The sequence below is a fragment of the Mytilus galloprovincialis genome, chromosome 9 (assembly GCF_965363235.1).
Source record: "Mytilus galloprovincialis chromosome 9, xbMytGall1.hap1.1, whole genome shotgun sequence".
NCBI classification, from domain to species: domain Eukaryota; kingdom Metazoa; phylum Mollusca; class Bivalvia; order Mytilida; family Mytilidae; genus Mytilus; species Mytilus galloprovincialis.
In genome coordinates this window covers 84,163,502-84,273,394 of record NC_134846.1, presented here as the reverse complement: position 1 = coordinate 84,273,394, position 109,893 = coordinate 84,163,502, and the positions used below count along the sequence as shown (strand labels likewise).

Genomic DNA, 109,893 nt, shown 5'->3' with positions numbered 1-109,893 from the left:
AAAGAAAATTTTTTTCAAATATCAAAGGATTAATATTCAACAGCATAATGAATTGCTAAAAAGCAACAAAAAAAAAAAAACATTTTAAGTTCATTAGACCACATTCATTCTGTGTCAGAAACCTATGCTGTGTCAACTATTTAATCACAATCCAAATTCAGAGCTGTATCCAGTTTGAATGTTGTGTCCATACTAGCCCCAACCGTTCAGTGTTCGAACTCTGCGGTCGTATAAAGCTGCGCCCTGCGGAGCATCTGGTTTACTATGTTGATTTTTGTGTTTTTTGTTTATCCTTTTGTCTTTTTGTGTTTTAGCCATGGCGTTGTAAATTTATTTTCGATTTATGAGTTTGAGTATCTCTGGTATCTTTCGCCTATCTTTGATAAGAGAACTACACCTACTGTCTCAATATTTAGATCACTTAAAAAAAAAATAATATAATTTTTTCCATGACATTAGCATGATTAGGTTCAGAAAGTTGGAATGAAATCCAGTCATTCGTGTAAGAGGAGTAACTGTTGTGTTAGTGCGCAAACATCAGTTAAAGAACGATGACGATACAAAACAACGACCACTCGACTAGCTTTAATACAAACTGCTCCAGTAAGTGTCGTAGATGACGATAGTAGAAATATCTTCACAAGACAAAACAAAAACAAGTAACTTAACATGACTCTCTTTTCAACGACGACGGTGCACACACAACATACAGAAAAATTACGAGACACATTTAGTATGCATCTAGTATAAATAATGTTTTCTAGTGAGTACTCTAAATATTGAAACTGTGTGACCGATGGGAATTATCTAAAGTCCATAAGGTAACAAGCAACTGAATAACGTTTAGAAAAAGACATCCATCTATTGCTTCCCTCAACCAATTTGTTTGTAAAATTCAAACATGCATATTTTTACACTACCATTTTGAAACACGAACTTCAATTAGGTGATATACTAAGAAAATAGTAGAATTCTTTTTCAAATGGTTTAATAAAAATAAATAACAATTTGTACATATCTGTAATTACAATAAATAAATAACAATGTGTACATAAATGTTTGTTTATCACAGAAGACAATGAAAGACACAATTGTGACAAGGAAACTTGTAACTGAATTCATGTTCATCGAATAGGTCTATTTCGAGGAGTACACAAACTATACATTATGTATCTATTGATGACATCAAAACAGTGAAACACTTCCCCTTTGTATGTGCCTATCGTTTATTGTTGATTGATATCAATAGTTGAAGCGTTATAAAAAACTTTTTTCCAAACGAAACGAGCTCATACTAACGTTGGTTTCCAAATACATGACATATTGTTTCATTCTGTTCAAGTATTAGTCATTAGTTTGTTAGCTGATCTGAGCAAGTTTTCTATTTGGTATTTCTTTCCTTACCGTCAAATGGTGAGAATAGTAGTTGTAAAGCTTTTTTTTAACATAAACACATCGTCCGTGTTTCTGGACAATCTAGTGTTCCTATTTATTTGTCTTTGATTTAAAGTTTTCTAGTGGTGTAGGAAAATTTTTGTTTTGCACTTTGTATGATTTTTCATAATTTTCTGATATCTTTTTATACCATATTGTAATCGTACCAATTTAGCAGCAATTATTGCACTTGTCAATATATTAAGATACAGAGAACACCTTTACCCTGAAAATTTATGAGAGATGACTTATACAAAACAGTTGTTAATCAAATTTAACTTTGTACCGGTAAAACAAATGTCAGTTTATTGACCATAACGGCCGATTTCGCTTGACTTAGATCTTGACATCGTCTTTTTTGGCAGAGCGTTCTGTTAACAAAATATAATACATTATCTAATAAATGCCGTACTAAATTAATCCATTTAGTGTTCATATAACATTTTCATCAAAACGATAAAAGCGGAAAACTTGTTTAGGATTTAACCATAAATAGTTTGATATTTATAGCCAAATGGCTATGGATATAAGAAGATGTGGTATGAGTGCGAATGAGACAGCTATCCATTTAAGTCACAATTTGAGGTTTGTAGTAATTTGATTCCCGAGTTATATAGACGATATTGATGATATATCATTTTACAAGTGTTTGATATAGTACGTACAAAGTATAAAAACGAAAACATCCACATAAACCTTGTCCTTGCAAATGATTGTCATGGCAATGTTGAATTGTGGGTAAAAACATATCATGTCATTTATTTAAATACATTTATAATACATCTTCTACATCTGGTCCAACATATCCTGCATTGTTTAACTGCCACTTAACATTCATCAGTGGCATTGTTTCTAGAACAGGTGTAGTTGGTGGTGGACGGAGTGTAAACGTTGGTGGCTTACATGAATTGTCACATGGTGAACATGGCACCGAGTTAACTAAATTACCATTTTGTTCCTTAGTGTCAATAAAATGTTTCAGATCGTGAGCATTTGTAGGGTCAATGTGTTTAACGAATCCATTACAATGTTTATGGTTCGTTCCATTCACAAGATAATTGTCAAAATAATTTGGAAATGTAGCATGATCTATCTCTAGGTTTGATCGTCTATCATGATATGAGTACACAGACATCATTGTTATTCGTTTTCTCCTGATTATTGCGTCTTCAGATTCCAGAAAATATGTAAATTTTTCACCTTTGCCCTTCAATTAAAATCGAAATTATTTTCATGAACAATATTCTATCAAATGTATCTTGATTGATTTTTACTTTTGTTAAATTTGTAAATGCTTTCAAATACATGCAGTTTGATATAATTATGTGTTCGTAGTTTGTTTTAAATTGAATATGATTTCCTAAACATACAGCGCTCGGGACACATGTTTAACTGTATATTTTCTGTAAATGATACACATAGTTATGGCTTATACGATAGTTCAGTTCTTTCGTTTTGTAGCATGATTTCTTTGATCAATTTTTGCATCCAAGTAGCCAAGAAGATAATTAACGAAAGGCTACAACTGACATCCCTTCTTGATTAGGCTAACCGGTGAGTCTCATTTCATTATGGATGTTCCAGTTATCTTTGGAATGGTATCGACCGCTTTTATACTGATTATGATACCCTCAATGTGATTTCACACCAAATGTATACTTTATGTACGCGACATGACGAGGGACATCAAAGAACCATTTTGGAGAACCAAAAATCACCCGTGGATTTTAGCGAGGTTCATTTTATTCAATCTTTAGTTTTCTATGTAGTATTAATTCGCCATTTCTCTACTATATAATTGAATTTTACGTCATATCCGGTGGTTATATCAGAGGTAAAATACATTATGACGCACTGTAATTATGTATAATTTAAAGTTTGTTATGTTGCACTTTTATTTGTGATTACTTATGTTCTTTTTTTAGTAGAAATGTTTTCCTCCCACTCATCATTCATGACATATCAATGCGACTTAAACATGTATTTTCTTCAGATGATGAATGTCTATATAAGCATGAACTAATAGTAGTTACCTTCATATTAACATATCCTCTTTCTGACAAATGATATCCATCAAGAATGTCCAAAATGTCTTTACATTCTTTACTGCAGTGAATTTTTAGAGCTAGAATAAACATCATTTTATCATTTGAAAGAAAATATATTAGTTTTAGTACGGAATACGTTCGGTAGTTACGAAATATATACATGTGTTGATTAAACGCTTTGATGTGTGATGTGTTATGGACTATTGTTAGTATGTTCGTCTTCTATTCCTCTGGTCATGGTGTTGTATCGCTTTATGTAACTAATGGACTTTGATTACAATGTGTAATTTCAACATTTTTAGCATACGTTTAGACAAACTCTTTTAAAGCATTGTAATTTAAAATTCAATTGGAAATGAACCATTTTTTTGCATAAAAGAACAAAGCGTAAGGAAAGTAGACAACTGGAGTTGTACTTATTCTTTGATGAAAAAAAAAAATTGTCAAGCACGTAATTATGTTGTTGTTTTATTTAGTTAAGGACAGCAGCAGTTTGTCCTACTTATATTTGTCCTTGTGAAAAAGTTTTTTTAACATCTTAACTGTTTACAGAATTACATGCTTGACCTTTCATGATTAAAAATATAAGGCAACTGATATCCCTATATATGTTGCTAATTCGATCCCAAAAGTGATCCTTATTTCGTCTTGTTTTATATTTGTTTTTACTAATCAGATAATAACGGATTTAAAAAAAAAAATTTCATCTAAAGAAGGATAACTCTAATGCTTAACTGTGCAATGTACCACGCTATTGGATAAAGATATATTTATATAGTATCACATAATGATCAAGGATGATCACTGCTATAAGATCGGTTGACGGATAAACTTCATCCTTACAATGTATTAAGCTATAGTCTTTTGAGTAAGAAGGATTGTATCACATTATAGTTATTCCTAATCACTGTGAAGAAAAGTTGATTTAGGGTAATTGACAAAGCGACAGCAACTCAAATGACACCACAAAGGCATCTCAGGGTCAGAATACGGTCTTCGATATTATAAGATGCCCTAAATATATGTTTATTTCTACGTCCTCTGAAACAAGAAAATTAGTTACAGAATTTAACACAAATTGTCACAAACACTTTTCTTATGAAATCAATGTTGAATTTTCTATTAAACACAGACAGTTTAGTTTAGACTTACGAATTCCAGTGGTTTCCATTCTTGACGCTGTATTTATAGTATCACCAAACAAAGTATATCGCGGCATTTTCAAGCCAACAACGCCAGCTACACATGGTCCTACGAATATATTATATAATATAAAAGTTACAGGGATGCGTTCAAACTGCCGATGCTCTATATATATATTCAGTAAAGTCATACGGACAAAGATGTGAAGTACGGGCTCCTGCAAATTGTAAACCCCTTACAACAAGCATAAATTTAAGTCACGGGATAAAAAAGAGTTGAAAATGTAAAAGAAAACAACCCGACCCGACTAATACTACAACAATTAAATTAAAACAAGTATGATAAAAGTCAGTAGTTAACGAAAACCAATAGCTTTTTTATATCTGGACTGACAGAATGACTATGAATACATGTATAATATGGGTATTCTTAGTAAATTCTAAATTCTTCTTGCCAATAAACACATCATAGAACTCTTAGGAAAGATGGTGTGCAAATACTGATTAATTAACAAAGGTAAAGGAACTACAATGAGTAATGTCCGACAAAAAAACCCAAAAGTAAATCCGATTGTTGGATCATGAAACTTCATCAAATAGATTCATCGCTACAACGTGTTCAATTAAATATCTAATTATTCCTTCACATGTAAGGAAAGGTGCACATTTGGATTAGTGTCAAAGATTTTTATAAAATCTAAATCTGATACTGTCGTTAGTGTCAAAAAGGATCATTTGATCTATGACGTCGGTGAGATATGAACGTATGTGAAGATGGATCTTATTTTTCTTTTCAAAAGTTCGCTCTCTAGTAAATGTTTACCAGAGACCTACTTTAATTTTCGCTTTATTGATATCAAATCATGATAAAATATGAGATTAAATACGGATAGGTATATGAGAATAGTTACATTTTCCTTTTACCTGAGTGTATTCCTATGCGAAGTTTCAGTGTGTCGTCTGGTCTATGCTTAATCCTAAAAGATTTGATGGCTGATAGAAGATGGAGCGACATGGAAGCTATTTCACCCGCATGGTTGTTGCCGTTACGAATTGGAAGTCCACTGACTACCATATATGCATCACCTATTGTCTCTACCTTGTATACGTCATAATGACCAATGATGGAGTCAAAACACGTGTATAAATCATTCAACATATCTATCACCTGTAATATTCGATACGCATGATAGCAATGTGCAATACTGAAGAACATTATATTAAAGACTTTAAGATATGAATAGATAAAACAGTCGACTCTTTAAAATGGTTAAGGTTTCAATTCTATATTTAACAGTTTCAGTATCAAAAACTTTTTTTAAATTATTTTTGTCTTTAGCTTCAATTTATTCGAAGCCTTTATAGGGGTAACACAACGGGTGTCTCATTTGAAGCAGGATCTGTTAACCCGTCCGCAGGACCTGCTTGTGCCGCCTGTGTGTGATAGGGCTCGTTTTGGTAAGTCCTTAGTTTCGTTTGTTGTGTTTTGTGGACTGTTTTATATATATGCGTCGTTTTTTTGGCATTTTGCCTAGGCATTGTTAATTTTTTTTTTTACTTTATCTATGAATAAACCTTCAGGATCTCGCTTCTTCCTTCTTCGGAGTTCGGTATTGTGTTATTTTACTTTCTATTATTTCGAATTCGTTGTGCCTTAAACACTTTGACACATTTGTTTGTTTTTTCACAGCATATGATGGAAGTAGTTCTACAAACTTGAAAAGAGGAAACCAGCACTTTGAATTGACGAATATACTTGAGGTAAATAAAACAACTTATAAAAATTCAATATAAGGGTACTTATGTTTGAAGCTTATTTCTTCATGTGTGAATATTGATAATAAAAAGATACAATATCAGCACTTCATCAATTACCTGCATAGGGGTACTCTCAGCAGATAATGATGTAAACCCTACAATATCACTAAAGTATACTGAAGCACATTCGTAATGTTCAGGTTCTACCATTTCACCGTTCCTTAACTGGTTAGCGACAGATCTGTAACATAAATAACACTTACAAATACAATTACATCAGATTTAAATCAATGCTTCCTGATTAACTAGTTAAAATCGATTGGGTATATTAAACAGGGCTTTGAGTTCAAATTTCAAAAGCATGGCCTTTTCGCGTACTTAACATATCTGAAATTTTCAATAATATGGAAGTTCAAAGATTCTCACACTATTTGTAAAAGTTTACATTTCGTTGTTAAGAATCATGTCGAATTACATGAGGACCTCTGTGTGTTTGGTGAAGTTATTTTAAAAATACTAAGCAGACATACTCACTATAGCTAATAAGGATTGTTTTAAAAAAAACATAAGAAATTTATATGCTTTAAGTTATTCATTATCATTTATTATTTTGATACTGATATTAAGCTTCCTGTCGTAATCCACATTTTATTCATTAAACGAACATTATAATCCAATGTATATAACAGTAGTTTAAATAATGCAAGATACAGTTTAAAAATGTTAATATGTATCTGTCTAAACAATTTGTGTATCTGTCTAAACAATTTGTGTATCTCTCTACTGTATCACAAAAACTAACCGTGGTAACATTCGAAACAACAAATTCTCTGTCATTTTCTTTTCTTCTGACAACTGTTGTGTGCGTTGAGCTACGACTTCTTCAAGGTTATTTGCATATTTTTCCATGATTGCCAACATATTGTCAAATATATTTGCTTTTCTATAGGAAAAAATAAAACATGGTGGTAATTGAAGAGTTTTGTTCCCATTAAAGTTAACATTAACTAAATCGAATTGTTCTAGAAATAAAGATATAAATTCGTTATGGGTTTTTGTTGGCCTTGAGTCTTAGAAATTACCAGTGTAGGATAGTCTTGAAAATAGCATTAGAGTGGTGATCGAATCTCCGACAATATAGTCAAATTACATACATATCATTGATTAATCTTCCATTGTGATTCATTGAAAATGGAGCGGACGTCAGTACCTAATGTACAATTACTCTATTTAGTGTGTATAAAACTGTTTTGCACAAAAACAATCATTTTATATTCAAAAACTTAATGTGGTAAGAAAAATCAGAATTTAATTGTACCAAGAGGACAATCACCACTTTATGTTGAAGAATGAAATACAGTTTTATAATAATTTAAAAATACAACAGTGTAGTATATAATCTTAAATCACTATAACAAAAATTATCTCCAAAGATTATTGGAAAGCTAACATGATTTAAAATGATATACGAATTCGAGTTGCACCAGTTGCACCAGTGGCATCTGTTCTAGAGTTCTTAAGAAGTTATTTCCTATATCAAATATCGAAAAGAACGGTGTACTACTAGAGAAATAAGTGATTTAAAATATATTTTGTTCAGGTTTTTTGTGGCATATGTTTCAACAAAATTCGGAACATTTACTTTTTCATATTTGACCAAATACACACGTTATGCATTTCGTGAAAATTATGAAAATACAGGTTTTTCGTTTGGTATTAAAAACCATGACGGTAGAGGATGATGCTAAATTGGTTGATTCATTGATATGATTTGAAAAATTAACATTCTAGATATGCTCGGGAAAAATTAGTTACAATATTTTCGTAGTTTTTGCGAGAATGTCTTCTTCGCTGGACAACCTTCAGTGAATAAAGTTATGCAAAACAATCTTCTAGGGTAATACCTACTACACATATTGACATAGAGGCAGTTAGAGGAAAATTGAAACATTATCTTCAGAAAAATCCCAATTCGTAGAAAGCAGTATCTATTGTTAAGATTACCTTGCAATTAAAAATGAACATTGAAGAAGTACTTACAATCCTTGGTGCATTGGCTTAAGTCTGTATTTAATAAATTTAAAATCAGGCCTTTGTTCAGGATCTTCATTCCAACAGTCATGTATACAAGTAGAAATGTATTCCTCACACATAAGTAAATTAGTATTCGGTCTGTATGGTGGATCTTCACCCATTTTTACTCGGTGTATAATTTCTAAAACAAACAAAAAAAGATTTTGATTTTTTAATGATTGAATTCAAAAGAAAATTATATTCTTTTAAGATAGTTTGTGTTCATGCAATATACGAGATAATTTTCATAAACACATATTTGTCAAAAAAACAAATCTGTGAGCTGGTGAAATAATGTATTTATCAAATAACATGTTTACAAATACTAGTACGTTAGGTGAAGAATTTGATTTAAAATAAACTGATTTTTAATACTTTTTTTTACCTTAAAAGTTTTAAGTTTTTGTTATCTATCATATTTTCATTAAATCTTTCTTTAAAAGCGCTTATGAAATACATTGATATATTTTTTGTTATTTGTAAATATTATGTTTTGTAAATCTTAGGATAAATTCTAATATAGGAAGGGATTATATATTGTAAAATAATGTTCCATAATTCAGCATAAAAACTTAAATACCTTTTGGAGCAAAGTCTGTTCGACCCCACGGTCCAAGTCGTCCATGAATTTCATACATAATGATGGCAAATGAGTAAATATCTCCTTTTGGGGTTCCATAATTACTATTATACTTGTTCCGTAATAATTCTGGTGCCGTCCAAAGTAGACCTATGAAGAGAAAAGGAATAACATTTACATTTGCTTCTATCTGATAATTATTAGTCTGTTTCAGTGTGTATCATTTTTAATTGCACACTGTTCTTTTTTTATCTATGTTTCTGTCCATCTGGTGAGGTAAAATCTCTAATTAGGCATTAAAATTAGAAAGATCATGTCATAGGGAACATGTGCACTAAGTGCCAAGATGATTGAACTTCAACTTCGTCAAAAACTACCTCGACCAAAAACTTTCACCTAAGGCGGGACAGACGGACGGACGAACGGACGAACGGACGCACAGACCAGAAAACATAATGTCCATAAATGGGGCATAATTAACAAAGGATATTGATATAAACAGTGAAAGTTAAGTAACACTATAAAATAAATTGATAGTGTTTAGCATTTGTTTGATTATGTACGTTTAATCATGCTGATAATTTTTGCTTACCTACAATATTTTTTTTTATTTTTTTATGTTTAATCAACGATTCACTTTCAAAAAATCTTAAACCAGATTAAATGAGGTATACTAATATGTTCACCTTTTCTTTTTATCGACTGTAAACTCATGCAAAAGAAATTGGTCAAACACCACATGCATGGTTCATTGTAAATTTGCTACTGGGCGTTTACGAAGATAAACCAATAAGTCGATCAAAATTAATTGTAATTGTCATTGCTTCTTTTGTAAAGTGTTGCGAAACTGTTTACCTTCACAATTACAGAAACTATCACTCTTGTGCTGCGTGGTATTGCCAATCAGTTGTTGTAAACCAAAGTCAGATACTTGAAGAACCCATCTACTATCTACTAAACAGTTGGAAGACTTCAAGTTTCCATGATACTGCAACTCACTTTCATGTATAAATATCATACCCTGTAACATTAAAAAAGATGAATTATTCATTTTAAATGTATATGTACTGTGTGGTTTATTTGTTTATTTACTCAATCTCCGCTAATTAATATACAAAATTACTGACACAAAGCAATTGATTAGAAGTGAGCTTTTAGTTCACATCAAAATAGCTGAGCGTTATTAAAAAGGTACAGCAGTATTTCAAAACTCTGATTCTCAAATGAGCCAGAGCTTTCAAATACATGTTCATATTCACTGGTATTTCTAGTATTGTATATTTAAAAAGTACGATTTTCTATTTGATTAAAAGATGTCCTCTTAATTTATATTGTTCTTTTGTAAGGAAACTGAGATTGAGTTTTGCCACAATAAGTTACATTTGTGTAGTTGTATTAAAAACACAAATTACAACAATGATGAAACTAAACGAAATGTCAAAGAATTATGTTAACAGTAATGAACCAATATTAAATCATCCTAAATAATGTCAGTTGATAAGGTTGTCTTCATTTGTTAAAGGAAGTGATCAAACTTCATATCGATCGAATTGAAATACTTATTAGTACGGGAAAAAGCATATCAACATCTAAAAAATCATTTCAGTTGAATTAAGATTTAGATTAATACTTTTAAATAATACTAGAACACACCCGCGAAATCGCGGGCATAAGCTTGTGAACTGTTGTAGGATTATTTTTTGTAAAAGGTATTATGTATGGAGAATTTCATAAAAGGTATCAAAAGCCCTCTCCCTTTTCCCAGAGTCCGATATTTGTTTCGTTTCTGTTAAATTCAATTATTTTCGTGTGTCTGGCCTCAGACCACAGTTATTCTTCTCCTTTGCTACAATGCTTCTTTTTGGTAAAAGTCAAATCAAATTAAAAATGCTTCTACATGTAGGTCAATCCATCAGTGCTTTTATTCTTTTTAGAGCCTTATTAACATGCCAATGGAAGGGTATGAATCATGTATAAATGGCTAAGACAGACTAAGGCTAATTTGAGGGATGGTCGGAGGGGTCCTCATCCCGGAATCCCGGGCTTATAACCATGAGATGCCGAGATGCAGAATTTAAAGAAATTCATATCCCGAAATTCCGAAATCGAAAAATATATTCCCGGATCCCGTAAGGATCAATCCCCAAATCCCGAGCTTAAAAACACTCGAACCCGACGCCCCGAAAAAGGTCATGCCTCCCTCTCATCTCTACCTTACTTTCATTTTTGCCAAATCACTATTTTCCCTTTCAACAATAAATGTTAATGCCCCATTTATGGGCATTATGTTTTCTAGTCTGTCCCGCTTCAGGTTAAAGTTTTTGGTCGAGGTAGTTTTAGATGAAGTTGAGCATGTTTTACCGTTATTTTAATATGTATGCAAGGATTATGACCCCTTAAATAGTAAACATTTCAAAGAAAACAGTACACAGAATCAGGGACTTTCTATACTAACATAGAAAGTCCCTGACAGAATACAGAGAGTCTCTATATAATAAAATCGTATAATCGCAGTTTACATGTAGATAAACGCGAAAAATAATTGTCCTCTCTAAAGATGTATAATAGTGGTGATTCTTGCGATCTAAACACCATGATACGAAGAACGCTCTGAATGGCTTATTTATGTAGTTTTAGATGAAGTTTAGCATGTTTTACTTATCTTAATATATATATATGCAAGTGGTATGACCTCTTAAATGGTAAACATTTCAAAGAAAACAGTAGACAGAATCCGAGACTTTCTGTACTAACATAGAAAGTCCCTGACAGAATACAGAGAGTCTATATATTAAAGTAGTATAATCGTAGTTTACATGTAGAATACGAAAACTAATTGTTCTCTGATCTCCTCTCTAAGGATGTATAATAGTTGTAAATCTAAACACCATGATATGGAGAACACTCTAAATTAAAATTTAGATCGCAGAGCAGAAACCACAACTATTATAGCTCCTTATAGACGACAACTATTTCTCGCATTTATCTACATGTAAACTACGATTATACTACTTTAATATATAGAGACTCTCTGTATTCTGTCTACTGTTTTCTTTAAAATGTTTACTATTTAAGATTAAATATACCAGTTGCATATATATTAAAATAAGTAAAACATGTGACACAAGTACAGCCAATCGAATGATAATGATGGATAACAAAAATGAGAAATAAATAAGCCGTTTAGAGTGTTCTCCATATCCCAGTTAACACAAAAATATTTTGTTTATGTTTTTAAAACATTTTGAAAAATGTTGTGAAAATATCGTAGAAAATATTAAAATAACGTGCCATTGTATGGTTTCACAAATATTTTCAAAACATTTTCTATAACATTTCCAGAATATTTTTAAGACATCATTAAAACGTTTCTAAATTTTGTTGACAATGTTTGTAAAATGTTTTATAAATGTTTGTTTTATATTAAAATATCCTTGAAACATTTTTAAAACATAAAACAAAAATGTTTTCCAGGAAATAATGTTGTGAAAATGTTCAAAAAACATTTTACAAAATGTTTTAATAATGTTCATATTCTCAAAACATCATTTAAATGTTATATGAATATCATTAGAAAAATGTTTTTTAACATCATTATTCAAACGTTTTATAAAATATTATAAAACAGTTGATCGTGTTTGAATATGGGGAGATCCTGGGTTCCCGCATGGAGCTATAATTATGGTTTATCTAATTCCAAATATTTCACTTCAACTTTGTCTAGTTTAGTGCATGTGGCCACTTTTCTCATAATCCTAGATCTCCATCTGAAAAACAACTGCTGTCATACTGATCTTTACCCAACATTTCATTTTACAATTGTTTGTTGATTACAGTTGAATCAGCATATATTTTATTTACTTTTGTCATATTTAGATTGATATCTCATTGACATAACCCTATTTTTTGTATTTATTAAACACGTAATATTATATAGTTTGTCATGGTTTTACTTACAGAAAGGTATTCTTTTTTTCTGATTTTAAATATCTTTGCGCATTTTTTTAAAAGTATTTTTTGATCTCATGTTTGATCACAGGTACCGTCAGACATTTTTCTGCTGCTGCATAGTTTTTTTTAACTGTTTTCTCTGCTACCTTATAAATAATTAGTCAACACTATACAAGATAGAACTACAATTATAAATGCAAAACATTTATTCAATATTTTCATATCACTGTTCTTTTTCAAAGTTTCCTTTGTTCCATTCTTTTTATTTCCTTTGACATCTGCTGGCTTCTGTAAAATAAAGTGTAAGCAAATTAGTCCTTCAGTTTAGTGATTAAACAAGTGGCTGAAATTTCAGTTAATTTAATCAAAATTACACTATAAACTATTTCTCTTCATTAAATCCAGCGGTTTTACAAAAATATATTGAAAAGTGTCAACTTATCAGTGTTAATTGATTGTGAAGCAACAATTGTAGCTATTTTATACATCTAGAGGTTTTTTTTTATTATTAAACAAGTGTAACGGTAAATTTCACCAGTTTTTAAAATAAGACACTATAGTTTTCTCAACTATAAAGAGTAGCCAGCCATGAAGAACACATTTTCTTGGTCTTACATAGAAAAAAAAAGTTTTGTAATGGTTATTGTATATTTTTGTGCAAATACATGTAATGTAGATTGAGGATTTAAAATAATAAATACCTTCATAAAATTTGCTCTTCCAGGATATTTGTAGTCATTTCTAAGCTTATATTCTTCTTTAAAATCCCCATTTCCATTCTCCATTTTAATCTGCATTTCAGAAAATTTATCATAAATTTTGGAACGTCTAATTGATCCTACAAAAGTTAAAATAAACAAATGAATAAAATATAAGTTAGAAAAAGTCACAGTGTAATGGTCAGCTACAAAGGCCACAACATTTAAAAGTGAACAGTCCACCCAAAGTGTTATTCAAATTGGTTAAAGCTTTTTTGAGTTAGTGTCGGACATGTTGACGCAACAGATAGAGGAACCAACAGGCCGACCGACAGACGGACACAGTATACATTACCATAATACGTCCTGTAAAGGCGTATAATTTAAACAATTCTAACAATGAAAGGAATGGCATAATTTATAAAGTTTAACGAAAAAACAAATTTGTCAGAAATGAACCGGCAACTACTGAATCAAACTCCTGTCTTGGGATCGGCACATAAATAATTATCTGGCTGGGCGATAGGTTGTAGGGCTCAACACAAAAGTACAAGTTACAAAAACGTAAAACAAAATATTAAAGAGGCAACAACACTCGCTTTGTCAAATAGCAAAAGCTTTGATAATCATTGCGTATTTGAGATTCCCTTGATAAGTAGATGTGTAGCCAGCGATGGAGCAAATAAAGTATTGCTTATATAGCCCTGTCTGTTAAAGCAAATAATGGGCTGACTTGTAATGCTTATATCAGAACTTTTCAGACATGCTCAGTGGTTACAAGTGATTGCATTTATAGACTTTAAAATAATATAAAAAACCCTTAAGTTTAACCCTGTTTGTATAATTCTAATGTTCACTGGACATACACATCACAACATCAAGGCAGACTAAATTATCATCATCCCCCTTTTTGTAATATACTTGCTTACACTCGTATTTATTCTTTGAATATATTAAACAAATTAACCAAGATATTTTCAGAAGCATAACAATGATTTATAAATGTGAACTAGTGTCATATCTTACCAGTTTTAACGCATGATAAGGTTATTCTTTATTTTGTACGTTTCCTTTGTCTTTGTTTACAGCATGGCAATAATTAAAACTTCCGGTTACTGGTTTCAAAATTCCTTTGGATCATGTCCGTTGATCATCGGGAACAGTTAGATTTAAATGTGTAAACGTTTGATGTCGGTAGTGGATATAAAATCCGGAAAATTGCAGTGCGTGCACTATATAATGCTATATATATTTGGGATCGAGGTACAGCTCCAATCTCTGTCATTTATTAAATAAAATAAAGTATTTTACAAAACCTAAATCAATGTTTGAAAAATATTGTTAAAACATTTTCTATTAAATATTTTTTTGTAAATGTATTCATAATATTATTTTAGAATGTTGTTAAAATATAAGCAACAAAATGTTTTATAAAGTCATTTTCTCAATATTAATTGCGAAACATTTTTAAAATGTTTTGGGGTAAATGTGTTCATAATATTATTTTAAAATGTTGTCAAAATATTAGCAACAAAATGTTTTATAAATTCATTTTCTCAATATAATGCGTTCTCAACTAAAATTTCAAATTCTCATGTACAGTTTTTTTCATACATTCCGTGAAATAACTAGGAAATAGCATATGTCAATGAAAAGATGCTAATTTTGAATAATTTGTCAACGTATTTCTCAATTTTTTAATTGCTTTCATATTTTGTATAAGGTAGCATCTTTTTATAGTACATATGCTGTCTGTTTGATTTTATATGCTTCCAGCATTAAAATTTGATGCAGATGCTGTTGTTAAAATAATAATGTACTGGAGCATCTTACTTTTACTAGGATGCTACAACATGTAGTTTTGCATATATATTTTTTTAAATATTTTTTTATTTTTTGGGGATGCTGGATTTCCTATATATTGAAATGCTGGCATCCCGTTATTTTGGGATGCTGGCATCCCGTTTTATTGGGATGCTGGCATCCAGTCATATTGGGATGCTGGCATCCAGTCATATTGGGATGCTAGCATCCTGTTTTATTGAGATGCTAGCATCCAGTCATATTGGGATGCTGGCATCCCGTTTTACTGAGATGCTGGCATCCCGTTATTTTGGGATGCTGGCATCCCGTTTTATTGGGATGCTGGCATCCAGTCATATTGGGATGCTGGCATCCCGTTTTATTGAGATGCTGGCATCCCGTTTTATTGGGATGCTGGCATCCCGTTATATTGAGATGCTGGCATCCCGTTATATTGGGATGCTGGCATCCCGAAAAAGCTGGATGCTGGCATCCAAAACTGTAGGAGTGCAGACATCGCAAAATATCCGAATGCAGTAATCCTACAAGTTCTGTTTGATATACTGTTGGCCGAATTTCTATAGATGTACTCCATTGCATAATTTTGTGTAATGCAAAAAATAAAACAACAACAAAAATCCGTTTGTTGTTTTCCTCCCAACACTTTATCTAATGACGTCAGGGATATTATGACGTAAGAGGTGTTTTACCATCATGCGTAGAGATTCATGTAGAGACAGTAAACATGATAAGAAATCAAATCTCAAGAATCACTTATACCGATATAAATATTTTTTGAAAAGTAATAAAAACAGGTAACCCTTTTAATATTCTCTTATTTGTTAGTTTTTCTTATGTTTAATACTGAAAGCGCTTGCACTATTTTTCTACGCTTATTGCGGCAAATCCCACCCGCATGACGTCATATAAAAAAGAATGTTTTAAAAAATCGGCGAAGTGGACATGGTTGCAAGGGGAAGGACGAAAAACACTTTTTTGGCCAGTATGCCGCAATTTATTATCATTTTGATATAACAGAAACATATACGCAATAGAACGCTACTCATACAGGTAAGACAAAGTAGATTTGCTTATATTTTACATGCACTTCGTAGTCCGAGATTTCTCAGATTTAGCCATTCATCATAAGGAATTTCTACTCAACTCGACAACTGTATGTCTGTAATGGTTTCATATATATATTATCAGATGTCGAATTTTTCTATAGGAGACGATTTGGCTTGTGCCCGTCCGACATTACTCTGACGTCCTACGCTCATGGGCCTAGCTTGTCTTGCAAAACAGCTGTTTGAAGTCCGAGCAATCTCGGACGCATTTCAGTGACTTGATACGCCAGCCGGATAATATAATTCTGATTACTTCCAGAGGGAAAATTACAGGCTTAAATGGTTAGGCAACAATGATTAATGTCAGTCGCCAGATTCTCCCATGTTGTCGGGGAGGCCGATGCACTTCGATCCGTTTGTGGTAGCCAATGGTGATTCCAGAACTTTCTATAAATTGGATTTTTTTTGGGGGGGGGGGGGGGGGGCACTGACTGCCATAACAAAGGGACCCGCTAAAGTCATCTTTTAGTGTTTACCTCAGTCTGTATAATAAACAAATTTTTTTTCACACGAAAAAGGAGGGGGGCTGGATCCGCCGATGGTAGCGATGAGCCTCCAAGACAGACATACTTTAATATGACTTTGAGAGTTTTTACCATTTTTTTTACATCGAGTCTATGAGAGAGAAATTATGACTGTAACAGTGCTTAGTGCCAAATTACCAAAAAACTTGAAGGAAGACTATTTCTGTATTAGGGTAGGTATGGAAATAGGAAATACACATATATTTTTTTTATTTTGCATTATGGAAATATGTACTTTTTCATGAAGTTATGAATAGTTTTGACAAAAATATTATCGACATAAACCCCACCGAGACGATTAACCACCATCAATATGGCCATGGCCAGTAAAAATATTGGGTCCGCAAAATTAATTTGTTTACCCCTAGACAACCTATAAGAAAACCATTAAAATGCATCACTGGTAAGAGTCCTTTGAGTTCAAGAAAAATAAAGTATGAAAAACTTAATTTCAGATTGATTTTCGGTCTAGAAAATTGAAAGTGTTTGCCTTTTTTTTTGCAAGGGTCTAAAACCATGCAGTTAACTTGTGCCCGTCCGAGATTACTCTGAGTCTTGACTTCCTACGCTCATGGGCCTAGCTTGTCTTGCAAAACAGCCGTTTGGAGTCCGAGTAATATTTGAGTAATGGTAAGATTGCTAATGAGACAACTCTCCACCGGACTGAGACCAAATAATATAGCACTAATATGACTAAGCAGTTTACAATTAAATGTCGGCATATGGCCTCCAACAATGAACAAAACTCATACTGCATAGTCATATATGAATCAGATTGAATGTAAAATTTGAAATACTATGTTTTAAAAGAAAGAAATGCTTATCATGCATAACAGATTTACCGATTTCAAAATAAATTTACTCTAATATATATACATTTTGTACTTAGCTTACTGGCAGGAATTAATAATAATAGGTTACATGTATAGTTTTATGGGTCAAGCTAGTCTTACAAATATGGCCCGGAGTCATCTTTTCATAAATGATTTTAAGCTGATATTTACGTGATTTATTTCTTTTTTTTTTAAACGAAGCTCGGTGGAAGCTTGATAATAAAAGCAATGCATATATATAGCAAATTTGCAAAATAAATGAAAAGAAAATACGAAAATTAAGGAAAATGTAAATATCGCTACAAGAGTTTTGTGTTCCAGGACTAGGCTAAAATAAAAAAAACAACACACAAATTCAAAAAAGGTGTTAACCGAATACACCCTTAGATGGGAATTAAATTTCACGAAAGTCGCTAAATACATGTAGGATGTATTTCTAAAAAAAACACTTTTCTCCCTTTCATAATGTACAGTATAGACCTGGATGTTGTTCCATAAAAAAATTTGTAAGGGTTCCGCGGAACCCAGTGTCTCGCCTACTTTTGCTGTTAATCACACACTCATCAAAAATGATGAAAAAAATCAATAAAATTATTCCTCTCGATACTATCTTTTGATTGTCAGAAGCTTCTGTCCAAGTTTGGTAAAAATCCAGGCTAGTTTAAGAATCTTAAAAATGTTTTAAATACTTTAACTGCAGACTGTATGTAATGTTAACTGGAAGAAAAACTAAGTCCATTTATAAGTAAAATACGGGAAAAATGGAATTTTATTTTTACAAAATTTACTTCTGGATACTATTTTCTGATCATAAACAAGCTACTGGCCAAGTTTCTTACAATTCCAGGATAGTTTAAGAAAGTTATTAAAATTTTAAAAACTTTAACCACAGAGTGAATGTAATGTTTCCTGGCAGAAAAAACTAAGTCCATTTATAAGTAAAATACGGAAAAAATGGAATTTTATTTTTACAAAATTTACTTCTGAATACTATCTCCTGATCATAAACAAGCTTCTGGCCAAGTTTTGTACATTTCCAGGATAGTTGAAGAAAGTTATTAAAATTTTAAAAACTTTAACCACAGAGTGAATGTAATGTTTCCTGGCAGAAAAAACTAAGTCCATTTATAAGTAAAATACGGAAAAAATGGAATTTTATTTTTACAAAATTTACTTCTGGATACTATCTTATGAACATAAACAAGCTTCTGTCCAAGTTTCGTACAATTCAAGGATAGTTTAAGAAAGTTATTAAAATTTCAAAAACTTTAACCACAGAGTGAATATTTGTGGACGCCGCCGACGACGACGACGCCGACGCCGACGGAATGTAGGATCGCTATGTCTCGCTTTTCGACTAAAGTCGAAGGCTCGACAAAAATCAATTGAACTAGTGGTTCATATGTCAAATGTATGTGTTTTGAATAGTAACAACAGGCATATATTGGTGTGGAAAACTTAATTTAAAAGAAGTTTAAATGAAGGTTTTCTTCGAATAATAATGCGTTTTTTCGTTCCCTAGTGGTGTGATGTTACAACGAAAATTTATTGTTGATAATATTTCATATAATTATTTATTTCTCTTTTCAGCATTTGTAAAGAAGTGGCTTCACCTTTCTGGTTACTATTCATGTGTTGTGTATTAATGTATCGCAACACTTTATAGTTATTGGACAGGTTAAACTCAGACGACGAATCATCCAAACAGCACCAGATCTTTTGTGATTCCAGCTGATTTCAGATCACTAGCAATACATGATAATAGAAAGTTTGAAAGTTCCAGTTCGTGTAACTGATTTGATTAAATGATTAACAAATATTGAAATTTTAAAATACAGAAAAAAGATACAAGTTTAATAATGATTGTAATAAAGAAAATGTAAGTTTTGTTAATAAAATGAAAGGCTCAAGTACTAGAAGATCCTGACATGATGTACTGACTCATTGGAAGATGTATACAGCAAGTCCAGAGATACTGACAATATCCAGTACGTACAGATCATAGACATTGTGCACTAGTATCAATAATAGATTATTTTTAAATATTGCATTGTGGTACACGTTTTATTGTATACAGGCAATTGCGGGAAACAAATCTCCTTAATTTATACATTGGATGCCAATGGGGTTTCTCATAGACACAAAACAAAATTATTATGCAGGTTTAAATATAACGCACCTCATATTTAGCAATTTAATAAAGGTACAGTCACCAATCCGTTTTGAAGAGTGTTTGTCTTGGATGACTTAGTTCATCAGAAATTCCCAAGGTTAATGGTCATTGGGCAAATTCATTTGATTGATAAAATGCCATACAAGATGAGCAGCATTTTTTTTTAAATTTTGTCCAGTTGATTTCTGAAAGCCTTGGAAACTACTGAACTTGATATGATTTCAGCTGGCAATTGCATTAAGCTTATTTAAAAAAAAAATTCTATGAACATTCGAAACATGAGCATATCAGATTTGAAAATTATAGTCCTGATGTCATCATATATAAATGTATTGTCTCGAGACCACAATAGTCAATAACATGTATACCTCATGTCTTACATAATGGTAATCAAATTCAGAAAAATAACATTAAAATTGGCTAATTATTGGAAACTTACCGGTAGTACATTGACATGGTTTTATAAATATCAAATTGTTGACATCAGCATTCACATGGTCAACTAGCACTTTACAATTCAGACTCAGTTTGTTGGTCAAGTATACATTTCACACTCTGACCTATGATGTCACATTCTCAATATGCATTAAACTGGCCACTGGACATGAACAAAGAATCTTCCCGGCATTCATCAGTAGCTTTTTTTTTTATGTTTACTTGATTGTTTTCATATCCATTCAACACACATCAAAACCCTAGGAAATGTACTGGGTGATATATTGGTGGATTAATACTAAAATCCAATTGATTAGAAAGCAGCATTTAAATTCGTGTCATAATGAAAAATGGTACATGTCTGCAAGGTTGTGATGCCAGAATCCCTATATTTTGGGAAGCCAGCATCCGGATATTTTGGTATGTCAGCATCCAGATATATTGAGATGCCAGCATCCCGATATTTTGGGATGCCAGCATCCAGAAATATTGGGATGTCAGCATCCAGATATTTTGGGATGCCAGCATCCAAATATTTTGGGATGCCAGCATCCAAATATATTGAGATGCCAGCATCCCGATATTTTGGGATGCCAGCATCCAGATATATTGGGATGTCAGCATCCGGATATTTTGGGATGCCAGCATCCGGATATATTGGGATGCCAGCATCCGGATATTTTGGGATGCCAGCATCCAGATATGTTGGGATGTCAGTTTCCGGATATGTTGGGATGCCAGAATCTATAAATAATTGGAAACCAGCATCCAAACGTTGAGGTATTCAATATGAAATTAAAAGAATTACATCAGCATCTATCAAAGGTGAAGATGCAATTTTAATCGTTTTCTTCATTATCCGCAGACACTTTTTTGAAATATGCTATGTACAGAAATAAGAAGTGCTTTTTATACAAACAATTTCACAACTACAAAAGTTGTTAATATAATCGAGAGAGCATCCATAATCTTTAAGACCCAATAAAATTCATTATGTAGCATCTACTATTCATAGAAATAAATGAATCAGTATGATTTTTGGTAAAATGAGCATATGTTGATACTTAAACAAATGCAATATAGTAGAAATATTCTGAATATGGAACATGGCCGTAACATTTTCTCTGGACATTGAAAAATTTATTAGAATACAACATAATTTTACCTTAAAAATTCAAAAATTGTCAAAAAATTCTCTTTAAGCATATGAGAATTACAAATTTTAGTTGAGAACACATTATATTAAAAGCGTAACGTTTTCAAAATGTTTTCATCAAATATTATGAAGAAATGTTGTTAAAATATCTGAAAGGCATGTTATTTAAACATTTCATGAAACATTTTTAGAAAATATTTTTAAAACATCGGAGTGATATTGTTAAGAATGTTCTACTTATATACTTTTAAAATGTTTTTCAGAGGTAGAACCTACATATCTTCTGAACATTTATAAAACATTCATACAAAATATCTTAAAAAATATTATCGAAAACATTTTTATGAATATTCTTACATCATTGTAAAAATATTTTCAAAAAATGTTTTAAATAAATGTTTTAAAAATCAAAGAAAAAATATTCACATAACATCACGAAAATATTTGTTTGACAACGTTTTGATAAGACATTTATACAACCTTATAAAAATGTTTTGAAAATGTTTTGTGCTACCTGGGATCATGGTGTTTAGATCGCAAGAATTACAACCATTATACAATAGGTGTGGTTTCTGCGATCTAAACACCATGATATGGAGAACGCTCTCATTGGCTTATTTATTTTTCATTTTTGTTATCTATTATACGATTGGTTATATTTCTGCATGTTTCAAACCGGAAGTCTTATCTATGACTAAAAGTCAGTCCGATGACGGAATCATATCCGGACTCCTTTTTGTCGTTTTCTCCCAAATTAACTTAATTCTGAATAATCACAAGAAAGGATGACAAATGCGACTATGCATGTTAACTATAGGACACAGAGGCATGATGATTGATTTATTGTGGAAGGAAGAGAAGCGACACAAGATCACACCCGCGAAATCGCGGGCATACACAGTTGTAAACTGTTGTAGGATGAATTTTTGTAAAAGATATTATGTCTGGAGAATTTCATAAAAGGTATCAAAGGCCCCCTCACTTTTGTTCCTAAGTCCGTTATCTGCTTCCTTTCTGTTAAATTCAATTATGTTCATGTCTCTGGCCTCAAACCACAATTATTCTACCCCTCACAATGCATTTTCTTTGTAAAAGTCAAATCAAATTATCAAATTAAAAATTTGCACTGCTTCAAACATAAAATAAATGTAACTGCTTATAGACCATTATTATTCTAACAAAAATAAATATGCTTCTAGGACAATCCATCAGTGTTTTTTTTTTCTTTTAAGAGCCCTATTAACATGTCAATGGTAGGATTTGAATCTTGTATAATTGACGAAGGCTAATTTGAGGGGTCACGGGTCGGAGGGATCCTCATCCTGAAAGCCTGGGCTTAAACACATGAAATCCCGAGGTGCCGAATTTAAAGACATTCATATCCCGACATACCGAAATTCGAAAAAAAAAATATTCCCAGATCACGAAAGGATCAATCTCGAAATTCCGAGCTTAAAAACACCCGATCCTGACGTCCCGAAAAAGTCCTGCCACCTTCAAGTCTCCACCCTACTTTCATTTTGGCCAAATCACTACTTTCACTTTCAACAATAAATTTTTATGCTCCATTTAAGAGCATTATGTTTCCTAGTCTGTGCGACCATTCGTTCGTTCGTTCGTCCGTCCGTCCGTCTGTCCGGCTTCAGGTTTAATTTTTTGGTCGAGATAGTTTTTGATGAAGTTAAAGTTCAATCAACTCGAAACTAAGTAAATAATTATGTTCCCTATGATATAATCTTTCTAATTTTGAATGCCAAATTAGAGATGTTACTCAATTTCACGGTCCACTGAAAATAGAAAAAGAAAGTGCCGATATGGCATCCGTGTGCTATGGACACATTCTTTTTTCCACATGTTTTACTTATTTCAATATATATGCAACTGGTATGACCCCTTAAATAGTCATTTCAAAGAAAACAGTAGACAGGCTATATACAGAAAGTCTCTATACATCATAGTATGATAATCGTAGCTGACATGTAAATAAACGCGAAAAATAATTGTCCTCTCTAAGGAGGTATAATAGTTGTGGTTCTTGCGATCCAAAAACCATAATATGGAGAACGCTCTGATTGGCTTATTTAGTTTTTATTTGTGTTATCCATCATACGATTAATTGTAGTTGTGCTTGTTTAAAACCGGAAAACCTATCTATGACTAAAAGTCAGTCTGGTGACGGAATCAATATCCGGACACCCTTTTGTCGTTTTTCTCCCAAAATATCTCAATCTGAATAATCATAAGAATGGATGACAAATGCGACTATGCATGTTACCTATAGGACACAGAGGCATGATGATTAATTTATTGTGGAAGGAAGAGAAGCGACACACAAAATGAGGTCTTCTCGTTTAATAGTATAGAAGTTATTAACAATATTTAAAGATTTAATAAGTTTATAAAAATAACAACATTTTATTATAAGTTATATCGTTCGCTACTGACCCCATACGGATCCATAGAGGGTTAGTAAAATCATTAGGGGGTGAGGAAGGAGGCCGAGTCCCCTATGAATTTTATTCACCCTCTATGGATCCGTAGGGGGTCATTAGTTAACCATATAACGAATTTATCGGACGCTGGACTTTTTCTGCGGCGTTTTGGTTAAAAATAAACAATGAAACACAACAACATTAATAGATGACGTCGCCATTAACGCGTCATGAACCCCATATGAAACTTACTAACCCCATACGGTCTCATAGGGGGTCACCACGTGACGGCGTTTAACCAATCACAACGTGATAATTCATCTGTGGTCCGATAATTGACATTATGAATATTCATGTTTGATTCAGAAAAATATATAATATATTTTCTGTGCACTTAAATTGTCCATTTAATTCTATTTCCTACCTTGATTAGATCTGCAACAAGCGATGCAATAAACATGTCATCCAGATTTAAGTCAGCATTTTGTAAAATATCCTAAAATATAAATCATCAATGCTAAAATTGTTTTGGTGGTTTAAACTACAATGTATCAATTAGATTATCGTAATATGCAAACTATTGTTTTATTAGACGAGAGTGTTTTATCATGGTCATGTTTGTTTGTTTTTATTTTTATTGAAGCGACTGTGTATAATCTTTTATTAATTACAGTCATTGTTATAATAGAAAAAAGAAGACGTGGTATGATTGCCAATGAGACAACTATCCACAAAAGACCAAAATGACACAGACATTAACAACTATAGGTCACCGTACGGCCTTCAACAATGAGCAAAGCCCATACCGCATAGTCAGCCTGTTTTGTGATTTCATATCGGTATGTTAAGTACTATGAGTTTCTGAATCTGACAGGTGTTTAATTATGGTTTATAATTGTTTTTCCTGGATTTGTTTTTATTACATTCCTGCATTTGCCTTTTCAATCCAACAGAAGAAGATAAAACCGTGTAATTAGTTTTCAAAAAATCTTTTTTTAATTTTTCATCATGTTAATGTGCCTGTATAAATTGAGGAACGTCATTAGTGAATGCCTTATGTATTATCTCAAAATTTTGTCATTATAGAGATTTGTTGTTAATGTCATATCTACGGTCAAATATTGTTATGATGTGTTTCGGTTATAAATGAAATAAAGGAGATGCTAAAACTTATTATATCAAATTGATGACTGTCTTGATCCGATGCTCGTATATCATTATTTCTTTATATGGAAAAATGCTTATTAATCAGCTATGCGAGTAACTTTCATAACGACTTGCTAAATAACTTGATATAATAACAATAAAGATGTACGGAGTTGTTTCAAAGTATAAAATTCATTAGATTACGAGACTTACAAAGAGACTACCTCTAGCACAATATTGTGTAATGACGAATAGGTGTGGAGTTTCCACACAAGCACCGATAAACCGATTGACATTGTCATTGTTTAATTCCTTTCTAAGTTGTAACTGTTTCTTAAGTGTCCTATTGATATCAACATTCTTCTTAAAGATCTGTTTGATAGACACCACTGTCCCCTTGTAAGATCCAATTAGAACTTTCTTCTCGTACGATACACTATTCTTTTTAGTAGGTTTAGTTACGCCAAGCAATGTTGTTCTCTCAGGTTCCTCAGGGCCGATCAAATACTTGAGGGATGATAAAGATCTCCTCTAAAATATTGGAAAGTTATATATTACTTTATGTGTCAACATGTGTAGTCTTATAGTATATTAGTAAAGTGAATTATGAAAGATCTACGTAAAAGGTTACAAGTATTCTATTTTTCATCACTTAAGAAGATAGAGTTTATTGAATAAAAGTCATTTTTACAGTAAAAATAAAACCAAAATTAGTCGGAAGCCAGCTAGATAAAGGTTTCAAAAATATATTTGATTATAAAGAGGTGTATGAATATCCTTGAAAAATTAACCTAAACATAATATAAAAAAGGAAATCAACCTCAAAAGTATAAAGCCGTTCTTATCTCGCCTCGCAAACCAATAAAGAGTAAAGAGTTTTCCGTTGATCTTTTGTCGACAGTTATATTTGAAAACCTTTATTAACATATGCCAACATAAAATTAAAGACAAAACATTAACATAGAACTCATTTGAAATGGTTATCTCACTCCTTGCAAATTAAAAAGAAACAAAAGAAATTAAGGAAATCAGAGAGAAACTTAACCATAAAGATTGATTTGGTAAACGCATTTATAATGGTTCTGAACAAGTTTTAGTCCAATTATTTTGTTAATTCAAAAGACAACTAAATAGGTAAATTCATTTAAGAAAATCAAAATTCAAAATGTATTCAATTTCGGATGAAACTTAATAATTTTGAATCAAAACATTTGCAACAACTAATGTATAAAGCATTGAATACTTTTATCCACTCAGAAAAAAGGTAGAAGGAATATACACAACAACATGTCAAAACGAGAAGAATCATTCTAGGGAAAAAAAGCCGACAAATAAAACTTTAAATTAAATGGAGTAAACAGAATCCTTGGGTTAATCCTTGTGTTCTGGAAAGGTTAGCTGTTCATGTTGCTCATCAAAAGCTGCAGTGACATGAAAATACGGATAACAGAAAATAGAAAGATAATAATGCGACTACTACTTTGATCATTATCGTGACCATATGTTGCGCATATATTTTACAACGTCAACTAAATCATGATTGAAACATTTCAAATTCATGCTACTACAAGTAGTTTTTTTTTACTACAAGTAATGATACGAGTTTTTCATATTTGAAGATCTAATGTAATCAATGATTAACAATTAAAACGCGCAAACAAGATTTATAACCTCAAATTTGTAAGATTGATCTTTTCTCTTGGAGGAAGCTACCTGTTTATTTATGTGTTTTTATAACCTTTACATCCTTGTTTACATTATCACCTGTTACAAATTAGTTTGTTTAATCTAACAAAAGTAAAAGTATGTTTCAGTATTTTGTATTCGCTTAGAAAATCCAGTATTTGCATATCTGAAACATAAGCATAGTGATGATAATGTTTCTAGAATAGATTTGTGTTTATTTATACAAACATCTGCCTTCATGTAACTTTCATCAGACATATTACCACTTCTTCCATCAATTTAGATAAAAACAATATTTTTTTTTCAATTATTATCACAACACAAACAATTTTTACGTGGGTTTTACCTTAACTAAATACAATTGATAGTTATAAATGGTATTCAATCAACCTATTTGTATCATATAGTGGAACAACAGCGACAAGATGAGATATTAATGATGGATGTTTATATCGATGAAGACATACATTGTATTTGTCGGAAACTTTTTTATCATAAGAAAATGAAATATAGCACGTTACTAAGCACTTATTACCAAACTGAAGCGCAATTTGTTATAACACAATTAGGTTTTGTTTGACAAAGTATTAAATATAAAACCGGACGCAATTAGATGATAACTCGCACGGGATGTTAGTGGTAGTGCACAATAAGACTGGTTAGAATTCATTTTTTTTATAATATCATCAGTCTTTTCTAGAGAAGAAATATAAATATCGGATTCAGATCAGTTGTTGTATTGATTTGACTGCCCCTACAACATCGTAACAATATTTGATCAGTACTAACTTACTCATTGATAGTCAAACTAAGTGAATAATAATAATAAATTGTGTTGGATATGCATAACATCGACAGTATACTAATTTGTGCATCTGAAGGAGGTGACCTTAAAAAGTAAACAAATTGCATTATACTCGCTGAATGAGCAATTCGATTTTGTCGGCTCAAAAATTCGAATTATCATATGTATGTATCAATAATTGTAGAGTAAAAAGTGATCAAAAGAACGTATAAACAAAGAAACGTGGTAGATATGTCATTCAAGCAGTAGCCAATCAACACTGACTGCTGTTAGAAACTTAGAGATCAACGTGCTCTATTCAGTAATGGGCAGATATCTAAATGATGTATCAAGATCAAATCGACCTATTAAAAAAATAAGAAGCTAAACAGAAGATATGATAAGGCCTTTACTAAGGTTGATACGTGTAATTTATATGTCCTGATTTATACATTATAAGATCCGAAATCAAAACCAGATTTAAAAAAAAGACAAGGAAACATAGACTGATAAAAAAAAAACAAGATAGTGTCCCCAGTACACGGATGCCCGATCCGACACTATCATTTTCTATGTTAATTGGACCGTGAAAATGGTGGAAAATCTCTAATTAGGCATTAAAGTTCGAATGATCATATAATAGGAAACATGTGTACTAAGTTTCAGGTTCATTGGACTTCAACTTCATCAAAAACTACCTCGACCACAAACTTTAATCTAAAGCTGGACAGACGAACGGTCGGATGAACGAACGCACAGACGAAAGGACGCACAGACTAGAAAACCTAATACCTGAGATGACAATACTTCATGTTGCATCATTTATGAAAGGACAATTTACATGACATTTCGAATCGAGATACAGATCCCAATCACATCTTAAAGATGTATTTCTTATAAAGGGCAGAAGTGAACAACTGTAAACGAAATGTTATGCATCAAGACACAAAGACAACATTTCACTTGCAATAGTTTCGATTTAGTTATCGAAAAATGAGCCGCAGAATTTATCATGGGATGGAAATATCGACGAACTAATAAAAAATGTTTAAAAAACTGTAACATAATACTTATTAATATTTATTGGTTTACTTTATAGGTAGGCACTTCTTAGGAAGAAAGATAAGAAGTTAGCAATATCCTTTAACTCTACTTTCCGCTATATAGATGATGTCCTTTCACTAAATCATTCAAAATTTTGTGACTATGTGGAACGCATCTATCCCATCGAACTAGAGATAAAGGATGCTACAGATACAGTTAAGTATGCCTCATATCTTGACTTACATCTAGAAATTGACAATGAGGGTCGGTTGAAAACAAAACTTTACGACAAAAGAGATGATTTCAGCTTTCAAATTGCGAACTTCCATTTCTAAGTAGGAACATTCCAGCAGCATACGGGGTATATATCTCCCAATTGATAATATATTCCCGCGCTTGCATTTCCTATCATGATTTTCTTGTTAAAGGGTTGCTGCTCACAAGGAAGCTATTAAACCAAGAGTTTCAAATGGTGAAGTTGAAATCATCCCTTGGTAAATTTTACGGACGCCATCACGAGTTGGTTGACCCTGATGGAATACCCATTTGACAAATGATATCGGATATGTTCCTTACGTCGTAACTACAACTCCTTCCCTTTCATGAATGTGACCTACCGAATTAGACTATTTACCGGATTTTTTATCACATACGCAACACGATGGGTGCCAGGATCTGCTTACCCTTCCGGAGCACCTGCGATCACCCCTAGTTTTTGGTGAGGTTCGTGTTGTTTATTCTTTGGTTTTCTATGTTGTGTCATGTGTACTATTGTTTGTCTGTTTGTCTTTTTCATTTTTAGCCATGGCGTTGTCAGTTTATTTTAGATTTATGAATTTGTCTGTCCCTTTGGTATTTACGTCCCTCTTTTACTTTTCACAAAAACAGAATGACGTTTTGCAGGCAGGTAAAAAGCACTTGGTTTTGTCGTAGACCGTATGTTTTTGGTTTTTTTTTTGGGGGGGGGGGGGTACCGTCTAATTGCTGTATTAATAACGCATATCCCTCATCTACTTTATTCATACTTCTTATTACCAAATTATACGTATTCAAAGAATTGAAGAAACACAATCATTATACGAATCATGAAATGCATGACGAAATGAATAACATTCAACTTCATCAAAATTATCAACACCATTGAAAAACAAATAAATGATTTTGAAATAAGATCTGATTAACTAGATATATGTCTATGGAGCAAGCATTTATTCAAAATAGGTTATTTTCTGGTTAGTATAAAATGTTTGCATGTAGCTCGGTTGATGGGAACACAAACTCTTCTTGCGAAGCAGAAATAAAAGGTTTAGGAAAGAAGCATGCAGTTCACAACAAGCTATTCCTAAACTATTCTCCGTTTACATTTTTTTGGAAATAGGAAACAGATAGATATGCATGCTCAGAATTATCACCTTGCAGTTTCTGTGTTTTTGAACGCCATTGAAAGGCTCAAAATGTTTCGTATTCAAAGCTGGAAAGAACGACCTTGAAGTTCTATGATTTTCCTAAAACAGGATTAAATAGTATTAAAACGATTGTTAAAGGAAAATTATAAAAAGTTAGAATGATATAAACGTACATATAATAGAAATGTGCAGAATATAAGAAAAATAGAATAAAAGCAGTTTCTTGCTACAAATAAATAGATAAAATTAAAATAAAATGAATTTACAAACATTCAGATATTATTAATGTTCAAGTGATGTATTTGCAAATGTACTACAGTGTTTCACACGTACAACTAAAATATACTACTCGCTTTAAAAAATGTTTTGTTTGAGTTAACTTTTTGAAGAAAACATGCACTATTTCACAAGCACCCTGTATGAGAATACTATTATCAGGCGTGTAAACGGCCCGATGATTATTTGTCTTACTTTTAGTGGTCTTGTATGGGGTAGTACTTCTTCTACTGAGTCGACCAGCATCAGATCTTTGTATTCTATTTTCCATAGAAGTTTTGCAAGCTTTTGTTCATACAAATAATGTCTAGAATAAAATAAAAACATTTTTTTAAAATTTTTCTTAACTCAGCAAAAAGGAGTGTCTGTTAATCTAAGCAAAACACACAGCTTTAGCTAGGTAATGTTAATCTCTATATCATTATAAACCAGGAACACCACGTGTTTTAACAGTTTGCAAAACTTACGTTGACATTTTAAGGTAGTATGGGAGACTAAAATAAAAATGATAGAATTTGTTCATACTTTACCAAAACGTAGTATCTATTGATATATATGTCCAAAAATATTATAAAAATGATAGGTCACCGCGCATTTTCTCAAGCTACAGGTTTTGACAAAATGACACAATTTGTATGGGTTATACAGTGGGAAAAAAAAAACAATTTATGATTAGAAACTAAACAAGATGATAGAATTGTAAAATAAATTTGGAAAAGATAGCTTACAGACAATGCTTTGAGAATATGAAGCAAAAAAAAAAATAGGGTCTCCGTACCTTTTTTCCGGCTAAAATACAAAATAGGAAAATTCCATGTAAATTCCTTCAGAAAATGCACTGTTTTAGAGTTCCCTCCCCTTAAAATGCCTATTTGAAAACATTTGAAAACAACAAAAAACAATCTACACTTGTAAAAATATTAATATTTATAAGTTATATTCTTCTAAATTGGTTCTTTTAAATGAAAATTCACATTACATATCTACATTCCTGCATCAAATTTTGCTTACTTGATAGAAAATCTTGACCTTAGATTCTCTGTTTTTTACAATCCAAGATGGCGAAACACACCCATACCACCTTAACTTTCTAAAATCTCCAACATTGAGTAAAATGTCAATATACATGTTTATGTTTTTCATTTCATTTTTTTTTTTTTTTTTTGTTTAAATTAAAATATTGGGTTTGGTTTGAATGTGTCACATTATTATATAGGTTTTCCTACGAGAAGTACGATGTAGTGGTACGGTATTGGATTTTATCTCAAATTAATATCTGTTGGATAGTTGTATCATTAGCCATTATACCACATCCCCATGGTGTATATACAAACTTGCTGGTTGTAGAAGACAGTTGTGGTAATGTTCTATTTACTATATTTGTCTATGTGATTAAACAATAGTTTAATTTAACTTACTTTATGTACTTCTTAAAGATCTTATGATAGAAACTTCTTGAGAAAAAAAAACAAAAACGCAAAAAAAACCCAAAATAAGCATTAAACAAAATTAACGTAATGTATCTCCGTCATTAATGATTCCGTAGATCGTGATGTCGAACAATAATTCAGTTTTCCATTTAGATTTAGAATGGGTTATTATTTCTTTTTAATACGTATACAGTATTACATCACTAGGTCTAACGGGAATTTATGATGTCAAGCCTAAAACCTCAATCGTTAACATAAAATGTTGCGTATAAGATGACGTAAAACACTTAATCTTAAATGAAGCCACAACATTTGAAATGATAAAAATATAAATGCTACACTCTTTAGTGAATACGGAAAGTTCCTTATAATTCATCGAGAATGATACAAAAATTCTCTTCTTGATGTGAATTTAGAATATTCAGATTGAATTGTCTAATGATTTATTTGCATTTGATTTGATCTGTTGGCCATAAAGTCTTGTTTATTACCAATTCTAAAGATTGATCATACTTGTACCAAGTCTTCTAAAACGTATGTTGATTTTAGTTTAGAGAATTTATAAAAGCTATTTATTCATTTGCATATTTGATATTTGATAATTAATGATATATAATATAATTCAATCATAAATTGATAACTGATTTAAGACAACGAAATTTTAAAAATTACATTAAAAAAATTTTTAAAAAATACCCAATGGTTCTTGTTAAATTCTTCAAAAGAATCTTCTATTAAAAGAAGCAGCCGGATGATACCAAGGGGATAATCAAATATCAGAAAATCATACAAGACCATGCATCAAAAGTGTATATATAGTAAAATAACTATCGAATAAAAAGCTATTTACATATATAAATCATTTCATAAATGAAGTGATTGCCTTGTTATATAATATGATAATTTAATCTATTTTCTTTTTTATTGTGCTGTTTTGCATTACCGTTTCCTGAAACTAACTGGAATTTTATGTGACATGTTTTTGTTATTTTCTAATAATTCTAAACGAAGAATATTCAAACATTTCCCAAACAAGTACATATTAGTGTTACTCGGGAATATAAACAGATCGCATACTGATATGGTAGTCAACCGCGAATATAGGGAACACAATTGTGGAGCTGATCAAAATTATGGTTTTGATAGTTCTTTCTATCGTTACACCTTTATCTAAATAAATTTACCTCAACACAAAACCGCCAGCAACCAGCATGGCTGCTACAACTACACTGCAGATGGTAGCAATTCTCCAATCTACAATTAATATATAAGATTAAAACACTTGACCTTATGTGAACACGGCTTAACTTTTACAAATAACAGACTGATTTTTTTGTACATTGTATCACAGACAACACATATATGCTACCAATGAATCAGTTTAACTATAATTTGTAAAATTTAAGTCAATTGAAGTCAAATATGTTTTTTCGTGAATGGTACACAGTTGATATAAGTGCTGATTTAAAGGTCATTGTACTTCTTATCAATTTCAAAGAGTTTTCATCAACACAGGTGTATATACAATAGTTATCAAAGGTACCAGGATTGTAATTTTGAACGCAAGACGCGCGTTTCGTCTACAAAAGACTCATCACGGACGTTCAGATCAAAGAAGTAATAAAGCCAAACAAGTGCAAGACGAGCATTGTGTACACAATATACGACTACTGAATGGTAAAAGTATCAGCAATGCTTGAAAACTATTTAATCCCTAAAAATATAATGTTTACCTATTTGATAAAGACACTTTTCACCGTCAAATCCACAGTCAGGTTGATCCTTTGGTGTGTAACCTAACAGCCACTCTACTTTGCGTTCTTCAATAAATGACTGTAATAAAATATGAGTACAAATTATCAATTGCTTATTATGGTTTAAAAATTGATTTTTTGAAAAGTTTTTATCGAATATTATCACGACTGATATAAGGATAATGACAGATGGAGTATGTTTTAATTATAGTGAAATTTTGTAAATGTAATTAATTTGTTTTTATTTTTACTGAAATAATTGTAATACAAACGTGTTTTAATATGGCGATGTTAAAAGTTGGAATGTTTGAAGATTTTTCCCACCGTTTGATATGATCAACCAACCACTTTCATTTGTCAAACTACCTGAAACCCATTTGCTAATTTTAAATGTAAAGGACACACAGTTTCAATTATCTATTTTGCAATTGCCACACCTATGATATATGAATAAATATTAACTATACCTACTGGTATTTTGTGACCGGTGGCGTTCATTTGATATACTCCCACAGGTCTTAAAGATAATTTACCATCAGTCTCTGTTAGTCTTAGAAGGGAATAATTGCCCTCAGAATCTCCATAGGAATCAATGTAAAAGTCATATCCTTGTATACCTGTAAAATGTGATCATATTACTGCAACTGCATTACAAGTATTTTGTTTTTAAATCTGAGAAATCGAGATGGATAAAAGCTGCACTGTGATATAACAAATAATGCATTTGTTCTTATCTTGTGCTGTTACATAGATAAATATACGAGTGTTATTGGTGCCAATGAGACAACTCTTTATCCAACTCACATTTTTTTAAAGAGTAAACCATTATAGGTCAAAAAGGTATTCATGTCCAATTTCAAGGGATATTTGAGCGCTATTGTTTTGCCAATACATTATACAGTTATTTTTGCAGTTTATCAAAAACATTTTGAATCAAATATCGTGTAGCAAAACGATACCAACATGACCTGCGAAGGGAACAGATCAAACGTGAAGCAGTCAACAGGTGTTCTATTTTTGCCGTTAATTTTTTGAAATATCATTTCAAAAATAGCATAATCTTTTCGTTTGATTCAATCACCCCTAATAAATCTTATATAGACAAAATGTGCATCTTATATAGGTTATAAGTTTTGCATCTTCAATAGGTTTATCAACATTGCTTAAAACAAGGTACATTGTAGAAGCCAACCGTTTGTGTGGAAGTGACCCATATAAAAGACTGAAAACAATTAGGATTCAAAATGCTGTGTAAAAAATTGGTCAATGGGAAAAGCTATCATTTTATTCAATAATTCATAAGAAACAGGACAAAGAAACGATGATATGACTCTTGATGTTCTTACATGTTTACTCGAAGAAAAAAATATTTCGAAATTAAGATCTTTTCACTTCCTCCGTTTTCATCTTTTTCGTGGGTTGATATTTTTTATTAATAGAATTGATGTTTGACATGACAAATAACCTGATATACATATAACATCTTATTACAGAAGAATTTGTTGTTTATGCATATCGCCACAGCAGATAGTTTCACCTCTTCCTATAATAAAACGTTTAATGCACATTATTTATTGTTTTTGATAACAGAAAACAATATTTAACAATTATCTTTCTTAAAAGGATTGGGTCTTATTTCTTATTCTTATATGGATTTTTAAATGATTTGTGTTATATATCCTTGTCTCATTCCGCATTTTATCTCTTCCATTGACTTAATGTATTTTTTGTCACCTTGCAAGTCTAGATTCATGTAAAATAATAAAACCAAACCTGTGATATCACACAGAAATATTTAAAATAACAAATTCTATCAAGAAACCAATATCATGATTTTAAGCCAAACACTACTTGTCTTATCAGTAACATTCGAACTCAAATTAAAAGTATATTCAAATGTTAACTACTGCATGTTTATCAATGTTTACGAGAAATAGAAAATGTTTAGTTAGCACAGTTCTTCACAATTTACTGTCGTAGGTCTGCAAAAAAAAAGTTGTAGAGACGTTGTAAACTTATTGATGTACTGTTATGTAGAAAAATATATAGAATGGTGATTTTTCAAACTGTAACATATTACCCTTATTGCATTGAGTGCAATAGAATATTTTTGTATTCCTAAGAAAGTTATATTTGTTCACATGTAAGGATTATATTTTCTCTTACTTCTGTAGGTTCGGTCTCTCATCACCCCGACTACTGCACTACCGTTTGAAATCGATCCATTAAGTCTGAGGACCTCTTCTATAGCATCTATATATATCCTAACTGCGTCATAAAGATAGGCAGCAAATATTGGTACCTGTTGCTGTGAAATTAAAGAATCAGTAATCAATAATTAGTTTAAAACGGGTATATTTCTATTAGGACATATACATATATATATACCAGGTATAATTTCAATGTAAACAAATTAAATATAATTTAATGAATAGTTTAACTTTATTAAACAATCCTTAATTTTCTGTTTCACCTGTATAAATATATTACAAAAACCGATACAAATCATTGCTTAATTGATAAAATACCATACACGGTTCGTGACCTAAAGCGATGCTTAACTACATTACAAAAGACATTCAGTCCACGCTATAACTTTTAAAATTCAAGTCTCAATGTTCCTGTCCCGATTAAGAATCTTCACCAGTGATGCAATGGCGTCGTATATTAATACTTTTGTTATTGGGAAGGGGAATGATTTAAAGCTAGATGTATTTCAAAGACTCCGATCAAAAAAGTAAAATAACAAAAAAAAAAACGAACTCGAAGGAAAATTCAAAACAAAAAGTCCCTTACCAAATGTTAAAATCAAAAGCTCAAAAACATCAAAGGTATGGATAACAACTGTCATATTTCTGACTTTGTACAGGCATTTCCTTATGCAGAAAAATGTGAATAAAACCTGGTTTTATAGCTACCTCAGTAAACAATCTCACTTGTATGACAGTCGCATAAAATTCCATCATATTTAAAATAATGCATTAACAAACACACAGACATTTCAGATATAATAAACAAACATGTCAAATATAGGGACACAGCAGTGCCAAAATCTTAATCACTTTAAAAGCAAACAAATACGGTAATAAAGAAAAACAAAGAGGCATATTGACAAAGTATATATTACGCAAAAATGAAAGAAAAGAATACAAAAATTTTCCATAGCGCAATAACACAACTACGGGATGTAGAAGTACCGAGCCACCCCAAAGCGATATTACCGAAAATGAAGTAAACAGTATAGTATGTTAACATTAACAGGTAGATTTCAATGAGCTCATTTTGTTGTTTGATTGCTGTCTCATTATCTTACACTCCATCTATTCGTATTTACTTTCCATAGTCAGAGCCTTGAAATGTAACCACATGAAACGATAAAACTGTGTACCAATTGTGATTATCTAAAATTGGCTGAACCTTTTCCTTATTGTGCAGCACTTAAACAAAATACTCTTTAGTTACACAGATATAATAAGCCTAAAGCGCATCACGTTCAATAAAATAATTACACTTTATAAACTTGTTGCGTCTGATGTTCTATGTTCACGTTTGGCAGTGATTTCTAAATGAAATTTGACCAGTCCTAAGCTTGAATATATATAGAAAGTTGTAATATATAAGGCATTGCGGATTATCTCACAATACAATGTAATGCGTTACCTCGGTATTAAGATTTCCTGGAAATACAGGTAGATTAATTGGACTCTTCGTGTTTCGCTTTCTAACATCATCAAGGAACTCTCCCCACTCAGGACTAGTGGCAGCTCTTGGTGCAAGTAACATCAAAGGGTGAAATGCCTTTATGTGTCGTTCTTTAAGTTCCGTTTCATACGGTTCTGTAAGCGATTCAAAGTTAAACATATAAAAAAAGTAAAATCGCAAGGAAGCTCTGAGGAAAATTCAAAAACGAAAGCCTCTAATCAAATGGTAAAATCAAAATCACAAACATCAAATGAATGGATAAAAAATGTCATATTCCTAACTTGGTACATGCATTTTCTAATGCAGAAAATGGTGGATTGAACCTGGTTTTATAGCTAGCTGCAGGGCCGTAACTACATTGAGGCAAATGAGGCAAATGCCTCATGTTAGAAATTTCAAAAAAAAAAAAAAAAAAAAAAAATGAAACAAAAGATTGTCTTTATATCAAATTGTTTTCACGGAAGGTGTCTAAGTAGCAAGAAGCAAGTTCTTTTCACTCTCTGGTGTCGCCTCTGCATGTTTTTCGTGATCCATATTTCTATTTTACTTTTAGTTTTCAGAGTTGATGGTCTATAATTATTTGTACTTCTGGGTCCCGGGTTGGTCTTTTGTTTATTTATTGTCCTACTTAATGACTATAGTCTGAGTGTTAATTTTCATTTGTAAATGTGTGGTTTTGCTGCCAGGTGGATACTCCTGGTCGTATTGAAACTTTTGGTCCTCAGTGCTTTTCAGCTTTGAACTTGCTTTAGCTTTCAAACTTTTTTCATCTGCGCGTCGATGGTTAGTCTTGTGTGGAGGTGGGGCACGTCTGACGTATTAAATTTTGACCGAAGTACCTTTTGTTGGCTATTAATCGTTTGTTTATCTGTCCTATATTTTCTCCCATTTATTTGTATTGTAGTCCTGTCATGTAATGTTGTGAATTTAATGTTATAATTAGCATTGCCATTAAAGCGGGAGGTTTGGTATGCCACAAAACTATGTTCAACCCACCATTTCTATCTTAAAATGCCCTGTACCAATTAAGTCAGGGAAATGGCCATTGTTATAGTTCGTTTCTGTATGTGTTTCATTTTAATGTTGTGCTTCTGGTGTGTCATAGTTCTCTTATATTTGATGCATTTCCCTCCGTCGGATTTGTTTTTTCTCTATCGATTTATGAATTTCGAACAGCGGTATACTTTATTTTGCAATGTTGCATGCCCACTGATGTCAATATATTGTGCTAGAAAATATTTTAAGAATATACGATGCTACAAGACACAGAAAAAATGGTCGTTTCTGAATGGACAATTGAACTTGATATAAAAGAATACAAAACTGGCTTTTTTGGTAGATAAAACTAGATTGCTGACATGGTTTAAATAAAAATAAGGTCACCAATTCCCAGGTATCAAATAATTTGAGAAAAAAAAAAACAATAATGAATTGCCATAAGAACTTTTACATAGAAGGGTTAAACTTGCATTAAGTCATGTACATCCCCTTTAACAGAAAATAAAGGAATATGGAGTAAATGTACACGAATCCTAATCGCACATAAAGTCAATGCATTAAAAAAAACTAACGATTAATGGTCAAAGTTGCTGGAGGGTCTTCAACAATAAAAGAATCATTAATACCGTAAAACAGAGCCACCAAGATGGTCCCTAGTGTCGACTTAAGCAGTACCAGTACTTAAAGTATAATACTACACTGTTAGTATATTTAAATCTAGTCATAAAAAATCACCAAAGACTAAGCACAATACAAGACAAGAACAGACAGACAGACAGATCCGGTATTCAAGTAATGGTTATGAGAATTGTGATTTTTGCTTTATCCTACATATCGGTCTTTTAATGTTGTCCATAAACCTAAAAGTCTTAAATTACAAGGAATCTATGTTTTTGATTTGAGACCAGAATATTGTCGGAAAAAATAGCTAAAAATTAATTGCGTTTCAATGTCAGAAAGAGTGCGAGAAACGCTCAGAATGCACGATTTTGTGTTATTTTTCTCAGAGTTTCCCTGACCCCTCGCCAATTTTTTTTCTTTTTCGCCTCGCTCCGCTCGGCGAATACATTTTGCCTCACTATTAAAAGAGGCTAGTTACGGCCCTGATAAAACTATCACCAAAGTCTAAGACAATACAAGACTAAAACAGACAGACATATCCGGTATGAATGATTATGAGAATTACGAATTTTGCTTTGTCCTACATATCGGTCTTTTAATGTTGTCCATAAAAACTTAAAGTCTTAAATTACAATGAGTCTATGTTTTTGCTTTCAGACTAGAATATTGTCGAAAAAAAGCTAAAAATTAATTGCGTTTCAATGTCAGAAAGAGTCCGGGAAACGCTCAGAATGCACGATTTTACGTTATTTTTCTCAGAGCTTCTGGGGGCCTTGATCGGCCCCCAGTCCCTTGCCAAAAATTTTTCACTATATTTTGCCTCACTATTTGAAGAGGCTAGTTACGGCACTGTAGCTAAACCTCTCACTTGTATGACAGCCGTATCAAATTAAATACGCATCGTGTAACATATTTTTTTAAATTTTATTTTAATTACTATTTCAATAAGATTCTTGATTGATTATAAATATTAGAGACCCTTTGTTGATGCTTTTGATGTAATAATTGTTTAATTAAAAAGACGTTGAAATGTTCGTATTTTGTGCAATTGAAAATCTAAGGACATGATTTATATTCATATAAGAAATCAGACGATACCAAGAGAATAATTTGACCACTAGTGCAAAACTTACCAGTCGGAAGAACAAAGACGGAAACCAAACAAAAAATAAACATATTATGCCCCAAAAATTACTCAGTAACTTAAAAATTGTCTCACTCTAACATTTATCTTAAAATAAGTAAAAATTATGTCATTCAACTCCCAGTTTTCAACTTCTTCTACATGTGCAGAAAATAAACAGTCAGGTGTCTTCTATTCCGTTCGCAATTTATGGGAAAACTAAAAGTAAATTAAGAACCATTTTGAAATTGAAAGTACACATGTAAGATAAAATATAACATGTCATTTCTTTTTTCACAAATTCCAATTTCGAAGAGATATATAGCGAAATCTGTTTTCTTTTATTGTGCCTGTGTGCATCATTCAAAATTAAAGAATGTAATTTTGAAGTATCAAGTCTCAATTCAAGATTATGAATGAATAGAATATAGTATTACGGAAGGGGGGAGCGGAGGGTGTAGGACCTTTATCGGAACTCCGGGATCGGGTGTTTTTAAGCTCGGGATTTCGGGATTGACCCTTTCGGGATCCGGGAATTCTATTTCCGAATTTCGGGTAGTCAGGATTTAAATTTTTTTTTAATTCGGGACCTCGCCGGATTTCGTGTTAGGCCTGGGATTTCGGGATCTGGATCCCTCCTTCCCTCCCCCCTCTATTATGGTTAAAGAAAAGAGGTCAGGGAAGTTTTGTGATACTTGTAACTGCAATTTAATATTTCGTGGAATGAGAGGTGAAATGTGTTCAGACTATTACATTTCGATTTTTTTTAAATTCAACCAAAGTTTACTGCAAGGGGTGTTTAACGACCTCGATGATTATCCATGAGGATCTCGCACTCGGACAGCTCTAAGTTTTCACCTAGTTCATGTTCATACAAGAATTGAGAAGCCTGTGGTTTACTAGTCTTATAATATGAGACTTTGCAGTTCATATAATTTACATTCAACGTTTTTTATCGAATATTTCAAGGCTTTTTAACTATCAATGTTGACCCCCTCTTCCAATTGATTGGATAAAATGAATGGATTGCCGCCCCTATTTCAAACTGAAGTCCTATAAACTGACTGGTATTCGAATTTGTTAAAAGAAAAAAAAATGGTATCTCTATTGATTCAATACCGTAATGCCGAAAAACAATCATTTGTTTCCGCGAATTCCGAACAGCTAGAAATATATTCCCGAGTTTCAATTCGAGTAACTCGAATAATTCAAGCCATTTCCATGTCCGATTTTCTCCCACACGAGAAATGTAGCATCCGTACATCAGCTGAATAATACGACTGAATTATTCGGGTTACAATTTGTGTAAATCCCGAATGCACATAAAAGTAAAGGTCCAGCCCGACTTTCGGAAATGGACTGTTGTAGATTTCAGATTGATTTCCAGAAATAAAAATCATACAAAAATGTTTCACGCAAATATTCGTCTTCAGACGTGTAAAGTTATACAACGGTTACTAGCCGGTCTGGATTGTGATAAAAAGAAGCGCATGCAATGCATAAAATATATAATGTCGTGGCTCAGGGATGTGTTGAATTATAGAGATGCTTATGCGGCATAAAGATAAGATGAATTTACCCAAATGTACTAAGAATTACCACACAACTTAAATTTACTTAAATATTGATTTGTTATCCTGTGCCAGACAGATGGCTGATATTTTGAGAATGCAAGTTTTACAAAGATTTTGAAAACACTTCGCAGTGTTTAGATTTTAACAAAAAATAAGGCATCAAGGTCAAAAATAGTTCTAGTTCATGATGAAGAAAATGTCAACCGTTTTCTAGCTTGGCGATCTCCGCATGCACCCGAATATAATAGACAAATACAATACAATAGTACACAAAACGTAACATAAAGAACTAAAGACCGAGCAACACGAACTCCAACAAAACGGTATATACTTCATACAAGTATAGGACTATATGAAGCGTCGTAACTGTTGCGGCGACGTCAATAACGTTGTCGTTTTTTGTTTTTTTTAAACTCAAGATTCAACTTTAACAGGGTATAGCTTGAAAAGTAGCACGGTTGCTAAGGACTTTCTTTGCACCAATCGATTCCTCAGACATTTTAAAATCGTCTCATGAATTTAAAAAAAAATCGATTGTCTAATATAATAGAAAATCTTGGAAATGTAACAATACCTGCCGAATTTCACGATTTTCCCTATATATATCCTTTGTAATTTTGGTGTATGATGCTGTTAACTTCAACAGCTCGTATCTCAAAAACGCAAACGGTTACCCCCTTTTTTATTTTATTTTCCGATTTATTTTTACAAGCAGAATCTACATGTAAAATTTTAAAAAAAATCCATTGTGTAGTTTAATTACGTACACTTCGCCTTAATCGGTTATTGTTAAACGTCATGCTTCTTAACTTGTTTTATTTCTTTTAGGTATAGAATTACATTCTAAAATGTTGCTTGTCGTTTAGTCTTCCTGTCCTTTTGTGACTTATGAAAGGGTTAAACATGTATGTGTATGACCGCTCAACACTGTACTTAACTGTTTCAGTAGTATTACAATTAAATATGATAACAATCTATAAAAATCAGGTAGAAAATGCTCGACTCATCAAATCAGCAACAAACATCTCTTAACAAAAAGACAACTCAAGGTAACTCATTGAAAATATTCAAAGCTTCATAAGCTGGTTCAAATGAACTCATCAGACATACCAGGACTAAATTTTGTATATACGCCAGACGCGCGTTTCGTCTACAAAAGACTCATCAAAGAAAACTCCAATTGATAGATAAAGTATGTTTCCCTAGACAAACACTGATATTATTAAAAGAGCCACTATCAACATAGCATAAATATTCCTTAACTTGTGATATACTAATCGGTTAACTAATTTATTTGGGGATACTTATTTTATTTTGGATCTTTATTCGAAACGGACCCAATCTGATGGCTTTGTACTACAGCGTACAATTTTATATTTAATGACAAAGTTAGATCAGAAACATTGGATTATATGTATTGTAAATCTGCTTTGGTTATTTTAGTCTTAATGCAGGCAGATTCCGTATGAAAATGAAATGTATCGCTGGTGCATAAAATATGTCATGAAAACTGCACATATATGTCTTTGAAAATGTAATATATGTCACTGATATATTAAACATAACTTTTGTTACTGCCATTTTAAGTTATCACTGATATATCAAAATTGCAATACATACGCCTGAGGAAATATTTATTGTCGCTGCCTGGGAAGTAAGGCTTCTGGTCGGCTGAAATTACCACATATTCTCCAGTATTCGTTTCCGGTTTGGCATGCATGGCCCTCACAAAATCAATCAAGGCATGATAATCTCCCAGAAAAACGTAGACTGAAATGGAATCAATAGATTAAGTCTACTAAAGGGTTTTTGTTATTTCCTTTTCTATTGTCTAAGTAATTAATTATTATTCTCTGACATGCAAAATATCGTTCAGTCCAAGGATTTATATCTCATCTTAGGAACATTGCATTGAAACAATAGCTTCTAAATGATTTATATAGGTAATTTCAAACTAAATAAGTAGGGCAGCAATACATAATTAATAAATTTATATTGAATTGACAAAATTTACCTGCAATAAAAAAAAACTTTTAAGTAAGTAGATATTGTAACTAAAGAAATTTGAATATTTTTTTTTCCAATAATATAATTTTGAATAACTTTGTTAATTTTGTGTCTTATATATTATCAGTCTATGTCTGAGTCACCTGTTAATAAATCCGGTTACTACAGTACCAATCTTGAAATCAATCATATACATGGCGTTTTAAAACCCACAATTGAAAGCGCACCTCAGCACATTTTTTCGCGAGATTAGAGAAGAACAGTAAGATGTTTTCACAAAAAAGTGGATGTTTTGGGGTAAAGCTGCTAATTTCTTTCAGCAGGTATACTTATTTTCAATCAACGCCAGGGACGATTTTAGAGACAGAGCTATAGGGGAATATCTATTTTCAGTTTTCATTCACAATAATTTCCAACTATTGTTTTTTTATGATATTCATTTACATACAGGATAATACTTGGGAAAGGTCGTTTCAGTTTATCACGTTACAGTGCAGAATGGTCGTCCCTTAGGTATAGTCCTTAAACGAGCTCAAAGTTACATATTTTGATGGAATAATCACTTTGAGTTTATTAGAAAATCTTCAGCCTAACTGCACAATTAAGTTTCCAATATTACAATTAAGATATGTTGGTATTTTACAAGACCATGACCTTTTGAGGAAATGTTTTAAACATAAAATAAATGAATTGCATGTAATATATATTGGGTTTTAATCTCCGTTGAAGCTTAAGAGAACCACATTGATCTAGTCAACGACCAACTCTCACCAAAAAAATATCTAGCAAAAGGCGGAACAGAACGACAATTGGCAAGGCAATCTTAATATTTCATTATGGTTTTACTTTCTTGAACTCTGTAGTTTGAATAATCATAATAATCATGTATACATGTACGATATTTGTTTCCCATTCTTTATTTCTCTGTCGGCCTTTAGTTCATCAGTTACTCTTATTTATTAAGGGTATTGTTTTGACATTTAGATACACGTACCAGTTAAAATAATGTACTCCTAATCAACGTTAGAAAATCTTCTATTCCCCGACACTGTTTTGTATATGCCATTGAAAAAGATTGACAATTGCATGTCTTGAATCTAGCACATTATTAAATCAAAACATTATCTCGTGCGATTCTTGTTCAAGTACATGTAAATAAAAAAAACTATATCTACTGGGCGAATTTCAGGCAATATTTCACTAATTGTGGCTGATAATAAGTTTATGTTTCGAATTTTCGAGCTTTGTTTATTATAAAGTGCTTAAAGACAAAGGAAATATCGCCTTTATTGTAACGTTTGTGTATAATAGTTCATTCTCCTTCAAAAACAAAGTAATAAAATCTATACTAATTTAATGCAAATATTTCCTTCGATAAGTGATATCCATAATCACAAAACAAATGCATTATGCTAAAAAAAAATTTATTGTGTTTCAAATTATATGACTTTTTATCCTGTGTTAAATTCTATACGTTGAAGCTTTTATCATCGTGAAGAGACATTAGGACCTTGTTATGATGTGTAATTGTATAATGGACAAGTTTGTCATGATCAATTAAGCACTTACTTCTGGTATGTTGGAAGGTTTTGTCAAGCAGTCTTCTCATTTTAGAATTATTTTCATTAGTTTGTTTTCCATGAACCATTACACTGTAAGGTTCCTTGAAAGATTCAATCTGCGTTATTGCGATTCCTCTTTCTCTGGCCAAGATCGAAAGACTATCAGCAGTCTTATTCCACACCGGAGATGACCCAACTATCATTGTTATAATTTTCCATTTATAATGCTGAATAAGTGATATGATAGACTTGGATACTTTAGATGTAGACGGTTGAATCCGAACAAATGTTCGTCTTTCTCTATCATGATAAATATCCGGTTCTGTTGTTGAAGAGTCGTGACACCTCTGTAATAAATCATTCAAATAAACAATATAATTGTCCAACAGATGGGGATTTACTGCAAATTATAGTCCAAATATAAAAGATATTGGCTACAATATATAATCAAAGATTAAATATTATCTTAGACTAGTTTTTATTGATAAGCTCTATATTGAACGAATAACCTAAAGAACAAAGAAGTACATTTTTAAGTCATATTTTTTTTTTTTTTTTTACATTTTTACGTCTCAGTTTAACAGAAATAAGAATTGAAAATTCTCGAATAAAAATGAGAAAAAAAGGGGAAAGAAATAAAATTTGAAAAATAGACGCCTTACATTCCTACCGAACATTCCACCAAATGTATCGACAAGCATATTTTAAAACTGTTTTTCGTATACCAAATGACAATAAAATTTTACTAAATGTCTACTTGTTTGTTGCTCTCACTTGATTGTGCAATTGTGAAATAGTGATAATTCTTTAAATAAATTTGATTTGAATGATGAGATATCACTTATATTTTTTTTTTAATCAAAACCTATAAATTAACTTGAAATAGATCGTTTGCAAAGTAGATAACGATATAAATCATGTATAAAAGTAACAAATTATCTAAATACTGATAACTTTGACAATTAGATATAGCAAATAACTTATTATTACCCGGATAATCTATTATCCCTATCAAAGATTTTATTTTTAGGTAGCTGTCTACAATAAGATAGATTTGCACCTGTCTGAAATCAGGTCATGGTGATTACCTACATTGTATATCAGATTCACGCATTTATTCAATGACTTGCTATCAGTCAAGAAATGTTTGTCAAGAGTTTATACTAATCGAAATGTATGAACTTGATAAAGTTTTCAGAGACGGATCCAGACATTTTCATGAGTGCTGGGGTGGATGGTGGGAGTGGAGGTGCAATGACTGATAAGAGGCCGGCCCTTTCATTCCTCAGTGATTTTCTATATAATAAACCATATTGTTGTCTACAGACTGGGACCGGGAACCCTGGCCCACCCCCTTTAACCGCCTCCAGTTTTGATAGTTTTGCTTAGTAAAAATTGCGTTAATTTTCGAAATTAGTAACACGAAATATATATATATATATATATATATATATATACTAGAACACACCCGCGAAATCGCGGACATATACAGCTCATGAACTGTTGTAGGATGATTTTTTGTAAAAGATATTATGTATGGAGAATTTCATAAAAGGTATCAAAAGTCCTCTCCCTTTTTCCAAAGTTCGATATTTGTTTCCTTTCTGTTAAATTCAATTATTTTTGGTAAAAGTCAAATCAATTTTAAAAAATTGCACCGTTTCAAACATGAAATAAATGTAACTGCTTATATATAGACCATTATTAGTCTAATAAAATATGCTTCTAGGACAATCCATCAGTGCCTTTTATTTTGAGAGCCTTATTAACATACCAATGGTAGGATATAAATCATGTATAAATGACTAAGACCGGCTAATTTGAGGAGTGGTCGGAGGGGTCTTGATCCTGAAATCCCGGGCCTAAAATCATAAAATCCCGAGATGCAGAATTTAAAGAAATTCATATCCCGAAATCCCGAAATCGAAAAATATATTCCCGGATTCCGTAAGGATCAAACCCCTAATCCCGAGCTTTAAAATACCCGATACCGACGCCCCGAAAAAGGTCCTGCCTCCCTTTAATCTCTACCTTACTTTCATTTTTGCCAAATCACTATTTTCCCTTTCAACCATAAATTTTTATGCCCCTTTTATGGGCATTATATTTTTTAGTCTGTGCATACGTGCGTTCGTTCGTTCGGTCGGTCGTCCGTCCGTCTGTCCCGCTTCAGGTTAAAGTTTTTGGTCGAGGTAGTTTTAGATGAAGTTGAGCATGTTTTACTTATTAATATATATGCAAGTGGTATGACCCCTTAAATAGTAAACATTACAAAGAAAACAGTAGACAGAATCAGGGACTTTCTATACTAACATAGAAAGTCCCTGACAGAATACGGAGTCTCTATATATAAAAGTAGTATAATCGTAGTTTACAATATAATTCTCCTCTCTAAGGAGGTATAATAATTGTGGTTCTTGCGATCTAAACACCATGATATGAAACGCGAAAAATAATTGTCCTCTCTAAGGAGGTATAATAGTTGTGATTCTTGCGATCTAAACACCATGATATGGAGAACGCTCTGAATGGCTTATTTATTTTTCAGTTGTGTTATCTATCATACGATTGGTTGTACTTGTGTCACATGTTTTATTCATTTTAATATATTTGCAACTGGTATGACCCCTTAGAGTTAGATAGTAAACATTAACATTTCAAATAAAACAGTTAGACAGAATACAGAGAGTCTCTATAAGTAGTATAATCGTAGTTTACATGTAGATAAACGCGAAAAATAATTGTCCTATATAAGGAGGTATAATAGTTGTGGTTCTTGCGATCTAAACACCATGATATTGAGAACGCTCTGATTGGCTTATTTATTTTTTAATTTTTGTTATCTATCATACGATTGGTTGTATTTGTGCATGTTTCAAACCGGAAGTCTTATCTATGACTAAAATTCAGTCTGATGACGGAATCATATCCGGACTTCTTTTTTGCCGTTTTTCTCCCAAAATAACTCAATCTGAATAATCATAAGAATGGATGACAAATGCGACTATGCATGTTACCTAGAGGACACAGAGGCATGATGATTGATTTATTGTGGAAGGAAGAGAAGCGACACACAAAATGAGGTCTTCTCGTTTAATAGTATAGATTATAATCAAATGTGAAAATACATCAATTTATAACACAGAGAAACCCAACATTATCGATGAGTTATTCTTCTAAACGAAAACACTAAAAGTACATGTGTATACTGTGAGCAAACTCATCAACTGAAACCCAAGTAATGATTTTAACCCTAACAAATACAGTTCTGATAGAATATCTGTTTCAAGAGAGAATGTACGAATTCTAAACTTCCTCGATTCTTCAGAGCAAAGCTATTAACGCTAACAAATATAACTCTAATAGTATTTTGTTTCAATAAAGTTAGCAAGAATCCGAAACTTCCTCGATGCTTCCGAGCATCACTTTCAATGCTAACAAATAGAACTCCTATTGGATAAATGTTTCAAGAAAGCAAGAATAGTAAGACTTCCTTGGTGCATTAAAATTGTATAACATTTTAATTACATCAGCTTAGGAAGTATATTATCAATAATCAATTTAAAGCCTGTAATTCCCGAACATTAAATTTTGTATCAAATTAGTCTTACTTTCGTATTAAATTTCTCAAAGGGTAAGCAATCAATACATTGCTCAAGCTTTAATTGCTTTTTAAGAGATTCATACGCTTTTCATCATAAAATGCAAATAGATGAACGATTGCTGATCTTTTCAAGATTTTAATTGATATAGACATGTTGGTACATCGTAGGTTTTGTAAGTGTAAGTGAATTTGCTAATAAATTTGGTTTTCAATTCCCATTACCAATTAAGGATAACTGATGAATTTAAATACGTGGTTTTTCTTAGAGAGAGAAAATGCATTGTCTAAAATATATAACATTACTCAAATGCATTTTCTGATTATTTAATTATTTGCAATATTGTTTAATTGAACTTATATTTTGATTGATTTATCTAGTTTCAAGTCCATGTTCAAGTAGATTTCAAAATATTTTGGAGGGATAGCTAAAACAATTTAACATGCTATTATCCTTATTCTTCATATCTTCTTATTTTTATAACATATAACTGCTTTTTGTGAGTGTATATTCGAGTGTTTCTTTTAATTTTTCATTAGGGTGGTTCTTTTTATTTTATTTTGTAGAATCACTAAGAAGGAGTCCTGTCTTTAGATACTTCAAACTAACGTATTTACACATAAGAGCACCCCTGTTATTTTTTTTATTTTGGCAGGACTCGTATAGGTCAGTCATATTAAAAAAAAATATGGTGGGTTTTGTATGCCGTTGTTTTTCCTTTTTCTGTATGGCGTTGTCAGTTTGTTTTCGACTTATTGGTTTGGATGTCTTAGGTATCTTTCACCGCTCGTTTACATACAAACGTTTTATCAAATGATTGGGAGATGCAAGGAACAATTTAGCAAGAATATAACATTTAGAGGTTATTAATGTAATCTCAGTTGAACTTTCGATAAAAATAATCATAATAGAAGCTTGAATTTGAAAGTTTTAGCATATATACATTGAAGGTTTTATCCCTTCAAGGCATAATTTTCAAATTTCTGTTCTTAGATCAAATGCTATTACACTGTTGTTTACCAGGCTGCAATAAACGTTATGTCTGTTTTTATAGGAATAATGGAAATTGATTAAAATAAATTTTCTATTCAATCATACAGCTATCTTCGTAGTTTTAAATCCGCAAAAACCTATTACAAACCAGTATTCATTTTAAAGGATCGGAATTAGCATTTATAAACGTCTTGTGCGATAAAGAAAATCTAAATATTACAATATCAACACAATTTAATTTAATGTTCTACAAACAGCCACATCTCCACATGTCATTGTATCAATGCAGCAAAGGTTCAATAGTGGTAATAATATGATATCATGACGTGTTATCAGATCTCGTATTAATTCTAACATTGACAGCTTGTCGAACTATTCACAATGAATTGTTAATAAAAATCAGACTATGCTTCCATGAAGATGCCGATGATAAAATATTATGATAAAGTACTGGCTGGATCAGTTTTCTTATAAAAAATGAAGGGCAACATTTAAAGTACAATGCACATATTTAAAGATAGTGTTCTCAGTCTGGTCCGCAACCTGTGTATAAATTATACTGCTAATATACCAATGTCAAGAACAACTTTTGAATTATGAATTGACGAAAGCCAAAACATGTAATATCACTTCAAATTAGAAACGACAGCATATACAAAATCCCTTATGAGTTGACTGTTGAAAACACTTCAGATCGCCTTCTGGAGATCTAGTTACTCCTTTGTCAATCGTTCTATTTTTATTCCGTTCAAATTGATATCATCAATTCAGAGTCTTAAGGACGTATAGCCCACATTTCCCTTTATTCATTTATTAAAACAGGATTCTACTACAGAGAGCATACCCAACTAAACATTAACTTCTCACATGCTATGTAAATGTATAAAATACTTTTATAGTATTTACAGTGTATGCGTATAGCTATCATATCTGGTCTGCAACTTATTTTACAAATTATACTGCTAGTATACCTATGTAAAGTATTTCTTTGAACTGATGGATTTCAAATTCAATGTTTGCACGGATATGATGAAATAACAAAATCGTCAACACAACATCGTTTCACAAAAATATCAGATACTTAATAATAATCTAAGTATTGCAAGCATTCTTCAAATATTGACTAAACACAGCTGTTATAGTAAGAAGATATCGATACTGAAATGATTACAGAACGCTTTTCTCACATTTATCCGTATTGAATAGCATTAAAGGGTTTAATATTCAACAAAATCATATTCCGCTTATTATAAACCCGTTTCAATTTTTAATTAGATCCGACCACCCAAACAAGCTACTCAAGAAAATTTATAAAAAAAAAACACCTCTGCATGGTCAGAATCATATGTTCTGTAAACTGAAAAATTAGCTGCAGAATTTGAAAGTTTTTACCGATAATAACTGAAAGGTAAAAAGATTCCAGGTCATTATCCAGGATTTAGAAAGGTGAAAGCATAGCATCGTTTGGAGTTGAAATTATATACAGGAACCATATATATATAGCTGTAAGTGGGGCAAACCTTAGTATTTCTGTTATAGAAGTTACTTCGGATTCTAGACACCACATACTTCTGTTACACCTTTAAGACAAACTTAACTTCCGTTCCAAATTTACATTTCTCATTTCCAAGTTGGAACTGAGCAATATCAATTGGGAAATTAGAAATGTCAACCAAAAATAAATTAAGAAATGTCAATTTGAAACTAAAACATGTCAAGTTGCAAACATAAATGTCAACATTAAAGAGAGAATTGTCAGGTTGAAACTAAAAAATTTCAAAATAGAAATGGGAGATTATTACAATCGAACATCCTTATCAGTTTTTCAACTAAATATATGGAGTAGACAGCGCTATTATAACGAAGGTGAAAACAACTTACTTAATTGGTCTTTCTAGTATGCTTTTTCTTATTTTCTATATAGTCGCACAATTTATTGTTCATCATATGGCTGACTTTTATTAGATGTAGTCTTGCATTACATCCTACTTATATAACGATACATTAACTTCTTACACAACATAACTATCATGCTTTAAAGATTAATTGTCAATCATGGCAACACCATGGTATAGGTCTGTCACTGCATGAGATGAGATCAAAATATGCTGTCTATAATTCTGTAACATCAATTACATTGGGTCCATTTCTTTTGCAGTTTGTATTGTTTTCAGTCTTATATTTGGTTGTTCAAAGTTGATGGTTATATCCGTTACTTTGTTTTATTAGCCAGACAGTCTCCGACTCCGTCAGTAATTACAAAGAACACATTGTTGAAAAGATGGGTAAATCATTCAAACGGTATAATTCCAGGGAAAATTTCTTAAACAAAACAGGATATATAAAACACATTAATTTGAGCATGTATTGAAACGTGGTTACGGTGACCTATAGTTGTTAACCTCTATGTCATTCAGTCTTTGGTCTTAGGAGAGTTGTCTTATTGGCAATCATACTATTTAGATATTATACAGATATAACTTAACACTTCCAATGGTCTGCAGAGATTACTTTAGACGACTTTATCTTACACGAAACGTATACAATTATAATTCATTTTGCTGATATATAATACATTAAATTGAGCTCTTTCATTGAAAAAAGTATTATATAATACTTATCAACTCATTACACAATAGTACTGCGTTCAATCAATGACAAGTTTCAATAATCTGAATTAAACATATAAGAGAGGTTCATTTGACATATAAGTATGTAACCTGTTTTTGAATATATTGTGGCAACATAAGTCAGTACATATATAGATACCCATCTCAAAAACAATTAGATAAGGTACGAATTCTGTATAAAAATATAGATAAATCAGGAAGTTTATTGAACCTAGTCGAGTCTGAAAATGTATTTCCCGACCTTCGATAGTATAGGAGCATTATGTTTTTCCATCGGTATATGCGCGTCCGTTCGTCCGTTTGTCCCGGTTCAGGTTAAAGTTTTTGGTCACGGTATTTTTGGATGAATTGAAGTCCAATCAACTTGAAACTTAGTTAACATGTTCCCTATGATACGATATGGGCATCCGTGTGCTATGGAGTCGAGACATTATTTTTAAAGAATAAATCAATAGTAACAAAACCAAAATATTATTAACCTTACACTCTAATTATATTTCCATTAACAGCCAACTAAGTGTAGTAGTACTCCGCTATTCTGCGATGTTATAACAGACCGTACATTGACCTTTAATTGTCAACATCTTTGTCCTTTGCTCTGAACAGATAGTTGTCTCATTGGCAATCATATCACATGTCCTTATCTTAAGGATTACCAATATGTTGGCAGAACCAGCCTACTTAGTATTTCAACAAATGGTTTAATATTTATGTTTTTTTCTGTTATACAACTTGAACGCTTTTCTGCGGTATTTTTTGTTTGTTTATTTGTCATGTGATGAAAACATTCAATATGTTTCTACAAACATTTATAATAATAATACTGTTTAGTGTGTTTATTCGGTCAATGAATCTGATGCATTTATCAAAATAAAGGTTCTATTAGTTTTGTCATACCAAATCTATTGGGATTTAACCCTCACAAATCGAATGTTTATTCATTAAAAAGTTCTTCTCGAAAGCCAGAAAAATGTGATATTGCTTAAAATTAGAAACCGCTGCATTGAAAAGAAACCATAATGATTACAAATGGCTGTTTACTCATGTCGTTACTTTACAGTTTACGGACCGACAAAACTTAATTGGAACACTACCGCATGTAATCAGATTCAACAAGGTAATAAGTCAAATCTCGGTGTTTATAACTCCCAGAGCCCCAGGGATGCGTTGCAAGTGATCTTGAATATCATAAAGGTCAAATCGGAAGAGGCAAAAGTCATTGTGATCTTTCTGCCTTATATGATCTTATATTTTATGGTCGGTTGAACTTGTGGCAAATAAGAAATTTGTAGCTTAAATGTCGAGACGGCGAGCGACAACTATGTTTAGTTCTTACATTAAGACTATAAGGTGGAGAGTGCTAGTCTCATTGACAATCATACCACATCTTCTTATTTCTTTGCATGTATGAGTACTGAGTTCGAGAATGAATATATTGAACATACGTCACACTTCACGTTTGTAGATCTTGTTACCATAATTAAAAGATAGCGTTCTGTTTTTATTCCTTGGAAGTTGATATCATCACTTCCGAAGTCTCATTAACGTATACCACAAATTTCCTCTTATTCATTTCTGAAACAAGCTGAAAGGCAAACTATGTTTTAACTGACATTAGCAAATGCCTTTCAATAAGTATTTATTACTATTTCTAAATCATGTTATATTACTAATCAGCACATTTCCTTCATACGTCAGTGAAAATAAATGAACAGTCACTTACAGAACTATGATTAAAGTGTCATATTATTGGACTACACATAAAATATATCTTTTTGGTCAAACACATAGCGATCTTCAAAGTTATTTGATTTAGAGGAACATATGCTTACACAAATTTACACCACAAAACAAAAACAAATTACAAAAAAAAAAGCAATAAATAGTGCATGTGTCATTTGTACAGATAACTTAAAAGCTAAATAGTACATGTGTCATGTGTACAGACAACTTAAAGCTAAATAGTGTACGTGTCACATGTTTAAGAGTTATGTGTCATTTGTACAGACAACTTAAAGCTACATGTAAATAGTGTATGTGTCATTTGTATAGACTACTTAAAGCTAAATAGTGTATGTGTCATATAAATTGGCGATGGAAACTAAGAAGTGATTTGTCACTTGCACAAAAAATAATCCGGCTCTTGTACATACGGTTGACATCTTGAAAGATATATGTCAACTTGATGTACAGACAGCGGAAAACTAGCAAACATGTGTCACTGCACTCTTATAGAGGGCCAACAAATAAGGAGTTATCAGTTACGGAGATAAACGGGTATTAAAAATGAACTATAAACTTAAAGACAATTGGTACTATTTAGAGAACGACAGTTTTGCCCATGTTATCAACGGATTGCACCAGACCAAATAAATGACGGACGTTAAATGATAAGAATAGCTTGCATCAGAAAGCCTTCAACATTTAACCCTAGAAACCTACTTTAGGTGAAATCAACGGTGTATATATACATGTACGTTTGCTTAATTCTTTAAAACCACTATTATGAACATACAATTGGACGTTCAAGTGTTTTTACTAATTACATGAATATCAAGGTGTCAAACTATATATAATTGTACATATAAAGTGTTAAAGATACATTTGTATAATAGCCATTTAAAATATGAAATATAAATATTTGAAAACCATTAGGGAAGGTTTTATGTATGTTTGAGAGTAAATGAACAATTAGTTAGAACTATTGTTCTCATGATTCTAGTTCTATTTACTCTTCATATAGCTACTTACAACTGTAAACTCAACAAGCAGTCAAACATGGATAAAAGCATAGAATTTGTCTATAAATAGCATCTTCAATTAAAATTATTTAATGCGGTCATTTACAATTTATTTGGTCAAAAAGAATATTTTTAGAAAAATTGTCAAGGTGGTTCAGTTACTTTTGTCTTTTTTTAATTACAATTTTATATAAGTTATAAAATAATCACTAACCGGTGTCAAGTGGATGAAGGCGTTGATAGATTTCCTTTAATTGCGAACCTAAAGGTTCAAATACATTTTCATTATAAACCCATTATTACAACATAAAAGTATCCTTACCGTGCATGCATGACATACACTGATAATTATTGTTTTCAAGGATCATTAAATTCTGTAATAATTTACTGCATCTGTGGTACACGTCTTTTTTTAACTATGCAAATATCTATCGTAATATCTACACGACAAGTTTCGTGTTTATTTTTATAATGTGTGATACTGCATTGTATCCTGGATGACGTTGTCATACTACCCCTGAAGAATTTTGCCACTTTTTATTTGCTATAGCATGTTCTTCCTCTTGTTTATTTTTTTCCTTTTTTAAGAAAAAGACCGATTTCAAACATGGGATTTACACAAAAATGTTTTTTTAAACTAGCAGTATCTTTGGACTTCATTCACTTCTTAGGGGAAATCCTTCCACTAAACTATCTTTACAATCGTACATTTACTATCGGAAAAAAGGTCATTTGTGTTGTTTACCAAACAGAACAGTGCAAATACTTTTAAAATTTCATATTTATATTGTATGTATGAGTTATTTTTTAATCATTACAATTGTTTAACAGTTTAAACAAATAGATACATGCCAAAGTAAATCTTGAAAATTGTACTTAACAACCCGAGTACAAGAAAACTTGCACTGAAAACCAAACAAATTTTATTTTTAATTCCTTGAAGAATTATTTAGTTTCAAACTCTGGACTTTGGTAGTGTGTAATCACTAAACTTTATTGATTTTCTTCAATGAAACACATCTGTTATAGTGTATATAGCCACTTACCCTCACACCGGATAATTGTCAAAATTAATAAAACAAGTGGTCATATATTGAGTTAAGCAAATAGTTTATTAGCTGTTATTCTTAACACTCTTATATATATTAGTTGTCCAAGTAAACAATTATATGTGTAACCGGCTAACCTTAAAAATATTTGCATAATAACTGTTCTCTTTAAACCCTTAAGTGAGGATAAACAAACACACGTGTCAAAATCTCAATATCCTCTATCTTATTTGACTTCTGTCCGGTTCATTCGAGTTGATAATGATTAGTACATGTAGAAACGAATATCTATCTATTCGAATGTAAATAAGAATTGTAAGTTATATACAACAACATCAATAATAAAGAAAGTAAAATTTTATCATTTTGTATACGCGAAAAAAATGAGTTTCCATAATTCATAACAAAGAGGGTGTATCTATATTTGATCGCGCTGCAAGGTAGATCCCGAAGTAAGTCTTGGGGTAATAAAATAATAGCTATGTCATTGGTCCTCTTGGCTTAATCACATACCCATGTCGTCTTGGTGCTGTATCGCTTACTTCACAAAAGTGAACTCACATCCACGTTATATAATAATATGTTATATCTGTGTTTCTTTTTTTGCCCGTCATTCTCTGGAAATTTGATGTTACTGGGTTTGGTTTTTTAAAGAATATGGTATTATTGTTGTTTATAAATATAGAATATTATTACGTTATTTTCAGACAATTTACAAAATAGATGAAATATATCATTATTCTGCTTAGTGCACCGATTTAGCTAGCTTATAATGTTGTACTTCCGACTTCCGATGTCGGAAAATCTGGGGTCATAAATCAATAACCCTAGCGTACTCAAACCTGCCCTAGAGATAAATATACTCAATTGATATTTGTGAAACATAAATACTTCCTCCAAGTAACGGTGTCTACTATCGTTTCAATGCTAACTTTAAAGTAATCCACAATAGAATCAATTAATATATTGAAGATCCGGCTTCTGGGTGCTTTTATAAAGCAGAAGAGGTAGTTATATCCTTAAAAGGAACGAGAACCCAACTAAATGGACATTTTAAAAATCTGAGACACCAAGAAACAATTTTTTTTACCATTTTGTCAATTTGAAATAGGTTTGATACCAAAAAAAATAGGCGTTTTTCCTATCGGTCAATAATTTTTCCATTACATTTCTGTAGATTTAATTTTTACTTTTGATTTTATGATTTGTAGTACAAACTGTATGAAAACGACCAGTGTAGCAATGAGTTGTTTAATTGGTTATATGATAATGTAGATAAGAACATGTGTTACGAAGTATCTCAGCATTCTATCATATGTGTTTATTGACAATTTACTTATACTCAATGCTATTCATCAAAAGTTTAACTGTTAATTATAATTGAAAAATATGTTAAAATATTATGAAATGATTATTTTCATATTATCCTAAATCAATGTGTGTTATAAGGTCAAAAATGAAAAGAGATTTTGGCTTTGAAATGTTTTGTTGTATTGTTTGAATGTTGTTATGTTAAGCCCAATAATATGATTTGGTAACCCCAGTTTGACACACCTTTCATTGATAGATATAGTGTGCTCTTGTGTATAAATCAGCGTATGTGTTGAAAGGCTGTTGAAATGACTACACATAATATGTAAAAAGCACACTTTAAATCAGCATCAGAATAAATATTTCAGCGCGATTCCAAAAAATTCTTATTAGTTTCATTGGTTTCCATTTGTATTTTTCATGAAATGTACCAATCAACATTTTGTTTTGCTGTTCACTATAAAAATTAAATGATGGTTTAGGAGAAATTTCCACACCAGTCCATTGATTTATACGTTATCAAGTCACAGAAATTTATTAGAAAAACACACAGAAGCATAAACACCAATCTAACTTAAACAATGTTAAACGACGTTATTAAGAACTTGAAGACAACAAAATCAGTTTATATGAAATCTTTCAATTAGGACTGTCGGCGGATGTTTGTGTCTCATTGTCCATTAATAGCTTATTTTTGTAATTATAAGAAGTTAGTAATAGTTTTGTGAACGTTATAAGGAGTCATGCTAGGCCAGTTAGCTTTAGAAAAAATATCTATTAGCGAAATGTCACGTCCTAAGAGACTTTAAATGGATAAAGAATAAGATATGACATGTATATTGTAGTCTGTCAAGTTATACTATATTGGAAACCTAAAACAGATGATTATATGAGACAAACGACATATTGTAGTTAAAGTCACATCAAAGTTAAATGGCTTCAATAAAATGATATAAATTCCATACGTTAACATGTCAAATATTGCAATTATTCCATTCTTTATGCATTTATAAATTAACTTTTTTCTTGTAGAATAGAATGATTATTTACTACATGTCCATCACATATTGAAGAACGGTAAGAGGTAAACGTAGGCGATACGTTAAATAAAGGCAACAGTAGTATACCGCTGTCCAATAGTCATTAACAGATTAGGTGAAACCTAATCAAGGCTACTAACTAAAACCGGAAACCTTATCCAGGTCACAAACTAAAACCGAGGGAAACACATCAACTCCATTAGGAAAACAACAGAACAACAGAATCACTGAACTGTACCAAAATAAAAAAAAACAAACACCAACATACATAGTCTTTTTGATAGCAACTGTTATATTGGCGACTTTCTACATGACATTTTGTAAACAAATGATGGGTTGAACCTGGTTTTATGGCTAATCAATTCTCCTGATTATAAGGCAATGTAAGAAATACCGATAACGAATTCATATATAAGCAATTATTATGATATGCTTTTAAATTAAACCTATCCAGATTAAAATTTAACAAATAATGTGTAAACAACAGTAATGGCTTTATTTAATGTATAATTATATAAAATAAAATTTAAAAAAAAATACGATCGACAATAACATAAAGGAATTGTTGACATCAATTAATCAATATATTGAGAACAATTCATTTATTAAAAAAATGACAAAGAAATAATAATGAGAGAAAAAAAATGTCCAATGTATATTTTATTTAAAGCATTGCAAAACATATTGGTTTTATAAATTAGTTGTTAATTTAGTTTTCAGGACACTTTTATATGTTGTTGATCTAAATTCTAATCTCTGTCAAAACATATCGAGGATACCAGGCTTGTAATTTGCTAAGCTAGACGCCCATTTCGTTTACCAAAATAAGTCTTATTAATGGCACTGGAATCCAAACCGTTCCAAATTAAATACGACTGTTGAAAATTGTTCAATCAGATAATTTTCATTTTTGACACTATCCATGTCAAACTTGGAAACTGCTGTTTGCATATTATTGCTGTTTTCTCAATAAACTGAAATACAAAAACTACTTGAACAAAAGAGGGACGAAAGATACCAAAGGGACAGTCAAACTCATAAATCTAAAACAAACTGACAACGCCATGGCTAAAAATGAAAAAGAGGAAAAAAAACCAGCACACATGACAGAACATAGAAAACTAAAGAATAAACAACACGAACCCCCCAAAATACTAGGGGTGATCTCAGGTGCTCCGGAAGGGTAAGCAGATCCTGCTCCACATGTGGCACCCGTCGTGTTGCTTATGTGATAACAAATCCGGTAAATAGTCTAATTCGGTAGGTCACATTCATGAAAGGGAAGGGGATTGTAGTTACGAAGTAAGGAACATATCCGATATTATTTGTGAAACAGTTATTCCATAACGGTCAACCAACTCGTGATGGCGTCCGTAAAATTTACGAAGGGATGATTTCAACTTCACCATTTGGAACCCTTGGTTTAATAGCTTCCTTGAAAGCAGCAACCTTCTATCAAGAAAATCATGATAGGAAATGAAAGCACGGGAATATCGTATCAATTGGGAGATATATACCCCGTATGCAGGTGCTGCTGGAATGTTGCTACTTAGAAATGGAAAAGTTCACAATTGGAAAGCTGAAATCATCTCTTTTGTCGTAAAGTTTTGTTTTCAACCGACCTTCATTGTCAATTTCAAGATGTAAGTCAAGATATGAGGCCGACTTAACTGTATCATTGGTATCCTTTATCTCTAGCTCGATGGGATAGATGCGTTCCACATAGTCAAGTTAGCCAATAAAGCACATTATTCATGTTTCGGAAACAACTTGTGTGGCAGTACTAATTTCTAATTAAGTCTTTAGCAAATCCACATACATTTTAAATGAGCTGTAATACGTGATATACTGGAACGAATTGTTGATTGAAATGAATATCAGCCGTTAATATAAAATGTTTGCTTTGGTTTTAAATAATTACATTAGATGTATGTTTCACTATAATGCGCTATTCTGATTGGCTAACTGCACATCACGTGTTATTCCTTAAGCAATTACATTACCCAATAAAACTTTTCATTTATGATAACACGAGGTCCCACAATAAAATGCACAGGTGAATTAAAAAAAAAAACAATGATAAAATTCGTTTTTTCATGATCCTAGCTAAAAAATGTATTTATAAGTATTGAATGCTTCTTTTTGTAACTTCATAGGGTTGTAAAAGCTTTGACCGTGCGCAAATGTTTAGAATGAAGCGCTTTCGATCAACGCTTTTACACTCCAATGAAGTTACAAAAAGAAGCATTCAATTCTTAAAAAATAATTGACACATATTAAAACATAGGGAATGGTTTCATAACCTTCCAATTAACAATGACTGATAACCATATTTGCTCAAAATCGAAAGAAAAAATTATATTAATAGTATCTCATTAGCAATAAAAGAAAAGTCGCGAAAAGCAATACTACTTACGAGATTTTTTGGTCAAACTTATGCATGTTGTACATTACTTAAATGATTAGAATATTGTATCAAAACCAAACCAACACAAAATTGGAAATTATTTGAACGTTTTGTCAAAGGTATACCGTAAGTAATAATGGCAAAATAATAAAAAAATTTTCCAAACTATTTACATATGAAGATTTATATATCTCAAACAGACTATACATAAGGATCAGATAACTTAACCAGCAAGACAGCGTACAAATAAGAAATTAAGTGCCATTATTTCTTCTTTTTGAGCACTGATCAAAGTCATAAAGTAATTATACAAAAGTGATTGTAAATAAAAAGTACTTTCAGGCTACTCCTATATAATGGAACATCGCAAACACTTCTAAGAATGAAAACCAAGGACGTACAGAGCCAATGTCAATTATGTGATGTATTATGATCAAATAAACAGTTATTTTAATTTATAAACCAATAACTGTTTGAAATATATGTTATAAAATCACGGTTCCCATAAATCAGATCCAATGAAATAATTTTTTACACAAATATTGTCAACATTTAACACTATGCATTTCTATCCAAGGATGAATGATATATAAACAATACAGTAATATTACGAAGTAGATTCGGTACAATATATTAGAAAACTAGTAAATAACCTATAAAGAAGTAGTAACCGTGATTGTATCTAGATATGTCGAATAACAAGGCAATAATCTTTACATCCATATGTTAGAATCGAGAAATATTCTATTGGTTTATTTTGTCGTTAGGAACGTATGATAAAATATTCATTACCTATGTTATTTCATTTCAACAACAACGTATGAGCATATACCTGACCAAGAAGTCATTTATGTTCTGAAGAGGTTCAATTAAATAAAGGTAACAGTAGTATACTGCTGTTCAAAACTCGTAAATCTAAGGACAAAAACCAAAATCGGGGTAACAAACTAAAACTGAGGGAAACGCATTAAAAATATGAGAAGAACAATGCCACAACATTAAAATGTAACACACACAGGAACGGAGTAAGCATTAGATAAAATCCGATGAGAATAACAAATATAACATCAATTAAAAGAGACACTTATCTTTATTATCAAAGATTTAAATCAAATCTAATTTGCATAAGTTTCCAGATGACTGGTCATTAAATAAGGTGAATCTAATACCTTAAACAGAGAATATATACTTTTTTTTAAACACCTGTTGCTTCTTCTTCACATTTTATTTAAGCAGTTTTTTGCTTTCCAAACTTTTGATGTGGAGTGTACACGATTGGAGTGTTTTTAGACACACATATATTGTGCAGTTAGAATCTATATTTATTATGTTGCTAGAGAAGTCAAACTCGATAATGTGTTGGGCAAAAATGTTTTATCAAAGATTACAAAATATCAAAAATGCGTCAATTTCCAATAATAATGGTGTTATACTATGAGTCTTATATAGATGTATAATTCTTTATTAAACAAAATAAAGCCTCTTTAATTTTACTTAAATTTTGAAGATCTAACAGGTCGTCATACTTTCATAGTTGTATAGAAATATTCACTCATTAGTACCAGTGAATATGTCTCGGTGTCATCCTAAAGAATTAATAAATCTCTTGCTGCCTACACATAAACATATCTATATTAATGTATACAGAGAACATGATATGGGACAACATCCCTAATGCACCGCGAAATGAGGAAAGTGTAAAGAAAAAATCTCTGTGTAGTGATATTGGACATGTTTCTATTTTTTACAAATGACTCAGCTTAACCTTTTGTGGTGATTAGAAAAGTAGAGGAACATAGAATAAATGTGTAAAAACTATGGGGCTATTAAATGTGTTCAAAGTATTAAAACTTATTGTGTCAAAAAGGGAATATTTTACCACAAGGAGCCGCATCACGAAAGGATGTTCGGAGTATGCTAATTTACGGGAAAAGTAATCTCACTTCTACCCCGAAAAATTAACCACATATGTGAACATGTCACAGCTTCGAAACGAGCTATCATACATATCCAAGTTTCAATATGGACTGAGCTACAGGAAAAAACGTTACCATTACCGCCTATGTAAAAACAATTAAAGATATTGACTCATATGGCTTTTTATGCCCCATTTATGGGCATTATGTTTTCTGGTCTGTGCGTCCATTCGTCCGTCCGTTCGTTCGTCGGTCCGTCTGTTCGTCCGTTCGTCTGTCCCGTTTCAGTTTACAGTTTTGGTTATAGATTTTGGTCGAGGTAGTTTTTGATGAAGTTGAAGTCCGATCAACTTGAAACTTGAAATGTTCCCTATAATATAATCTTTCTAATTGTAATGCCAAATTAATGATTTTATCTCCAATTTTCACGGTCGACTGAACATAGAAAATGATAGTGGGGATGGGGCATCCGTGTACTTGGGACACATTCTTGTTGAATATCACATCTGTATTAACCCGACACACCAATATAATCACAAAAGCTCTGCTAGAGTGATTATATTGATTGAGGGTTCGTACAGTTTGCGATATTGAACAAGTGATATCATATACACATTAATTTATTCCTAACTAAGATGTTTTTTATGTAACATAACCTTATACGGATTAGGGGTGTTTTAAAGCATTTGCAACAATGACTGACATCGATGAAGTGACGTCATACTTATGAAAGGTGTGATAAAGTCTTTTGCACCATGACTGATATCGACATCATCAAGGATAGCTGATACAGCACGATTTGTAAATACGAATTAGCAGGTTTTAATACTATTATATAATAAATATATATTGTTATGTCTCTCCGATGAATTTTGTACTTTTATTTATTAATATATAGAGGAACAATAGGTTAACGGACTTAGTGCTTTCCAAAAATCACTATGTAATGTGTTATGAAATTATAAGTAAATACACTTTGTCCTTTGTATCAGCATGAGGAAGTTTAAACAATCAGTATGTTCTATTATTATATCATTCAAGGAAACAGATTTAATCAAATTAAGGTCAAGTGTCATTTTTACTATCAGTGAACAACTTAAAAGCAGTTTTTGAATTATACTTATTATATTTGCATTTTGGAAAAATCTCTTTTATTATTTCTTCTTCCTCAATATTCAGACCGAATGATGTGAATTGAAAATTTGGGGGGAGGGTGCAAGGTTTCTAATTAAATAAGCTGAATCTATTGTCAAAACTTATCATAGAGTATGGATCACTGAAATTAAAAATACGATAATGGAAAGATACTGGGTGTCTCAGCTGTTCACATACCATCTAGGATCAAAATGGTTCACAATATAATCTCTTACATAATAAGGGGTAATCGAACAAAAAAAAAGGATCCGATACTTTAAAAACATCGGTGAAACATTGTAAATGAATTAGACATTTAGATTTAGTTATACTACGTATTATAAATGATGTGTTTTTCATATCTGTTTCATACTATGTATATAAAAAGAAGGTGAACTTACGTAACCAAGCATAGGTAGATTCCATGATGCTGCCATAATTGCCGCGTGAGAACAGATGCCCTCTGGTCCAATGAAACCAGTAGTCCCCTTTACATAGAGATGTGTCATATCATTTAAAGCTTTCAAATATTTATTAGCAGTGTCTTGGAAATGAGTCTCTATTGTATAATTTGGAAGAATGCTTGAATTCCTCTTGATATCTTCTATGGCTCTGTAGTACGCACCAGCATAAAATTTGCCCATCCCTTGACCTATTGAAACTGAGGACAAAAACGAAATCTTAAATTTGTCCTTCTCCACTGTTGTTAAATTCGTGTTAATCGTAAAATCATCAGTTGTAAAATTACCATTTATATCTCTAACATTTGTAACTTTCGAATATTCTTTTAATAAATCCATATGCTCTTTTTCGGCATTTGTCAGATTCGTGTTGCACAAAACACTTAAAATATCAATCCAAATAATTATTGAAAAAGTCTTCATTTTTTACCATCTACCATTTGACTCATCTCCACAATAAATGACCTCTACTTATACCACATACGTAGATCTGCAAATAGAATTCAAATCGTGTTGATACTTTGTCAACATTTAGTAATAATATATGCTTGTCAATTTATTAACAAATTACCGTAAAAAGAAACGCTTTTCTGTGAGTTGTCAATTGATTTGAGAACAATACAAGTATTAACCATCCATTTAAATTTCTAAAGTAAAAGTGCTATTGGTTTTAATTCAAATATCGATATTAATATTTACATGTTTTTGTTCAACGTTTTGTTTCAGCTTATGAAAGACTGGAAATAAGTGAAAGTGGTTATTTTTTATCAATGGAATTTCAGACAATGTTTTCATAAGATTAATATCATGACGTAATCAGAGTTTTAATGAAACATATACACACAATTTTTAAAGTGTTCATTAAATTAATTTACACCATGTCATGTGTAAGATGATTTCGGGTTCAAATAGTGGATTTTTTTATATTAATAATACATATATAACAGTGCGATCAAAGTGATAAAATACAATGATCATTTTTCATTAAGTTCCAATTGTATTAAATATCACTTATCAGTTTATTTACAAGACGTAAATGGGTGTACTATTAAAAATGTTGCTGACATTCGGGTAATTTTATTATTATTATTTATATCCAACCATTTCGTTTTGATATATATATAAACGATAACGACACATTTGTAAACGTTGAAATAACGTAAAACTAAATAAGAATTGAGATTGATAAGGAATTATGTATTGGATATCAACAGTACGCAGCTTTCTGATCAAAATGTTGAAAATAACCAGTTAGGTAATTTTGTCATATTCTGTAAGAAAATAACGCTTTCTCCGTTTGAGGTTGAACATTATGTACAATGAGATTTTGTAGAGTTTTAAATAAACAAAATGTTCTTTTTAAATCTTGGTAAAGCGTGTTGGAAGGAAATCAATTGGAGTAATCGACTGTGACGCGCACATAAGTATGTTTGTTGGTGTTTCCTGACGATTTTACAAAACATATTTCATAAATGATTTTTTACGAACAGAGAGTCATGTCGTGTCCCAATTGCAGACGTTGTTGTGTTATATGATATTGTGCTTCAAGTACCTATAACCTTGAGAATTTGAATCAATAAGATGTATAAGAGACAACAGCATATTACCAATACCACCAAAAACTCGTCCACCAAGACAGACATCAACATAGTCAGTATTACAAGTATACTGTTTTGCAATGTCTTTTTTTATAAACGGAATGCAGATGTTCTAAACATTTTCAATACCCACTTACTTTCAAATTCTAACGTCCCTCAAGACTTTTTCTTTCGTTTTATTTGTAAAAGCTCGATGCATGACTTCAAATGCAATTATATTTGAATTTTAATCTGTAATTCAGTTGTATAAAGGAAGGCAATAGTTTTATACCGTTGTTCAAACGTCATAAATTTATACTGGTTATCTGCAATATTAAGCAACGCACCACGTGTTTACATGTGCTACATAAAGGAAAATTTACATTCATATTGTAAAAGAATTTTTGCTATTGTAAGTGAATGAAATTACTGGTTACTGATTTCGGGTGAACTGGACCATACATTTACGTACTGGACATTTTTTGGAGTAAATGTCTCTTATATCTTATTGTCTAACGAGTCTGCAATAATGAGATTTTAATTTTCCACAGTACATCAGATCCTGAAACAGCGAATTCAGGAAGACATGATACTATATTTCCTGGACTATTTTAATAACAATAATGAAACTCTGATTTTTCAATTTGTACCAATATAAGTTAATCATTCACCCCAATAGTAATCAAAATATTCAACATTATGAGATCCTCATTTACATTATGTATAATTGCTCGATGATAACGATAATTATGACGATATGTTCTCACAGGACATACTACCAATACTATTGTGGATTTGTTCACTCAAAGACAATTGCCGACGGTAATTTTGGTAAAATTAGTCACACAAAAAATTCTTGATCGCAACATTGTCTTTATCATTTGAAATCATCTCATTATTCTTTGAAATTCCTTTGGTGTTTTAACTATCTTAAACTTTCTATGTATGTTTCAGCGATTTGTTTTTACAAAATTCATACTCTTCCAATGGCTGTCTCCACGATTTTTTTGGAAATAAGGAGAATCAACATATTCCTACTTACATGCAATTGAAACAATAAATAATGGTTACAAAAATCATAGAAAACTGCATATGGTTTGGAATTTTGATCAGTTAAAAGACATTATATACATCTAATGACAATGTATTATAAATTCATATTTGTTTACATCATACCTGTCAATCAAATTTAAAAGTGAAATTGCCACACGAAATGCAGGTTTCATCAAAACAAACATATCAAATTCAACTTTATAAGATTTGAAAAGAATCAACCCTTATGTTATCAGATATGTGTTTAATGCATATAATACTCAATTTTCGGAGTAGACACAAAAAGCAAATGGGTTTTCACATAACCTAGATACGATCGAAAGGTACCAAAGTTGGAGTCAGTGAAGCATTTTAGACCTGGAAGTAACAAGAAAAGCAGTCATTGTTTGACAACATAACTGAAAAATAATGATCAAGTGTATGGCAGACAAGAAAAGCATGATGAAAACATCTGTGAAGCAATTCATCACCTTACGATTATGGTAAGTTACTTAAACTAGGAAAAACTAAAGTTGATATTTTATCATTGGCAAATGCACATAGAAACCTATCTTAACAGATTCAAGGTGACATAGAAAGCACCAACCCTTTTATTATCAGATATGTGTATAACGCATATATTGTTTTGGTTATCGAATGAATATAATTTAGCACGACAAAAATCCGAATGATAGATAATTTTCGATGGAATCTCGGTAAGAACTTGTCAGAAGAAATCATGTTGTTGTTAACTTGTAAATGGCCTACAGATACACAGTCACATAATATAACATGTGTAACAGAAACTACTATCATATTCTCCTTCATATGCGTGTTTTGTTTTGGTTTTTAACACTCCTAATTACTTATTTGTGGTGAAATTATGATAGTTGGAAGATTAGATGGGGGTTCAGCGTTCACAAATTGTTTTAACCATGCCATATTTCTATGTGTCTGTCACAACTCAGAGGCATGAAGATCAGTGGTTTTCGTCGGTTCATGTCTGCATTTATTTATTTTTTCATGTCGGGGCTTTTATTGCTGATTTTTACAGTTTGATGTTTTTATCATTCTTGAAGGCCGTTATATGACCTACATTTGATTACTCCTACATCATTAGCACAGGATATTTGACAAATTGGCAATCATATCAAATCTATTTGTTTCTATGGTTAACTGAAGTGTTAACATTCCATTCCTTGAAATTTTACATTCAGTAATTAATACAAATTATATTTTGAAGGTCTTAATATTCTGAACTATTTCAAAATATCGCAGTTTGTGTTTTGTGTTTTACAAAGCACTTTAGAAGTTCAAAGTAAGATTGTACTTTGTGACTGAGAATAAAATTACTGACCTGCCTTTTAAACAGTCTGTGTCAAGTGTCCTGTTTCTGACAAAGCACGCATTGCTCATAATGAATGTTTTGTTTCCTCCATTAATTCCCAATGATTTGTTGAAAATTTTATTGAAATAACAATGAAGGTAATCACAAAGTATATTTCGTTGACATGAGAAATATAGTTCTGATTGGACAGAAGAGATTGAAATAATTTACCATGATAGAATAATTGATGAAACAAAGTGCAATATATATATATACAAAAATGAAATGAACAACTGACAAATGAACGACATCAAAGTTTAGAAAAACCAAAGTGTATGTGTGGGAGGAATCGATAAAAAGGCTGGTAAAATCAATAAAAACTGCAATTAATCAATCGAATGTGGTATCGTTCGCAAGTGACAAATACCGAAAAAACACTCCAACTCATAAGCTGAATACAAGCTGGAAAAGCCATAGCTTGATTTTAAATTTATAACTCTATAACGACAAATCTATCCGTTATGATTTTGGTTCAAGATCTTATCCAATGTATTTAAAGGTCCATACATTTTCGATTTCTCTAATTTATATGAGATACAAGAAAACACCAACACAATGATTGTTGAGTGAAACGATATTATCAAAACATCCATATAATTATTCTAAATATACAGAAATTCCTTTATTTTTTCTTGCCGTTTAGAATGTTTTTTTTTTTGTCATTAATGGAAATTTTAATATGAAAACAAGGAAATGTAGTATGTCTGCCTCTGAGGCAATTAGCCATTCCAAAAGACATTGAAGTAAGGATTTATAGGTAACTAGACGAACTTCAACAACAAGCAAATCGTATAACGCAATAAAAGCTGTTTAAAGCACCGGAAAAACAAAATACGAAACAACATCTTCTGAGGTTTAAAGGAGAGGGTGAAGTTTGATACAGGAATATCTTGCAAAATGTCACTTCACTTTGGAGAATGTCTGTATAAAGTCAGACATGTGACAGTTGTATTTCATCAGATCCATTGATTGATAGCGTTTGGTTTTATCAATTTTGATGGATATATATCTTTTTGAGTTTAAAGATGTTTGCTCCTCCATTTTTTGATTTTTTGCCAGATTTTCGGAATCCTCTGGTTTTATCAATGTATTGTCATTAAAAAAAAATTGCCCACTAATCCCTACTTTTCTTTTTATAATTTTATTACATAAAGTTTAAAAAGCCATATTTCAAAATTTTTAAAATTCTTGTTATTTTTTCAAACTGTTTGAAACAAAAAAGGTGTCAATGTTAAATATTTGAAAAATCTAGAGAGAATAATTTCCCGCCAAATTGTCAATGGCTTATTTCTCGAAAACGAGCACACGGACCTTCTTTTTCTTTTTTAGCTCACCTGGCCCAAAGGGCCAAGTGAGCTTTTCCCATCACTTGGCGTCCGGCGTCCGTCGTCCGTCGTCCGTCGTCGTTAACTTTTACAAAAATCTTCTCCTCTGAAACTCCCGGGCTAAATTAAACCAAACTTGACCACAATCATCATTGGGGTATCTAGTTTAAAAAATGTGTCCGGTGACCCGGCCAACCAACCAAGATGGCCGCCATGGCTAAAAATAGAACATAGGGGTAAAATGCAGTTTTTGGCTTATAACTCAAAAACAAAAGCATTAAGAGCAAATCTAAAATGGGTAAAATTGTTCATCAGGTCAACATTTATTTGCCCTTAAATTTTCAGATATATCGGACAACCCGTTGTTGGGTTGCTGCCCCTGAATTGGTAATTTTATGGAAATTTTACTGTTTTGGGTTATTATCTTGAATATTATTATAGATAGAGATAAACTGTAAACAGCAATAATGTTCAGCAAAGTAAGATTTACAAATAAGTCAACATGACCGAAATGATCAGTTGACCCCTTTAGGAGTTATTGCCCTTTATAGTCAATTTTTAACCATTTTTCGTAAATCTTAGTAATCTTTTACAAAAAATCTTCTCCTCACAATCATTTTTGGGGTATTTAGTTTTAAAAATGTGTCCGGTGACCCGGCCATCCAACCAAGATGGCCGCCACGGCTAAAAATAGAACATAGGGGTAAAATGCAGTTTTTGGCTTATAACTCAAAAACCAAAGCATTTAGAGCAAATCTGACTGAGGGTAAAATTGTTTATCAGGTCAAGATCTATCTGCCCTAAATTTTCAGATGAAACAGCAGTAATGTTCAGAAAAGCAAGATTTACAAATAAGTCAACATGACTGAAATGATCAATTGACTCCCTAAGGAGTTATTGTCCTTTATAGTCAATTTTTAACAATTTTCATAAAATTTGTAAATTTTTACTAACATTTTCCACTGAAACTACTGGGCCAAGTTCATTATAGATAGATATAATTGTAAGCAGCAAGGATGTTCAGTAAAGTAAGATGTACAAACACATCACCATCACCAAAACACAATTTTGTCATGAATCTATCTGCTTCTTTTGTTTAATATTCACATATACCAAGGTGAGCGACACAGGCTCTTTAGAGCCTCTAGTTTTTATTTATATACTATCAGTTTATAATAGTCTTTTAAAAAGCTCGTTATATTTATAACAGAGTAGCGCACATCCATAAGTACGATATTTTGTTCAAAAAGTTTGAAGCACCAATGTCTGTAAAAATTGTCATTGCACTTCCTCTTTGTTTACATCGTCAATGTTTGTTCCAAATGACATTGCACTTCCAATGGGTTTAAAGTACCTGCTCATAAAATTTATCAATGAAAATGTACGTAGACAATGTCATTGCACTCTTATTGTGCGAAAGCATGAAATTCTGGTGAAATGTAGTCGTGTATGAACTTTCACAAAAATTCAGTGAATTGCACCATTGCACTTTTAAAAGATAGAAAACATAATATTCATGAAATGTCCATTTATTGCAAATTGGGTTATTATATGAATATCTATGGAAAGTGTCGCTGCACTTATTTTTGTTAAACGCATCAATGTCTGTGGAAAATATCATTGTCTTTCTACTATGTTAACGTATCAAATTCTTTGGGAATTCACATTCACATTAAGGTATGTTTTCAACAATTTTGCAGATTTAAACATATATACCATCAACGTTAAATTTCTACAAGAAAGACGAAAAAACATGCATATGAAATAGAGAGCAACACAGTTTGTAACTTAGGACATAACAAATTATCTGTTGCGTGAAGAGTACTCGATCTGAGTGTCACTTTTGTTTTGTTTTTCACGATGAGTGAAGGAACAATGAATTTATGAGCAGATATGTTGTTATAAATTCTTATAAATATGGATCTAATGATTGACTTGACACTATAAATCGCATTTATCTTATTCAAAGATTTTGGGATGAGGGTCTCATCCTCTAAACGCCCGTTAGCAAAGATTATTGTGTATTTGAGATAACCTGTGATCCCGTTCCGATCCGATGTACTATTTACAAAAACTATATATTAACTCAACTGAGGGTCTAGAAAAGTAAACAAACATAAATGGGAGACAAAAAAGACAAAAAGGGTGACAAATCGACAACGCAGATTCTAAAAGAAAGTAGGAATGTCTTATATGGAGAAGAAACAGAGATACCTGCTGTTCTAAATAACGTTTTGACACTATTAAACAGAATGGATACACCACTATCCTCGATCGAAAAAAATACAAAAAAAAAACACAACAACTTTGAGTCAAATGAACGATAAATTTAATTGCCTTTCCGCAAGAGTATTCGACACAGAAAAGAGAATAGTAGATGTCAAGTCGAGAGTGACTCAACTAGAAGCAACCTCGCATGGTACAGGAAATCTTTTCGATGAAATTAAGGCAAAGACAGACAAATTAGCTTCAGATATAGAACATTTACAGAGGGAGAGAACTGATTTTGAAAGCAGACAAGAGAACATGAAATAGAAAATAGACAATTTAGAGGAAGAGAAATGTAAGGTGAACGACAAACTTATTGATATGCAATGCCGTTCGATGAAGTACAATCTTATATTCTCCGGGATTGAGGAACATCCAGATGAAGACTGTGAAGACAAACTCCGCCAATTCATATATCAGGACATGAGAATTGAACATAAACTAGAATTTGGCAATGTTCATCGTATATTTATCTCTGTTTTGAACACAAGATTAAACAAATTTTCTGATGATAATCAGATTATTTGTGAAAATCAATCAGGGTTTAGGAATGGATACAGTACTACAGATAATTTATTTGTTATTTATATGCTATTTAGTTTAATGAAAGTTAAAAGAAAAAATGTATTGTGCCTTTATAGGCTTTGCTAAAGCATTTGATAGAGTATGGAGAAATGGATTGTTTCAGAAATTGCTTGGAAACGAAATTAACGGTAAAATTTATAAGGTTATATTCAATATGTGTAGTAGTATTAAATCAAGAATTGTATATAATAGACAATCATCAGACTATTTTCCTTGTAATATTGGGGTAAGACAATGAGAAAATCTCTCTCCTTTTTTATTCTCCTTACATCTGAATGATTTGGAATGTTTTTTACAAATACATGATGTTTTGGGATTAAGTACTATATCTAAAGACATTGAGAATGAGATGAATATTTATATTTAACTTTTTGCTTTATTATATGCAAATGATACAGTTCTATTTGCTGAATCAGCTGAATCTCTTCATTCTCAACTTAATACATTTAGTGGATATTGTAAACTTTGGAAACTTAGTGTAAATTCTAGTAAAACGAAAATTATTAATTTTTTCTGCTAGACGTTGTTATGATATTGTAATTATTGTATTTATTTTATGTTGGCCTAATTTGTGTTGTATGGCCTGATAGTTGTTTACAGAATAATCTTAGAACTGTGCAGTTTAGAAATCACTGGAACAATTACAGAATGATTGGAACTTTCCAGAATGATCCTAATAAAAGATGCGTTATATAAACTTCTACATTTTACTAGAACAAACCATTGTAACTTTCTAGGATGTTCCAGTATAGATTGTTCTAGAATTTTCCTTGACAATTATATATATATATATACCGACACTAAAGTTAAACTCTTACTCTTGGACTTACTCTTGGACTAATTACTCTTGGACTTAGACTTAGACATCGATAGACATTAATATTCATAGCATTTGGATTGACACTTTTATTCTACAAACAACATCATACTGGATTGTGACCGTAGTAGTGAACGTAATACTCAGATTGGATTCCGAAAGATTTCCGGATACAGATAAAGATAAAAGATTGGACTCATATTTTGACAGTTAAGTTAACAGTAATATCTGTGTAATACTTCTTGTAAACTTTTGTAATAATAAATATTGTTAAATTTTATTATTGATTTGTGTCTTTTGTTGGCTACAATTTAAAGGCGATTTCTGGCCGTAACAACGTTATCTCAAAATCCTCATTTTTATTTTGATAATATTGAATTAGATGTTGTCAAAGAAATTCCATATTTGGGATTGACTTTTTCAAGAACAGGAAGCTTTGCAAGTACTTAAAAGATATTAGTTACTAAGGCATACTGTGCCATGTACGATGTTCTTAAGAAGGGGGGTTCATAAGCTTTCATTACCTTTCGGTGAGATGTCAGTATGATTTTGTTCGATAAGATAGTGAGGCTGATTTTACTTTATGGGTGTGAAATTTGGGGGTACAGTAAAATTGATATTATAGAGAGAGTATATTTGAAGTTTTGCAAGCTGCTACTGAACTTGAAGAAGTCAAATCTAAACTTTATGGTATATGGTGAACTTGGTGTGTATCCCACGGTAGTCTATGTTAAACTGCGAATGGTAAATTATTGGTGTAGAATTGTCCACGGCAGAGAAAATAAGTTGTCACACATTTTGTATAACTTTATGTTTTCAAAATACTCACAGAATAAGTGTAGGTCTGAATAGGTTATATTTATAAATAAATATTCTTGATACATGTGGTTATAGTAATATCTGGTTAGCACAAACTGGCTTTAGCACAAAATGGCTAAGTAATAGTTTAAAACAGAAGTTATTTGACCAATTTTAACAAAACTGGCGTTCAGATATATGTAATTCGTCAAAAGGTTTATCATATAGATTATATTAGGATAAGTTGGAATTCGAAAAATATTTAGATATATTACCAGATAGAGATAGGGTTATATTTTGTAGATTAAGAACTGGTAAGCATAGATTACCAATTGAAACTGGGAGATGGATAGGTTTAGATAGAGAAATGAGATATTGTAATTTATGTCAATGTCAAGAATTAGGTGATGAATTTCACTTTCCTTTGAATTGTAGATCCCTGGACGACTCAAGAAAACTGTTTTTGGAAAATTGTTATTGTAACAGAGTATATTAAACTATTACAAACAACACATAGAAATAAGTTAAAAATATATGCAAATTTATAAAGGTTATAAATTCAGTAGCAGGTCTTTCTGGTTAGCCTTTGTCTATTTGTTTTTCTATTATAATAACTTCTTGTATATATATATTTATATAAATAGTAATTGTAACATTCCTATCTTGTCATGTGCACAATTTATTTTGTGTACTATGTATTATCATTTCATTCCTTGTACCAATGTATATACAGTGGTTTTAAAGAATAAAATTGTCTTGTCTTGTCTTGACAACAACGCATTTAACTGTTAAAACGTAAGCTGTATTATGTTTAACTTTATTAAAAAGCATGCTCAAATTTAGCAATTTCAAACTTTTAAAACTTTAACTTTTATGTACTTTCCATATAAAAACGTAAGAAGAAATAAAATATTTGCCATTTCAAGTAAAGCTCATTTGAATGAAAAAACATTAACATTCACAAATATAAAATGTATAAATCAATATATTTGTGATAAATTTTGGTAACGTTTCGACCAATTAATGATATTAACATCTCCGGTAATATTAAAACTAAAACGTCATTAAATCTGAAAAGTTATTGTCAATACCTGCATATTATTTTAATCTGGCTTTGTTTTGACACAATGCTCTTTTTTACAAAATGATTTTTGTAAGTGTATGTCTACTTATTTATTTTATAAATAATATGAGTGGGAATGTATTATGATATATATTCTATAATTTGCACATTAGTTCTTTCCCTGTATAAAATTTATTGAAAATACTTTAATATGATTATCTATAAGAATGGATAAATCATTACAAATTTTATCTGTCTTTTTTAACCAAAAGAATTATTTTGATGTAATGATCAAGCAGTAACAGATTGTATAGTTTATTAGATTATCAATTTAATTTTAGTTTTTTAGTTAATTATTTTTTTATCAATTAGTATAAATGTGTCAATGTTAATAAGTTGCATATGAGTTCTAAGATTGTTATTATGATATCAGTGCTATTACATAAAAATATATATGTTTAACCAAAAGAAATGTCGTTCATGCACGCTTTAGTACGTTGGTACAATTTTCTGATTTTGCTTTGAAATCTTCACAGGATTTAAGTTAATATACCAATTGTAAATATGTAGGCTAATCGATAGAATAATTGAGGACAATTTGGCACCCATTTACTACGAATGTGATAATGATTAGATAATCACCAGATGATTTTACTGTGAAAGTAAAAAAAGAAGAAAAAAGTCCATCGAAATTTACTTTATAAAGTATAAAAGAAAAACACCAACCGAAGTTAGGTGGAAAATGACAAAAAGTCTATATAAATTGACGAAATCTTCCGACAGAAATGATTAACGATATGTTGAATGAGAAATTTATCAAAACAAAAGTATAAATGTCGTCGGATGTTCTTTTCGACAAAGAACGTTGATCTTGTAGGAATCATTTTGATTAACTAGCAAAATCAGACATCTAAAACTCGTTTAGTTTTTGCTTGAACATTTCGATTCAAACGAGTATTCTGTAGTGTAGTACTTTTACTGTATAAGTCGACCAGAATTGCTTTTCAGAACAATGAATATAAAATATTGTTATGAAACACCTTATAACGAATACAGAGGCGGTTAATTTCAGAAAAAAATAATGGACACTACTTAGGAAATCAAATAAAGCCACCAATCGCTATCGCCTTATATATCAGTATTACATACGATAAAACACATGTTTTACAAGTAAAACAGTACTCAATAATACCGTATCAAATGATTAAATTCGCACAGTAAATCAATAAAGTCGCCAGCTTAGCTGTAAAATAAGTTGTTTTGACCGGACACAATCGAAAACAAGACTATCTATTATACCATCTTTATTAGAAATAATTTAATGTCAAGGGAATTAGTTTTTAAGAATTATTGACCTAACATTTTTCGTTTGGTCTACTGCAAACAACACATCTTTATGAAAGTCAGTGAGCGTTGGAAGATATTAGGGAATTCTTAATTCTTAATAATGCAAAATAAAACTGTAGAATGTTAAATAAATTATCTTACACGATAGCTGCTGTCCCGCGTTACTTATATATTTTTATTATGACTACACATGAACTAGACAGTTAAAGTAATATTACACATTAGACTTCTTATCTTTATGCACATATACATTCACCAATGCTTATCAAATCTAAACTTTAAAAATCCGAGCACCTCACTTCCAGATAAAATGATTTGCTTTCCAAAGAGTGTGTTCATTCTGTTGGTAGATTTTATTTTTTGTTTTCCTTAAACATCTTTATGTACAGATGGGAAAGGGAAGGATTTGAATACATGTTAAACTGTTAAATCCCGCAACATTGTATGTCTATATCTGGTGCTGGTTATTAGATTATCTGTTGTAAAATTCTAGTTATGGTGTTTCTTGTTATTGTTTTTCAGTGTCATTAACTACCATAAAATTGTTCGTGAAATGTTACACATATACATTTTTGATCAATTATTAGATTTAACATTTCATTTTGTTATTCCCTTACATACTTGTTAGATTTAATTACATGCAGCAGGCGCAATCAATGGTTTGAGGGGAGTGGAAGATTTTGGTACCAGGAACGGAGTATTTAACTAGGTTCGACAGGATTTCGATTTATTTATACAACCTAAAAACTACTTTTAACCTTTAAACTTCATCTTGTGTGTTGCTTTTGTCGTCAAGTTATCATTTATTTGCTTACATGCCCGGAAATCTGAGTTTTTAAATGGTTTTTGTTTTTATATGTACGTATGGGGCTAACAAAACTTGTTCTTTCTCTTTCTTCATTTGCAGTAAATTCAACGATCTAGCTGGTCATTAATCAAGAACACCACTAGTCTATGGTACTTTTATAAATAGAACAATTGTTTTGGAATCTCTTTCTCTGATCATACAAACCACAAAGAGATACGAAAAGGCAAGTAATGTTTTAGTCGTCAGATCACCAATTCAAAATCCGATTGTCAATTTTCACAGCGTTCTTTGTATCTTACCTAAAGGTTCAACTGCATGAAACCATGCCAATTTTCAACCAATGTTTGAAGTATTTCAGTGGAACTTTTTTGTTCGGGAAGTTCCATACTATTTATACATGTTTAAAGCATGCTAGGCTATGAAAATCTTCATTTGAATATTGATAAGATACACCCTTAAATTGTGATGCAAGTTTATCTACAAGTAATGTCGGTTCAAAATGATCCAAATATATTTCTAAATCTAAAAAGTAGTTTTAGTAAGCAAAAACATGAAAATACTATTGTGAATTGGTGTTGTGGTACCATTTTCATTGAATAACCTGAATTGAATATTAAATCCCTATCTGTTGCATGTTTTGTTTTTTCTATGCCGTTAATGAAAATAAATAGAAGTGTACAAGGTCGAACATGGGTTTACACAGCCAAAAGCGCCTGTGGCATTTATTTGTAAAAAAATCATACCGCTTTAAACTCAATAGAACTTTTAAACGTGATTAGCCTTTGTCAAGTATTTGTATATGTTCTTTCTTTTTGCATGCAGGAACCGATTGATACCAACATGTGATGTGCATGCGTATATAATATATAAATAAATATGAATCAAAAATAAACTTAAAAAAAAGAGTGTTTATATAATTTTGATCACATGAAAATAATACTTTTGTAGCACACAAGAGGTATGAAATCAAGCATTATCGGCAGATGTAATTGACGTATATTTATTGTTTAATTTAGGGACGACAAAATTATGTTGAGTATTAAGTCTTTTGTTTTATATTGTATAGTTTTATTCAAGTATGTTGACACAATGAGTGAAATATATAATTTTAATGATATATTGACATTTCTTAAATCAAAATTACAAAATTCCCTGTACGGAATAGCCTTGATGATCAGCTTTGAAACGCATGGTAAAAACAAATACAGATACTAAAATAAGAACATTTGATATATAATCAGTATGGCTCATTCCTGTGTTAATGAGAACAGTTATTGAAAGTATTTCATTTTAAACCTCGCTTTTTGTTCATTTATAAAAACCTTGTCTTTCATGACAAAACTAATCTTCAGAAACCGTTTTACGTTTCCATATTGTAAAGTGTCAAATTGTTCGTCCTTGGTTAAGAATTAACAGTTTTAATTCTCTATAGATTTTAACAATTGACTTTTCAAATTTCACTTAAAATATTCAATCTTTTCTAATTTAGTAAGCTTTGATTTAGCAAAAGAAATTCAAACTCTTATCTAAGAAGCTGCTGATGTGACATTAAATCACCCGATTTGTAGGTCCTTGTTTTTGCAGAATATTTATAAACAAAATTTGTCAAATACTGGTGAAGCAACCTATCACATCTACGGAACAAATTGTTTACTATCAAACTTTTTAAATTATCAACTGGGCATTGATTAGTTTTAACAGTTTCTACGTATATTTGATCGACACTAGCCTCTAAACGACTTCAATGCAACCTCTAGGCCAGTTTCTTTGACAGTGAAAAATTTATCAAGATACCATGATTATTTTTTCTAATTCAATATTATTGTATTTCTTATGTTTTCATCTAGAAAGGTACGACTGATGAAGTACTGAACATGATATACAGTATATGTAATTTAAAGCCCGATGGGCTTTCCGATGCCGCTACTACCGGCAGTTTTCAATTTTATACCTTGTACATTGTACAGATATCCTTTCCTATTTTTAACAGACATTTTTGACGACATAATTCTTTTATTTATTTAGTTTCCAAATCAAGGTATGCTATCAGGTGTGGGCTTAAAAACTTAGGACGATAATTCTTATTAATTCAAAGAATTAAAATGTATCATGAAATATAATAACTTAGAGCTAACAGTAGTTAAATGATATATCTAGTGATAACATTATTTCAGTTTTTCGCATTCCAAAGGAGTTAAGAGCAGAATGTAAAAATACTAATATCTTTTGAAGTTTATATGTGTTTTAGCGGGGGTGGTATAACCAAAATAGAACAGTTTGTAACCGTTTTTAACCTTTAATCCATCAGACTGAATACAGCACGAAAAAAAAACAGATCAAGTTCTAAATTTGGTTGAGTCACTTTAATCGTTCCGTTTTTCAGTTTCCGTTCTCTCAAACTTTAGTTTGCATCGATCAAATGTTTTGAAAATAATACACAATGCTTATAACCCAAATACGGTCTTAATTACGTTACACCTGCATATGAATGTGGAAGTTGATTTATACAAGCGGCCAGACACATTCTTCATTTGTTTTTTATTTACATGGCAATATTTTTTGAAAGGTCTGTTATGTCAGTACCGAAGCACTGGCTATTGAAACATTAATACCGTTAGACTATATCAACGAAGGGAACGATAGAAAACCACTATCGTATTTCATACTTAAATATTAGTCCAGGCATTTCCCGAGGAAATTAGTGGCTAAATCATGAATTTTAATTAAACGTTAAGAAGCATTTTATGCAACAGTTTGATTACATAAAACAGATGTTTTACATAGATTTAATAGTCACTTTCATTTAAACGATTATTTTGCGACCTCTGTCCCGATTTCTTTGACTGTGACAATTTCATCAAGATACCACAATGTTTCAAGCTAACTTCGAATATTATGTTTTCGTCCCGAAAGTTTCGACTGATGAAGTAATAAATGATTATTGTAATTTTAAAAGCTTATAAAATCATCAGTTTCCATTTTGTGCTAGTGACTGCAGACTTTCAATTTTATATTGTATACACAATACATTTTTACAATTTACAATTTAATTCTTGCATCGATATTAATCTTACCTCCTATACTTTTCTAGGAATGTGATTGGTTAAAAGCGTCCGTGTGGAGACCGTGTATATTCAATATTAGGTTAGTAGGGAGGCGGGGCTTAATTCAATACACGGTTAGTAGTGGATTTACGACTTTGGCACTGTTTGATTATTTAAAAGTATTGAAAGTTCTGTTTAATATTGTTATATCAAGGTTGTTGATAATAAATAGTTATTGTTTGCATTATTTTTTGTATTGCAGACTTATTGAAGAAGGTTCTTAAAATTGAAAACAAACATTAGTTAATTCATACGGAACCCAATTTTTTGCGTCTTCCCTCTGCTGTATCGTACGTGGTAAAGAAAGAATGATGACGTCACAGTTATCAAGGTTAAAATAATTAACGTGACTCATAATACATAACGAGTTCCACCACGTGTTCAAAGCGGGACAACTCCCAAAACGTAAGCCCACTTTCCTCCGATAACCGGATTTATTCTTCATAGGAATAAATCTTATTATCTGAGACAACGTGGGGCCAAATGACATACAAATATATAAAGTAAGAAATATTTTATTTGGCAAAAGTACAAAATTGTACGGCCACGGCTTGACAAAGAATGGGACTGCCGAGAAACATAATTGGCAAGTCCCTAGTATATATAATTAAACCTTATAGTCCATTCCTTATTCCTTATTTCCACATTATTGTCCATTCCTTATTCCTTATTTCCACATTATTCTTATTCCTTATTTCCACCTTATTGTTATTCCTTATAATGTCATTTCCTTATATATCAATATAATATCCTTATTAACATTATTGCTTCCAAAATATATCGGATGCTGGCCCTGGGAAACAGAAGCTCAGCGGATACATAATTCCATTATAAGAAGCATAATATATTTGTAGATGTTGTGTCGCTATTTTCGCCACATGGTCGAATTCAGTGGCTATGCCAAGAGTTATTGGACACTGAGTTCGACCACCGCCACAAACGCGGTAGCGACACAACACACCCGCCGTGACCGTACTTTTAAATGACCACACACATATATTTATATTTAAATTACCCTGTAATGAAATAAGAAAAAAAAAACAATTGCCCACATGAGATAAAGTAACGCATTCAGATGTGAATATATCGGGCTTATTATATATTTCAGGCTATTTTATGTAGCAACCTCCCAATTGTATAATTTATATAGCTAAGCGGCAAAGGTGTACATTCTTGTGGCTGCTTTATTCATGCTTATTGGTTTTTACCATATCTCCGATTCAAAATGAAACTGAATCCATTATTCCTACATGTATTCAAACTTTTAAAACTTAGAACACATGAACACTGGTACTTGTCACCAGTCAGAGAATAAGGGGACTTTAACCTTTGGTCTTTGCATTTCATATTTTTAACAAATAAATTAGACAATATTCTAGTTTAGTTTCTGTTATTTCTATACATGTACCATGACAACATTGATCCGTTTTTGAGAATGGGATAACAATAATAGCAAAATTTTGCAACGTGATCTTTCTTTACGGATAACAGTTAGCTGTCCTATAAACCCATTTAATTTGTTTCAAGTGACATATAAGCAATAAATATAGTTGCATGCAATAAAAAGGCCTTAAGTGATTCTAAAAGTGGTGGCCAAATGATATTATCATAATTATACAATTTACGGAACGCTTCGAAAGCCACTAGACATGTACACTATGTTTCTGATGTATCTACTTGATACCAATCAAAAATACTAAAAAGGAAATTTACAGACACTGTGTCCTATCAATGTATCTACTTGATACAAACTAAATTATCCTTAAAATACACAATTTACACACACCGTGTCATATCAATGTATCTACTTGATACAAACTAAATTATCCTTAAAATACACAATTTACAGACACTGTGTCCTATCAATGTATCTACTTGATACAAACTAAATTATCCTTAAAATACACAATTTACAGACAATGTGTCCTATCAATGTATCTACTTGATACAAACTAAATTATCCTTAAAAGACACAATTTACAGACACTGTGTCCTATCAATGTATCTACTTGATACAAACTAAATTATCCTTAAAATACACAATTTACAGACACTGTGTCCTATCAATGTATCTACTTGATACAAACTAAATTATACTTAAAAGACATAATTTACAAACACTGTGTCATATCAATATATCTACTTGGTACAAACTAAATTATCCTTAAACGACACAATTTACAGACACTGTGTCTTATCATTGTATCTACTTGATACAAACTAAATTATGCTTAAAAGACACAATTTACAGACACTTTGTCCTATCAATGTATCTACTTGATACAAACTAAATTATCCTCATAAGACACAATTTACAGACACTGTTTCCTAACAATGTATCTACTTGATACAAACTAAATTATCCTTAAAAGACATAATTTACAGACACTGTGTCATATCAATGTATCTACTTGATACAAACTAAATTATCCTTAAACGACACAATTTACAGACACTGTGTCATATCAATGTATCTACTAGATACAAACTAAATTATCCTTAAAAGACACAATTTACAGACACTTTGTCCTATCAATGTATCTACTTGATACAAACTAAATTATCCTTATCAGACATAATTTACAGACACTGTGTCATATCCATGTATCTACTTGATACAAACTAAATTATCCTTTAACGACATAATTTAAAGACACTGTGTCCTATCAATGTATCTACTTGATACAAACTAAATTATCCTTAAAAGACACAATTTACAGACACTGTATCCTATCAACATATCTACTTGATACAAACTATATTATCCTTAAAAGACACAATTTACAGACACTGTCCTATTAATGTATCTACTTGATACAAACTATATTATCCTTAAAAAACACAATTTACAGACACTGTCCTATCAACATATCTACTTGATACAAACTATATTATCCTTAAAAGACACAATTTACAGACACTGTCCTATCAATGTATCTACTTGATACAAACTATATTATCCTTAAAAGACACAATTTACAGACACTGTCCTATCAATGTATCTACTTGATACAAACTAAATTATCCTAAAAAGACACAATTTACAGACACTGTCCTATCAACATATCTACTTGATACAAACTATATTATCCTTAAAAGACACAATTTACAGACACTGTGTCCTATCAACATATCTACTTGATACAAACTATATTATCCTTAAAAGACACAATTTACAGACACTGTGTCCTATCAACATATCTACTTGATACAAACTATATTATCCTTAAAAGACACAATTTACAGACACTGTCCTATCAACATATCTACTTGATACAAACTATATTATCCTTAAAAGACACAATTTACAGACACTGTCCTATCAACATATCTACTTGATACAAACTATATTATCCTTAAAAGACACAATTTACAAACACTGTCCTATCAACATATCTACTTGATACAAACTATATTATCCTTAAAAGACACAATTTACAGACACTGTGTCTTATCAATGTATCTACTTGATACAACTATATTATCCTTAAAAGACACAATTTACAGACACTTTGTCCTATCAATGGATCTAATTGATACAAACTAGATTATCCTAAAAAGACACAATTTACAGACACCGTGTCCTACCAGAATATCTACTTGATACAAACTAAGTTATTCTAAAAAGACATAATTTGCAGACATGTGTCATAACAATGTATCCGCTTGATACAAACTAAATTATCCTAAAATGACACAATTTACAGACACTGTGTAAATATTCGTCCTGATAGATATGCCTGAAATATTTGCCACTGGACATTAAGCAACCAACAATCAATCAATCCTATTAAAATATCAACTTAGTACAGAGAAAATTTGTGGTCTAATACATTATCTGAATTAATGAAATATATTGGAATACCCTTTAACAAGCATTGTAATAGTAATTTCAAACAGAAACTAGAAGATTTCTACAAAATTAAATTAAATTTGAACTATCTAAGATAAAAGATGGAAACTGTGGTTAACTTTTTATTTATCACTAAATTAAGAATAAGTGCACACTCATTATCAATAGAAACTGGTAGGTATGCAAGACCAACAATACCCTCTAATGAGAGATTTTGTAAATTTTGCACTGGAAACACGGATACACAAAATATTTTAACATGTATGTATTCGGTTAAGTTAGGTGCATCTTCTAAATGTACACCAACATAAATACTTATGTAAATAAGGAAAGCATCTATCCATGTGTTAATATCAGTAATCTTTTTACTTAGTTTAGTTTGGATAATCAGCTGTCCATTTGTGAGGCCCCTCATGGGGGGTCCTAGTAATCACATAATCACCATTTTTTTGCCAATATAATCACATAATCATTAAATATTTGCTTATCTTTAGTAATCAAATAATCATAAACTAAAAATACAGTCCTAGGTAATCAAATAATCATGAAATATTTGGCTTAATAATCAAATAATCATTAAAAAAAAAACGGCCAAGTAATCACATAATCAAAAACCCCATGAGGGCCCTCATTTGTATCTACTGTTCTGTGCCTGAATTTGTATTAAAGCAATATATACCTAAATCTACATATTCACCATTAATTATTTTGTTCCGAGTTTTGTGAAACATTTAAACATAGATTATCATTTGCACTAGTTATTGGGAAATATTAGAACTTTGTGTTATACCTGTATTCGATTGTTGCCTTTCATTGACTGAGTCAGGAGATGTAACACTAACAGTAGCTGGAGAGTGAATAAGGGCATTGCCATTGACAATCTGAACAACTTCATTCCTAAGTTCTGGAGTCATCATACATGTAGCTAAAACTTGCGTGGAAGTATGCTGTCCAACGACATTGCTAGATCTGTTTCCCAATTTCCATAAGATGTTTGGTTTTTAAAACTGAAAAATTACTACAATAATATTAGTGAAACGACCGTTGAAAAGTTATAATATCTATACAACTCGTCTAAACATCAACCCAACAATGTTAGATCTGTATATTTTATAAACTTCATACATTTATTCATTATTGGTTTCTCTTTAAATTGCTTGCTGTGTAGCAGATGAAACATTTCATATAACGATAGTTTTAAAATCGCAGACGTCCATGCGACACGTGTCTTTAAAACCATGTGCGCAGTTTTTATCTGAAATTACGGGTCTGTTAAAATTTATATTTTTGGAAATATAATTCATGATTTCCACTGAATTAAACCAACAATTAAAAATTTACAATGCAATATTTAGAAACTCTTTACAGAAGAAACAACAAAAGATATAAAATCTTTAACACTATTTTATACTGGATCAAAACCATGTGCTTTTCCTATCTTTCAAACTTTCCGAACCTTTTCAGTAAAATAAGATTTTTTGAAAGACATCCATTTCATATACCAAAGACATCCATTTCATATACCAAATCAAAGAAATATTATTAACTTTTGAAACAAACATTAGTTAATTCATACGGAACCCAATTTTTTGCGTCTTCCCTCTGCTGTATCGTACGTGGTAAAGAAAGAATGATGACGTCACAGTTATCAAGGTTAAAATAATTAACGTGACTCATAATACATAACGAGTTCCACCACGTGTTCAAAGCGGGACAACTCCCAAAACGTAAGCCCACTTTCCTCCGATAACCGGATTTATTCTTCATAGGAATAAATCTTATTATTGTTTGCATTATTTTTTGTATTGCAGACTTATTGAAGAAGGTTCTTAAAATTGAACACTTGAACACTTTAAAATAGAAATAAGAAGATGTGTTATGATAGCAAATGAGACAACTCTAGTCTAAATTCAACAAATAAAGATAGTCGGTAAAATAAATTCGTTACATAGTGTGTTAGTGACCTAATATGATATATACGGGGTAATTAAATTCCATATGGGGTTTCGAGCTTCGCTGTCATCCAATATGGAATCTACTGATTGCATTATTTTTTGTATTGCAGACTTATTGAAGAAGGTTCTTAAAATTGAACACTTGAACACTTTAAAATAGAAATAAGAAGATGTGTTATGATAGCAAATGAGACAACTCTAGTCTAAATTCAACAAATAAAGATAGTCGGTAAAATAAATTCGTTACATAGTGTGTTAGTGACCTAATATGATATATACGGGGTAATTAAATTCCATATGGGGTTTCGAGCTTCGCTGTCATCCAATATGGAATCTACTGACCCCGTATATAACATATTAGGTCACTAACACACTATGTAACTAATAATATTTGCCAAATCATTGTATTTTATCAGCTTTATAATAGAGGAACATAATTCTAAATGATTTGGAGAAGTAATGGGTATCATGAAATATTATTAATTCAAGCTAACTGTATTTAAATTAATGATACACCCGGTTATCATATAATTTGTGTTTATCAATCAAATTCCAAAACTAAAGAGCAGAAAGTAAAAGTACTAATATCTTCAAAAGTACATATATGTTTTAGCGGGGGTGGTTATAACCAAATATAACATTTTGTGATAGTTTTTAACCTTTAATTCATCAGACTGAATATCACATGTTTGAGACATTAGATTCTTCAATTTAATCGCTCTATTGATCTCTTATATAAAGGATTTGTAATTATGATATATGTTGAAATCGTATAACACATTAAGTATATTTGCTTTATATTCTCACATGATAATGTTCATTTACTTTTCAAGGTATTAGTATACTGGTAGTCTATAGGATATAACTAAAGTGATGTCCAACTCAAAAAGACTGAATATTTAAATTAAATTTCGTAATTTACATGGCCTTTTTAATTTTTTTGAGTTAAGCGTCACTGTTAGTATTTTTTAAACGAAACGCACGTTCGCCGTACACAATTGTAAGCCTGGTATCTGCTATGAATTAATTTGAGGTGACTGTCGTTTTAGTAAAGCCATTAAAACTATTAACAGCAACATCCTCCAATTTAGTTGATGGTCGTAGATGAGGTTATTTACACTTTTTACAATCATATTTTTCTTCTTCTTGTGAAGTTATGTTGAAATAAGAACAAATAGTACCGTGTTTAAAGGGAAAGTCCCCTTTATTTGTCGGAAATAAATCAATGCATGTTTAACCAATATCTAAAGAATGTAGTACACGATGACAGAAAAATGTTTCATTGACACTCATACCACATCTTCTTATTTATTTTTTGTTAATAGATTGTTCTTCATTATGTTGTTTGAAATTTTGAGAAATCTTAGTTCTGTAGCCTGATTTTATAACTAACGGATACAGATAATCAGGACAAGTTTCTTTGTGAATTATTTTGTGAACTGTTATCAGTTTATGTTTATTACGTCGATACTGTAGAGTTTAACAGTCTAAAGACATGTTTAATTTTCGTCTTTCAGTAACTATATCACAAAGTATTTGTATCAAATTCAGGATTTTTATGGGATCAATCAGCAAGCATTCAAAGATTGTTACTTGGTCAGATTATCCCGAATGTAAACAAGCATGAGCATTTGTTTGTTAATATACATACACATTTGCGGCAATTGTTATTCTGTATTCTTAAAATAATTGACCCGGTTATCCTTTTATTCATTAGCATTGACTTGTATACTGAACGCAAGAAATATTAAATATTCCATTAACTAAAGTGAAAGATGAGATTGAGAATTTGTACGCAGGAAAAATATGTAAAACCCCATTTCCAATCTATTTGCGCTACATACTGCTTGTGCTTTGAGCGATTCGGAATAGATAAAATAAATGGAGGAAAAAAATGAATTTTCAACACATTCCTCCCATTTTTAAATCGAATATAATAAACATAACAGAAGGACGGGATGTTATAAACAAAACTTATTGAGTTAACTATATTGCATCAATGCTTGACATTTGGTATGATGCTAAGCAGTCACGATTCAGAATAATATAGATAAAATGTATATAGTCGGAATAATTCACAAACTTTTCACAAACATTTCCTATGATGCCCAAATGGTTACTGTATGGACTGATTCAGAAAGTAGAACGTACCGAAATGATTCATATTTGCAACATTGAACAGTGAATTAGACCCACAGAACTATGTGCTTCAAACAAGTCAAAACAATTCACAAAATCGTCATTAGAGACAGTTACTTTTTATTGTTATAAGTACAAATTAAAAACAAGTATAAAATCAATGGATGAAAATATAAAGCCATTTTGTTCAACTCAAAACTATAGAAAACTTGGTTTACTTTCCCAGTTTTTAAGCCTTCCACAGTTTTTAAGCATCTAAAAAAAGTTGATTACTTTCTGGAAACATTATTAATTTCGTGTACAATTTGTGTATTATTTTTTTGCACAAACCAAATGTTCCCAATACGACAAGCATTTCACACTGAATTAAATAAAGTCATGGCATTTAAGTTTATATATTATTGATCGGTGTCAGAACCCAAATTAAGGAGTTTCAGATATAATCGGAATGTTATCTTAAATTAGTACATTATATCATATAAAGATGAATTAAAAAAATGACATGACGTAGCCATTCCTTTTATTTTATTCTATTTTATTTAATTTACATTAACATTAACATCACTGAATATGAATGACAATAATCTGTTTTATTCTAAATAAAAAATGCAATTTAAACATTGTTCAAATGACTTTACTATATGAGTATTTAATGTCGAATTGATGTCAACCATGATAGAGCACAATTGTGTTAATAATTCTAAAGTGAGAAGCAATTGTTTATGACCTCGATTTGCTTAGAAAATGATCGACTGACTGAATGGGACAATTATTCTAATGATGCCATGTAAATACCTAGACCAAAGAAGAGGGGTCAAAATATTTCCAACTGATGAACTCTAATACAAATGTTCCATCATGAATTTTTTAATCTGTTGTATTTGATACTATTTCGATTATTAAAAACAAATTAGACATCTGAATTTCTTCATTTTGAAAACTGTTTAACCGTAAATCGTTAGTTTCCCAATTTGAATTATACTGCATGAAAAACCGCCCTATCACTTCTCTATATAAGTGATGAACGTTAGAAAATCTGTTTTTGTCATCTATACAAAAACCTTTGTAATGGCTTCACTCAAAAATGAATACAATTTTTAAGATTGACTTCAGGAGCCTGTATATTCAGTGGTTGTCGTTTGTTTATGTGTTACATATTTGTTTTTCGTTCATTTTTTTTTACATAAATAAGGCCGTTGGTTTTCTCTTTTGAATTGTTTTATATTGTCTTATCGGGGCCTTTTATAGCTGACTATGCGGTATGGGCTTTGCTCATTGTTGAAGGCCGTACGGTGACCTATAGTTGTTAATGTCTGTGTCATTTTGGTCTTTTGTGGATAGTTGTCTCATTGGCAATCATACCACATCTTTTTTATATCTTATTAGAAAGAAATTTAAATCACTAACGATCATTCAAATTAATTTATGTTCTAGTTTTTATGTAAATAAGTTCTCTAGTATTGTTGTCTAATCAATGATGCACCTATCCTATACATATGTCACACATAAAACAAACATTATAGTCGAACTGACCCTTTGATGCTTTGTAACATCATTAATGGAAGTGTCTACTTGGTAAAATTTAACTGATTCATATTGATTTCTGTGATGAATAATTCCGAGATATCATCCCATTACACTCCTATTAATGATACAAAATGTTTGTGACATAAGATAAAACATCAAAGCATTTACATTTGTTTATTTTATATTATATCAGCTCTGACAGGTTCATAGTGGATATTTAATAATCTATTTTATCGCCAACTTTACAATTTATTGTATAAATACATCTGAAATTATTTGTAATTTAATATGAACATTTATTTCTTTTTAAAACTAAGACTATTTTTTATTAACCAGCTTTAATCGTTCAAAGTGTAAGAAATAGGATATTATCCATATTCTATATTTTACCCCGGTTCTGCACGATTACATTGTGAATTAACTTGAATGGAGGGAATACGTCAAATGACAGCAAGCTAACGACACAATATGTAAAGCGATACAGTGGTCAACAAATGGTCATTACCATTTTTTTTAACAAAATAAACACATGCTGTATTTATATTCAAAGAACTCTTTGTACAATTTGTTCTCGATGCATTCTTCAATTATATATTGGCAACGTAAATTGAACAGTTGAAGACGTTTCATCAAAATCAAACAAGTCCTGTTGAAACCACTTTATTAAGGGGACACACTATCAATATACATCTGTAGCTGGACCAATTATAACACTGTGACGTCGAAATAAGTACCAAAATAACATAACATAGCTGTGATAAATTTGTATGGAGCAAATTTATTGGCATCTTTGTATTAATACGTCTCCCGATTTGTGTAGAAGGATCAAAGATGAAAACGCGACTGCTCCAGACCATCAAAATATTGGTATCAAAGCGGGATTCATTAAATTATAACGCGTGGAATTATAACTATATGCTGGTAGTAAAGTAGTCAATTTTTTGCAGCTATTAAATTTGTAATTGAATTTTTTTCCTTATCAAATAATGAGATCGTTAGAGTAAAGTAATTTCTATCTTAAGAAGTATTAAATGTAAAACAGGATGACAATTTTTAAAATACTGGTGATATTCGATCGATTTCTTCGATTTTTTTCAATATTGTGACATTGAAAATATATGTGTCAAAATGTACAAAACTGTCAATTTAGAATCCAATATTACATTATAGAAATAACATATCAGACCAACAGCGGAGTTCCACTTATTGGTATTATCAGACCAGTTATATATTGTCATTGTATTTTATGATTACCAAATAATTAAAAATAAATTTGTTAATATATTTGATGCAGTAATAACATGTTTCTTTTATTTTTTGCCTTGTGAAACAACCGTTACATTTCTGTAAATTGTATCCATTTGCAAGATGAATGTAACGGGAGTTGGTTTTCAGTGATCTTGTTGTTAACTCATGGAAGATAGTGGATATCGGACAAAACATGTATATATCATATCAAAAACATATGTGTGTATACCTGCGTACATGTAGTTAAATACCTACAAAATGACAAGTTTGCCTATAATATAAACAAAATTCTGATGGCGGTAAGTTTCCGTTCTGTCTAGTGAACTGCACTGAAGCTACCCATTCAAACCGGTAGATTTCACGGTATATGATATTATAGTTTCTAGAGCAAAGATTCCGGTCGGATTTTCAGTCAAGTGCATGGACAGGAAAGGTTAAAAATAAATATGCATGGCCTAGTACGGAATTTAAAATAATACTAGACTTCATGCAATTAGCCCAAACTAAAAACTTATGATGTGAATAAGTACACACTATAACAACCGTTACAGAAATTTTAGAAAGATAAGAAGTTAGCAATATCCTTTAAATCTACTTTCCGCTATATAAATGATGTTCTTTCACTAAATAATTCAAAATTTTGTTACTCTGTTGAACGCATCTATCCCATCGAACTAGAGATAAAGGATACTACAGATACAGTTAAGTCGGCCTCATATCTTGACTTACATCTAGAAATTGACAATGAGGGTCGGTTGAAAACAAAACTTTACGACAAAAGAGATGATTTCACCATTCAATTGTGAACTTTCCATTTTTAAGTAGCAACATTCCAGCAGTATCTGCATACGGGGTATATATCTTTCAATTGATACGATATTCCCGTGCTTGCATTTTTTATCATGATTTTCTTGATAGAGGGTTGCTGCCCATAAGGAAGATATTAAACCAAGAGTTCCAAATGGTGAGGTTGAAATCATCTCTTCGTTAATTTTACGGACGCCATCACGAGTTGGTACTACAATCCCCTTCCCTTTCATGAATGTGACCTAACGAATTAGACTATTTAACGGATTTGTTATCACATAAGCAACACGACGGGTGCCACATGTGGGGCAGGATCTGCTTACCCTTCCGGAGCACCTGAGATCACCCCTAGTTTTTGGTGGGGTTTGTGTTGCTTATTCTTTAGAAAGCACCTAGTTCAGAAAGTATTATTTTCATTTTACAGTTTCTTTAGATGTTGCATTACTGTAACCGGTAAAGTAGAGGATTGAGATCTCTTGATGTTGCATTACTGTAACCGGTAAAGTAGAGGATTGAGATCTCTTGATGTTGCATTACTGTAACCGGTAAAGTAGAGGATTGAGATCTCTTGATGTTGTATTACTGTAACCGGTAAAGTAGAGGATTGAGATCTCTTGATGTTGTATTACTGTAGCCGGTAAAGTAGAGGATTGAGATCTCTTGATGTTGCATTACTGTAACCGGGATTGAGATCTCTTGATGTTGCATTACTGTAACCGGTAAAGTAGAGGATTGAGATCTCTTGATGTTGTATTACTGTAACCGGTAAAGTAGAGGATTGAGATCTCTTGATGTTGTATTACTGTAGCCGGTAAAGTAGAGGATTGAGATCTCTTGATGTTGCATTACTGTAACCGGGATTGAGATCTCTTGATGTTGCATTACTGTAACCGGGATTGAGATCTCTTGATGTTGCATTACTGTAACCGGTAAAGTAGAGGATTGAGATCTCTTGATGTTGCATTACTGTAACCGGTAAAGTAGAGGATTGAGATCTCTTGATGTTGCATTACTGTAACCGGTAAAGTAGAGGATTGAGATCTCTTGATGTTGCATTACTGTAACCGGTAAAGTAAAGGATTGAGATCTCTTGATGTTGTATTACTGTAACCGGTAAAGTAGAGGATTGAGATCTCTTGATGTTGCATTACTGTAACCGGTAAAGTAGAGGATTGATATCTCTTGATGTTGCATTACTGTAACCGGTAAAGTAGAGGATTGAGATCTCAAATAAAAAATATTACCGACACATTCTTTATGAACCTGTCCCATGACATGAACTTGTATGTAAATCCTGTTACTAGTTTTCCCTTTCGAAGTGTTTAACATTTTGCTATCCGGGGACTTTTTATTTCTTTTTGTACGGTATGGTATAAATTTGGCTCATTGTTGAAGGTCGTACAATGAATTATAGTTGCTTATATCCTCAACCTTTTTTGTCTTGTCTCGTAGGCAATTGTATCACTTATCTTTTATAATGAAATGAATGTTTAAATATTTGAAGTTGTCAGCGTTGCTCGCGGTCCGAGTGGTCTGCCAAAAATGTGTTCTAATCGTTTAAAACAAATGAACTTACCAATGACAGCATTATTCAATTTTCTTCATAAATTGTTTGGTTTCAGAGATGTAACAAAATTATTTCTTAAATAAGATGAACAGACTTGCCATTGAAACTGTTACAAAAATAACTATGATTAAGTTAGGCGTAAAACAGATTGACAAAGTGAAATATCTATCTCGTTCAATGCGAAAGAAATGTTGATAATTACACTTTTAGTAATTACACTTGTCAGAAAAAGATTTTGTTATGTAACTGGACTTCCTTGATTCCAATCAAGTGATAAATATGCAACAAAATCAAGAGATAATCGAAATATGTAACGATATTGTGACTAACAATCAAAACATTGCTAAAGAATTATGTTTGTTTCCACGAAATGTATTGTATTCTTATATTGATAGGGAAGCAAAATCGTGCAATAAAGATTGACAAATTTGACACAATAACTGATATACTGTACACGATACAACAATAACAAACGGAGGGAAAAAGGGATATAATTTGACAGGATCAGTTGCAATACAAATTTCTTTTAACAATATTGTTTTTTTTATTCATAATATGTTTATATATTGGGTTTATTTCGGATTCAGATGTCAGTCGATTTATTTTTGATACCGAGGGGGTTGCTAATAGTTAAGTTGAGCTTCTATGGTATCGCCATCATTGTGAACATTACAAAAAACAGATTATTTTGTTCATCACAAATAACAGATAATTCAGTAGGTAGATGTAGTTTCAAAAGTTATTAAAATAGTGATTACAAAATTAAGTATTATGACTTATTCATATATAATAGGTTATTTCACTAAGTAAATATGTTGTTGATAAATTTAGTAACAATATATCTGATAAACAATTGCATAATAAACCACAAGTGGAAATTATTTGGGAAACAACACTGTATGCACGGACCTGTCTGAATTTTTGGAAAATCAATAAGGTTGTCAAAAAACAAATGCAGTAAGTCGGGGATTAAGTGGCTTTAGGGAGGGTCGAAAATCAGACGGTCAAATTGTTCCCAAAAGTTCTTTCGCCAAGGGCTTTGTATATATACGCACCAGAATCAATATCTCTATAGAAACCTAAGTACCATATATGTTTGGCAATGAAGGTTTCTTACATTCATTGGATAATATTTTTCTATGCAATACCATGATTATGTACCATTATCGAGGGGGAACATAACCTAAAATCGGTGATGGAAAAACTAAAAACAACCTAAATAAAAATGTAGATTGAACTGTTTTACATTGTCATGGGCCTTTTATAGCTGACTATGCGTTATATGGGCTTTGTTCATTGTTGAGGGCCGTACGGTAACCTATAGTTGTTATGTTTTTTGTCATTTGGTCTCTTGGTGAGAGTTGTCTCATTTGAAAACATACCACGTCTCCTTTTTATATATAAGACAAAACAACGAATCCCCACAAAACAGTAGGATATTCAATGAGGAAGAAGATCTTCATTTTGAAATAAATTAAAAGAAAAAATAATTGTTAATTTCATTGAGGCAACATCAATGATAGCAAACTGGCCAATATAAATGTTCATACAATTCAGACTTATATATCACTACAAAAACACAAATCTTCCTAATTGAGAAATGTATAAAGAAATTAAATAAAATATTTCTGATATTTTTTATACTCTTGATTAAGTTGATAACTTGTTAATTCTTTTATGAGATAATTGAATGATATGGAGATGCGGCATAAATATCAATTGGACAACTGTCCACCTGAGACCAAAGTACGCGGATGTAAACAAGTATAGGTCCTCGTGCGGCCTGTATATCAGGAAGCTATTCCCTGCATCTGATGAACGACCTACTACAGACTAGAGTCATTTCCAGACAAACGGGCAGATGGACAGAGTTAAACTAGCATCATCCGCAATCGGGTTAATAATAATAATAAATGAAGTCAATATTAATAAAAACATAACTCTTACCTTAAATATAATTATTTCCTTTCTGTAAAGTCGTATCTGAACAATAATAGTAGTATTATCTGGACCAGATAGATAACCGATATCTATATTTGTATATAATAGTTAGTACATTGTCCACTTAACTTAAGACTCTTGTTGTAGTAACTGTCAGCAACTATTGGAATTTGTCACCATATCCTTAACATTACACATAGGACAAGAAAATAAATAAATCACTGGTGATGAGACGGATCACATCTTTATCTTATCACAAGTTTGAAAAGATTCGTACGAATGCCAAATATTGAAGCTTCAAAGCTATCATTTTCTTCATCCGTTTAATTCATTGATTCGTCAGTTTATCTTTGCACGATGATAGTTCTTATGGTGTTTATAAGAATCACACTATCCGAGCTGACTGCTAAATTGACTTTCTTTTAAATGTAAATACAATTAACTTGCAAAAGAAATGTAAAGCTAAGAGGAAAGAGTTCAGACGAGAAAGAGTGATGTATTATAGTGAGGTGGTATTCTAAAGTAAAATATTTAGTTTTTCCCCTTGGGTGCTTATCAAAAAAATAAATCCATTAGAAGTCCATCCACTAAACCTGCCTGGTTCATATTCAGTATCGTTTTCATAAACCATTTTATTAGTCACTCTGCGTTTTTTTTTCTCTGAGTCAGTGGAACAATCAGTGGTTACAAATTTTCACTGCTGTGTCCAATTAAACTAGGGAAGTGGATTTAAAAAAAAAGAATTTTATCAAGGTTGAAGGTATAGGAATAGATATATTTATATGTAAAGGTAAAGATATAGATATAAGTATAGGTATATGTGTAGAACAGCACACTAACACACAAAATACAAAACTTAAGTTTATGTGGATTTTCTGTTTATATCCACTTTAACTATTAAATGAGTGGACAGGGTATTTAGAATGTTACAATTTTATGAATTTTAGAAAAAAATTCACTGAAATGACCCTCCTTTATAGTGCTCAACGAGAATAAAAATCTAAATCCAAAGTGCAAAACTCCGATTTGCATCTATTGATATCTTTCCTTTGATAGACCAATCCACCAAGCTAAAGAATGGGGATGTCAACAACAATAGATCATTACAATGAGTCCGTACCGTAGTGTAAGTTAAACAATGTCCTAACATGACAAGATTTGCAAAAGGTGAAGTATTTGTTTGTTGTTGGTTTAATTTGCTCGTTTGAGAGGAAAGCAAACTGTCAGGTAATTGACATCTAGGAGGGAGTTAGCGAGGAAATTGAACAATGTTTCTACAAATACATTTAAAAAATAATGCATATATCGCAATTTACATATGTTCACCAAATTACGCCCCCACTTCTTAAAGACATTGAATTAAGAATATCTTAAAGTGATATTTTATTGGCTAGGCTGTTTGGATATTGTAATAGCTCTGTTTTTAGTTTAAAGGTCACAGGTGGTTTCGATATGCACGTTTGCAATGACGTGGTTGAAATCAACGAACGGAATGTTTTATTTATAAAAGCTTTTACAAGGATACAGTAAACTAATCAAACATCTATCATTCTATTATATAACTAGTTATCCCTTGTAAATGTATACAGATTTAAGTGCAAGGTTCAGCATTTGTATTAACAACAACAGCAACAACAATAGTACAACACTAACACTAACACTAACAATATCAATAATAGTAATAATGATAGTCTTTACTTTGAATGTCCAGCTTTCTTATACAAGGCTTTCCGCTCCCTCTTTAGTGGAATAAACGTTAATGCTTGTTCAAAGCTAGGCATATACAAAAACCAGAAAAATGTTCATACAACCGTTTTTGTCTCATCAAATTACCGGATAAAAAACTATGTTGTATCAAAAATGTAGTACTTGACAGTTTGCATTTTTTTTACCAGTCCCGTTTTGGTGATGTTACATCTTACAAAGTCTATCCAAATTATTTTTAAAGAATTCCGCTCAAAGCCGGTACTAAAGACCGTTTTAAACTAGCGGTAAAGTAAAAGTATTTTTTTTATGTTTCGTGTTTAAGGCCTGACTTTGTAATGAACAGAGCAGCAATTAAAACCTGTTCCTTTGCTTTGTGTTTGGTTTTCCCCTCTGTACATGTACTGATTTTGTTCCATGGATAGATACTGCATTTGTGTTTCTAATAGAGTAGGTGGTATGTCCTGTTGGTATTTGGTTTTCTTTTGAGAGTAAATTTACATGTTTGCAATTATATTAGTTTTATTCATTAATGTCCTGCTATTTTTATTTATTTTGATTACAGGTACAAGTTTTTGTAATATTTTTGTTCATTTGAAATTAGCTCTTTTGTGAGTCACGTTTCTTTCAAAACTAGTCCGGATTTTGCTAGAAAAATATTACATGATAGCAATTGTAAACGGTCTTTCCCCCTTTTGAAACATGGCGATTTGGGGGGGGGGTGTTTTGTTTTGTTTTGTTTTGTTTGTTTGTTTATGTAATGGGTCTATATTATTAATACTGTAGTACTCTGATACAAGTGAAGGAAAATAACCCATATTTCTAAACTAAAAAAACGAAAAAAATTCAGGAAACTATCATGATCAAATTTACCGATTATGTCTGTTTTGTTCACACATCGTTGTAAAAACAACGAAATTTGATGCGACTGTCATAAAAGTGGTGAGAGGTTTAGCGCTATACAACCAGGTTCAATCCACCATTTTTTACATTTGAAAATGCCTGTACCAAGTCAGGAATATGACAGTTGTTGTCCATTCATTTGATGTGTTTTATCCTTTGATTTTGCCATTTGATTAGGGACTTTCCGTTTTGAGTTGTCCTCCGATTTCAGTATTTTTGTGATTTTAGTTTTAACCCATTCTTCAAAATCATTTTATTAAATATCAAAACTAATGACACTATAATTCATCGTCGCATAGACACATCAGGCATATCCAATGCAAGTTTTCTGTCTCCGTCTATTCAGCAGTACTTGAAACATATTGAAACATGAAGCTCTTATGCTGGTTATTACAAAACTTTGTACAGTAAAACAATAAATATCTCCCTTGATTTACTTTATCATGATTGAACTTATATCAAAAGTGTGAAATATGAAGATTTTACTATAAGTTTCAAACAGAATTACAAATGTAGATCAATGTGAACGAAGTCAAGGTTTTATCTTAGATAAACCCTGGCAGCAAACATGTGATTATAAGGTTATATCATATACACCTCAAAATCAAATCTTACATGAAATATATATAATCTATTGTTTACGGTGTCTGAATTACAACTATAATCACGAAAACGCTACATTTACTAGTGGAACATGAAAATGTGGTCAAGTTCAAATTAACCCTGCCGGACAGACATGCACACCTAACAATCATTAAATACACAAAATATAGCTAACCTATTGCTTATGGTATCAGAAAAATACTTTGTTTCAAAAAATTGAACATAAAACCACGTAAATGAAGTCATGGTGAAATAAACCTTGCCAGACAGAAATGTCCCACTTACAATAATACTATACACCAAATTTAGTTGACCGATCATTGCTTACAGTATCTAAAAAAGAAAAATATCAATGACTTTACATTAATAAATGAACCATAATAATGATTTCAAAGACAATTGGACCCTGTCAAACATACATTTTACACCTTACAATCATTCCACACATTATAGACAGTTGACCTATTGCTAATATTATTAAATAATCATACACACCAATGAAAACTTAACTTTGACTAATGAACTATGAACATTAGGTCATGGTCATACGAATTTACAAAGACGGACATATACACGTTAAAATTATTCTATAAATCAAATATTGAAGAGTCTAGCTAGGTCGCTCACCTGTATCTGAACTGTAGCTCTGAGCTTGTTTTTGTAAAGGAAAACCAACCGGTCTTGTCTATATAAAAAATGAGAAACAATTACGAACCACATCAACAAACGTAAACCACTGAACAAAGGGATCCTGACTTTCGGACACGCGCATATTTAATAATTTGTGTTTGTATTCTGTTTGACCAAGATATTGTTTTCCTCAAATTGGGGATCAGGATATTTTTTTTAGGAAAAAACCTTTACCCCTTCATTGGAGTTAAATGGTAGTTCACTAAACTTTTTGATAGCCTCCAACATTCATTCTTACTTGAAACAGTAGTGTAACATAACAACATTAAGACACACTATGAAATTATCAATTGAAATGGCTGAACTCGAGTAAAAAGACATATTAAAACCAAGTAAATCGTTCTACATTTGTATCTATCAAACTTTAATTGAATGGTATATTCTGTTTAATTGTTGATGTCTCATCTTGCTTTCTATATCTGTGTTGTGTTGTAGTTTCGTTGACATGTACTTAACATTTACTTGTATTTATATATATTATATAGTCTTATATAGACGAAACGCGCGTTTGGTGTACACAATTTTAATCCCGTTATATATGATGAGTTTATAAACTAGTTATTAATTTGATATATGACCACCATTCTTAGCTTATAATTCCTGATTTACGTCTCTGTGTCAGGTTTCTTGTTCGTCTAATTACAACATCCCATCGGATGCATCAATATTTAAATCATAACAGTAATGAATATGAACTAACATTTGTGTAAGAGAACTAACTAGATAGCTTTTAGTGCATAACCAATTACAGAGTATTCTAGTAGCATTAAGTTCATTTTATCATTCATATTTCTATAATATTCATCATTAAAATGTACTTGTTGATTTTTTTTCGTTTATATTGTTGTTTCAATGACTTATACCCATATATTTTATTATCATTTCATTTCACCAGAATACGTGCAGATGATTCTACTCCACCAACAATTCAAATAATATTTGTTGTTTATCTATAAATAAATAGACAATATATACCGATTCTAAATCTATTTCTATATATAGTAGCTGTCGGTAAGTTGATCTTTAACGTAGAGACATGACTGCTTTGAAATAAGGAACAAATCCCAAATGACCGATCCATGTGACATGATGGTGATGCTGCTTTGACAAAAGTAATGACAACAAAGATGTAGTTTTTAAGTGTCAAACACATGAACTATTCGAGACTCATTAGAACATTCTAAACTCCCGTAAGGAAGAACTGTTTTATAATTATATAGACATATACCTTATCACTGCTAAGGGGACGACCATTTGATATTCTGGGGGGGGGGGGGGGGGGGGCAGGAGGATTTTGAAAATAGATAACTCAGCCTTGATAATCACAAAAATAAATGGTTTGTTCTGTGGTAGTTAGAAAATAAATTACCTGACTTGCAATGTATAGAAAATAAATAACTCAGCAGGTCTAATCGAAAGTATATGAGATGGCACCAGATTCTTCATAAATTCATCTTTTTTCCCAAAAAAAAAAATCGGGAAACACTTCCCAAATTTTTTAATAACAAAAGTATAAATATTATTTAAATATACTTGAAATGTCTGAAAATTGGTTTCATTTAACTTGAAGTATATTGTCTCAGGAAACCTTACCTCACCTTTATTTTAACAGGCCCGTAACTCCATGTAGGAAATTTCAAAACCAAACGCTTGTCTCCATATCAAATTGTGTTCACGGCCTTGCAAGAAGAAAGTTCTGTTTTCCCTCAGACTTATAGCCCTGATTTTTCGGGATCAATGTTTCTTATTTATTTGTCTTTTGTTCATTGATTGCCCTTCTGTATTCTGTTAGTGTTGCATTCCTTTTGTAATCTAGTAATTTTGTTATGAACTTGATCATGAGTTTAAAAAAAAAAAATAACAGCAGCCACTATGTGAATTCCATTTTTGCTTTATCATGCAGATTGGTCTTTTGATGTTTTCCCTAGAAACTTCAGTCTTACACTGAATTTATACATTTTGCTTTGAGACCAAAATATTGTCAAAAAATTATTAAAACAAAACTTCATTTTCAGATTATGAAAGGGTCTTCCGAACACCCAGAAAGCATAATTTTGCATCATTTGTTCTATAACTTCTTGGGCCTTCAGTGGCTCCAAAACCCTTCAAAAAAAATTTGGCCTCGCTCCGCTCGGCATAGTAGGTTTGCCAAAACATTTAAAAGTGCCTAGTTATAACTAAACTTAATACTATGTGTATATGCAGTTGGGAATTTAAAAGATTCATTTCTGTAGAGGGGGATGGTTAATCTAATTAAATGTTACATAATGACTTGACTATACTATATGTATTATTTATAAACAAAACATTTAAAAAATTGTATGTTTTTCGAATATCAAAAATATAGTTGTGAAAATGAATAATCAGTCCCTTGCTTTAATGAAAATGAAAATGAAAAATCTTGCTTCAATAGTGCAGAAAATGAATAATCTGTCCTCTTAGTTTGCAAAAATAAATAACTGATCAAAAACAAATCCTCCTGCCCCCCCCCCCCCCAGAATATCAAATGGTCGTCCCCTAACGACTACAGTGAAAGAAACAAAACCAGAAATATGTTAAGACTATTGTATATAGACGTAGGACATTTTAAAGTATACTTTCTTAACGATCTTAATTTCTATGAGAATTATCTTGAAGTTCGTTCATTTCCTTAGATGATTTTTCTAGCATATGATAATAAATGGGAACTAGTAATATACAGCAAGTTTCATATATACTGTAATTAAATTTTAAAGAAGAAAACAAGTGTTTTGTATAAACTCACCATATATACCAGGATTAAAATTTGTAACTCTCGAATACCAAATTTGTAAGTAAATATGTGATTTTTATAGACCCAACAACTATAACATTTTATATAAGACTTATACAAAACATTTGACAACATTTCTGAAAAGTATGGCAATTAACCATTAAGATAAGCAATTCAAATGACAACTGTTTATGAGAAAATAAGTTCATGTCTCTGAAACTATGTGAGACGTTCTCTGTTATATAATCAAAGTGAAAAAAGCAACATGTTTTACAGAGAATGCTATGTCAGTTTTGATTGATGATATTCTTAAAAGCAAATACGTTTTTCTCTTCTCAAAATACATGCAATTTTACTTGTATTTTCGATTACTGTTGCAACACAAATTAAATAAAGGCAACAGTAGTATACCGCTGTGTAAAATTCATAAATCGATAGAGAAAAAACAAATCCTGGTTACAAACTAAAACTGAGGGGACCTACGACACAACAGCGACATGTAACTCACACAGAAATGAACTATTATGTAACAATGGTCATTTTCCTGACTTGGTACAAGGCATTTCATGAAAAAATGGTGGTTTGAACCTGGTTTTGTGGCATGCCAAACTTCCCGCTTTAATGGCAGTGTTAACTATAACATTAAAATGACAACATTACACGACAGGGTTACAATAAATAAACAGATGAATGGGAGAAAATATAGGACAGAGAAACAAACGAATAATAGTCATTAAAAGGTAACAGGTTAAAAAATATTTTATACGCCAGACGCGCGCTACGTCCACACAAAACTATGCTCAGATGTAAAAAGTTTGAAAGCCATAACAACTACAAAGTTGAAGATCGCCGAGGACCAAAAGTTTCAAAAAGTTGTTAGGCCAGGATAATCCTCCTAGGACAAAAACATCATTATTATAAAGAATAATACATAGTTTTGCAAACAGTAAATTTTATAAAATGACTTTATAATAGATATACATGATTAAACTGAAGTGGTGACTAGCTATGGACTAAAAACGAATACATTACCAAATCACAGCCCTGTTAGCCATAGTCAATGCAACGCCCAAAGTGACGTCACATTTAAATTTCTAAAACGTCATCCGAAAATTAAGAAAGAATTTGGATGAAATTCAAGATTCGATTTGTATGACTTATCTAACTGTTATTAATAACAGTTAAAATTATAATACTAATTTATATTTAATTGTAGTAGTAATTAGATAATTAATTGGATTATCTAGCTTTGTGGGTGTTTCTTCTAATCAAACTGCAAACCAAATATATATCATAAATATCGTTGATCAATATTAAATCTACCAAATAAACTGTATGAGTAGTTATCCCGAACACAACACATGAATACAACAGAAAAAATAACGATTTATAACTACAAACGTTAAGACATTTGACAAAATCCGATGACAACAACAAACACAACATCAAACAACAAATTAATTTGGGATGGACAAGTACCGTGCCACGTCTTGAAGCAATACGAATTCACACTCAGCAAAACAGTAACATTCGGGAATAAGTCACGTTCGGTAATAAAAGATCAGCCGACGTAATGACAAACCACAATCTAACACGTGGTGAAAATGTGGTAAAATTTACGGAGTGTCATTTTTAATCTGTTCTCCTCATAACTTTTTTGGAGCAGTTTCTGCGTTAGGAGCACACTCCTGTATATGAAGTCCGTATAGTGTGAAAATGCACGAGAATAACGTATTAATTGAGATATGTAAACACCATACGAAGGGACAGAGGGTATGTTACTGCTCAGAAATGGGAAATTGATAATTGGGCAGCTGAAATCGTCCCGTTTATCATAGATTTTCGTTGAAGTCGTCCATCTGTGTCAATATTGCGGAAAAAATCAATGTATAAGGCAGTGCTTCTAGTATCAGTAGTATCCTTAATTTCAAGTTCACTGGGATATATGAGATGCAATTATTGGCCGAAAGATGGATTATTCAGTTAAAGGACATCATCAATTTATCGGAAAGTGAAATTAAAGAATTTTGCAAGGTGCTTTTTCTGTTTGTCTTTTAAAAGGGTTTGAATGAATTCTGCTTCATACGAGTACAAAAACAATTTGGCTAGTAGGGGGGGGCACAATTAGTATCCATTGGAATACCGATTGTCTGTTGAAATATAATCTCTTTTCAGTTAGAGGAATATGCAGCAAGTTTTGAGAACTTTATGTTTCAACATTTTGTTCATTCAAACTTTATGTAAGACAATACCGGAGATGATTTAAAAATGTATCGTCAGTAAATGATTTAAAAACTTTATCTAAATTTTTAGTTAGAATTAGTAAATATAATATAAACCAGTAGACACTTATAAAACAAGAAGGGTAAACAGTAACATCATCTGCTTGACCTTAATGCTTTTTTCCCATCAAATTGTGAATCAGAATAGTTTCTTATGAACAAAAACATCCCCCTATGGAGTTAAATGGTCGTTCCCTCATGAGTAGATTTCTTAGAAGATCAATTGACAAGAACAGAATATATCTTAATATGCTTTTTCAAAACGATACGGGAGAAAAAAAAAGTGGTAAAAAATCCAATTACTTATCGATCGTGCCTATCAATATCATTGAGTCAAGCAACACCATAATTTTTGTGTGAAAGGATAAAATTGTCAGACATCCAAGAGAGGTTACCGAAATGTTTTCTAGTTGTTTTATTTTCAATACGTCCTGTACTTGAAACATGGGCAAAAATAAATAAGGGTAAGTGCTTATAGTGAATGGTTTACATGTATTTCAATATCCTCATATATGCCCCATATGTTTTAGCATAAAGAAACACAATTTATAATTAAACTGATGTTCAAACCGTACCGAATAGTGATACTCACATGGATATAAAAAACTCATCATAGATTTTTTATAATTTAAACATATTAATTTATAATGGATTGGGAAACAAGTTTTGCAACTTATATTAATCCCTTTCCTCTTTATCATAGATACCAGGATTAAAAATTTATATTTATGCCAGACGCACGTTTCATCTACAAAAGACTCAGCAGTGACGCTCGAATAAAAAAAAGTATAAACAGTCAAATAAAGTACGAAGTTGCAGAGCATTCAGGACGAAAAATTCCTAAAAGTGTTGCTAAATACAGATAAGGTAATCCATTCCTGAGGTGGAAAGCCTTAACTTTTCAAAAATTCAAAATTTTGTTAACAGTATAAGGATGTTGATATTCTTATAACTGATAGTTTAATTTTCTCACTGATGATGTTCGCACGACTTATATGTGTATATTTCGTTGTAGTCAATTTGAAAAGGTTCGGATACAACTTTGATTTGAATTAAAACAAAAAGTTAAATTGCTTGAAATTACGTTATAATCAATAATATCTATGCAAATAAACACCAAGAGAAATAGGTAGTCAGGAGATACCAAAGGGATATTCAAACTTATAAACCAGAGAAAAACTAACAAATCCATTAAAAAATATCGAAAAACGATGTAAACCAAAACAGCAGTCTACAAAACACAGCATTTAAAAACTTGATGAGCAAAAAAAATCCCCACAATCTCAGGTGATTCGAAAGGGTTATCTGATCCTGCTCTATGCGTCGTGAAAGTACAAATTCGGTGATAAGTCTAAAATAGCATTGCAGGTAAGACAGTTGGGACATATCAATCATCACTTTAGACACAAATATTCCTAAACGAAAAGTTAACTTCAATTTTTACAACATGGAACCTTTGATTTAACAGTCTTTTTATGCAGAGTAGTTTTATGACGAGGAAATCATATTAAGAAATGCAAATTCTGAAATATCTTATTAACTCGGAGATGTAAACTCAATTTGCACTTTGTTTCAAATTGAGGTAAATGCGTTTAGCTTAGTAATTTTGAATGATTTAGTCAGGACCTCATTTAACTATCACTCAAGCATGTGATCAGTTCATCGTTGAAGGCATATAATTGCTTAATGATATTCGATCTTCTTGTTTTAGAATTTTTGCCAGATTTTCGGAATCCTCTGTAATATCCATGTAGTGCCCTTAAATAATTTTGCCCATGAACTTCTACTTTGTTTCCAGAATTTGATTTCATATAGTTCAAAATGTTATCTTTGAAAATCTTCCAAAAATGTGCCAATGTTAAATGTATGAAAATTCAAGAGAGAATTATTTCCGAATGATTATATCTCGAAAAAAAGCACATTGACCCTTCATTGTTGTATATACTATCAGTTCATCCAAGTCATTAGAAATGCTTGTTATAGAGATATAGTAGCGAACCTCCTTAAATCTACTTCATTTGATCTTTTGACATATTATTTCATTGGTTACCATGCTACTTCCTTGGTGTATAATGAAAACTGTTTGTCGTACTTGACTTCGTTAAATCGAATCAAGTCTTTTTAGGTAAATCAAAAGAGAAAAAAATCAAAAGAGAATCTAATTTTACTTTTAAAATTAGGTTGTATCATTTGAGTGTTATAAAATATTCATTTCGAAGGAACACATTCTCGCAAAGTAAGTATCCTGTCATTCAGTGGTTGTAGTTCGGTAGTTGTCTGTCATATTTGTATTTCAATTATTTTGGTCATGAATGCCCAGACATTGTGCTTTTACATTTTGTCTTGTAGGGGCCTTTTGTGTCCGACAATTCGGAATGGGATTTGTTCAGTGATGAGTGGTAACGAATAATAATTTAGAGTCTGTTGAGTTATTATATCAGTATGGTAATCACTTTTATAAAGACACATATTTGACTTACAAGTACCTAGATTAGAGCGAAATTAGTTTTTTTTAAAGATTTTTTTAATAATTAAGAAAAAAATATAAGCTTAATCGACAGAAAGTAAAATCTTAGAAAACGATGTGGATGTGTAAAATTAAATAACAAAAATACAAACCTCAGAGGAAAATTCAAAATGAAAAGAAGTCCGTAATCAAATGACAAAATCAAAGGCTCAAACACATCAAACACAATGGATAACAGCTGCCATATTCCTAACTTGGTACAGGCATTTTTTAGGTAGAAAATGATGGATTACACCTGGTTTAATAGCTAGCTAAACCTCTTACTTGTATGATAGTCGCCTGAAATTCTGTTATATTGAAAAAAGTAAAATCCCAAAAATACTGAACTTACAGGAAAATCAATTCGGAAAGTCCATAATCACATGACAAAATCAAATAACAAAACGCATCCAAAACGAATGGACAAGAACTGTCATATTCCTAACTTGGTACAGGTATTTTCAAATGTAGAAAATGGTTAATTAAACCTGGTTTTATTTGTAGTTTCAAGGGTGGACTGTATTCCGATTGGGACGGAAATATCTATTGGATTATCTAAAGTAGAATTAAGTTTATCTGTAAAGTTTTTTTCTTAAAGACCAAGACATTGCGTCACAGACTACAGTAAAACTATTTATCTACCATCCAATGCTTAACATTCGAACGATTGAGTGTCTTAAATCGTAATCAATTCGAAAGATATATATATAGATTATTACATGTATACAAGTGGATTATCGGATTTATCCAATCGAGATAGTTAAATTATCAATTTTAAAGTCCGAGGCTCGGCGAGGACTTTAAAATTTATAATTTAACTATCGAGATTGGATAAATCCGATAATCCACGCGTTACTATGTAATTATCTGTTTCTCTAATGATAAAAAGATAAATTTCCTTTTTTCTAAAGCAAACTCCCCTTCAAGTGCCTTCCACTTTCCACGAAGTTGTCAATTTCATTAACACCTGTTAGAATATTTTGATCATTTCAGGGAGCTGAGAAAGGTTATGACCCTTTGACTTAGCCAATCATCTTCTGAGATCACCGGCAACCACACGTTGATTAAATTTTTTTATACAATGGGTTCGGAAAGGGATATTTTTCCATAGAATAAGAGAAATAAACTTCTAAAACAGTGTAAGCGTAACCTCTATACTAAATAGCAATTCAAAAATACATTAGAATAATATTCTGCATGGTCAGCTACTTACAGATGTTACAGATGTTACATTTACTACATACCACAAATCAATACTCAAACGTAGAAAATTTAGTCTGATTTCACACGATTGTCGCTTAAATACTTGGATTTACTACTCAAAAACGATGACATTGCCTTGGCTTTCTTTTTTACAACGTAAATAATAGCTGATAAAAAACAGGAAATATATTTCAATTGTACTTGACACAATGTCATACATGCACAGACAGCCAGATGTAGTCAATTAGCGCTTCCAATCGTTCGGATTAAATGCATAATAAGAAAACATTTCGAATATTATCACATCAGTTTTGCGATTTTTTAATTATGTGCGAAAAAATTTAACGAAATAAATGTAGGTTGATTTGCCAAAACCAAACTCGAATTTTAAATTTTGATACAATTTGCATGTAGAAACTTTGGAAATGTTTGTCTATATAGGTCATTAAGTACATACATATTTTTTTTTTTTAAATATATAGCGTTATATGAATATAAGAGGTGCGAAAGATAGCAGAGGGACATTTAAATTGTAAACTTTCTATTTCTATGTAGGATATTCCAGCAGCGCCTGTATACGGAGTATATATCTCCCAATTGATACGATATTCCCGGGCTTGTATTTCCTATTATGATTTCCTTGATAGAGGATTGCTACTCACAAGGAAGCTATTCAAACAAGAGTTCCAAGTAGTGAAGTTGAAATCATCCCTTCGTAAATTTTACGGACACCATCACGATTTGGTTGATCGTTATGGAATAACCGTTTCACAGATGATATCGGATATGTTCCTTATGTCGTAACTAAAATACCCTTTCCCTTTTCACGAATGTGACCTACCGAATTAGACTATTTACCGGATTTGTAATAACATAAACAACACAACGGGTTCAACATGTGGAGCAGGATCTGCTTACCCTTCCGGAGCACCTGAGATTACCAAGTTTTTGGTGGGGTTCGTGTTGCTTAGTCTTTAGTTTTCTATGTTGTGTCTTCTGTACTATTATTTGTCTGTTTGTCTTTTTATTTTTAGCCATGGCGTTGTAAGTTTATTTTCTATCTACGAGTTTGACTCTCTCTCTCTCTCTGGTATCTTCTGTCCCTCTTTCAAACTCATAGATGGAAAATAAACTGACAACGCCATGGCAAAAAAAAAAAACACGAAAAAGACAAATAATAGGACACAAGACAAAATATGTAACATTTAAGACATAGCAACACTAACCCCATCCAAATTAAGGGCGATTTCTGGTGCTCCGGAAGGGTAAGCAAATCCTGTTTCTCATGTGGCACCCGTCTTGTTGTTCATGTTATTACAAACCCGGTACATTATCTTATTCGTTAGGTCACATTCGTGAAAAGGGAACGGGTTTTAGTCACGACATAAAGAACATTTCCGATATAATCTTTGAAATAGATATTCCATAACGGTCAACCAACTCGTGATGGTGTCCGTAAAATGTCAACTCCAGCATTTGGAACTCTTTGTTTAATAGCTTCCTTGTAGGCAGCAACCCTCTATCAAGGAAATACAAG

At 31.5% G+C, this 109,893-nt stretch overlaps 1 protein-coding gene and 1 long non-coding RNA gene across 3 annotated transcripts; both read right to left on the bottom strand.

The window, feature by feature from the left end:
* Nucleotides 1-971: 971 nt before the first annotated feature.
* On the bottom strand, nucleotides 972-95,858 carry LOC143046193 (guanylate cyclase 32E-like). 2 transcript variants are annotated; one of them, XM_076219234.1, is made up of 22 exons: nucleotides 95,720-95,858; nucleotides 64,506-65,055; nucleotides 45,289-45,628; nucleotides 43,333-43,482; nucleotides 37,354-37,529; nucleotides 35,860-36,001; nucleotides 34,165-34,310; nucleotides 33,673-33,772; nucleotides 33,124-33,193; nucleotides 30,705-30,816; nucleotides 30,240-30,332; nucleotides 25,527-25,844; nucleotides 24,592-24,663; nucleotides 9,891-10,056; nucleotides 9,036-9,185; nucleotides 8,423-8,597; nucleotides 7,185-7,325; nucleotides 6,500-6,623; nucleotides 5,549-5,792; nucleotides 4,635-4,733; nucleotides 3,468-3,559; nucleotides 972-2,641 (listed from the first exon to the last, which is right to left on the bottom strand). In XM_076219234.1, exons 2-22 carry the CDS (start codon nucleotides 64,986-64,988, stop codon nucleotides 2,207-2,209), a joined length of 3,828 nt encoding a protein of 1,275 aa, XP_076075349.1. In that variant the 5' UTR covers nucleotides 64,989-65,055; nucleotides 95,720-95,858; the 3' UTR covers nucleotides 972-2,206. The 2 variants fall into 2 exon arrangements, with proteins under 2 accessions (XP_076075349.1, XP_076075350.1); XM_076219235.1 differs by lacking the exon at nucleotides 30,240-30,332.
* LOC143047083 (uncharacterized) lies at nucleotides 13,175-14,864 on the bottom strand. Its single transcript, XR_012969399.1, has 3 exons — nucleotides 14,711-14,864; nucleotides 13,688-13,824; nucleotides 13,175-13,274 (listed from the first exon to the last, which is right to left on the bottom strand). It is a non-coding gene; the product is annotated as an uncharacterized LOC143047083 (long non-coding RNA).
* Nucleotides 95,859-109,893: the final 14,035 nt, after the last annotated feature.

What these genes read in the sequence shown, in the direction of transcription:
- LOC143046193 (XM_076219234.1), bottom strand. Translation starts at nt 64,988, where the DNA reads ATGAAGACTTTTTCAATAATTATTTGGATTGATATTTTAAGTGTTTTG. An exon ending in AATGGAAACCACTGGAATTC is followed by an intron (nt 3,560 to 4,634) that starts GTAAGTCTAAAC and finishes TGTTTATTCTAG; the next exon opens with CTCTAAAAATTCACTGCAGT. An exon ending in GAGGATATGTTAATATGAAG is followed by an intron (nt 2,642 to 3,467) that starts GTAACTACTATT and finishes TTTTAATTGAAG; the next exon opens with GGCAAAGGTGAAAAATTTAC.